General features: G+C 38.5%; 3 protein-coding genes and 1 long non-coding RNA gene across 5 annotated transcripts; 1 reads left to right on the forward strand and 3 right to left on the reverse strand.

The window, feature by feature from the left end:
* Positions 1-2,166: 2,166 nt before the first annotated feature.
* Positions 2,167-9,514, reverse strand: hsd17b10 (hydroxysteroid (17-beta) dehydrogenase 10). The gene is made up of 6 exons (XM_022677376.2): positions 9,414-9,514; positions 6,918-7,082; positions 6,549-6,713; positions 6,155-6,283; positions 5,929-6,037; positions 2,167-2,823 (listed from the first exon to the last, which is right to left on the reverse strand). The coding sequence occupies exons 1-6, from the start codon at positions 9,435-9,437 to the stop codon at positions 2,633-2,635; spliced, it is 783 nt and encodes a 260-aa protein (XP_022533097.1). The 5' UTR covers positions 9,438-9,514; the 3' UTR covers positions 2,167-2,632.
* Positions 9,515-10,752: 1,238 nt separating this feature from the next.
* On the reverse strand, positions 10,753-15,618 carry LOC111194022 (uncharacterized). The gene is made up of 3 exons (XR_002650842.2): positions 14,912-15,618; positions 11,617-11,665; positions 10,753-11,242 (listed from the first exon to the last, which is right to left on the reverse strand). It is a non-coding gene; the product is annotated as an uncharacterized LOC111194022 (long non-coding RNA).
* Positions 15,619-24,903: 9,285 nt separating this feature from the next.
* fam120c (family with sequence similarity 120C) lies at positions 24,904-52,219 on the reverse strand. Of its 2 annotated transcripts, none has more exons than XM_022677378.2 (16): positions 50,480-52,219; positions 47,933-48,179; positions 47,733-47,815; positions 47,498-47,626; positions 47,268-47,370; positions 46,291-46,364; positions 45,897-46,183; positions 44,636-44,882; positions 39,858-40,029; positions 36,831-37,080; positions 36,594-36,708; positions 33,139-33,348; positions 32,833-33,049; positions 32,108-32,243; positions 31,893-31,953; positions 24,904-31,640 (listed from the first exon to the last, which is right to left on the reverse strand). In XM_022677378.2, the coding sequence occupies exons 1-16, from the start codon at positions 51,014-51,016 to the stop codon at positions 31,356-31,358; spliced, it is 3,153 nt and encodes a 1,050-aa protein (XP_022533099.2). In that variant the 5' UTR covers positions 51,017-52,219; the 3' UTR covers positions 24,904-31,355. The 2 variants fall into 2 exon arrangements, with proteins under 2 accessions (XP_022533099.2, XP_022533098.2); XM_022677377.2 differs by having other exon boundaries at positions 31,893-31,956.
* A 1,662-nt stretch (positions 52,220-53,881) lies between these two features.
* LOC103045952 (isocitrate dehydrogenase [NAD] subunit gamma, mitochondrial) lies at positions 53,882-75,704 on the forward strand. The gene is made up of 13 exons (XM_007249952.4): positions 53,882-54,130; positions 55,437-55,484; positions 58,961-59,058; positions 59,137-59,252; positions 59,361-59,421; positions 60,355-60,487; positions 61,951-62,084; positions 62,551-62,653; positions 65,031-65,177; positions 66,366-66,460; positions 68,285-68,345; positions 70,977-71,105; positions 71,365-75,704. Exons 1-12 carry the CDS (start codon positions 54,059-54,061, stop codon positions 71,079-71,081), a joined length of 1,173 nt encoding a protein of 390 aa, XP_007250014.2. The 5' UTR covers positions 53,882-54,058; the 3' UTR covers positions 71,082-71,105; positions 71,365-75,704.
* Positions 75,705-124,632: the final 48,928 nt, after the last annotated feature.

A 124,632-nucleotide genomic window follows, 5' to 3' on the forward strand; every position in this document is an offset into this window, starting at 1 on the left:
ACAAAAAAGATGCAGAGCTTTCAGACCTCAAATAATGCAAAGAAAACAAGTTCATATTCATAAAGTTTTAAGAGTTCAGAAATCCCTATTTGGTGAAATAACTCTGTTATTTACTCACCATTTTCATGCATCTTGGCATGTTCTCCTCCACCAGTCTTACACACTGCTTTTGGATAACTTTATGCCACTCCTGGAGCAAAAATTCAAGCAGATCAGCCCCTCTCTTAATGCCAAACTATGGTTTAGAGGGGCTTTCCACATTTTGTACCTATGGGGGCAGTTTTTCCAAACAGAACTGTGTTTTGAAAATAGACAATTTTCTATTAAAAGAAAAATAGTCATAAAAATATAGCTTTATCTCTGCCCCACATTGTACCAATAACCAAAAAAGAAAAAAAAAAGCAAAATAAAGAAAGTTAAAGATATTTCAGCCCGATTATTTTTGAAGCCTCTTAAATGTTTAAGTTAGTGTAAGGAGCAGCTCCTGTGGTCAAATGTACAAAAACAATATAGAGCTCGCCTGTTTTGATTAACTGTTTCAATATTTCTTTCATTAAATAAAGTATCTTGAGCTGAAACATCCCTGAACTCCAGTGTAAATAGACTGGATACATTTAAATGTGTTGTTTTTGCTTCCATCCCAAAAACAGGACATTAAAAATGTTACAGTTTAATTTCATTATAAAAGTATTTTTAAACCGAATAGCTATGTTTGTTCCCAGAGAATCTCTGGAGGCATAACTGGTCTATCTCTCTGTAACGGTCCCTTATTACTGAGGATGAGGGTGTCTGTAAATTGATGTGAAATAAATAGAAATAGCAGGTAGGGTTCTCCTGCAAGCGTGTTCAGTACTCCAGTGTTAACTTGCTTCATGAACCTCAGAGAAACACAGGTTAACTTTTTGCCTCCCTGCACCGGGAGCATATTGTGATGAGGGGGGTCCTCATGGGTGGGAATGGGAAATGAATAACAGTGCTGTGTTCTTAACACAGATTAACACGTAATCCCAGTCAATCTGGTCGGTGAAGAGATTAACAGTAATTATGTGCTGTGCAAAACACTTTTTTTTAAACCATTGGGGTCAAGACATAACACTTTCTCTCTCCAATGTTTTCTTACAAGTTGAACTACATCTAATGATTAAAGCTCAGCAGATTTTGCTGTGATATTGTACAGTTTTTGGAACAATCAATGCCACTGAATTCAAGGCTTAATATCACTGCAAAAATAGCATATTTCACAAAAAACAATGCCTTTACATTCAGTATAGTCATGTGAAAAAAAAAATGAATCGGGAACACCCACGTGTATAATTTATGAGGTGCTATCTTGTGAGTGAGAATCAAGACTAGGAAGCTTCTTAATGGCAAGGTCTTGTGAATTATCAGAGTTCAAGTGAGAGTTCTTGTCTGATTTCTGGCAAACAGTCCAGTGAATAGCTTTGATAGCCTTTGCAAAAGAAAAGTGCATTTAAGTATATATTTTTGAAAGTATACTTAACATGGAAAAAACATACTATTAGCATTAAAATGAATACATACTTAACACACACTAAATGTACTGTTTCTAAACAACTTATGGCAACTTAAATATTTTAATTGTAATTAAGCTATATTTAAATATAACAAAAAACATTAGGTCGTGCTTTTGAGTGCTTTTTCGTACATCTTCTGCGAACTTAAGTATATTTAAGTATGTTTTTTTTTAAACATAATTTTTAATACACTTGAAGTATATTGTAAATGTACTATTTTATGTATTGATGCACCTTAGTGTATAGTTGCACCTTAATGACACTAAAACAAACTACACTAAACTGCACTTTATGCAGTATTTAATGCCACTATACATATTTTCTAATCAACACAATGTATAATTTAAAGCATATTGCGTAAAAACACATTTTATGGAAATACAGAGAAAGTATATTTAATGTGTATTTTCATCGAGTATATTAAATAGAAAATGCACCTTTAGTATTCTTCCCCTACATTAACAGTTTTAACACTCTTAAGTACACTTCCTTTTCACAAGGGAGGACATGACATGGCACACCAGAGTATAAAAACAAAGCTAAACGTATTTTATACTTTACAGTCAGTCATGGCATTTAATTTCATTCCAGTGTTCCCTGAAGCACCACACAATACATCATTTCTGTCACTTTTTTCACCAAGATCTGCATTTATTTGGATGGTTGAGGAAGTCTGAGTAGACATTCAAGGCAAATAGATCCATTCAGCAACACCTTCAGTCTGATCAGGATGTTTCTGCTTCAGGCACTTCCCACCCAGACCAGGATGAAAGCCTGAGGAGAACATCACTATACACAGCTCTGCAGCAGAGATTTACCACATCTTTAGAACATAATCATATGTACTTATTGTAAGAAAAACTAAAACATCACAGCTGCAGTGTAAAAAATGTATCTATAGATTTTTCAGTGGTTTGAATCAGTACAGAACCCCCAAATTAATCAACAAGGAGCAGCACCTTATCTCAGAGAGAGACATCCGCAGAGATAAAAGCTGCACTACCCTGAAACACTGATCATCACATCTGGGCCTATGACTCACACATACATACAATCATACACAGCTTTTCTCTGAATCTGTGCTTCTCTTTGTCTGCTCAGGGCTGCATTCGTATGGCTCCGTCCAGGCGAATGACCTCGCCGTTGAGCATGGGGTTTTCTACGATGGAGGTGACTAGATGAGCAAACTCGGCTGGGTCTCCCAGACGCGAGGGGAAAGGCACCTGCCGGGCCAGGAAGCTCTGCACCTTCTCAGGCAGTCCTGCTAGCAGTGGTGTGGAGAACAGGCCTGCAGGACAGGAAAATTAAAAGATGATGGGAGTATAATTAAATATAATATGACTACTACTGAGCAACAGTCAACTCATAAAACTTATAGGTTTATAAAAATGAAAGAGGAAATAGTTATTTTTACCACTAATAAAAGTAATACAAAAAATTTGAGAAAAATCATCCCACCCACTAAAAGGAGGCAGCAATGTCCGGAGGCCTGCCCCACACAATAGTATTAAAAAAAAAATCTAATGCATGTTTAATCCATGAGAGATACCATAAGTTTTAACATTTATTGCTGTTTTTTCTGTTCTTGATGGTTGTTGGTCATCAAAGCATAATAATAAATATATTAAAGCATAATAAAGCATAACATTTTGAACCCCTTCTTGTTTCTACACTCCACTGAGCATAAAGCTTTGTAGTTCTATACACACAGTGTATACGCACAGTGCTGTCGCAAGTGAGCAACAGGCTATATGTCAGATTGTTATTTTCAACAATTAAAGTAATCTAACAATGTGGGCTAGTTTAATCTACCTGTCTCTCTTCACTCATCTCCCTGTTTTCCTCCAGCATCCCTCGTTTTATATTAAAGGCCCTGCTGGGATGTTTAACATTTTCAGTGTTCAATAAACATTTTAAAATTGTAGATTTGTAATTGCTTTTATTTCCACATTTTCTAAATTTTAATATAGACATGTTAAAAAAAGTGGCAAAATGAAAAGGAAAAAAAGATGTTCAGTATTCAAGCTTTGGACTATGCCCGAATAGTTTTTTTTTTTGTTTTTTTTTTTTCATTTCGGTGCATCTGTAGATTACAGAAAGCTGTTCTATGCCTGTTCTATGTTCTAAGCATTAAAGCAAAATCTGGTACAAAATGTTTTACCATTCTTGTGCGAAAAGATCAAATATTAATCTAAAATTATTTTACAGTAATGCCCCAATGCTTGTTTCTATTTTTTCACCTCATGTGTATAGGCATCATAAATATGTATATATGTATTTATGTATGCATGCATACATAAGCATGTGTGTATTCACCTTAGGCTCAAGTTGCAGAATATATGAGACCTGCTGACCGGATATGAATAATTTGGTTTGTTGATGGTCTTTCAGGTTTGACATCAACGTCACATTCCCCACCAGAGAATACAAATCCACCCCATACTACATGATACTGAACTGTATCATGTAGCATTCATACTTTCGGTTGTTGGGGGAATCTCAAAATCAGAATAATTATTCTGTAGTACGGTCCTTATCCTGCAGAATGGGGAACACAAGTTTCTGATGGAGAAAACAGCACTTTCCTCAACATTCTCAGATAAGGTGACCTTGAGCAAGGTATCTAGCGCTCAATTGCTCCCTGGACGCCAAGGTGACTGCTGCCTGCTGTGAGAAGTGCTTTGGGTGTGTGTGCTCACTAATCACTTCACATTGAAGGTTCTGCTATGAAGGTTCTTAAGAAAACTAAATGGGTTTATTTTATGGGATCACTTTATATAATGCTTGCCAAAATATTTTAAAGGCTGTAAAAATAGTTCCTCTCGGACAGCAGAGAAAACAGAAGCAGACAAGGTAAAAGCAGACAAGACAATCTGACATGGGAAACAGACAAGGCAGCGCAAAAGCAGATGACAATTTGCAGATAAATAATAATGCCATTAAATATGGAAGATAAAGAGGTAGATAAAAACACTGTGAATTCACAAAACTATGATGCAAAAACTTTGCTCATTAGTTTCAATCTTGATAAATATTTGTCTGTAACTTCAAAATGTATATTTTCACTCCTGCTAGTCTATGCCCTGCTGTTTAATACACACAAAAGGGTATATATGATATGATATGTACAGCTCTGGAAAAAAAATAAGAGACCACTTAAAAATGATGAGTTTCTTTAATTTTACCAAATTAAAACCTCTGGAATATAATCAAGAGAAAGATGGATGATCACAAGCCAACCAATCAAAATAAACTGCTTGAATTTGTGCACCAGGAGTGGCATAAATATCCAAAAGCAGTGTGTAAGACTGGTGGAGGAGAACATGCCAATATGCATGAAAACTGTGATTAAAAGCCAGGTTTACTCCCCCAATAATTGATTTCTGAACTGAACTTCTGAAACTTTATGAATATGAACTTGTTTTCTTTGCATTATTTGAGTTCTGAAGCTCTGTATCTTTTTTGTTTTTTCAGCCATTTCTCATTTTCTGCAAATAAATGCTTTAAATGACAATATTTTTATTTGGAATTTGGGAGAAATGTTGTCCATAGTTTATAAATTATTAAAAAAAACTATGTTAATTTTACTCAAGCATATACCTATAAACAGCAAAATCAGAAACTGATTCAGAAACTAAAGTGGTCTCTTAATTTTTTCCAGAGCTGTATTTATATACAAATGATTTAGACTAATTCACATAGAGGGCGTTTGTAACAGTTTACAGTCATATGTGACGAAAGCAGACTTTTCTGTTTACACCAAAACGAAGATGAATAAGAAAAAACTAAAGATGTCCATAATGTTAAACGTTTGATCAGAAAAAGACATTACATTTTAAAAAATGAGGGAGACAAATGAATGCATAGCTTTCTAAACAACAATGTTCTCTAGAAAATAACTGGATTAATTTTCACCACAGATTTCCTGAAGATTTTGTTGTCTCTGGTACAAATTAGTTCACTCAGTTTGTAAACTTGGACATTTTTTCTCCTGCTTTGGTTCATTCTTACTGAATGTACCAAAACGTGTAACAACGAACCACATTAAATTCTCTCTGCTGATTAGTCAGACCTGTCTGTAGTAAAGTAAACAGTAAAGTAAATACAGAAGAAAGGTTCTGTGTTTTGGGCTAGTAAAATACTGTTCATGTGAAGCAATGGCAGAGATGGTGTTTAACAGTTAGAAATACAACCTGATTGTAACCCGACAGTTGGGTCAAATCACGGTCTGACCACCGTAATTTCACCACAAACAATCCATTCCTTAGGTCATGTGATACAGGACTGAGACAATCTCCTCTCAAGGGTATAATAAATTAATGAGATTAAAATATGCAGGTGTGATACAGCCTTAGACTAACTTAGAACAGTTTTCAGTAACATAAGTACCCACCTGGGGCAATGGTGACGACACGGATGCCCATGGGGGCAAGATCTCTGGCGACTGGAAGAGTCATTCCCACTATGCCGCCTTTGGAAGCAGAATACGCAGCCTGGCCCACCTGACAGAGACCGAAGCAAAGGACTCATAAATATAGAATGAAGCTGTTGAGCCAGAACTGCATGGCAAATCAACCACTCAAGTGCAAAAAAGGTAGATTATTTCCCATCTCAGTTACCTGCCCATCAAAAGCTGCCACGCTGGCTGTGTTGATAATGCAGCCTCTGTGTCCATCAGCGTTTGGTTCATTTTTGCCCATCTCCCCAACTGCCAGCCTTATCACATTGAAGGTGCCAGCAATGTTCACCTTAAACAGACATGAAAGAAAAGAAAATCAAAACTCAGAACTTAGAAATTGAGAAAACTCCTGTTCTCCTGAAACCTGGAGAAGAAAGGCAATGAATTTCATTATGAAATGGCAGAACTGCTGCACAACTGTCGAACAAAATCACTATTAATACACAATTGTCCTAATTTTACTACTAAGAGTATGTATGCAACCATTTATCCACCCGATCTTTAATACAGTGGTCGTACAGGCAGTAGCAGCAGTGAATATGATTAGTACTCACAGTGATAACCCGAGTGAAGTCCTCCAGACTGTGAGGGATCTCTTTTCTGAAGTTGTACGTCTTGGCAGCCACCGCAATGCCAGCACAGTTCACCGCCAAGTCCAGTCGGCCAAACTTCTCCCTAGCCAAACTCACAGCTGCCTGTACATCTGACTCTGATGTTACCTGAATCATGAGAGAGACATTATTTCTGGTGAAACTTATGATTAATACTGGCTAGATTTAAATAGGCTAGACTTAAATAGTCACTTGAGAATGACATCTCTATATGAGTTAAGATGATGCAGATTTAAGGTGGAGGGGAATCTTTAAAAAACTGTCCTTGGGGAAAGCATTTTGTAGGTTCTTGTCATGCCGTATTGTACTTACATCAGCTGGAGCAAAAGCACAGTGGCCCCCCAGTTCTGTGGCCACCTTGTGTCCGTCTGAGCTGGGCAGGTCCAGGATCACAGCACTGGCCCCTTGGCTGAGTAGCCTTTCCACTGTGGCTCTTCCCAGACCTGAGGCACCTCCTGTAACCAAACCCACCATACCCTATACCAGAGTGCGAGCACACAGATATATTACAATTAAAAAGTAGAAAACGATGTGGGATTAAAGGAGAACCCCGTTGTGAAAATGAACCTGGGGTTTACTGAAACATGATAACGAGAACAAACCTTTGTTGAACAGCCCACCTCCGTTCACCCCCAGCATTGCCAAATACAGCACTTTTAGCCAAAGCTCCCAACAGACTCACAATGCTAGTAATAGGGGCATAGCATCATTCACGCAAATAAATGGCTATTTTTACACCATTAACTAGCACAAAGTATTTAATTTTCTTTAATTCTGTGGAAATGCATGAATTCCAGCTGCTGCTGTAAATATTTCTGCAATATTCACGCATTTTTGAAATCTGTTCTCCCATCCTACTTTGTGCTAAATCAGTCAACTTATCAAAGTAATTTTTATATATAAACAGTATTCTTTATAAACTAGCATGATGGCCTTTAATAACTGGTCATATGAATCAAAACATTGGAAATCTGTAATCTGTTTACTGTAAATAAACTGCAGCGCTTTACTCACCCAAATGAACGGTTTTCAGGAGAGAAATGTGTGTAGAATAACATTCAGTATTCGTTTGACTTGGGGTTTTTTTTTTTAGAATTAGTTTTGGTTACTTAGGCACCTCCAGTGGCAAGACCTGCAGAATTACAAGGGTCCTCTATTATCGCCGACCTTACATTTCGCTTAGCTGGAAATATGTATACTTTAGGTTTTATTTTAAAAAATAACAACTCTTTCATGATATTGGTGGCTGATTATGTATATAGTTATGCATATGTTTGAATCGCTGGGCTTATTTGTGTTGACCGCGTCTTTGCCTGCCCCGCCTATTGGAGGCATGGCATTTTAGCACTGTGCCTATGTGATTCGGCGGCTTCCAATGGTGTATAATGACATCGCATTTTTCCTATGTGGGAATTCAAACTCTGATTACGTGAGGAAAACAAGACGAAACCCTTGTTCGCTTTTTAGGGACCCTAAATACTGATCTTTAAAAAAAAAAAAAAAAGACAGCACAATACAGAAATGCTGTGCGTGCTCCACACAGTTTTTTTTTTTTACACGGAGATTTACAAAATGTTAGCAATACTTAAATAATGTTTTGTGACAGGATTTTTTTGTGAGAATAAAGTTTAAGTGTTTGTCTAAAGCTGAAGCTGACATGTTTTAAATTCCCTTAACGCAACTGTCAGCGAGGGAAAGGAAACTGCGGAACTGGCTGATCATAGGGGTACAGCTGATAACAGGGGACCACACGTTAACTACCTGTGCACTTTTAAAGTTCTCAGTGCCTAGGTTTAAAAATGAGGACCCTCAGAATTCTACCAATGAAGTGAGGAGCTATTTTGAGCTAGTTAATGGTGTAAAAATACAGATTTTTTTGCAAGGGCAACTCTATGCCCCTATTGCTAGTAGTGTAAGCCTGTTGGGAGCATTGGCTAAAAGTGCTGTATTTGGGAATGCTGGGGCTGAATGGGAGGTGGGCTATTCTGCAAAGGTTTGTACTCTTTATCATGTTTCACTACAACACAAGTCCATTTCACACCTGAGTTCTCCTTTAAGGCAAGTATTGATCTGCACACATGTTGACACAGTTTGAATGGAAATGTTTCCATAGAAAGGAAGACATGGTCTAGCTAGTACTAGGCTTATTTATTGTGTGAGAAACTGGTCCCAGGTACGTTAGCTTGACAGACAACAGCATTATCAAAGAATGAGGCGAGTTTAGCTAACTAGTTAAGTTAATTCGTTTTATGTAAGACCTGGAAAATAGCCAGTATTTTAATTACCTACAGTACACGTTCGCGAACTACTGGGTAGCAATGAGTATTAAGTTAGCTAACGTATTTAACGTTTGGTTGTTTTTCTTAGCGTTCAGTTGTATTTAGTTCTTGAATAGTAAATAATAATTCATATCACAATAAATAAAACACTGCCAAAGTGGACCAAGGCTCAAGGGGGCGTGCAATAACCTGCTAAAGTACCACATATAAAACAGTATTTCGTATCTTGTCCTAATTATCCGTTCCACCTTAAATAGTTCAGCAGCCCCATTCTACCATACAGACAGTTTCATATAGGTCACAGCGTAACGTTGACCAAAGAGACACTATTTAAGGTGGAACGGAAAAATCCGGATAACTTCAGCCTCGTTTTAGCCACAAATGCGAGCTAAAACTTCTGCACACCGGCCAGCGCTATTACTACAGAACGCCATGCGTTAGACAGCAACCAGGCATTTCTATTAATGTACAGACTATCCAACTCACGAGGAGTAATATGTTCTCTCTTTTCTTTCAATCCGTTTCTCACCTTGACACTTCTGATGTTCGCCATGTTCGCCACACTGCGCAGGCGGTGCTGTGGAAAGACGTCACGGCAGGAGCTGCACAAAACTCCACGGAAACGAGTTACTAACCAATCAGAAAGGTGGATTTGACCAACGCCCCTTATTCCATTGGCTAAGTTTGATTTGATTGACACGCGCGTTTGCCAATCAGATAATAGCTCAGTAATCTTAAGGTCATGTCAGGGAAACTTGGCCATGGCCTTCAAGTTTTTTTTATTTGCTAGGTTGAGTCTCAGACATGAACTTACTTTTTTTGACATTTATTATAGTTAACCCAAAAATAGACACTTTAAAATTTGTGTAAAGTTCCTTAAAGTACTTCGTCCGTCATGTTTTTAAGTTCACGTAATTCACTCACTAAATAACTTTAAAATACTGAACATCTTAAGAGCATCATTACAGGACAGTGTGTGAACGTGTGTGATCATCTCACATTAATAAAAATAGCTCCTTTTTAAAAAGTATTATTGGCTTTTACAGCTCTTTTCCCGATCAATTCATTAATTTAAATGCTTTAATGAAGTGTTCCACAATCCATATAACAATTTCTAAACTGATTTAATAAAAATAAAATAAAAGCTATACAATTGTTATGTCATTAACATTACATCAGGATTTTAACCTTAAAATATTTAATCATTTGCTCACAAGAAGAAAAAAAAAACATGAATGAGCTGCTCATAGAATTTATGTGATTCGATTTAGAATATGGTGTATTTATTTAGAAATGGGTCTGGACTTTTATGGATTAAAATTATTCACTTGCACTCATAGCCTCTTCATTTATTTAGCAGCAAGTGACCCAGAACACTAAAACAACTAAACATCCTATTGTGGCAGACTATGGCTATGCTACATTTGCCTAAATCTGTAACATAGATAAATGCAAGTTTCTCTTAACACCAGCCAAATGCCATCAAAAGGCAATATACCACCTTTTGTGTTTCATCACACCAATTTACCAGGCTTTATGCAGCCTTTAGATCAGAGCCTTGGAGATACACAAACTGAACCTGTTGTATTTCTTTACAACAGGTATTACAATTTTTTCATACCATTTTTCTCCTGCTTCCCCCATATAAGATCTACGACCTGCTAAATAGTCCAGCCCCAAAATCAGCTCGTCATACAGAGAAATAATTAAAAAAATAATAAAACCCAACCATACCCTGTGCTGGTCAAGAGCTAGTTAGCGAGCTAGCCAACCAGCATAGGGTATGTTTTTTCTAGATGACCAGCTGGTCTGGGGTGTGATCACTGTATATAACTAATACATTGAGGCACACACACAAAAGGCACAGCTTCATTCATAAAATGTGTTTATTAATACTTTCACAACAGAAGACAAAATCAGAAGAAGGCCATTACATCAAATCAAATACATGAAATAAGTATACAGCAGTGCTTGATAATAGCAAATTAAACAACCAAAATTAATTTACATTCTGAATAAAGTCATAGGGGTACAAAGACTCCAGTGTGGAAGGCAGTAAGATGTATAGTTATCTCCAGTCGGGGCAAATAATACAATGTCCCCACAACAACACAACTTACTACCTCAGCACAACAAAGCCACACACAACCACAAACTGTAAAGTAACACAGCTTCAGAGTCCAGAATTTCTGTGAGTAGAGCATGAAGTAAAGCAGAAGCTGTGAGAAAGACAGTAGACTGTATAGTTATCTCCCAGATCTGGTGTGATCCCAAACTATACAAACTACTACCTCAGCCCACATCTCCCAGCACTGCAGCCCACGGTTCCCAGCACTGCAGCAGCACACAGCTCACAACCTTGAAAGAGAAGAAATAGGGATATTATATACAGTATATTCAAGACATTCACTTAATTTAAGAAAAACACAAGAGCCTTTTCTTCTACTGCTGTATAATCCAAGTTAACATTCACCTAATAGAATTCCATTGGTTAAGAAATTAGCTCTATAATATTTCCATTCATCTGACACAGCTTTTTTTGGTCATTATTTCAAACTGGCTTCTCTAGCAGACATGTCAGAACATTGCATAAAACAAACACTCAAACACAACTCATTAAGACCACATTAGCCTTGGGCTGAAAATCAGCTTCCTTGTCATCTGCAAAAGTACACATGTAATGTAGCAGTATAGCAGTTTTAGGAGATTCAAAAAATACTAATAATACTTACCAACCAAAGCCCAAGCGATTTTTTGACAAACTTCAAAGCTTCTTGAAACCTACACAAAGAAATCGACACATGATAAAACCAGTCATTTATTGAGGAACAAAACACAGAGCAATTTTAAGGCTGTTAATGTCTGAACATGAATATGGTATTGTTGCAATTAATAAGAGCATTTCCATTATATCTGAAAGAGCATCGCAAACTGATTGCCTGGGTCTCTAAATGTACAAGCATTCTTCAGTACTTTAAGACACTGAGTACTAAACCCTATAAAGATACAAAGCTTAAAAAAAGGAATTAAAACTAAATTTAATATGACATTGTTTAAAATGTGGACTACAATCATTACATCATTACACATACATACAGACTTAAATGTGCTATCTTTCAAAATATCGCTTAGCTTTTTAAAAAGCAACACATAACCTGAGCAAGTAAGCAATGCACACCTCAACCACTGGAGCTATACTGAACAAATCAAATCATTCCACCCCAGACTCAAGGACCATCATATTGATCCCAAATAAACTTTAAGACAGAACACACAGAGGAGATAACTTACACAGTACAGTAATACATTTTATACTGATTCGTCTTGCAATAAATGCAAAAGGAAGATTTTTACCAACATACTAGGAGGTCAGAAGTCAAGATGTTTTAAATCTTTACCATAGAGTCAGTGACTCACCCATCAAGGCAACATCTGCAGTTTCTAAAGCGGCCATTGAAAAAGTCTGTCCTTGTATCAAGTCTAAGCCACCACAAGTTTCACAATGATGTCTGATACTTTTCACTATGGCACCAAAGGCTGGCCTGATTGGCTGTACTACTCATCAAGGAATGACAGAAGGCTTTATACTCAATACATCTTGAGTTGTGCCTGACGATGTCTAAACCTTAGATGAGACAACAAACCCACTGCTGCAGTTTCATTCATCAAGGACATAAGGTTCTTCAAGCCACTCTTTCACACTGCTATGTAGACAAGTCTAATACCTTTGGATCAGATGCATGTTTCTGAGAAGAGTTTCTGCACTCCTACAGCTCTTAATAATCACTGAGCTGCAACAATCTGTTATATATGCCTATATATCTGTCAAAAGCAAATATTGCTAGATCTTGGCCATCCATCCGCATTTTGAGAACCATTTTGTGTTGTGTAACAAGACAATTCCAAGATTGCATCTAAAGCATGGTGTCACTCATTCCTTGCACTGACACTTTCCCAGTGGAACACCCTTCTTTTGGACATATGTATCTTCTCAATTTTGGGGGAAAAGTTATATTTATTATAAATAAGAAATTGAGATTGCGTGTAAATTAAACGTTAACATATAACTAGACACAATTACATTACAAGAATATGTGGCCTTGATAATGTGTCTAGACAAAGTGGCTTTACGGATCTGTAGATTACTAGTCAATTAAACATAATTAATCTCTTAAACAGAATATATAAAATGGAAATGTGCTAGCTAACTAAGAAAATATTTGTATTGGATACTTAACTAATAATTCGTTAGAGCTTGTATCACTTTTTTAAAAAACTTTTTTCTAAAACAGTTTGACATATTCCCCAGATCCACGTTAACCCTTTAACATGCCTTATCCTGTATACAGGCTACAGGTGTAGGTGATACAAAACCCTCTTTTTCTGCAGTAAAATAATGTATTTACACTCTAAAAAATTTAAGGGCTTTGAAATCGCCTACAGGACACTTGGAGAAGCTGCCTGTTAACTCTCTACCCCACTTAATAATTTCAGATCAGTAACAGGAATCAACCCAAATTCTGCATGTTTGAAAATGTACGTAAAGACTAGACAAATATAATGAAACTAAAGGTTAGGAGCGAATTAACTGTTGAAAATGTTGATTTTAAAATGAAGTTCAGGGAGGAGCCAATTTTATGATTTTACTCATTATATTTTGACATTAGCCGATTTACTTGAATATTTTTTGTATATTGTCTATTACAATTACAATTATGCTTTTCAGTAATGTTCCTTATCAATCATGAAAGCTTTTTATGTAATGCTTGAATAGAAATCATTAAGATTTAGTGGTGCAATGTCAGGCAGACCATTGACCAAAATCCTGGCCTGTTAAGGGGTTAACCTAGGTAGCTAAAACTTTAACATACAGTAAACCTACAGTTTAGAACAATTTAACTGATTTAAGTATTCTTCTGAAGTACAACACCCACTGAAGCCTGTTTATTCAGAACCTCTCCCTCTCTCACTGTCTACAGACAATGTAAGGTTTTTTTTAGCTAATGTGCTTCGTACATTTAAGGTTTTAAACGTGACAAAGAGCTAGGCTAGATACCTGTGTAGTGAAGTTAATTAGTTAAGGTAGCCAGCCCCCTACATAGCGTTAGGTTAACTGTGTCTGTGGTAAAAGGGCATGTCTCTGTGTCAACTTTAACTGACTCATCCTAGCCAGCCACATCCACCCAGTGTGTAGGGGAACATGAGGACACGTCCATCTAGCTAATATCCGCATAGCAATACTTGAAGCCTTGAACGTTACAGCTACCGTTACATGCCAAGTCATTCTTAAGGGGAAAATGAGGGCGGCGAGCTGTAACGTTCAGCTAGCTAATATTGCCAGTATATTCAAGTTCAATCACAAATTTAGCCTGATTTAGCCACCCTTTTTTCGGGACATTAACCTGAGATACAGTTATCGTTACAGCCTGACAGTTTACAGCGTGTAACTAATTAGCTAGCCAACATACAGCTTTACCACCCGAATATCAAGCAGCTAGCGTTACTAGGTTAGCTAGCTAGCTAGGTTAGCTAACGCTAACTGGTTACCATGGTTCCTCATCTAGTAACCTAGCTACCGTTACTAGCTAGGTTTTTAGCTAACCTATATGTAACGTTAGTTACATACAGCAAGCAAATTACAGCTACTGAGGTAGTTTAGGTTAATTTTTAAGCCAACTTAGCCCGTCTTCGCCTCAAACACCAACCCCCACTATAATAAACAGCTTTAAAAAGCACAATAACACTTCCCTAAACTATAACACAATTCTCTCCCCGCTCAAACCGCCCCTGCTAGCTAACTAGCGTTAAATGACTTATGCTAATACTAAATACGAAAAATGGCGGTTCCCGTTTCCTTCACCCCTCCGTATGGTCGTCAGGAAAAATCCCCCTTTATAAAAAGCCCAGCTCTTAACACATCTCCTCTACTGTTGTATTTAAGCCGTCACAAAACAAAGGGGCGAATCCGGCCGCGTGTCGAAGCACTCTGCAGGAAACTGACTGAAGGAACCGTGTGGTTTCGCTCACCTGAGAGACAGCGAGCGTGCACGCCTTCGCCATCTTACAGCAGCAGCAGCAGGACAAGCCAAGGCATCGCGAGACTCGGGCAAGTAGACGAGACTGTCTTCGGTCCACTCCCAAATCACATCACACCGAGCCACTTAACCCAGCTAACTCACTGCTTCACTCTCAAAAACCCACAACACAGCACACCCCCCACACTAACTAACATTAGCTCACAACAACCGAACATCCACTTACAAATTACATTTCAAATTTAAACAAGAAAGGGAAAGCTTTATGTTGGCTTGGAAAAGTCTGAAGAGTGTAAAAAGTGGTTGCTATCCTTGGTTAAATGCCAAAAAAAACAACAACAACATTTGCCTAAAATGTTGGGATGTTACTACTTTTGTCTAATATAGCAGTATCCAATAACCTTTTGGTTAAATGCTAAAGTTTTTTTCTTCCCTGATGGCACGAGCATATTCCAAGATGACAATGCCAGGATTCATGGGGCTGGAATTGTGAAAGAGTGGTTCAGGCAGTATGAGATCATCATTAGTCCAACATGAGTCCAGACCTTAACCCCATTGAGAATCTTTGGGATGTGCTGGACATGACTTTGTGCAGCGGTCAGATTCTACCATCATCAATGCTGCTGCAAGATCTTGGTGAAAAATAAATCTTTTGACATTGCAGAAGCTTATCGAAACAGTTCCACAAAGAATGTGTAAAGCCACAATCAAAGCTAAAAGCTCTTCAACAAAATATTAGAATGTGTGACCTTTTTTTTTGGCCTGGCAGTGTAGCAGTGTTCAAAAACGTTTTGGCCGAAATGTTGTAGCTAATGCTAATATTTTGTCTGATATAGCAGTGTCCAAAAATCTTTGAGCTAAAATGTTTTAGTACTAATATTTTGTCTAATGTAGCAGTGTCCAGAAACCTTTTGGCTAAAATATTGTAAACCTAATACTTTTGTCTAATATAGCAGTGTCCAAATCCTTTTGGCTAAAATGCTGGAATGCTAATACTTTTGTCTAATATAGCAGTGTCCTGAAACCTTTGGGCTAAAGTCTAAAAACCTTTGGCTAAAATGTTTGAATGCTAATACTTTTGTCTAATATAGCAGCGTCCAGAAACCTTTAGGCTAAATTCTAAAGTCTAAAAACCTTTGGCTAAAATGTTTGAATGCTAATACTTTTGTTTAATATAGCAGTATCCAAATCATTTTGGCTAAAATGCTAGAATGCTGATACTTTTGTCTAATATAGCAGAATATAGTGTCTAAACCTTTGGGCTAAATGCTAAAGTCCAAAATCGAGTCCAAAAACCTTTGAATTAATACTGATAGTCCAAGTATAACTTCTATTTTCCCACATAAAACACTAGTTACGAATGTAACTGTGGTTCTATGAATGCTGGATGACCGCCAGAGGGCGGCTTAGCCTAGTGGATATTCCCTTGGGCACAGCAATGGACCGAGCAATTATACCAAAAAAAGCATGTGACCCACCCCTACAAGGGGCCGTCACACCCACCTATCTTCCTCGGAACAACTTCTCGCGCAACCCGCGGACTGACCGAGTGACGACAGACTCTGGCGGTCATCCAGCATTCATAGAACCACAGTTACATTCGTAACTAGCGTTCTATTTCATGCCTCCTGACCGCCAGAGGGCGGCTTAGCCTAGTGGATGACGCATACCAACTTTGTCACGAGGGCAGCACATCCAATGGCAGATTCTTGGCTGAGAGCACGGATGAGGCCAGATCCATTTGCGCAGCCACATTCAGCCGGTAGAACCTCGAAAAAGTGCAAGGAGACGACCAGGTCGCGGCTGAGCACACCTCTGACAGGGGAACACCCCGAAGTACCGCCCAGGATGTGGAAACTGCACGAGTGGAGTGGCATGTCACAGATGCAGGTAACGTGATACCAGCTGCATCATACGCCATCCTGATGACTCTTACCACCCAGTGTGAGAGACCCTGTTTAGAGAGTGGCCCACCCACTGTGCGGCCACCAAAACACACAAAAAGTTGATCAGTGGAACGAAGAGGTTCCGTAGCTGAAACATATTGCCTGAGTGCACGAACAGGGCACAGAACTGAAGGCTGATCCACAAGCTCGTCCTGAAACGCAGACAGAGCAATAGACTGGTTAACAAAAGATGATTCCAGAACCTTTGGCAGAAACACAGGATTAGGCCACAATGTGACACCGGAACAATCAGGCCACCAACGTAAACAAGCAGCACTAACTGAAAGTGCATGCAGCTCACTGACACGTCTTGCTGAGGCAACAGCTAAGAGAAAGGCAGTTTTGAGTGAAACCCATTTAACACCCGTTTGTGATAGAGGTTCAAAGGGAGCACACTTTAAGAGGCTTAAAACACAAAGTAAATCCCACTGAGGGCAGCGCGGGGTCCTGACAGGCCTTAGGCGCCTAGCACCCTTAAGAAAGCCACAGATCAGTTTGTGAGAACCTAAGGATGATCCATTAATGTCCACATGACGGGCCGATATGGCAGCGACATAAACTTTCAATGTGGAAGGTGCCCTACCCGCATCAAACAGATGCTGGAGAAAATCCAGCACTACAGGAATATCACAGTGCACAGGAGAAACCCTGAACTTAGTGCACCAATCAGAAAACAGCTTCCAACGGTTACCATATAAGAGACGGGTAGACTGAGCTCTGGCATTCTCCACAGTGTATTTCACAGAGGCAGAACAAGCCATTAAAACATCAGGGGGCCCAGAGGCCACACCCAGAGCTGGAGGCGTTCCGGACACGGGTGCCACAGTCGCCCCCCCATCTGTGAGAGAAGGTCCCTCCTCACAGGAATTGGCCAGGGCTCGCTGCTGAGTAGGCAGTGAAGCAGAGGAAACCAGGGTCTGGCAGGCCACTGTGGAGCTACCAGCAGGACACTGTGTCTGCACTGTTGAATTCGGAGCAGGACGCTCAAAAGAAGCGGAATTGGGGGAAAGGCATATAAAAGGCAGCGTGGCCATTCGTGTGCCAACGCGTCTGTCCCCATCGCTCTCTCTTCGTCCATGCGAGAGAACCATCGCTGGCAATGTGTGGTGGTCGCACTCGCAAAAAGATCGACCGCAGCCATGGCATAACGATCCCATATTTGACGCACCACATCCGGGTGTAAGCACCACTCGCCTGGGTCCAACCTCTGCCTTGAGAGAAAATCCGCAGTCAGATTGAGGGTCCCAGCAAGATGAATCGCCCGCAGCGATGCCAGCCTGTGATTTGCCCAGGTGAGGATGCTGCGTGCCAGACGCAGAGCAGGCAGGGAACGAGTACAACCTTGGTGGTTTATGTTGTAAACAACTGTCATATTGTCTGAACGAACAAGAACATGACGACCCTGGAGTTGTGGCAGAAAATGCTGGAGTGCCAAATAAACCGCTCTCAGCTCGAGGAGGTTTATGTGGTCCTGGGCTCGGTGAAAACTCCAAGAACCCTGCACAGCGCTGCGTTGCCATACAGCACCCCAACCCGTGAGAGATGCGTCGGTGGTGATTATCTCCCGACGTGATGCCACGACCCCCAGCGGTACCCCCGCCATGAGAAAAGAGCGGCGCCTCCACGGGGCGAGAGCCTCCTCGCACCCCCGATCGATCAGCAACAGCCTGTTTGTGACGGATCGGATCGAGCCCCAAATGATTCATCCAGATCTGAAACGGTCGCAGTTCCAGCAAACCGAGCGGCAAAATGCACACAGCCGCTGTGAACATTCCCAGCAGACGTAACAGGTGACTGTAGCGGACGCAGCGGCCCACGTGAACTCTGGAGAGTAATCTCAGAATACTCACCACACGCTGTGTCGTCAGAGATGCTCTCATTGCTCGCGAGTCTAAGTTCATGCCTATGAACTGAACAGACTGACTCGGGCAGAGGGAGCTTTTCTCCAGGTTGATGGAAAGCCCCAGCCCTGCTACGTGAGATCGCAACACTTTGAGATCTGCCATCGCTTGCTCCCGCGAGAGTGAACAGATCAGCCAGTCGTCCAGGTACGGCAAGATCTTCATTCCAGCGCAAGTCAGCGGAGATAACGCCGCCGCCATGCATCTGGTAAAGACCCTCGGAGCTAGCGAAAGCCCGAACGGAAGAACCCGGTACTGATAAGTTCGGTTCTGAAAGGCAAAGCGGAGAAAACGCCTGTGTACAGCTGCTATGGGAATGTGGAAATATGCGTCCTTTAAATCCAGAGTGGTGAACCACTCGTTTGGCTGAATCACCTGGAGCACATCCACGGGACGAATCATTTTGAAAGTGAATCGTTTGAGGTGTCGGTTCATCCCCCTCAAATCCAGAATCGGGCGGAAGCCGCCGTCTTTTTTCGGCACTAGAAAATATTTGGAGCAGTGTCCCTGAAAAAACACGGGACATTTCACCTCCTCTATGGCACGTTTTGCAATAAGAGCACATATTTCCTCCTGAAGAGTGTTTACATGAACTGAACTTTTTACACGTGTCTGAATCAAACGTGCGACTCGCGGGGGTCGACTCCTGAACTGGAGCCGATACCCGTAACTCAGGGTCGAAAGAACCCAGCGATCCGTGGAAGCTACGGACCACGCAGCCAGCTGAGAGTCCGTGAAAACACCCACTGGCTGCCCCTGCTCGTCAGCGCGAAGCGCGCGGTCCTTTCGTTCCAGCGGGGGGGCGCCGAGGGGGAGCTGGAGGGCGGCGAAAGTGTCCAGAGATCCGAGGGGGAGATCGCCTATTCGCCTGAGTTGGCATACGCCTGATCTGATCAGAGCGAGCCTGTGGAAGAACTGAACGCGGGCGTGTAAACACACGCTCAGAGCGATGTGATTTCGGCTGCTGCTGTCGCGTCTCGGTCATACGAGCTCGGCGCTCCAAAGCCTCTGTGGCCGCCGGTCCGAATAACTGGCCGGGCATTAACGGGAGATCCCGGAGCGCGGTTCTGCACGCATCAGACAACGGCGCTTGAGAAAGCCACAAATGACGGCGTAATCTCACAAGGCTAGCCATAAGACTGCCTAACTCCTGTGTCAGGAATCCCATTCCATGTAGAACAGTCTGCAGAGCACCTCTAAAGCAGAAGGCATATCTACCAGCTGAGGTGAAGACTCCATTTCCAAAAGGAGATGAGAAACAGTATTATCCAGCCGGCCAATGCGCGCTGCGTGATTGTATGCTTTAGCGATACCTTCATCAGTGCGTCTGCATGCCTTGCTTGGGCATCGGACATCAGAACGCAGCGCTTCGTCAGGAGAAACAACCAGGGAGGCGACCGAAGGCTCCACTGGAGGGATACGATCCAGTCCGTACTGAGCCGCGTCGGACATGTTCCAAAACGACCGAGCCAGGGAAGAAGGTCGAGATCGCGAAGCTGCAGCCAAAAAGGCTGACTGGAGCTCTCCCACAAATGCGCTGCAAGGAGGAATGAGAGCGGGGCTATCCGCCGCGGTTAGCTTAAAGTAAGCACTGGAGCTGGGATTAGGCTGTGCTGGAGCGGAGCCAAGCCGAGCCAGAGTAGCGCGAACCATAGTTGGGAGGGGAGAAGTGTCCTCCAACGCACTTCCATCATCCACAACCGAGCCGGAGCCGAGAGGAGAGCCCGCTGCAGAGAGGGGCGATCGTGGGAGGGAAACAGCCCGTCCAGTGTAGTCAGCAGCATTGCCTGAAGTAAAGAGGCTATCCGTGGCTGCAGTGGAGAGTAAATCATCATCATCCTCCACGGGCTCGGAGTCGGCGGTCTCAGCGCCGAGCTGGAGGGCAGCGGGCAGCTGGTGACTCTGAAGCTGAGTAACGAGAGCTTCCAAGCGGTCCAGGCGTGAACGTAGAGCACCTGCCTTCCTTTTTGGTGCTGGCTCGTCCGCAGGTCGCGAAGAAGAGCGCTTAGTTCCTGTTTTCACCATCGAGGAACCCGAGGAGGAGAGCATGGCGTCGTCGTTAATAAGGACGGACGCAAGCCGGTGTTGGCGTGAGGCGAAGGGAATTGTCGCACAATGCACGCAAGGGTCAGACAGAGCTTCACGGAGGTGAGAGACCCCGAGGCAGGAGGGGCACAGGGTGTGCGGGTCGTCTGGCTGCAGCGGCGCGAAGCACGCTCGACAGGCAATAGGCTCCATAGCAGGCGGTGCACACAGAGGATCCACGGCGGACGGGAGTAATACGCACGCGGTTATTGGACCAGCGATGCAGTAGGCCGTGGCGAGCGAGTGCAGGTAAGGTGCACTAACACTCAGCGAACCCGGGCAAGCGGGGTCACCGCAATACTCACCGCCCGGGCCACGCTAGTTCTCAGGAGTGAAAACGAGTAAATCCGAAATCCAGTAGAATCCAGTAAATCCAATAACGAAACAGCTCGTGAGGGCAGAATTCTGCAGCTCCGTGAGCTGTGAACGGTCCAAGCGCGAGAGGAAAAAGAGGAAGATAGGTGGGTGTGACGGCCCCTTGTAGGGGTGGGTCACATGCTTTTTTTGGTATAATTGCTCGGTCCATTGCTGTGCCCAAGGGAATATCCACTAGGCTAAGCCGCCCTCTGGCGGTCAGGAGGCATGAAATAGAACTGGACATGAGGGTTTACTTTATCAGATTTGAGGCCAAAAAAGGGGTTTAGCTGCTGGGATTTCAACTCCCATTAAATAAAATCCTTAATTTGCTCCCAGCACCCATCAACTAGACTCTCCCACTCGAAAATCTACCACCCTGGAGATCTGAGATCTAATATGCCACACTTTAGGATGTTCTCCTGTCCCTGAAGGCCTTAATTACCTGGATCAGCCTGGAATGAGCACCCCTGCACTAAACCACTACTTCACTCCCAATTCCCACAAAAATAAAACCCTAGTTTTTTCACACAATTCACGTATAAAGTAACCCTTATAAATTCCCAATTTATACAAAACTAAACCCCTACCTCATACCCAATGTATACAACACTAAACACCTTAACTGCTAACTCATTCTTCCTGCATATTTTGCACAAACTCCCCTAATATTATCACAAACACTATATTTCCAAAAGTATCTGTTCGCCTGAATTGCGTTTGGTGCTTTACAGCTTGGATGAAGTTCCTCAGCCATGGAAACACATTCTATATGATGCTCTCTATAGAGAGCACTGTTCTTCAGCTAATCTGAAGGTCACATGAAGTTTGAGAGGTCTGTAGTAATTGAATTTGCAGAAAGTTGGGTCCTCTGTGCATTTACTTTCGTTCCCAGTTGCTTGTCATATGTTCTTATATCACTGATAGTTGACTGTGGAATATTTAATGGTGAGGAAATTTCACAACTGGACTTGTTGCACACGTGCTGCATCCTATCACAAGATTATCACACTGGAATTCACTGATCTCCTAAGAGCAACCCATATTTTTTAATGTTTGTAGAAGCAGTGTGCTTGCCTAGGTGCTTGGATTTATAGAATGACTTGAATAGGTGAGTGAATACCTTTGGCAGAGTAGTGTATCTTATTTAGATTAAACTAACCTATTACATCCACAGCTAATACTGGGCTGAGCTTGCTAATAATTCCTTCCAGAGTATAAGGGTTTGTGTCCATGCAGGGAAAACGTGCAAGGCTGGTGTAGTCCGGGACCACGGCTGGGAAACTCTGACATACACTAAACCCTGAGGAACAGTTCTACTGTGTGCCATTCTCTTGTGGCACAAATGATCTAACACATGAGAAATGTCTGCATAGTGAAATGCAGCACAGAAGCTACATATACTCCTCGACTGAAGTCAGTGATGCTGAAGAGCACATATTTGATTTATAGGCAAAAGCAAGCAGATTCCTGTGGGAACCAATTCTGGACTGTCTGTAGGGAATCCCAGTTGAGGCATTGGTGCCAGATGACCTGAAAAGGATCATGGCCATGAAAATAAATGAGCTCACTGAATGTGTAATTCAGACTGCTATAAACTAGGTAATTCTTCTTCAGGAAAAAAAATAATTCAGTTCAATAAACTTCACCTCAAGCACCCTTCTTAGACAAATGTTTATTGACATATTTGATTGTACTTTAAAGTTTCACAACATTTTCCCCGGATTGCATTGCTGGACCTACTGATGTTTTGTGGGCAAGATCCATGGATGCTGTCACTTTCAGTTACCTTATTTTTGGGTTTTTGTTTATGGCCTCATAATTTTCCAGTGATCAGAAGACTTCTCAGATTTCTTCTGTGCTGTTGGTTGATACTTGTACAATGTTCTATCCAAACACACTCTTATTCTTTATTATGGTACAGGCAATGGTTGCAAATCAAAATTTCCAGGCTGTTACTTTGAGTACCTTTTTTAATGTACTTATATAGATCCAACAGTGAATCAGATCACTTTCTTCACTAGCTGTGAGCTGAACAGCAGTCTGGAGCGTAGACTTTAAATCTTCTTGAACCTCTTGGAGCATCTTGGACAGGCTTTGGTTCATGTTCACAAAGGTCTCGGGCTTGCTGTGGGTAATTTTAGTGACAGTAGGAATGAAGGTCTACTTGATTTGCAATAAAGGCTTTCCCATTTCTGGTCTAAACAAAAGAACTCTGTTAACTAGAGGTATAACAATATAATTATGGTCACAATTAGATTTTTTCATATTTGGACTAAATTTTGAATGACAAAAATAATAATTGCACTAAATGCAGAATGGATGGTCCTGCTGCAGTCCCGGTACAAGATTTGGCTGTCAAAAAGCAGCTGTGTGATTGGCTTTAGATAATCACACCCTTTGCTTATGCCTGCTGTGCCTCCGGCCTGCACCATTGGGATCCTTCCCTCTGGTGTTCAAACAATGCAGCAACTGCCTAAGGTGGCATTCATAACAGAACGTTAAATCATCTTTTCCAACGATGCAAATCGCCACATTTTGCAACCCTACCTGCCATTATAATCAGAAAGCCACACGTTTGAGTCCAGTACCATGCTGTGCTACTCACCATCAGCAGCTGGAGTCTGAGAAAGCACAAGCTCTTGCTCTTTCAGGGTTGGGCAGATGGAACTCTCTTTCATCATTGTCTTTCATAAGGTGATGGTCATTAGAACAGGCACCTAGCACCTATATCAGTGCTAGGTCACTGGGTAACTGGCTTTCCAAATCAAAATGGGCTATTGGAGAATTAATAGGAAATCCATAAAATGAAATGTGTCCAACACCTGGTTCAAATTCAAAGTCATTTTTCTCTTTCTTACCCTTGCCCAAATACATTCTATCTTCTTAGTGACACCCCCTCTCCCCTTAAAAAAAGCTTCTTTTAGTCATGAGTACTTGCAGTCATTTTTCCAGAGCCTGTACCACATTTTGGCTTTTCTGCTGATTTTAACAGCTTTGTTGAAATGGATATGGTATGACTAAACTCCTGAAGGCATAAAGTCAAAGATTGTAGTACTGTTCTTTAAACAAGATCAGTGTGATTATTGTTTGTTTTAGAATAGAAACACTACTATGCAACCATTGTGAGCATCCAAAAAGATTTGAGTTCTTTCCAGAGAACATTTACCAATATCTCATACAATAAATATGCAAAAAACTTAAATCAGGGAAAGGCAACAAAGTGTATGTGTTCAAACTGTTGCTTCAAGCATCAGATAGAAATAAAGTAATTATGTTTAACATATGAAATGCAAGTCTTGTCTTCCATGTCATGCTACAATTATTGTAACTGAGGTGCCATATCTTTGCATGTACGTCTCTTCAGTGTGTCTGAAATTCAGCCCTATCTGCAGTGAGTCCTGAACACAGGATCATTGTCAGCTGAATCATTTGGGAGGAAAAAAACAAGGTAAAGTGATGGCTTCCTTCCCAGCTGATAATCAGTGACCACCCAGGCAGTTCAGATTTCTAGATTTAAAAAAAACCTCGGATAGATGCTAAATGACAGAGTACCTTAAGACAACTGTACATATCTTGCATTTATCTTTGCGTTTTGTAAAGACTTACTTTTAGCTAAAATAGTTTTTTTTTTTTGAAGAAAGTAAGGTCTGTAATGAAACTCACTCGACAAAACAAAATGAACAGAGACAAAGGAAAAAATTACTAAAAGAATAAATTTTATTTCAGCACTGTAAGTCATTTCCCAACCATACAAACATGACTGCCAACTTCGACTCTCTCTCTTTCTTTCTCTCGCTCGCTCTTTCTCTCTCAGCCTTTTGGCTTTCTTCTCAATGCATTGTGAAATCAGACCACAACAGCAAGACAAATAAAAAAGGTTTCTTTCCAAAACAATCTGGTGCTTTCTTTATACTAAAAATGAGAAACTGTTAATAACGATCATAACCATAACAGCAATAATAATAATAATGAAGTTTTACCCTTCACTACACAAGTTCTTCTGGACACCTTGATGCATGCATCAATGCATTTTTGTCTTGATGAATGGATCAGTTTTCCAAGAACAGACGACAGAATGTGTTGCCTACAAATGGGGCTGGTTGGAGACTGTTGAGGACATGATGGGGCAACATGCTGTAAGAAGCAGTAAGGGTAGAATGTCGAGGGGCCGGGCACTCATCCAGCAAAAGCAGGATGGACATCGGTGGACCATTGTACACAACACATTGCTGTTATCAGAACGGGGTCGAAACCTTACAACACCAGTCAAAACCAAGCAGGTGGTCCTGTGAAGTGAAGGGCTACAGAGCTAGGATACAGGGGGAACAGTTTCAAAGCAAGAATCAAATCTAAGCTCCAGACACGAATCTACAGGAATGCACAGGCAAAAAACTCCTCACAATAGCTTTAGGTGCGTGTGTACATGTTCGTTTGTGTGAGCCTGTTTACAGTTACGTGTTTTTAACATTTAACCTAGCCATGACTACTGATGAAGCTACATCATCCAGAAGGACATTACAAGTGCATGGGTGACTTCAGTAAGGGGTGGTAGGATTTAACTGTATCGAAACCTGCGTCCAAGGCTCAACTTCAGAAAAAGGATTAAAAACAAAAACAAACAAAAAAGTCTTAATTTTCTTATATATTTTTTTTAGCAATGAAACCGGACGATACACAACTCAGCCACTTTTCACCAGAAAGATGTAAACACCATATTTCCTTCATTCAATATCTGTAATATGGACCCACAATATGTATTCTAAAATCTCGATCACTTAAATGTAGAAGTATGGGTTCCAGAAACTAAAGAACTGACAAATAGTAATATGGTAATATGCACTTTGGTTTTTAGTAGCAGAGAGAACGTTCTCTGTTTTTGTTTTTTCTTTATATAGATTTTTTTTATTACATATGTGCAAGGATGCAATGGTCAATGCTGACTTCATCAGCTTTTAAAATCATCTTGACTGATTAATTAAAGTAATTGAAAACAGTTGACAAAGCTGCGGTTTAGTCTGATGGCTACAATTACATCATAATGGTGAAGTGGTCTGAAACATATACCATGAAAAGGTAAGGTATAGGTAAAATTGCAATCATTACAGTTGAAAAATATCTACTTCTGCTAAGCGTATTTTAATACTAACTGTAGCGACGGTCAAAGAAGTAGCACTTGTAATAACATAAAAAAATGAAAATAAAAGAAAGTGAGAAACACAATTTCCACAATTTCAAACCAAAGATGGTTAGGTTAGATTTTTTTCTTTTTTTTTTGTTCATCAATGAAAACATTTGTTTCCAAACTTCTGGCTACAATTACATACAGACTGATTATAAGACTGATTATTACTGTTAATATTACCTTTACTGTTAGTATAACGGGGTAAGGAGACAGCACTGGAGTACGAGTAAGAAAGTCCACAAACAGAACCATGGTCAGAGAAGATGACAGAGGCTAGACATGGTGAAACAAGTAGACGAAGAAGAAGTAGAAGAACAGGTTGCGGGGTGTTTTTTAGTTTTGTTTTAAAGTGAGGAAGAATATAGGATTCTTTAAGTTAGAGTAAAATCACAAAAAGCAAGCAAGTATGTGAACTCTGGGAGTGTATATTAGTAGCCTATATCCAAGAGCGAATAATGGGGACTTTTAAAATCAACGGCAAACTGAATGAACAAACACATCGACTATTGCCATGTGGTTGATTAATTCAGAGCGTATTCTATTTTACCATCAATCATCAATTAATGATTAGGAAAACGGGGTCAAGGCATACAACGATAGAAACATTGGTTCTAATTGAGAAATCAGAACATACATCCCTTAACAATACTTAATACTGTAAAATATCGTACACGTGGGACTCTCTGTGTGTATATCAAACTCTTCACAAATGTCGGATTAAATGGCGAGAAAGCAAGACGTTAGAACAGTCAAAAAGAGAATACATAAAAGCAGGGAAAGAAGAAGGTGGTTTGCAGAGGGTAACTTGGGAGCCACGCTTCTGGAAATCCCTTATTTAAGCATTGAAAGTAAAATCAACTACAACAAAAACGACAAAAAAAAGACACAAATAAATGTCTGGATAATGCATCACGTACGTGAAACTGCATTACAAGTTTTTTTTTCTCTTGCTCTAACTGATATCTCTAAAAGAAAACAATCTATATGTGTGTGTGTGTTTGTGTTCAGGTGTTTGTATCCATTTCTGGGTCTGTCTGTGAGTTAAATGTTTCATTTATATATCTTATCGCTGAGACTAAAAATTAAGCTAAGTGAGACTCCAATAACTGGTTTTCTACGCTAATAATAATAATAATCTGTACTTAAAGAGAACTTACTTGAATTTTTGTATCTATCTTAAATGGAAAAACAAACAAAAAAACTGAAAACTGAACATAAAAATGATCTACAGTAAGTAAGTGTGTGTGCGTGCACATGTGTTTATATATGCATGTATATAGATGTGTGGATGTGTGTATCTGTGTGTTTGTGTAGTTGTTAGCACGTGCTTGGGTTGATGGAAGGGATGATGGAACATCCATTTATCCATCCATCCGTCAGAAGTACGGCTGAACAATTGATTTATTTCATTTCATTTCATTTAACCAAATCCAACAAACAACCTAAGGTTGACGTCTGTTTGTTTGTTTGTTTAACATGTTTTTACTATGGTACTAGTTTGAGTACTCTAGCTGCAATGCCACAGTCAAGATATAGTCCTGATTTGTTGCAGTTCTGTGAAGTATGTCCAGTATTGTCACGCTGTCTCTTTCTCTAAGAAACTGAGCTTGGACACCCACCAATGATAAAACACTTATTTAGTTAAATGTTGCTCATTTTTAGACTAGATTTCTGAGGGGGTATACTCTTAGTTGGTATTTAGCTGTAGGGGCTTCCACAATTGTGGATTTTTTTTTTTTAATATACAAACATAAATATGGATGTCTGTGATTATTTGATCTATATAACTTTTGATATAATTTTTGTGGCACAAGATAAACCATTATTTATCTATATTCTAACAAAATAAGGTGCATCTTATTGACATGCTTACAGGTAATCCATAAAGTTTCTGATTAAAACAACTTCATAATTGGAAAAGCCTCTTTCTCCTCTGTAGTATTATTAGTTGTCCTTGGATACAACTTTTAAGCTCACTCACATCATCCCTAATATCCTCGAAGGTACGTATACTTGCACATGATGGGGGGAGTTTTCCCACCCCCTTCATGTGAAAAGTGTCAGATCGTCAAAACGTCAAATCATGGTTGCAAGCCAGAGAACTTCATTTACTGTGCTCTGGCTTTGTTCGAGCCCATTTTTGCCTCAGTAAATGTGCTTTTCCTGAAGAAGTGCACAAGTTTCACGGGCCATCACAAAACAAAAAACAAGACAATACGTACAGCGTAATGTCACGAAAACCAGACGACGTACAGCTTAATGTCACGAATGTTACGATAGGTCTAGAGGCGCGTTGTTTTATTTATTTATTTTATTTTTTCTCCTTTGTTGGTTGATCGTGTCACAAGAAAAATGTTCTCATCTGCTGTTTAGGAATTACTTTTACAAAATTCAAATGATTTTAGCTATGGTGGGTGAATGCACGTGCACAAGAGCAATCCATGTACTGTACATGTCAGGCACAAAGGGAGGACATAAGCATAAGATGACAAGTGTCGGAAAAGTTCCACCTCTAATTTGAATAAGTGAATTAGTGTGAAACTCAAAACTCTTAAACCTTAAAGCTGAGCTGAAATGTGTCTACACATCAAGTGACATTTCATATAGCAGCGGAGATAGCGGAGATGTCGGGGTGACGGGGGCCGTGTGCATTCCCAACCATTGATAAAATCACTCCACTGCATCATCGTGCACCGAGATCACATACATTAAATCTACAGTATATATATATACAAACAGCTAAGATATCAAATGGTACTATGGATGGTTCCTTCTCCATATATTGTTCCTTTTTTCTGTTTTCTCCCTAACTCTGCCAGAAGTTGTAATTTGTGTTGTTGTGTCTTGTTTTTTTTCTTCTTTATCCTGGTTTAAGAACAGTCCAGTGTGTTTTCTGGTTTTAAAACAAAGTGCTGCTTCCAATGCACTCTGTTTGCACATTCAAATCCATTGGAATATATATATTTCTATTACGTGCCACGCAAGAGAAACGCAAATAAAGACAGTTAAACCATCGAAAGAAAGTGAGGAAACTCTTGGGCTACTTTTGAGAACTGGATGTGGCTATAGAATATAAAGTGTGCTATAATCATATGAAACATAAATAACAAGTGCTTTATGTTGGAATACAATCAATTTTTGAAAGTAGTTACTTTTTTTTTTTTTTAAGTTTGGCTTTGGGCTTGCATATCATATTCGGGCATAAAGTGCTTAAAAATTCTTAATATAATAGTACAATGTTAGCAGCTCTACCAATGGGATCACTCAGCAGAGTTTACTCAGCAGAGAGAGGGGGACTCAAAGGGGAGGGAGGGGGTATAATAAAAAAAAACAAAAAACATATAAATTAAAATTAAATAAAGACCGTCACAAGACTACACGAGAGACAAAGCTATTAATCGTGGTGCTTGCTAAAAAAAAAGCAATACCTTGCTCCTGACTCACACTCACATCTCTCACACTCTCTCTGAGCCTGGACTTCATGAGCCACCAAGAGAACAGTGAACCCGACCTTGTGCTTGAAGCAGTGGCAGGTTATTCAGGGTTGAAATAAGTAAACCACCATGTGTGAATTCAGCTTTTCACACACTGAGACAACCTGCCTGCATTCTCCCACAACAAAATCAAGATTAAAACCAACTCTTAAGGTGCGCTGGAAAAATTGTCTGGGATCTAACAATACTCATTAAAATAAAACAAATTAAAAGAAAACTAAAGAAAAGGACATTTTTGTGCAATTAAAAGGGGGGCATACATCAGTGTAAACGAGACTAATAATGAATAAAAGCTGATATCTGACCGAGCACAACAGCTTTCATTCGTGATTCGTGTCCCTTTAACAGCAATGTAGAATATATGTATGTGCAGCGTGGCGCTAAGATCTACATACGCATTTTCTCTCTTATTCCCATTGGTAACACTGACTAATAAACGCAACCAATTTTCAATAGGGCTTTATAGGCTTGATCATGATACCATATGGTATCAAATCTAAAAGTGAATAGGGCATTAAAAAAAATTATTATAATCATCTCCTCTGACAGACACTTAATTTTTTTTTTTTCAATCAATAAATTTGCTATTGTGATTAATGTAACATGCTGTTTTTGCTGCTATTTGAAGAAATACTACATAAAGTCGCTTTAAATACCAATAGTCATTCCAATAATTCAATATTCCAGCCCTAATTACATCCACAAAATGAGCAGGAAGGAGAAGGGGGACAAAAGTAAAGACATAGTACACTAAATTATCACGAGGAATCGTTGTCAGTTTTGCAGACACATGATGACGATGGAGCTAGTGTGATCTACAGCCTTGGTCATGTGAGCACTGCTTCTTCTTTTTAAATGTTTTTTTTATACATTTTTCTATTTATTTTTTTCTGCAGACGGATAACTAAACGTCGGTTCAAAAACACACTTTGGGAGTAGATCAGGGTAGTAAATGATGCTGCTCTTAAATTTGCCAGCTAAACGTTAATTAAATGAAGTAGGTGGGTGAAATCGGAATAGAATATTTGGGCAACAAGGGCTGACGGTAGCCATTTTAGGCCATCATACGGATATACAACCAACACTGATGTTCTAATATGTCTCAAAATCAAACAAAAAAATGTTAGAAAGGTGAAAAGACTGAGAGCTCGTCACAATGCTACAACCCTGATGGGGCAGTGGAAAGGCTGAGATCCAGAATCCGAAGATTCAGTGCAAAGTGCAATCGAAGGTTGTGATTTTAAACTTCGCTCAGTCGCAAATCAGAACCTGCTGTTAAGGTGACACGCAGACCGCACTCCTTCTCACACTGTCCATCTATAGTTTCCAGCATCTGCAACATCATAAATTATTCTTATGACAACACAAAGTGGCTACTGTGCCCTAATTATCATATTTTGCAAGGAAAAGGCAGTCGAACTTGGATCATTCCCTCTCAACGCAATCATTCTCATTACACTATGGGATGTAATTACTCCTCTTTCTGTAGTGCACCATCTGATGGGCAGTCGTCAAGGCAACAAGGGGCCTCTACCTCTACCCCATCTCCTGATTGGTTGTCTCTGCTGGCTAAGGCACACTGGATTGGCTGTGGTGGCAGGTCAATGGGTTGACCAGTGGCGCTTCCTGAAGAGCTGCCATTCAGCTGCTGGGACACGCCCCCAGCTCTCTCACCAGTTCCAGAGGGCCGCCCCACTGTCTTGGGCTCTTCTGCCAGCTTCGGGGGGCTGGTAGAGGGGGGCGATGAGGAGAGATTCTATGGGCAATAAAAAATATATATATATATATATTTGAAGGATAAAAAGATAACTAGCATTTTTTTTTGCAACGTCTCCATATACTGTGCTTCTATTTACAGAAATGGCAAAAACAAAAACAATCTGTCATAATTTACAGAAATATTTACACAAACATTATTTAATAGAAGATGATTTCAGACTTCCATTGCAGAATAAATACAAACATAAAATATTAATAATAAATGTTACATTCATCTTTTAGCCTTTACCTGTGTTCGGTTGGTGGTAATTTTCTTCCCTCCCCTTCCTTTTGGCGTCATTTCTTTACCCCTTCTATGACAAAGAATAGGTTGTAATATGAACAGTTCCAATGCATCTGCATTCTTTACATGTACACAATCTCTTATCACAGCTCTTTTTAATTTGTCATAATTTGCATGGGACATAAACAGCGATTAACAGAGATATCTAAAAGTAGACTCACCCTTTCCCTCCTCCCACTGAAACCACCTGCATGTTAAATCCCCCTCTGCCACGCAATGGTTTGTTTCCAGCCCACTGACCCACAACCATACCAGCAATCTCCAGCTTCCCACCTTGAGGCGGTATAGACTGGATTCCTAAAAGACGAATAAAGTAAACAATAATAAAACAGTCAAGACAACAGAACAGCACCGATAAGGAGTGTATATAAATAAGAAAATACTATATATATATATATATATATATATATATATATATATATATATATATATATATATATATGTGTATATATAGATGTGCACCGTTTAAAATACATTTTACTAAATACTAGTGCTTTTAAAAAATGTGTAATTACATGTTCTGTAATAATTAATCTACATGAATTGCCTTAGGGCTGCACAATGTATCGTTTAAGCATAGTCATCGTGATGTGCGCATGCGCAATAGTCAGTAGACGAGACAGCTGTTTGTGCAGCTATAGCTGCACAGCTGCACCTTGAGCTAATTGGGTACAAGAGAGAAGCCTGTAGCGTTTAAATTTAACCTGTCACATTCATGTCGCATGTCCATGGATTGAATATATATATCTGATTTAGGACCACATATAAAAGTGACTCAAATCTGATTAAAAAAAAGCAAGGGGTTGACAAGCATTTAGATTATTTATTATAATAATAAAAATCAATAAAAAAAAAATCAAGAATTTTAGTTTAATAGTGATCTCACCTGGGAAGGCTCTTGGCCGGTGCTGGTGGTGCGGAGGGGGCATTGAACCCAAGGGCCGTGGTGGGTACAGTGGGTGCATAGGGTAGAAAGGTGGCACCATAGCAGGAGGCAGGAACGCTGGGGGTGGCAGAGGTGGGGGTGGGGGAGGGGGTCGTGAAAGGTTGATGCCCTCTAGAATGGCCTGTCGCATCTTCTCCACGCGAGACACAAGTTCCTCCTGCCAGAACAAAAGGAGAAGAGGAGGACATTTTAAACAACATTTAACTTTTAATCAGAGAACAGATCCTTTAGGGTCAAAAGACTTACCTGGCCTTCACACATGTCCAGCAGGGCAGCACGGTCTCTGGTAGCCTTGGCCAATTTGCTCTGAAACAGTTTCCCATCAAAGAAGCCCCATGGGCAGCAGTGGTCCCAGGGCAGAGGCTGCCCACACACATCATTCACAAAAAGGGCAGTGTCCACGCCACTCATGAACAGGGAGGCCAGCTGAACTCCACGGTTATCCACTTTCTCCACCTAACAATGAAAGGCAAAGACAGACATTAGCGCAGGCGATGCAATCGACAGCCTGAAAAATATCATCCAATTCTGACAGAACCCATCTGCTCACGATGATTCCAATTTCACTCCCAGCTTCTCACAGCCCACCTCCTACTTTAACAGATCAGATTCAACTCTACACCCCCCTGCTGTCTCCACTGCTCTCTCTGCTTCTGTCCTTACAGTGCCTTAAATCACAATACATTTATGTCTTTTGGCAGAGAACTCTCTCTAATCCAGAACGACCTACAGTTTTACTCATGCTGCGGAGGGAGGCTAATGCAGCCTAATGTTCAAGCCTGGGAGAGAAACTGAACCCCAGCCTGCCACATGGAGGGCACAAATGTTACTCACCACACCATACCAACTGTTTCCACCCACTCATTCTGATGACAGAATTTAGCACCAAGGACCGTGAGAAGCACACTTGTGGGAAAATTGATGCGAGAATGATGCAAACATGTAGAGTGTATTATACCACATTCTACACTGCCCTCTGTTTTTTTTATTTATTCAGGGTCTACTTTGTGTGTGAGACTAATGTAATAATAATGTAATAATTGCCATTGTTAGAAATACCAGGTTAATAATAGTAATAGATTTATTTAGTGATCTGTAGGCCAGTTACTAATAACATCAAATTATCATACAATATGAAATAATCATATTCTATTAATTTAGCTGACCTCAATATTGTTCATTATGCCTTTCTCAGCAAGGAGAGCCTACGACTATACTAACTACAATGTTTTAATGTCATTAATAATGTAGACTCAATACTCTTGTAACGTAACTATTGTTATTTTATTATTATCAATGACCATTATCAGTGGCATAAAATGCATTTTTTTGTCTTTTTCTATGCATTTTCCTTATTTACGTAAAGCACTTTGAATTGCCAGTGTGCTATACAAATAAAATTGCCTTGCCTTTAAATATTGTTTACTGCAGTAATTTCTGGGATAACATATTAAAAATATATATTTTTTAAACTGATAAATTAGTTTCCAACTAATTTAATAGTCAATCAATTAGTTGGGTTTTCGGGGAGTGGCGAGTGCCAGCACTTACATTCAGAGTAAAAGAAAATCAATCCAAACCTTTTTAATATTAAACGTAAAGCCTTTTTCAAGGTCTTTTCTGACTAAGGTTGAGAGTCACGAACAAGTGTATATTTAATGTTACATACACTGTTGTTCATTTTTAATATTATTAGGTTGTGTATTGCTTTTATAGTTACAACATCAGTTCTCTAAAATCTTTCATTTCTGATCAATATCTGGTCAAATATATTAAATACATTTTAAATAAATTATATTTTATTGTTAACTATAGTTCCTTTTTATCCTTTTAATAATCAATTAATTTTAAAAATAATAATCGACAGATTAATCAACTACTCGAAAAAGTGTTAGTTGCAGCCCTGAAGTAGTTACTGTGGCAGCCCTAGTGCTTTAGGTGAAGGTCAGAGAAAACTCTTAGACCCGATGTTAGGATTAGTGTTTGAGAGTTTATTAATGAACAAATGACCTACAGGTGCTGGTCAACGAATTAGAATAATTTGAAATAGTGCAATCATGAAATTCTTTGAATGCATTTTTTGTGCAGAAAGCAAATCAGGTGTTCACCGCACCTGTCCTACTCGTTAGACTAATCACAGAACTCGTTACCTGGAAAAAAATTTGCTCAGCTGAGCTTTCCAAAGGCCCATTTAGGCCATTTAACTGTGACACTGTTGTTTTATTGAATTAGAATAATGGAGAAACCGTTTCATTGAATTAGAATAAATGCTCGAATTTTTGTTTTCTGTGAAGAGTGTTCACTGTGCAGTATAAAGTCAGGGTTGAGTAGAATTTCTAAGTTGTAAAATCAATCATGGGTAAGCAGCGCGACCTCTCAACCGGAATAGTGGCTCAAATTCAAGCCCTTCGCCAACAACGCTTGACCCAAACTAAAATTGCTGAGCAGCTCGGCATCAGCCAGTCTTCCGTCTGCAAAGCTCTCAAGAAAAACTGCAGCAAGCGCACCAACTGTTCCGGCGTCCGAAAAACTTCTGCTCGCGACAACAAGCAGCTGAGAAAGATCGCAGTCAGCAACCGGTTCAAGTCCACTTCCGAGCTCACCGACTTGTGGAACAAGCAGACCGGCGCTGACGTCTCCAGATCAACCACTTACCGTCGTCTGCACGAACTCGGCTTCAAATCTCGCGTTCCAGCAGTAAAACCGATGCTGAACAAGAAACAAATGGAGAAACGGCTGAAGTGGGCCAAAGAACACGGCGAGTGGACTGCTGAAGACTGGCAGAAAGTGGTCTTCAGTGACGAATCACGCTTCTGCATCTCCTTCGGTGACCAAGGTCCTCGTGTCTGGCGTCGTGGTGATGAAACCTACAACCACGAGTGCGTGAAAAGATCCGTCAAGTTTCCCCAGAGCGTTATGGTCTGGGGATGCATGTCCGCTCGAGGTGTAGGGAAACTCTGCTTCCTCAAGAAGACTGTCAATGCTGCCGTATATCAAGATGTTCTGGAAACGTTCCTGATTCCGACTGTTGAGGAACAGTTCGGCGAAGAAGACTTCATATTTCAACAGGATCTTGCACCGGCTCATGCGGCAAAGTCGACCAAAGTTTGGTTCACTAAAAAACAGCTTGAAGTTTTGGCATGGCCGGCCAACTCGCCTGACCTCAATGTCAGTGAAAACATTTGGGCCATCGTCAAGCGGAAAATTCGCGACAGAAAGCCTACTACGCTGGACCAACTGAAGCAGAACATCGCCACTGCCTGGGAAGCTGTGAGTTCGGAAACTTGCGACAAGCTGGTCAAATCGATGCCGCGGAGACTTCAGGCAGTCATACAAGCCAAGGGGGCAGCCACAAAATACTGAGAAAGTGATGATTGTAATTATAATAAAAAATATTCTAATTCAATGAAACGGTTTCTCCATTATTCTAATTCAATAAAACAACAGTGTCACAGTTAAATGGCCTAAATGGGCCTTTTGGAAAGCTCAGCTGAGCAAATTTATTTCCAGGTAACGAGTTCTGTGATTAGTCTAACGAGTAGGACAGGTGCGGTGAACACCTGATTTGCTTTCTGCACAAAAAATGCATTCAAAGAATTTCATGATTGCACTATTTCAAATTATTCTAATTCGTTGACCAGCACCTGTAGAGCTGTGCTCTGAGGTTGAGCATAAATTAGTACAGGTTGTTTGTCACCTACCTTGAGTTCCTGGAGTTGATCAGGCTCATAGAGCTGGTTAGACACAGCTTGGGCCAAAAAGGCATCAAGCTCGTGGCGTTGGAGAATGCGGCCACCAGGCCACTGCATCATATACCTGTACACAAACATACACGTCTCTCGGTATCAAAAGCATCACGCTGAATTATCAATGCTTAATAGACTCATTAAATCAGGCTTAAGATGTTTAGGCGCCCTCCTCCACACTTAGTTGGCTACCTGAGGACACAGCACATGAGCAGCAGGTGGGATGGCACGCAGGCAGGGTTGAGCAGAGCAGGGCAGTCTGAGCGCATGCAGGCCAGGAATGCACGGGTGCGGCGGCTGCGGTCCTCCGAGGCTCGGCCCAGCCACAGACGCCTCAAGTTGGGACAGGTCCACTCCCGGAAACAGAGTGCTGGAACCAGCTCCGGGGTCAGAGCTGACTTGGCTTTGCTGGCACACCATTCCTTAACAATGACCGGAGGCACTGGGAAGCAAAAATAAATAAACATAAATAATATATCTGTAATGTACTTAGTCAAGACTTTCTTAAATTTTAACAGAACCATAATGTGATTTCTATAAAAAAACACATAACGCTACAGCAAGTACACAGAACATTACTGTATTTTTTGCACTATAAGGTAGGGGTGGGCAATATTATATCGTATACAATATATCGTGACACAGAAATATCATGATATTAAAAATCCATATTGTGATAATAGGGCTGTTCTGTCTTAAAAGTAGTCTACTATTTACTGTGAAGCTTTAGGTGTATTTATTGTATAATTGTTTTAGTTTGCAGTTTATATGCATGGACTAAATATTCTGCAATATTTTTTGCTGCATTATATTATTTTATGCTATATTATTTATTTTCCCACATTATGATTATTCTGTTATACTATTATACTATATTCCTGAAATTAATGAATTATTTTAGTTTTCCTATATCGCAAAGTATATCGTTATCGCAAAAATACCCTGAAATATCGTGATATTATTTTAGAGCCGTATCGCCCACCCCTACTATAAGGCGCACCGGATTAAAAGGCGCACAATCAATATTTTCTGGTATAGGCGCACTGGATTATAAGGCTCATTTTAGGAGACACTCTAAGGAACTTCTAATTCAGCAGGTCTCACAGCTGGGTGGTGGTGGGGGGTAGCTAAGTAAAGTTAAGTTAAGTAAAGCTAAGCTAAGTAAACAAAACCGTAACTAAAAAAAACTAAAAAAAAAAAAAGACTGACAACTGTTTATTTGGGTGAGTAAAGTGCTTCTGCCCAACAGCGCTACACTGAGGAACCCAGAGTGTTCCGGTAAGCCAGGGCGATAATAGCTAGCGGTTTTCACCAACATAGCTTGTTTTAACATGGTAAACACGAAAACTACAGGCCGATAATACTCACTTCCGAATGGCTAAAGAGCTAGCTAGCACTTAGTCCGATTAGCGGCTAATGCTAATACTACTTCAGCAGACTACAGGCCGATAATACTCACTTCCGAATGGCTAAAGAGCTAGCACTTAGTACAGTTAGCGGCTAATGCTAATACTGCTTCAGCCGTACTAGCCGGGGTTAGCAGCACGCTACAGGCCGATAATACTCACCTCTGAGCAGTGCAATAGCGGTTAGCGGCTAATGCTAATGCTACTCCAGCCCCGGTGCTGGAGAACTAAACTGAAACTCCTGTATAACTCTATACTTCAGCAGAGTGGCTTTACTGCACCTTACAACCTAACTGGTAAAATTCATACATAAGGCGCACCGGATTAAAAGGCGCACAGACGATTTTTGGGAAAGTTAAAGTTTTAAGTGCGCATTATAGTCTGAAAAATACGGTAAGTTCATACTTTCATATTTGACACTTTGAGCATTAGGGTAGAGGTCTGCAAGGGCTTGAGACCTTTTAGCATGTCTGTCTAAACCCCGTCACTCCTCTCTGCTCCATTCACATCATGCCTACCCCAACTGACTGCTTTTTACAGGTACTAGTCCTTTGGCAGACCCTCTCACATTTAGCCTGGTCTTCAGTGGTGGACTGAGGTATGGGAGACACGGGCAGCAACCCATGTGCTAGAATGGAATGGTGATATCTGCATGTCAATGAGATCAGATGGCCGCGTCTTTTGCACACTTATTGTGGATACACTAATTTTAGTTCTAAGATTAATTAAGGTTTAAAGTGACAACAAGGTTTGTGAACCTCTCTCTCTCTCTCTAGTGACAATATGTAACTGAACTGACCATGCTAAAAAGGACCTTAAATAAAATTTGCATAAAGGTTTGTTGTTCTTTTTGAGTGGATGAATCTGGTTATTTTAGAAAGGACTACTGGACTTTATTTTTTTACTTGCCAACTCTCTTCAGTTCTAATTCTGTTTCTTTGGTTGACCACAGTGTGAACAAGAAGATGAAGACAAGTGTTTGGCATTCTGATAACTCTATATTCGCAGTAGCTCTGTGGTCGCTCAGGTAACCAGCAAAAGCTGTTGGAATGACATGATGTTGCCAGAATAACACCCAGGTAAACCTACAAGACAATTCTCTTTTTGGATTTAATAGATTTGGCATTTGCAGGGGCAGTTAATGCCATTTATTAGAATGTTTTGTGCCCTCTCAAGTCAGAAATATTACTGCTTTAGTTTAGTGCTTTAACTATATAATGTGCAGAAGCGAATGAACACAAATCATCCAACGCCTATGGTGCCATACAAGGTTAGAATCAACACTGCCCGAATTAAGGTCTTCTCTGGCCTCCCCAAATATCATTGATGGGCTTCGGCACTGATCAAAAGTGAATATTTGAAGTGTTACTGTGAATTGTGGTGTATAAGGGTTATAGCCATCAATTATCCTTATTTAATTCCTTGTTACAGCTTGAGTAGCCAACATGCAACAGGGAAGCCCCTTGTAGTTATGGAGATCTGCACAGGCACAGCAGCCTGAAAAGGCTGAAAATCCTATTACCCAAAACAATTTATGCTTTTTGTCAGATTTTCATTGTAATTTGAGTATTTTATTAGGCATGTAGTTCTCTCTCACTTCCATTTCCTGTCGATTATCATCTTTAAAGCCTCACTGCTGTTTCTATTAATTCTCTCTTATAACAGTTTACATCACCATCGTCCATGCCCTCTAAGCAATGCTATTTGAGATAATTTCAACTGACACAAACTGAGGGAAGTGTGTAAAAATTTAAGTACCAGCAATTAGTAGGATATAAGCTACCTTTACTTAGCTGCCCTCTCTCTCACTCACCCTCAAGTGGAGTGCGCTTGCGCATGGCCAGCCTCTCCAGCCTCCTCTGGGTTTCGGCCAGGCTGAACAGCACCCCGTAGGCATACTGCCGGGCTGAACGGAACAGTAGAGAGGCAGGAGGCAGGTCGGGATTGCACTCGTCCTCTATACACACTGGCATCTTCATCTCCCCCTGTGAGATACAACACAGACAACAGCAGGGTGAGCAGTGAGCAAAAAGAGGAATCCAAACAGACAGCAAGGTGACATTACTACTACAAACTATGTTTTTCTGTATTTTTTTTAAAGAAATAATGGACAATGGATTAAATTGTCAATTAAATGGCTATTTTTAGTCCTATGTTTATCATTCATGAGTGTGATAAAAGGCAACAGACCCACGGATCAGCATTTTCCCCACAATCACAGCAACAAAGTTAACAATAACGTTAACTACTTAAAAATAACTGACAAAGTTGATAATGCGTACACTTTCTACTCAACATTACTTTGTCTAATAAAAATAATAGCAATACAGATAAAAGAGACTATAGTGTAGGCTTGTGCACAGCCCCAAATGTACAGAAACTACAGAAATATTACACTTTACATCAGGATCAGCCCAAGACTGCAAATACAGCTCTGGAAAAAAAAATTAAGAGACCACGTCCGTTTCTGAATCAGTTTCTCTGATTTTGCTGTTTATAGGTAAAAGTTTGAGTAAAATGAACATTGTTGTTTTATTCTGTAAACTACGGACAACATTTCTACTAAATTCCAAATAAAAATATTGTCAATTACAGCATTTATTTACAGAAAATGAGAAAAGGCTGAAATACCAAAAAGATGCAGAGCTTTCAAATATTAAATAATGCTTAATTATTAATAAGTTTTAAAACAATATTTGGTTAAAACAAACAAAAAAAAAAAACAGTTTTCATGCATCTTGGCCTGCTCTCCTCCACCAGTCTTACACACTGCTTTTGGTTAACTTTATGTCTCTCCTGGTGAAAAAAAAATCCAAAGTTCTACTCAATAATTGCTTTCCTTTCTCCCAACACACTTGATTTGACTACTCAGCACATTAACATGCCTATTCAGGAGTTGCAAGGGTGTGTTAAAGCAAGGTAACCTCTAAAATGTGCAGGGAATGTCAGACATGATTAAGCACACAGCTATAAGACTGACTTTTCTAGCAAGTGTCAGCAAAACGCATGTTGATATCCCAAACAATTGTATTCACTTACGTTTCATGTGACAGACTTGAAACGTCAAAACGTGTGAGGTATGAAACAACTTTAGCACAGGCAAAAGTCTCAGCAAATTAGTTAGAAACAAGCTGTGTTCTGCTTGAATGTCATCGAATGATTTTGCTAATACAATTATTTTTTAATAACTGTGAGTACTAGAAATCCTGAAATGACTCTGTTTTCTGAGTAGATGCATGCATATGTATCACTATGTTTGCATAAAGCTGGCTATCTGGTGTGATAATCTAAAACATACAGTCCAAACAGCAAAATTCAGGGTATTGCAGTATACTAATGATTTATACATCCAGCCAACAGTTTTTTTCTGCAAGATCGGTCAGCGTATAATAAACAACACGAAAAAGATACCTGCACTAATCACACAATCAAGTCTAAAACACACCTTTGTAAGAAAAAGGCAAAATCAGGATCAACAAATATACTGGTCCAATTAATTGTTGAGGCAAGGCACATTACATGTATTATATTTGAGTATAACTGTATCGATGTCCAAAAAAACCTAATCTATTTAAATAATGAATAGCATACTGATGTGGGCCTTTGTGGGTGAATGTATTCTAATACTTCATTCTTAATGGTACACACTGAAGCTAACCGAGTGCTACTTCCACCCCCATCTTGAAGAAACCATTAATCTAAACTACAGATGTACAGGGCATTGGTATACATTTAACACAATGCTGAAAACATTTATATTTTAAAAGGTGAATTCAAATTAATTGCAATGCTATTTTTTATTTTACTTGACTTCCTGATTTAATGCAGCCTCAATAAATTTAAAGTTGCAATTTGCTATTGTTTTTTTTTTATTCCATGTATTTTCCTTATATATGTTTTAAAAAATGTGAAAAAAATGAACAGAACAAAAACACCACAGAATTAGCTCAAAAATAAAATGAATTATTTAGGGCCCTAGCTACAGCACAACACTGAGACTGTGTTTAGAGGGTAAAATGTTCTTTTGGTAGAGTGAGTAGCAAAAAAACAGCCTAAATCTGACATTTTCAATTGTGATTTCACATATTCAACACACAGCAATGTGACTGTCTGAAAAACAACTCTTTTTATGTTCTCTGAGGAGAAGTGGAAGAAAAAGCGGCAGTAGTGGGATGTTTTAGTGGTGGGAAAGCAAAAACATGTTTGATTTTTTTTTTTTTAAATAAATGACTGATGTGCTTCTATCAGACAAGACTGCAAAGCACAGCTTCCACTGGAGTCCCAGAAGGCCCAGTGCTGGGTCCTCTTCCTTTTATACTTGCGGTCTTAGTAATTTAACATCCTCTCACTTTCTCTTACCAGTATAATACCACAATCTTGGTCATTCTGTATGAAGCTGCAGAGAGGTATAATTCTGAATTAATCTGGCTGACCAGCAATTGTCCCAAGCCTGTGCTCTAAGTCTGACTCAGTGAAAGTTTGGCCACTTCAAGCGGTGTACTTCCAAAGCGTGCCATTGGGCCCTTTTAACTGATCCAGAATGTAGCAGCACAAGCACCACTGCTCTTCAATCATCAGAAGTTCTGTCACATCTCTTTTGCTGCTGATTCCCTTAGCTGGCATCTGTAGCAGTTCAAATCAGAGCTCAAAGCTTTGTATCTAACACTTAATTATCAGCATTAATTAACAGCACCTGAAGAAGTCAGTTAGGGTAATTAACAGCATCTAAGGAAGCCGATTAACTTCAAGTCGGTTAAACAGCTTTTCTTCAGGCAGCAGTGAGAAAAAAAAAACAACTGAAGAAAGTCGTTCATAGAATAAACATTTTCCTATCTACTACTAAATTACACTTTTAAATTAAATCTTTTTTTTCAAGTATTGCACTTCTCTGAGCTGTTGATCTGCAACTGTGACTGCTAATAAGCAAGCAAGCAAACAGGTTCAATCAACAGTATTGTCTATAGACAGCAGCTAGACCAAAAGCCCAACACACACACACACACACTTCTATAACATTAAGAATCCCTACTGTGAGACAACATTAAACAAAACTGAAGGCAATTGCTAACTGCTCAACCTAACAGTACATGTTAAGCAGTACAAACACATAAAAAAACACACTTTACTCCCTGAATACACAAGAATCCTGCATGTGGCATTAACACACACTTTTTCCATGGACAATTACTTAAACAGCCTGTGCTATTTCAGCCCTCCTTAAAAAAGGATATACAATACTTTGTTTTTTTTTGTTACCACAATACAAATAAAAAAATAAAATAATAAAAAAAAAAAACAGCAATAAAATCCTGAATAACAGCAAACACAAATTGTATTAGTCAAGAACAGCAACAAAAAGAGGTCTTAATATAATCGACAATGTCATTTAATTAAATTAGTCGACTACAAATTTCATTGTTGACTAATCGTTAATTTGTAAAAGTACAAATGGGAGGTGGGTAAATGGCTCACTCACACAGTTTACACTCAACTTAATCTGTGACTCTAAAAATAAGTGCCCAAACACAACAGATTACATATTTAATCACTAAATATCAGTACTTCCCAAAATTAAACAACATCTACATATTCAAATGCCTTTTAAATCTCTGTTTCTGACTAATTGAAAAAATAATCATTAGATTAGTTGATAATTATACTGGAGGCAGAGTGAGGCAGAGTCCAGTAGTGGTCCACAGTGAACACACACTTCAAACTACTTCTTAAGGTCGAATTATGCAGCTGTGTTGAGTCAATGATGAGTGTATGGCTTAGTCTGCACGAGTAGCTTAGTTGGCTTAGGAATCCAGTATGTAACATTAACACACTTTTGCCATGAACACTTACTTCCCAACAGCCTATGCATTTTCTAGCCCTCCCAAATAGGGCTGTACAATATCACATTTTTATTGTTAAGATGCGGCTTTTCACAAAAAAGCTGCGATAATATCTTGAATAACAAGAAAACAAATTGCATTAGCCGAGTACAGCAACAGAGAGAACTCTTCATGCTGCAGATTGTGCTCACGTTAGATAACTATACAGGATGCAGAGTGAGGCAGAGTCAGGTAGAGGTCCACAGTGAAAATACTCCTAACTACTTCTTATGGCCGAATTATACCTCTGCGTTAAATCAAAGGAGAGTGTATGGCTTAATCTGCACGAGTGGTTTATGCTCTTGTATGCATTTATACTTGTGCTAAAAAAATAAAAATTCACACATTAATCACACATATTGTACACTTGATACCCCCAAAAAGTGCTACAATGTCAAACTCTTTGAGCCATTTCAAGCACACCCAGTGTCATCTAACTTGCCATTTCTTGCACTTTAAAAGGTTTCCTACAAAAAAAAATGACATCACGTGGGTCACCCAAGGGCTAAAATCTGATTCCCATCCAACCCAGCTAAAACATCCAGGTGAAATTCCGGTCTGACCACACCTTTAAGTTTCCATTCATTTTGTTGGGGTTGAAAAGAAAGGAACAAAAAACGGTGTTGAGGGACTTGTATGAAAGGTGGAGGAGAACGACAATGCAGCTCATAATGGGAGTGTAATACGAGTGAACGCTTAAGGCCAGTGAGTTTACCTTGGTGAGGATGTGGTAGATCTGTGGGTACATGAGTCCTCTCCTGTGTCTGTGCTCTGCCACTCTCAGTACCTCCGCACTGACCTGTGGCAGGGGTGGGGTTGTGATGTCCATGTGGCTCCGTGTTGCCATGGACAGCAGTGATGGAATAGATGGCCCACTCCCGTTACCCTGGTGACCGTCCCCGGAGGAGCCTCCTCCACGGCCACTGGGATCTTCCCATCTAGAGGACTTGTCGGCCAAATGACTGTAGAGAAATGAACGAAAGCAACAACACACTTATATCAATATGCTTCTATAGTTGTTCTATGTGCTGTAAACAGTTACTTTGTTAACTCAAGATATGAAGAAAAAAAAAAAAAAAACATGGAAAAGAAACTTATCAATGTAGCCTGTGGTTGCCAAACATTTTTTGAAAAAGCAAACATACCCGAATATAGTAATAAAAAAAATCCAAATAATGATAAAAATATTGTCTTTTTTTTCTATTTACCGTAGTTTTAAGGGTATTTTTCTTATATCTGGTTATGTTTGCAGTTTATATGTATGCACTGAATATTCTGCATTTTACTGATGTACTGTAGTTTGTGAAAGATTTTTTTTTATTGATAGAGGAAAAAATTGGACTTGTAGTAAAACATGATATAGTACTAACCGTCTGTCCAAACACTCTTTAGACTGGGTGATATGGGGCATATCTTATATATCTTTACATATAGTTCTCCTTTAATTGAATTTACTTGGTAAATTGCTATTCACAAAACAGAAACAACATTTACAGATATTTGTTTTTTATTAAATGATTGATTGACAACATTATACTAAACATAAATGATTTATGTTTATATTATGTTTATATTATGGCTTCTGACCTACTCCCAAACAGATTTGTCTGAGCTTGATTAACCAGCTTGCTCACTGGTGACACCCATATGCACTGGCACTGGCACATGAAACACATGGAGCAGAATGAAAGGGAAAGGTCATATACTTAGAGCAAAATAGCTTCAACACAAGCCTCATTCACATGGCCAAGCTATTTCACAAAGGTATAAGTACAAAGGTAACGTCTCATTGTTGGTAAAGCAATAAAATAACAGGGAACTAAAGGAATTTGACACGTATTCTCCCACCTCCTGGTGGTGTTGCCTCTGGGATATTTTTAGAGCAGCTCTGCCAAGAATAGAATGGAGGAGAATAAAGCCATGTGAAAAGAAAAAAAAAAAGAACAGAGCATTGAATTGTTCAGAAGTAAACTTACTTAGTGCTGGTGTCATTTTGCTCCTCCCCATCTGAGGAAGAAGACGGTGAGGGGGAAGGGCCTGAGGGAGCTGCTGTGTGGTGGTTGGGCAGTCGGTTGCCACCTTGAGCGGAATCATAAGGAGCAGACCATTCAGCAAAGCCCATTTTCCCAACAGAAGAATCATTGCATTCCTGCAGTGATGGAGGTGGGTTCTGGAATAGAAGGGCATGACCAGAGGCCGGACCGGGTCCGTAGGGCCCACCTGGATAAGGCACCTTAACACCTGATACCTGGGGTGGACCAAACTACAAGAAGATACAAAAATATTTTTTGTAATAAAAATGCAACAAAAAAAAAACACTTGAGAAGGAAAAGACTACACAAACTAAAGAAAAAAAATTATAATATTTACCTGGGCTTTTCCAGGCTGTACTGCCCCCATGTGGCCAGGAGGTCCGCCAAACTGACCAGGCCCAAAACCTGGAACTATGAACAATCAAACCACAGTTCAGATTCTGAACCAGAAGCTAAATTAAGCATGCTGAACAAATCCATACATGTAGAGACTAGGGCTTCACAAGTAAAGTGAAGGGCTGAATATCGAAATTCAATACCAAAAAAGCACAGACTGAAATGTCTCGGTAGTACAGAGTACTGAAGGAAAAATAAATTGTTGCCAGTTTTTGATACTTTGAACGAAACACGCCAAACACGGAGAGCATGCACAGTAAGGTACAAACAACACTAGCACACACAAGAAACGCGATGAGTGCATTCGGAGTGATCATTCAAATTGTTGACACGCCGCCGCTGTACTACTGTCTCAGGCGTTTGTTCTCACACTGTCTCTGTTTTTAAAAGGACTCTTGAGGCTGAAATGCATAAAGCAATATGCGTATGAAAAATATTTGTATATAATAAAATATATGTATAAGATATTTTTTATGCCCAAGCAATATTTTCTGTTATTAATAAAGTACCACAAACATGCTAATTGTATGAAAAATATTGTTTAATATTATTTTAGATTACAACTAAGAAAAAGGTATTGAACAAAGTACTGTTTGGGTATCGGAACCAAATACAAAGTTTCGCATCTGTACCAATATCTAACATTTTGAAATGATACCCAGCCCTAGCAAGGTGTATTAAAGTCAACACAAAAACAAATTCAGAACAAATATTTTCCCCATCAATTTTGCATATCGGTTTTATTTATCAACTTAAACATATTAGATCCGCCCAAAATTTATTTTATTCCAATCTTGGCCAATAAATAGTAGAAAGTTTTATATAAAGACTAAGTGACCTTTGGTCAAATGTGGTAAAAGATACCTGTTTTTTTAGTACCACAAGAAAAATTACAATGTACACATGAATTACACTTACAGAGGTAAGGAGAAGGTCCCATTGAAAGAGGTCTTGGTTTACTGGCCGCTGAAAAATACTCCACTGCCTTCTTAAACCTATCGATTTTATCTTCAGTCCGAGACTGTGCAAGAGAGAAAGACAGTGTAATTAGGGCAAATAGAGCACGTCTCAATGTTAACAGCACACTGTTTTGATTAGGACAACTCCATGATGATAAAATATGACAAGATGATTAAATATGCTTTTACCTGAGACTGTTTAAATACATCCCTGGCCACAGCATCCAGGTTCCCAAGATCTTTGATGGATGCAACATAATCTGATACAGCCTTAATCACAACCTCACAGGGAGGAAGGACTAACTGATGAGCCCTTACCTGAAATGAGCAGCAGAACAACAATAAGAACAACAAAGGATAATATTGATTAGCTAGAAGACCAATCAGTATTAATCTGAAATTTAACAAACAGTGGAGAACAAACCTTAAGGGAGGCAAGAGGGTGTTCTGGACCCAAGAGACTCCAATGAAAGGCAGCCAGGTCTTCATCTGGCAGAATGTGGTTCCCTAGGGGGGGGGAAAGCTCTCTGATTAGGCAAAACAGCACAATTCAGAATCAGGTACAAGAGAATCAGAAGTCAGCCGTTACCCAGGGCTTTTTAGCTTACTATAAATAATTCTTACCAAGCAGGGCAGCAAAGATGGGCAGATGCTGGGTTTTGAGACCCAACTGGCGAGCAGCCTCAGAGAGCAGGTACTGATGAGTGGTCAGGTTCTTGCCGTTCCAGGAGAGCTTGAGAGCATGGGAGCTGAAATAGGCTGGGACATTGCATAGAGCGAACTCCGAGTCCTGTGCAATCAGGCCCTGAAAACCGTAGTCTCTGTACAGAGAAAGCACCTCCTGGTGGTGGTCCTCAAGTGTCTGTACCACCTAAAGCAAGAAGGGGAGGTAGATTTCAGCCCAGAAATTCAGTAAAACATGAGGCTCCATGTGCCCCATTGTCCTATTACAACAGCACCAGCACATACAGAGAATCTGCAGATAAATGTCCATTATATTTTTAGTTAAGATCTCACACATTTATGTAAGAAGGCTAATTACTAAATACAGCTTTGAAGGTGCATCAAACATCCATTTCTTACACAACAATTTAAAAGATCATCTTAACTGATAACACACAGACGCTTTAATAATTCTAGCAAACACCTAGATATGTATTCAGCATCCTTATCTAAAATGTTGTGAACCACACATAATTAGGTATTTATGCACTTATGCACTTTATTCACACTGATAAGCTTTGCTCTATAATTCCTGTGATTTTAAGATTTGTACTGAGCATCCCTTACTAACTGATAGGGGAAAAAATCGAACTACTAGAATTTTATACTCAATATTAATTTGTAACATGTTATCCAAAGATGTACATTGCTTTAGGGCATCTAGACACAAAACCATTTAATATTATTCATCTTGACAATAGCAATATTTTGCTAGTAAAAATCAACTCTATACGAATACAGTTAAAAGTAACATGATTTTTTGCATTTTCAAGTAGATGAGATCTTGGAAGCTAGTTTGAAAAACAAAGCTTAATCCAGATTCCTCTTGGATGACTCTAGTCAGCATGCTCACCAAATTAAAATCATTACAAAAGTGATTTGGCAAACCCAGTGCCGGGCTGTAATTTATTAAATGTAATGTAAATGTAAAATAATGTGTTATTGTACCCAAGTGGTTGTGTGTATATTTTAACTTTACTAAAGTATTTCCATTTAGGCAACTTTTCATTTTATCCCCACTACATCTTCATACTCCAGTATATCAAGTGAAATCTGTCATCATTTTTGGCTTGTGTGTATAAAAACATACTTCAGAATGGAATATTGGTAATATAAGCTGGAATACAGTTAAGAGACATTTTTGTAAACCAGTGTTTGCTGCAAGTTTCTACAGTATTAAATGTACATATGTAACTATGATGCAAATAAATCGTAAACAGGTTTAGAGACACTTTACCTAATGCAAATAGTTTGCTATTTAATGACATTATCTTAAACGACTGGTAAATCAAGAGTAATACTAACTCTTTTCAACTAAAGCAAGAGTCTTGTTAGAATAATTATAAAAGGACATCAGAGCCATTATAAATCATGGTTGTACTATTACAAGTTCATGTAAATATCAAATATTTGCATGTACTCTCTAAAGTGGACTTTTACTTTTAGTAATATAGGTTAATGAATATCTCTACTCTCACTCAAGCACATGGTTTAATCTCTTCGCCCACCACTGACCAGCCAAACCAGGTGTTGGATGAAATCTATAAATAACACTTGACTACAGTGAGGTGAGCTTTAGGTGAGTTTTCATGAACACAGTGGCATAAATCCACTACTTCTTGTATGAAGGTTTAGTATTAACTATATTATTAGAGTTTTATTGAGCAAATAAACACTTGCTTCCCAGATAAGGAGTTTTTTAATTCAAGTTCTTGCACAGTGCTGTATGGTTGTATTACGTACACTCTTACACAGCTATACACAACTCAGAAAAAAATAAGATACAACTTCAGTTTCTGAATCAGTTTCTCTCGTTTTACTATTTATAGGTATATGTTTGAGTAAAATGTACATTGTTGTTTTATTCTATAAACTACGGAAACATTTCTCCCAAATTGCAAATAAAAATAGTCACTTAGAGCACTTATTTATTTGAATAAAACAAAAAGAATCAATATTTGGTTGAATAATACTGTTTTTTAATCACAGTTTTCATGCATCTTGGCATGTCCTCCTCCACCAGTCTTACATACTGCTTTTGGATAACTTTTTGCCACTCCTGGTGCAAAAATTCAAGCAGTTCAGTTTGGTTTGATGGCTTGTGATCATCCATCTTCCTCTTGATTATATTCCAGAGGTTTTCAATTTCGTAAAATCAAAGAAACTTCTCATTTTTTTCCAGAGCTGTATGTTTTGAACTCTAAGTAGTAACAAATACGTTAGTTGTATATGTTTTAGAAGCTTTATACATCTAAATACCTAGGTTAACCTGTTGAATACTAGCTAGCTAGCGTTAGCTTAGCTAACTACAATAATTTAGCGCTTGTTACTTTGCTAGACAACAGCTACGCTAACTTGTTGTATAGCTAGATATAGCTTTTTGTCTATTAACTAAACTGATCCATGAACTGCAGAAGCTGCAGGTTGTTTTTTCCAGCACTCACTCACCCGCACGCGGAAGCGGAACATGGCGAGGCGGACGCAGTGGCTCAGGCAGGCGGGTGGCAGGAACCATGCTCGCGGGGGCGGCGTGGCCTTGCTGCCGACGTGGTTGACGATGAGCTGCGCGGTCTGCCGCTGCCCCTGCGCCCGCCGCGCCCACTCAGGCCAGCGCTCCTTGCCGAGCGTGCCGTTGAACACGACGACGAGCTCCAGGCCGCCCTGGTAAAGGCAGGCCTGAGACAGGGCCGCCAGGTAGCCCAGCATGGCGTTCCACTCGCCGCCGCACACCCAGTCGGTCTGGTAGCCGCCATAGAGCCGCTGGAGGCCCGAGTCTGCGTCCACCAGGATCCGCGCGGGCGGCGGCGGCGGGGGCGGAGGCAGCGAGCCGGGGTGATGAGGATGGGGGTGGTGGTGGTGCGGAGGATGAGGGTGGTGGTGTGGAGGCTGTCGGCCTGCTGTTCTAGCGAGCTTGAGTAGGTCCACGGGGACCGCCGCCCCAGGGCAGCGCTTCTCCAAATACTCCTGAAAGCCCTGCACTCCCATTGCACACCTTTAGTTAGCTAGCGGTGTCCTGTTTAACTTGACTCAAAGTCTCAGAAAATAAACAACGTGCCTGTCTCTGTGTCTGTGTGGAGTATTTCACTAGCTAAGCTAACTAACAGGTAGCTAGCCTACGTTAGATATCGTGCTCCTGCTAAAAGAGTTAATAGTTATTATTTGTGTTGGGTAGATACGTGCTCAAATCAGTCGAGCTCACTTACTAGTTAGCTAACTAACAATTGGGTAGGTTAGATTAATTAACTAACTAGCTAATTAACCTAGTTAGTTAGCTAATGTTTTTAAAGCCGGGTAACGTTTACAATAAACTGATTTCCCACCCACCAAATATGATGTGTTATGCTGTAAAGTTGTGAGTGGGGCTATATCGTGCAGTTAGCTAACCTAGCTAGCTAGTTATTTGGTCGTGTGTGTGTGCAGTGTGCAGCCATTCCTCCTTTTTTTCTCTGTGTTTTGGTATGATGCCAACAATACTGTCCAAACTACGGACTATTCGCGTTTATTACAAAGTTACTCGGTGGGAAAACATGACCGGCGGTACTTCTACGACGTACAGTAATCGATAACGGCGGTGAAAATATCCCAAAAAAACTGTAGATAATCCTACATGCTAGCGACATGAAACTGCGACTAGTCCGTGCAGCACATAGTGTTTGAACAGCTCTCAGTCAGACAGTCCCTGCTATGATGTGAACACACAGTATCCGTAAAGTAGTTAACCTAAGTGTGACTAAAATGCTAAATAACTCCAGCTAGAACTGATTTAACGCGATGCTGTAGCCAGCGGTGAAACTAACAGTCCGAGTTTAGCTAACTAGCCTGCTAACCTAGCTTAACGTCCCCGCAGCCCGTTAGCTAAGCTAGCCAGAGCCCGGTGTGACTGACGACTCAAACTAACGTTAGGTTAGCTAAGCTAGCCAAGAAGAATCCCGAGGCAGGGGCCGATCCGGAATGAAGTGGACGATGAAACCGAACTAAAAAAAACAAACAAAGTAAAAGTAAAAACTAAAATAAAACAAAAAACAAAAAAAAAACCCTAAACGTTCGCTCCCTCGCTCTCTGTCTCACTCACGGCTTCATATTGAGGAGAGGAACATACTTTCAAGCGACGTCGGCCATCTTGCGACTTCCCCGCGGACCAGCAGCAGACAGTAGGAGGGAGGCAAGAGGAGCGGAGTGGGAGGAGAAGGAGTGTGGATCATGGGAAGTGTAGTTCTTAAGCTATCTAACGACGCATTCGCAGATACGAATGAGGCCGAGTGTAGAACTACAACTACCAAACGTCTTGAACCACCAACCAGTGACTGACCCCTGATGGCAAGGCAAAACCAAAAGGATCGCTTCATTCAAAAAAAAAAAAAAGGACACAGGAGGAATAAGGTTTAAGTATAACGTGCCAAATCACGTAGCTAGCTAATTGCTCCAGCAGTATGTTTATGTACTTTTGTTTGGTGTGTTTCTGTTTAGTTATGGAATGGAAAATACGGCAGATTTTAATGCATTGAAACAGCGCAACACCAGGCTGCTTCTGCTGCTCAAACTGTTTGCGCTCTCAGTTGTTCAGGGCAACAAGTGCACCATTCACCAGCTCGCAGCTCCCGCACGAGCCCCAGGAAAATAACAGGGAAAATCCAGTTTCTGTTTACTGCTGGGGAGTCATACAGAAAATTGGCCAGCTGTCGCTGGAATTTAATAATGTAGCCGTCGTTTTATAAATTACACTGCAGCCTAGCTTCAGATAATTACACAGTGAGTTAGAAACACAGTGGGTTCGCTTACGGAAGAAAGTGGAGGGATACATTAATGTACAGTCCGCAATAGGTCAGAAAAGTAGGCCTTCCTATTGGCGTAAATTCATTATCTGAGTTGCTCTGATTTGTTCATTTAAACCAAGTAAATGTAAGTTTACATTACAGTACATTACACCGGAAACTTACACTGGTTGGCTCCAATAAGAAATTAAATGCTTCGGTTTGTGAATATTCTCTGATAATTGTTCGGCAAAAAAAGCAATTTCCATAAGTAAAAAAAGACCATAGCATTTATATCTAACAATGACATGTATTTTAAGTCATCTTAAGCATTGTTTCTTTGTCAGCAGAGATGTTGAAAATCTTCAGTATAATAATATGTTTAAATTGTAGTGTATAGCTTTTTTCTGTGCAAAGCAAGACAAAAATAAATGAATAAATGTAGGTTATTTACTTAATGGCAAAAAATCTGTAATAAATCATGTCTGTTATTCAGTATATTCAGATGTGTTTTTTTTTATTGTTTTTAGCATTCTGTATACATCGTAAAAAAAGGGGAAAAAAAGAAAAAATAATAATTCATTTCTGAAATGAAAATGTGATTTTTATTGTTTATACGCTGTATAAATTATTTAAAAAATAGCATAACTTGGTTGTTATTTATATATATATATATATATATATATATATATATATATATATATATATATATATATATATATATATATACTGTATTGTTTAAGGTATTCTCTTTGCCTTTTAACACTATCAACATGCAAATTAAAAAGTACTTTTTGTGTTGGGTTTCTTGCTAATAAATCTTGCTATTTTACCACTAAATTGTATTAAAATCACATTGGGAGAAAAACAACTTTGGAAAAAGTGATGGAATTATTATTATTTTTTATTTAAGTAAGACCCCAGGAAGAATAGCAAGGGCATCTGCCCCTCAAAATAGATTTTTATAAAATTTATTTTTTTTTATTATTTGAGTAACAAAAAATAAAATAAGAGAGAAAAATATACAAATCATCAGATTTATCACAGTTTATTATAAGGAACAGCCATCAGTATCCAAACCACGGCAGCAGGTGGCACTAATGTGCAGCACTTGACCAAACCAAAGGGTAAATACAGTGTATCCATAAGGATTTCTCTGTACGGAAGGTGAAACCGCGTCTGTGTAGCCTGTGTAATGTGCTGTGCATTGCTGGAGATAGCCAGGCCTGCTCCAGAACCCAGGAAGAGCTGCAGCTCAGAGACACTCTGATACAGAATGGCAGCAGCCCGGTCAGTCCTGTCGCTCTCCAGGATTTTACAGCCGTGGAGCGGAGTGACGGGCGGCACGGTCAGTGTACGGCTCTTATTATAATGGTTCAGTAAGATAGTAGTGTGCTATATACCGCAGCAGTGTGTTTGTTTGGTGTGTGTGTGTGTTTATTTTACAGCGAGTTGAACAAGCCCGCTTTAAACTAGACAGCTACGTGCCTGTATTCACCCTGCCTGTTCCACACACACACTACAGCTGCGCACAAGGTCATTGACACTTAGCCAACTATAACCTAGCTGCTTATTTCATGTCTATAAAATAAGCTGAACAGCTTCTGTTCTAATGACACTGAGAAATGACTTATCTAGATAGCTGTATAAAAAATAAATGTTAAATATAGAAAAGTCTATTAGTTAGATAGCTAGCTAGCAATATGTGGTACAGATCATATCATTGCTGTATTAGGTGGCTGTAACCTTACTGGGACTATAAACATCATTATTCTCATTAGAGATTTTTAAAAATTAAACCTTTAAAGACCCACGTTCTTGTCCTGCTTTTGCGTCTTTCTGGTCTGTCCCTGTGTTTATTTACTGTGTTTATCCTGTGTCTCCACCCCTGTTGCTCACCTGTTTCTTTGTAGCTCTGCCCCCTTGTTACCTGGTCGCAGGTGTTTCCTATTTCCTGTCCACTTCTCTGTGTTTATATAGTCCTTCTTGTTTCTCTGTTATCCGTCTGTGGCTGTGCGTCGTTAACGTCAGTCAGGTTTCGTGTTCCCGTGTTTTTATGTACTCTGTTTCCTTTCGTTTCGGTTCTTCAATTCTTTAGTTCTTTGTTTGTTTGTTTTGTGTTTTTTCAATACATTACTCGCAAGTGTGTCCGCGCTCCACTTCTCCTTCCTGCTCCTACCTGACAGGAACTCTTTCATGGCATGCATTGTTTTTATTTCTCTTTGCTATTTGGGCGAATTGGTACCTAATTAGTGTAAATACAAATAATTATCTTTTTACATTATGGAGTTTCTGAGAAAAATGATGTCCACATATGAGGAGGGCAAAACAAAAGTAGAAACAACAATTGTGCCCCTTTCAGCAATATGGCTTATTTGAAGTGCAGCTTCAAAACGAAGTCATAACAAAGTAAAAAACATAAACATTTACTGTATTTACTGTTCATTTACATTTCTGAACAAAATTAAAACTGTAACATGTTAAACTCTTCTATAATGACCTCAAAAGAGGACACCAGGCCCTTGTAGAGCTAGATTTAGTGTTGTGGTCTAGACAACCCAAAATGTGATGTCCACACGTGAACGCCAGGTCCTAGTAGGTTTATACTTTACTGAGTTTTTTTTTTCTCAGACTGTCTCTGTTTTCTCTGGCAGGTGATAAGACCAGTTCTATGCAGTAGGAGAGAGAAGACCACTTATACAGTAAGTATCCTGTACACTGTAACCCTTATTTACTCTTTTATAAAAGTGCTGGGCTTGTGTTGTGTTGTTCTGCTTTGTTGAATTCTTAAAGACAGACACTGCAGGTCTAATTTTGTCACTTAACTTCTGTCCTGAAATACGACACAGCTCCTCTATGATTTCATTACACAGTTGTTCTTGCCAAGCCTCTTATCATCAAACCAAATTCCTTTTCACATAACAACCAAATAAATTTATCAGCTTGTGCCCTAACAAGAAAACCAGTCAAGAACTTTCTAATTAATTCACTTAAGATCACTAAATTGCACTTGGTGCTCTTACAGACCTAAATAAAGTAATAGTAAAGGATTTAAAGGTATGGATGCATGGAAATAAATGGCCCTATCTTACACCCTGTGCAAGGCACATTGCAATGCTTATTACCATGTTATACCCTGGTTTTTTCTCGCCTTTTGCCTGCTTCGCTTAAATAGCAAAGACACTTGTGAATATATCTATGCTGATGAGCGGGGTGGTCTGGAAATAAGGTGTGATCATGTAAATTTTTTGTGTATTGCTACCTTGGCAGCGGAAAACACAGATGTGCCACTGACTGATTTAAACCTAGACATTTAGACCTAGATCAATTATCAGATGTATATAGCTATCAACAAGTGTACACCACTGCTCGTTACACACAAAAGGATGCGCAGCAGCACACATTCCTGACTTTTACATCAATAACAAACAGAACACAAAATAAAATAAAATTGCTGTTACCGTAAATGACCTGCTAATGCACCTTCACATTGTGAATAAGCAGGTCAGTTTCCTCTGCAGAAGCACAGAGTCATTAAAATAGCAATCCGCCAAAGTCAAAGCGCACCTGGCTCCTCATAGAGGGAACGGCAAGTGACACGCTGATTGGTTTATTGCAAAATTTGCATGTTTTGCGATGCACAAGGCATATTTTTTTCCGTCTTCATGATACCAAAGACACACCGACATGCATTCCATCAAGCTGGGCAGTGAGCGCTTGATGACTCACATTTAAATTGCTAAAATTATCCTCAAAAAGTTGGACTGAAACTAAATAAAGTGCAAAAAAAACATAATTGTCCAAAATAACTAAATACAGAATACCTGAAACAGTTTATTACAGGTTCTCATTATTTAGGCACTTTTTCACCATTTAATTAAAGGAGAAATCTGGTGTGTACACTTGGGGTGTAGTGAAACATGATAACGAACAGGCTTATAATGCTAGCGACAGGGACATAGTCTTGCACATGCAGGAAATCACTATTTATACACCATTATCAAGCTCAAAGTAGCTCCACACTTCATTGGCAGAATTCAGAGATTTAATCGCATAAGAAATGCTATGCCCCTAGTGTTAGCATTGTAAGCCTTGTTGGGAGCTTCAGCTAATAGCTCTGTATTTTGGAAGGCTTGGGGTGAATGAAAGTGGGCTATTTGACAAAAGTACTCGTTATCATGATTCACTACAGCCTAAGTCCATTTTACACCAGATATCCTTAGTTTCCCTAAGGAAACTGTCTGAAATACTTTTGTCTTGCCTTTCAAAAAAACATTTTTGAACAGTAAACATTTTCATCATCCCTGCTGACAATCCAACTCCTATACTTACTGTACAATATATGGCCCTAATCATTTTTGCTGACCTTACTATTGTCCCTGTCCCTATGTTATTTCTGGCGTGAATTAATATAAAGGAGCCAGTATGTCAACTCTGTTTAAAACAGTGGTTTTATAACAGTGTCTATGTTGTGAATAGTCTTATTAACTTCATTGCATTTTAAAGTGGAGAATTGCATTATTGTGCCATTTTATTGTGATTGTTTTAGAGGCATAAAATGATCTTTAAATGACAATAATAACTCTAGTTGTCAAAAATAGTTATTGTGATAGGTTTCATATTCCCATTGACTTCAGTAAGCGTGTTCTGAGTCAGCTCCTTTCCTGTACAGGAGGACAAAATTATTATTAGTGGTAAAAGCATTAATGCAACAGGGCTGCCTTAGCTAGAGTACTGTTCAGAAGCCATACGGACCCAGCCATACTCTTACAGTGGCATAAATGCTAAAATTGGCCTATATGATGCTCTTTTATATGATGCCCTTAACCAACCAGCCTCATTCTCTCACAGCCATGCAACCGTCCATCCATGGGCTGGCTCTGAGTGAGTACTGTGAATTTATCCAGTGCAATTGACCACTACAGTATATCCTAAAGGTGCGACTATTTTGTGGCCTTTTGCTGCTAGAGGCTACTATTCTTGGTTATAAGTATTTGTATAAAGTAACCCTTTGTACTTTGGTCTGTCTGTGTGTGTTTAGTTAATAATTGACATGTAGTAAATATATTTGTTTGAATTTGTAGTCATACCAACATAACAATAATTGCACCTTTAGGGAATACAGTGGTGGATATGCTATACACAAGCCCTTTAGGCCTAACCTTCTCCTAAATAAAGTGCTATGCGTGTTTTGCAGGCATTAAGATTGAGTAGATAGGATGAAAGGTTGTACAAAGCTTAGAAATGTATAAATCCTCTCAGATTTCCCCAATTTTCCTGTTATCCCAAACGTAGCACAATTACTAATATCATGCTATAGTTTTTTCTTTTAGTTTAGTTACATGTTTGTAGATATCATAAACATGGCTTGTAAAGGATCATTAAGGACTATGTTTTCTGTAAGAACTCATAACATAATGAGGATGTGTCATCAGATATTAAGGAAACATGCTGAATTAAAGCACCAACAGCTCTTAGACAGTCTATAGAGCTTCATCCAGTATGTTCTTATGTAAACTGTGCAGTCCATACTGGAAACAGTGCATTGCAGACATGGTAATGAGCAAGCTGTCTATCTTTCTGCTGAGCAGGTAATCACTGGGCTTCAGTAAGGTTGCTAACCATGGCCATCTAGTGTAGTAGAGATGGCCATTTTGGACTGAAACATACAGTATATATTCACTGATCAGCTACAGCACAAAACTCATTGTCGCTTGCCACTATATGTCATTTGGGCAACATGTGTGAGCTTAACATATGGGGAGGAGTGGGTGGGGCAGAACTTAGAGGAAAGCGCAGCGTCTCGGTTCCAATACATCAGCTCACAGATGCCTTGTGCTGAGTGACATCACCTTTTGGAGTGATCTGGGGGGAGAGCACCATCTACCTGCTTAGAAAGAGCAAGGCTAACTGTGCTCTCTCAGGGCTCTGGGGCTCTGATAGCAAGCTACATGAGTAGGATTCGAACCCGCAATGGTCCTGATCATAGTGGCAGCGCTTTAGCTGGTATTTTGTCCTGTGGTCACCACTCCTGCTTCTGGAGATCTACCTTTGTGTTAAATTTGGGTTGGATTTGGAACTACTAAAGTAAATCTTCAGAAGTCAAGCTGGTGATCACTCCTATTGAAAATCTAAACTGTTTTATTGTGAGAATGACTCTCCCATCTCTGCACATCAGCCTCCTCCTGCTAAGTACGGAGGCCGACACACAGTGACCCTGATTCCTGGAGATGGGATTGGACCTGAACTCCTGAACCATGTCCGAGAGCTCTTCAGGTTTGTCAGTAGGCTAAATCATGTCTCAGTTCTGGTGTAGGGTGATCTGAATCGTTTGACAGTATGGGGTCTTCACAGGTTCTGCTGCGTCCCTGTGGACTTTGAGGTGGTGACGGTTGATTCGTCTGTTGTTTCAGAGGATGAGATTAATAACGCAGTCACAGCAATCAGACGCAATGGAGTGGCACTGAAGGGTAGGTTACTGTGGGTAATGTTTGTATTAGGGGTGTGTTCATATCTGATCATGTTTTGTAACTCGAGTATCCATTATTATTACTGTGTATTTTGTTCTTTTATTGCAGGAAACATTGAGACCAATCACAACCTTCCACCTTCTCATAAGTCCAGGAACAACCTGCTACGGTATTACTGCAGCTGTGTTTGGAATGATTAACTCATTAAACTCATTCACAATTCACTTTGTAGCAATTATTACAGTTTATACCACAGTTAGTTCGGACCCTGCAATGTGATTGGCTGAGAGGCATTTTATGAGTGACATTATTAGCCAGTAATGCACTGTAACAAAAGCTCTCCATTTATTACTCCACCACATACAGGTAACCTAGCAACAATGCAACGCTTACAAACCAAATACAAACCAAATGCGATATTAGTAAACACCACTGGGGGGCGCTGGATCCCATAGGCACAGTGAAGAAATGCCATGTCTCCAATAGGTGGCGCAGGCAAAGACAAATAAATTAGCCCAGCGATTCGAAAATATGCATTATTACACACATTATCAGCCACCAGAGTTGTTATTTCTAAAAAAAAAAGCTTAAGTGTTTATATTTTTCAGTTAATATTTGGTATTTTAAACTGAATGTAAGGTGGACCCTTGTAAGTCCGCAGCTTTAATTCTTAAAAAAACATTTTCTTTCAAAGTCAAACGAGCACTGGACTTTAATCTACACAGATTTCTCTCCTGAAAACCATTAATTTGGGTGAGTAAAGCTCTTGCATTTATTTACAGTAAGCTTAGATTTCCACAATTTTGACTGAAATAGACGAAAATAGGGGCCACCACGCTAACCTAGCAACAAGCAGAGCAGCAATAGAACTATTTTAACTTGCAGAGTGTTTAACCAAACAGATCGTATTTTCTCGTCCTCTTTAACTCAAAATCGTTCGATAATGGAACTGTGGTATAATCACAATAATACACTCGAGGTTCGTGCTATAGCGTGTAATATTGGCACTGCTGTTCTTATTTTAACAGCAGTATATAAAAAGCACAGTTTGGTTGTTTTGCTGTAGAATGTTAAAGGCTAAACAAGCACTCTGTTTTCTCAGCACGTCTCTGGATCTTTATGCTAATGTGATGCACTGCCAGACCCTGCCTGGAGTTCAGACCCGCCACAAAGACATAGACATCATCATCATCAGAGAGAACACTGAGGGAGAGTACAGCAGCTTGGAGCATGAGGTGTGTGGGTTTGTTTGTTTTCTGTTTGGAAACACTCATCATGGATATAAGTGGGGAATATTAGGTTTCAAATGATTTTCTTAAACTGCTGTTCTTCCATTCCACTGTACAAGGTCAAAAACAATACATCCACCCACTTAGATTATTAACTCAGTGGAGTTGAAAACTCCAATTATTTTGAAAGCTTCATATCATGATTGACTATAACTGGAAGCTTCTCTTTGTGCACATATGAAGAGGATTTCTTTGACAATGTACGTTGGGACCATGTCTAAAAAGCTTAGAGCATCCTGAAAATGATGATCCAATGAATCCAATAGATTTACTATTTATTAGTGTTTTTTGGACCCATTGCTAAGCAACTGCATATTATAAGATAATCAGTTTACACATTATTGTTACTGGGAGGTAAGTGTGTGCCATATTATGTTGTATGCAATAATATCACCAATATGTTTGAATATCGTGAGCGATATTATACCCTAAAATATTGTGCCATATCACTCACCCCTAATTATCCCATCAGGGTACCATTTTTTTTGCTGTTTTTAGCAAAAGAAAAATTGACTCTGTTCTCGTTTCCCATTATATATCCACTAGAGACAGATTATATCTGTCCAGTATCATTTATTTTACTTTAATTCTGGATATATGCAGATATATGCAGTGCGATATTAGTATCATGACATTCTGGATCAGTGACTTTAGTCACAAATCTGAGGAAAATTCTTGTATTTTTTAAATATCTTAGTTAGGGGTGTGCCATTTTATGCAATAATATAATAATAATAATTTTGTCGCGGTAGTGTATTATTGAAATATTTTTTTTAATTCAGTGTTTTGCCATATTGCCAAGAGTACCATTATCGCAAAAGTACCATAAAATATAGTGATATTATTTAAGGGCCATCTCGCCCACCCCTACTGGGAGGTGTAGCCACTTTCCCAGGTGTGAAATAAGTCCCAAACTATCATCATTATCTGAATTGAATTAGCTACTGTCCAAAGAAGAAGCATGTGCACCGAACTTGAATATATTTTGCAGCTGCCCAGCTGATTTTGGCCTGATCAAAGAAAAGCCTTCTAAAGAAAAGGTTTATGTTCACATTAGAAAAAAATGAGCTTTTTTGACACAATGATCTATATTTGAGGCATATTTGGATGAGGAAAGGTAAGGCATTTAACCCCCAATGTAGGACACTGTAGCAAATGTTAAGCATGGTGGTGGTAGCATCATTTTCCAAGGGTGTTTTGCTGCCAGTGCACATTCTACATTTCACAAGGATCGACATAAAAACATTTTAGATAATTAGTTTAAAGCCCAATATGGCCATGATATTTCTTTTTCACAAGCAGTGTATGTGAACTTCTGATCACAAAACAGAAACAGAAAAAATAAATGATTAAATAATAGAATTTTTGTAATTTTTGTATTTGTGCACTTTTTCTAACAACTCCTTTAGAATGTCCCTGGAGTGGTGGAGAGTCTGAAGATCATCACCCGAGTGAACTCTTTGCGGATTGCTGAGTATGCCTTCAAGCTAGCGAGAGAGAAAGGCCGCCGCAGGGTCACAGCTGTACATAAGGCTAACATCATGTGAGTGTTTTTTTACAGTCATTTTTAGGCCTGTCACAATATTTATGCTGTCAGTTTATCCTACAATATATGGATATGACCTCAATCATTTTTTGCTCTCATATAATAATAATATAAAAAAGAATTATTTTATGTACATTTTAATAACCTTAATTAAAAGCTCCAGTCTGATAAAGATGAAAAAGTATGATTAATTGCAAGTAATATTAATTGTATTTAACCAATAACCTCACTAACTAGGATCTAGATTTTTTTACACTTCAATACCATTGTTTAAATATTCTTAATTAGCAAGATTTCATTGATGTTTAAAACAGTGTAGTTATTGTAGCGATAGTTACTCTAACTGTTGTTTAAAAAAATAAAATGCAGATTTTTTCCTTTTGTGGGGTCAAGGGTTAATAGTTGCCTGAACTGGCTCTTTGAAGTTGGCATACAGTATTTTGGCCTTGGTTTTTCCACACAGGAAGCTGGGTGATGGGCTCTTCCTGCAGTGCTGTAAAGAGGTGGCAGCAGGATATCCTGATATTGCTTTCGACAACATGATTGTGGACAACACCACCATGCAGGTACGTGTTTACCAGCATATCTGATCAGATCTACTGTGATTTATCTTTGAAGCCATGAATACACTACACAACTTTTAAAGTGGGAGCAGATTATAAACAGACTGGACATATTTCACTACACGACAGGGCATGATACATTAAATTACATTACATTTGGCAGACGCTTTTGTCCAAAGTGACTTACAATAGTAAAGTACAAAAGTAATAGAAGTTAAAGGTAAAAACATCTTTAGATAGGGCTTAAAGGAGGTCAAAGGGAAATAATGGGATAGAGGAGTAGAGGAGGGGAAAAAGGAAATTAGGTTAGAAGTAGTTAGTAGTTAGATACGCTATACAGCAAATTTTTGGAGTTCAAATTTCTGGAGTTAAACAAAAACGTCTAAAGTATTAAATTGTGTGAGTTTATTCTCCAGCTTAAACTACAGGTTGAGTTGAGAGGAACTCTTTGCTGATGTAGTATTTCAGAGTTTATTCCAAGGTATTCAGGAGCATAACTGTACTCTTTAATGGGCGTGTCCCTCAATCCCAGCTTACCATTAGTGTGAAGTCTTGATATTTTATAAAATGGTTGTTTGCCTAGCCCAGGGGTGTCCAAACTTTTTTTGTTGGGGGCCAGAAGGAAAAATATATTTGAAGTCACGGGCCACACTCTGTAATAAAACAAATAATGAAATATACCACTTTAAATAATACATTTTTTCTGATTATTTCATTTACACACCAGTTTACATGACTTACTATCTTTATCTTTGACAGTGTTGTGTAAACTAAGATTTTTCAAATTGATGTTTAATTTCATGATGTCTCTTAATATTAAACTCCTTATTTACGGCAACTTTTAGACTCTGTTTTTCTGTGCTAGAAATGCGCACCCTGTCCACTCTTAGACTATTTTTCCCCGTTTTTCTGCTCTAGAAATGCGCACTCTCTCCTCTTTTAGACTCTTTGGCCTGTTTTTCTGCTCTAGAAATGCGCACACTCTCCGCTTTTAGACTCTTTTGCCCCGTTTTTCTGCGCTAGAAATGCGCACCCTCTCCGCTTTTAGACTCTTTTGCCCCGTTTTTCTGCGCTAGAAATGCGCACTCTCTCTGCTTTTAGACTCTTTGGCCCGATTTTCTGTGCTAAAAATGCGCACCCTCTCCGCTTTTAGACTCTTTTGCCCCGTTTTTCTGCGCTAGAAATGCGCAATCTCTCCGCTTTTGGACTCTTTTGCCCCGTTTTTCTGCGCTAAAAATGCGCAATCTCTCCGCTTTTAGACACTTTTGCACTGTTTTTCTGCGCTATAAATGCACACTCTCTCCGCTTTTAGACTCTTTGGCCCGTTTGTCTGCGCTAGAAATACGCACCCGCTCCACTTTTAGATTCTTTTGCCCCGTTTGTCTGCGATATATATGCGCACTCTCTCCGCTTTTAGACTCTTTAGCTGGTTTCTGACACCTAGCGTTCAAACTTTGGATCTCACATTATAAAAACCAGCGGGCCAACTTTCATTCTATTTCTAAAATACCTCGCGGGCCGCTCCAAAAAAGGAAACGGGCCGCAAATGGCCCGTGGGCCGTAGTTTGGACACCCCTGGCCTAGCCAATGTGTTGCTGGCTATAAGAGCAAGTTACCATCTTCTGCACTGTAAATTGTGACAAAGTGCATGTAATGCACTAAAAACTGCAGGATTAAAGTTGCCATGCAATGAAAAAATACTGGCATAAACTTGTTGAGGATGAAATTGTTATTATAATCAGTAATGATGCTTTTTGTTGTCATTTTTACTCCTAAATGTTCTAGGGTTTTTAAATATTACAATGTTGTTTAAATATATTTGTGTGAAGGAGTTTATGTTAAAATTAACCTCAGCTGAGAACTGTATTTTACTCTAGATGGTATTTAAGTATTTTAACTCCCACAACAGTTCAGATTTAACTCCTGAACAGAGTTAAAAGGCCAACTCCCAGAAAAGAGTTACTTTAACTCTGTCATAGAGTTTATTCGATGGTCACACATATATACACTTAATATGAGTTGATAATAACTAACAGGGAATTTATTCCAAAAAACAGAATTTGCTGTGTACACCACCAGAATCCTGACCACACAGGCTAAAAATCAGGTCTCAGCTCATCATACTCTACACAATTTGAACTCATCTGGAAATCAGGGTTAAAATCTGGCTAAAAGTTGTGTAGTGTATCTCCATCTTAAGGAATTGTTGTACTTATGTAGTCGTGCATAGACAGGTACATTCCATCTCATTTTTATGGTTCCAGTAACCATCTGGTAATAGGTATACCATGTGTCCTCCAGCACTGAGTGAAGCGTTATACCTGATGTGCCTTATGGGTGGAGTTTTATGGTGTGTTCTGTTTTGGTTCTGTGTATCCAGCTGGTTTCAAAACCCCAGCAGTTTGACGTGATGGTGATGCCCAATCTGTACGGTAACGTGGTGAGCAACGTGTGTGCCGGACTCGTCGGTGGACCAGGCCTGGTGCCAGGAGCCAACTATGGAAAGGACTACGCTGTCTTTGAAACAGTAAGAGATTAATAGTAGCTATAACATCTTGCACATTGACAGTAAGGATGCACCAATATTGAATTTGCCTGACTTTTTTTAATAACCATTAGTTAACACTACTGTTACTTACAATACTGTTGCAAGTGAATATTATTATTTTAAATACCATTTTAAAACATAAAATATAATTTATTTTATAGACCATACACTAGAACCCAGTGATTACCAAATATTTTATAGTTGTTTCTACATTATTAATAATATCAAGCTAATAAACCTATGGTTCAAAATGTTAAACATTACTATACTATATATATATATATATATATATATATATATATATATATATATATATATTCTATATACTATATATAATGTACAGTAATATACAATGTATAATGTATATGTATTGTAAACAGCAGGGCTGCACGATTTGGGCAAAATATTTAATTGTGATTTTTCCACTTACCCCTAAACCTGTATTAGTAGTGAACATATATATCAAATATAATATATAGTTAGAAACTTCTTTCCACATAAAATATTCCTAGGGTTCATAGATTAAATGCAGTTATCAGTTTTATTTTTAAATTTCAAAGGACAAAAAAAATATATATATATTGTTTTATGTATTAATTATATTAAAAAATATGTGTAATAATCTTTATTTTCTTTCTCTTAAAACCTCATTTATCAAAGTGCCACAGCTATTACTTATTATTAGGAAGAACTAAATAATAAGAAATAAATTAATAGGCTCAAAGACTACAATCCCCAGCACTCTACTGACTACAAACACGGTGACGTCACGGCACACATGCAGGCTATTGGCTAATTCAAATGGCAGCTCCTGCGACTGAAACATCGCATCAATCATGGTTTTTTATTAAAAAACAATTAATCGTTCAGCCCTAGTAAACTGTTTTACATAGTCATGATACAGTTACATTAGGCTGTACACATTCAAAGTATTTTATTTAGCATTTTAGCAAACAGACTTATCCCAAGGCCACTTACTGTGCCAGTTAGATGTGGGTGATAATGTGGGAGGCTTGTGTCTCTCATTGGGGGAAACATGAATTCCAGCATGTTTGTGACATTGTGACATTCTAAAACTGGGCCACATTACAGTTTTCTAACATAATAACAAACTATCACCCAAAATCAGCAGGAACATGACCTAGTGTTTGTGCTTTGTGTTTTCAGGCCACAAGAAACACTGGGAAAAGCATTGCTAACAAGAACGTTGCAAACCCCACTGCTACACTGCTGGCCAGCTGCCTGATGCTGGATCACTTAGGGTATGTAAAAATATTTATTTTTACAGTGCTTGAAGTGGGCCAGTAGAAGAGACCTTATAGGAAAGTATGTTTACTCTGCTGCCATCCTTCTTATAAAGCCACTTAGCAACTATTTCCAGTCACACTAGAGCAGGCTGTGATACTTGTGAATGGGAAGAGAGCTCAAAACTACTTTTTAAAAAAGGATATATATATATATATATATATATATATATATATATATATATATATATATATATATATATATATATAATATTTTAAACCATCATTAAAATCTAACATACAGTACAACCTCATTTACAGTTTGTAGTGATTGGAAGGCTGCAACTAATGACTATTTTAGTAGTCGACTAATCTGACAATGATTTTTTCAATAAGTCAAAATTATTGTTTGCCATGCCCTCTATTTGCACTTCCCTCTGGTGAGGCTCCTGATCCAATGCATATTTTACTGCACATTGTCTGTTAGGAGATTTTAGGATGCTTATTAGTACCGTGCAGTACCCCCGCTGACCTACACATAGATTTATATTAGAACTACATATTCTCTGTCTTGTCTTAGTTCTATGAACTTAATGCACATTAACAGCCCAAGAATACAGTTACAAACGAATAAATCAATGCTTAGGTTTCCTGCAAGTACAGCCGGCCAACAAATATCTCTCATTCGTATGCCTACAAGATGCTAGGTCAGCCAAAACATTAAGTACACACAAAAACTCACCAGTCAGGCAGCCTATCATTGTGAATTATTTTCACATTGAAGGACAGCCTTTAAAAAGGCTATTTAATATGATGTGACACAATATTTTTCTTATTTAAAGTTATAATTCCATAACATTTCGCTAACTATTAAACTAATCCAGCATGAGCTCTGTTTTACACTAAGCAATGCGTAACTCCTTCAGCAGAGCACCAAGAAGGGGTTAGACAGTTATGGCTCCGCCCCCAGAGTGAAAATCATAATTCTGATTGGTTAGATTGTCCTGCGACTTTGCTAATATAATCATTACTACACCCTTCTCAAAATCAGGAGAAGGGGCACGCAGACATGTGGGCAGAAGCCATTTTAAAAAGCTTTGATTGGTTAGAACAGCTGTCAGTCAGATAAGAGTCCTGAAGCAGCTTAAAATACTAAATACTAAAGACTAATGCTTTGAATTAGTTGCTGTTTTTTATTTTAGTTAATTTATAAAATATATGCTTGTAGTTTACAAAAACTATAATATATATATTTCCTGATTAAATATTATGTAATGATTTACATGCACCTATTGTCACCCCTTCTCTGAAGGGTTAGAAGGGCCTCACTGCACACCACTGATACTTACATGTCTTCAATTGACATGTACATATTAACAGAATATATGGTTCGGGCCAAAAGTTTGGAGGCACCTTCTCTTTTTTTAATGCGTTTTCTTTATTTTCATGACTATTTACATTGTATATTCTCCCTGAAGGCATCAAAACTATGAATGAACGCGTGGAGTTTTGTACTTAACAAAAAAATGTGAAATAACTGAAAACTGAGTTTTTTCAAAATAATCCTTTGCTCTGATTACACACACTCACACAGATTGTACTGAACCCAAATTTCATTGCACTGTGTGCTTGTACTCACATGGAATAATAATAAAGCACTGATTTTCAAAGAATTTTGCTTTTATCATCCTGCTTTTTGGTCTTTTCACCTTTGCCAGCTAAAATACTGATGATTTATATCAGAATACATTAGAGATCTTCCCCAGGTTGCTGGATTATTCCCTGCTATTTCTTGTTATAAATGATGAGTAATTATATCTGTCCTGTCTTTTTTTTTCCTAGGCTTGTTGACTACGCCAGTATGATCCGGAAAGCCATTTTCAAGACGCTCTCAGAGACTCGGGTATGATCAAATCCCTTTACTCCGCTTAATCTCTTTTAAGTAGGCTGAGTCCATTCTCACATCCTTAGAAGATTTGGTCTGATCAATTACCGTCATCCATCAAAGCTCTTGTGATGTTACTAAAGAGACTAAAAAGACTATTTTCTGTTGATACCGGGTGAAGATTTAATGTAGAAGGAATAGTTCAGTGACAAATCAAATTAACATGAGTGATTACCCTACATGGAGTTAATTAGCCATGTTTGATATCTTAATGTTTAATGTTTGCTTCTGTAATTTTTATTTGCTGGGAGTAAGGGTAGACTAACATAATTAAATACACAACTGTTATTAAACAAAATGCCCAAAATGGTCCAGACAAATTTTAAGACACAATATGACTGCAAATAGGATGTTTTAAAGATTGTAACATTTATAACTTCATAATTTGTACCATATTTAAAAATATTCAAGTAATTCTTCATAGCAAATTTAGTATTGGAACATGTGTATAAATATAAGATATTTTCAGCTATTTGTAACTGACTTATTTACTTGAAGTTTCTGTGGAGTTTTGCTGAAAAAAGCAATAGATGCCACTATTTTACAAAAGATAACTGATGTTAGTTCTGTATAGAACCACACAATGCAAACAAAAATAAAATCTACTAGCTTAAATAATGTAATTGCATAGATGGCCGTACATGATAGGGTTTTAATAATTTCATTAATGTGAAACAAATCATTGATTGATGTACACATTTAATTTAAATAAAATTATTTAAATTAAATGCAATGTAAACACTCAGGCTACATGCCTCTGATCAGCGAAAGAGCTAGCACAGTTGGCACAGTAATGCTAATGCTGCTCCAGCAGTGCTATGCAAGGTTAGCAGCAAGCTACAGGCCTGGTAACATAAGTGATAAACATTTAGTGTAAAGTACTGCATGGGGACACTGCTACCTTTCGATAGACTGATTTCTGAATCAAAGCAAACAGTTATGACCAATCATCTGCAGTGATTTTGTAAGATCAGACATAAAATCTCTTCATCAAGCTATTTGGAAAGAAATTATGTTCTTAGCACAGGAGCTCAATCTCAAGCTTCACTAGTCTTATTGTGTCAGTGTAAGGTGTGTGAAGTTCAGGTAAGCAGATTATTTTTGACCTCATTTCAAAGTGCTCATGTGGTGGATTATGGAAATCCAGGATTCCAGCCAGACTGCCCGGCTTATAGTAACACAAATAGAGATTTTGTAGTTGCTCTGAGGTCTGCGAAGCTTCCTGATTAGATTTTACACAGGGCTTTTCACTGACATGACAGAGGGGCACAAATTCTACTGGGTGACCTTAACCTGTTTAATCGTAAGAAAAATATATGGGTTCTTCAGTTTCTTCAGTTTTATAGTTACACTAACTTACTTCTCACCTCTAACTAAAAAAGTAATTAATTTCTTTCAATGTATTGATCAATACCAAATAAATCAAAAGTATTGAATAGTATTTCTTAAAGGAGTTGGTATGTTTGGTATGTTTTACTATTCGACTCCCCCTACATTTGGGGACGATTGAGTGTAATTCACTTTTACCCTACTGCGGTAAATACAAATACAAATTTCTTATTAAATAAAGTTGCAAACATCAAAATACTACTAGTTTTAAACAAAGGTCATCTTAAATGAACTGTGAAAATGTAAGTTATTTATTGCATATGCATGCATAATATGTTTTTGATTGTTTAGCCATTTCTGAGCTTTCCAGTTAAGCGCAAACTCGATTTTAACTTAACAATACACAGACTAAAGGATAAAATAATATTTCTTTTCCCTTAAATGAGCTGCTGGCACACATCCACAGCATAAACACACTGGTCAGAATCTTCTGCTAAGTCTAGTACATGCTTTGTGCGTATTTCGAGACGTGCAAGGCGTATTTGTGTGCGCTATCAAATACAAATCATGTATTTGAATATTTCATGAATATTTCAGCTAATTACTAATTGACATTAGTTAAGACATTATTAATCACTAATGCATTTATTTATTTATTTTATATTATACACTGTCTGGCCAAAAAAAAAATCGCCATCTGAATTTAACTAACTAAATATTCTGGGGTTGCTGCAGTTGGTCTGCAGGTTTAGGTTCAGCAACAGTATGTGCTGAAAGAATGAGGTCAGCTGACTACCTGAATATACTGAATATAGACCAGGTTATTCCATCAATGGATTTTTTCTTCCCTGATGGCGCTGGCATATTCCAAGATGACAATGCCAGGATTCATGGGGCTGGAACTGTAAAAGAGTGATTCAGGGAGCGTGAGAGACCACAGAGTCCAGATCTTAACCTTATTGAGAATCTTTAGAATGTGCGGGAGAAGTGTTGCTTTTGCAGTGGTCAGACTCTACCATCATCAATGCTGCAAGATCTTGGTGAAAAATTAATGCAACACTGAATTAAATTTAATCTTGTGAAATTGCAGAAGCTTGCAGAAGATGTCACAGTGAATACATAAAGCCGCAATCAAAGCAAAAGGCAGTCCAATTAAATATTTTTAAGCAGTGTATTTACAACATTGTAAGCATGACAATTTAGTAGTATTTAACAAATATTTACTAATAATGTACTTACTGTTCATTCTTTTCTCTACAGTTGCACACAGCTGACATCGGGGGGCTGGCCACAACATCTGAGGTGGTGCAGTCCATCATGCGGGAGGTGCAGAAGACAGGACCTCTTACTTCTGAATATATTTGAACACATAGTTCAGCTCAACACCAGGTACGCAGTATTTTTTTTTAAAGCACTAATGTGTATCATAATGTTTGGATGCAGTGCATTTCACTATTCTATTAAATGAACAGTCATTAGCTGTGATGCCTGTGGCAGCCTGTCTGATGGATTGTAATAGAACTGAGTTTCATAAAGCCTGGCTGGGGCTTTATGGGGCTCTATGTACAATCTAAGCAATGGTAATAGCATTAGCATAATTGTTTATATTTTGCAACAATAATCATTTGTCATTTTTAATGCTTTCTAGGTAGAAATCTTCAATCAGTCAAGCATAAAGCTGCTGTGCGTGTGTGTGTGTGTGTGTGTGTGTACATGCATACTGCTGTACAACCAGGCCATGACATCATACTGTACTGTACATAAAGTAAAAGTAGATAGCACTTAAGCTTTGGAATGTCATACTGTCTGAATATTGTGTCTAAAAATAACTAGTTTAATAAGTTTAAGTTTTTTTTTTTTTTTGAATTAGAAAGTGGTACATTATTGCAAGCTAAAATACAATGCAGCTTAGAAAATACATTAAGAATATTCAGAAAAGTAAAAATTCTGTAAATGAAAAAAAAAACAGCATTGTCTTATCATACGCTCATCTTTACATTTACCTGATGCTCTTACTCAGAGCAAGTTACAAGGTTACTTGTATTACTTACAGACTAGAGTCAATCCAATATAGTGGTAGGGGTTTATTAGTGTTTAAGGCAGCATAGTCACCCAGACCAGAAATTGAACCCAAGTCTCTTAAATCTCCTACATCACAGTTACAGTTACATATTGGCTTTTTCTGTTGCGCCACACCAACCTTTCTTTACAAATAACTGCTTATTCTGTAGTGCATACTGCTGTTTACATTATTGGTACTATCAAAAGGAGATCCAGCCAGTTCAAGCCTGATTTGATACCCGATGATGCCAAAACTGGCCCCCCTCTCTTTCAGTAACTCAGTGTGATGATAGCCGATAAGGTTGTCTGTTAAAAGTAGCTGTATTGATTTTTTTGTGCCTACCTGGGGAAGTTATCCACTGCGCTTATCAAATTATCACTATTATACAGAATTTTTAAGGCTTCTTGCATTAGACACCTCATTAGGAGAGTCACCAGGCATTCTCAGGCACGGAATATGATAACAGACCTCCTTTTCCAGGACAACAGGATATTTCCAGTCCCTCAGCATATTTATTTGTAGATTCATTAGATTTAAATGTTACATCCTGTATAATAACATAAAACACTGTGTTATAATGTAAACTGGTGTGAAGCCACTAAGCATGTTCTTAACCAGACGTTTTAATGCATATATTTTTTTTAATCATTGTTTAGTTTATTAGCCAACTGCTAATCAGCCAGGCCAAAATGTTTTTTTTTATTATTATTCTTACCATGCAGGAATATAAATGATTAGTTACTTGTTTATCTGAATATAATACTGTCTGTGCTTCCTGAAAGTTACTTAATCCTAAATAACAGCCAGGGGTTAACTAACCAGTTTTAAGGGTACATTGAATGATATAGTGTGGCTTTACAGTTTTTAACACTCAACTCATCTTTAACATAATAATAAAGGTACTGTATCTATGAGATGTTTTACCTGAAGACAAAATTTCTCAGTTAATAATATATGTGCAAAATGTCTTTTTTTTTTTTTTTTAACTGTTACGTTGTTGAGTTGTTCATGGGGGTAGCACCTTGTGTAGTTACATATAATCAAATGAAGTACATTTTGTTCTTCTGTACAATTAACTTACTATACAGTACCGTATTTTTCGCACTATATGGTGCACTTAAAATCCTTTAATGTTCCCAAAAATCGTCAGTGCGCCTTATGTATGAATTTTACCAGTAAGGAGCGGTAAAGCCACTTAATGCTGAAGTGCAGCATTATACAGGAGTTTCAGTTTAGTTCTGCAGCACTGAGACTTGAGCAGCATTAGCATTAGCTGCTAACCACGCTAAGCGCTAACTCTTTCGCCATTCAGAGGTGACTATTATCAGACTGTAGCCTGCTGTTAACCCCAGCTAGAGCTGCTGGAGCTGTATTAGCCACAAACCGCGCTAAGCGCTAGCTCTTTCACTGTTCAGAGGTGAGTATATCGGACTGTAGTTTGCATGTTCACTGTGTTAAAACAAGCTACGTGGGACCGCTAGCTAATATCATCCTGGCTTACCAGAACTCTCAGGGTTCCTCAATGTAGCTGCATCAGGGAGAGCTTACGAGTGCTAACCATGGCTAGCGCTAGCTAAGCTTACTGTAAATAAACAGAAGCGCTTTACTCACCCAAATAAACGTTTTTCTGGAGAGAAATCTGTGTAGACTAACATCCAGCAATCGTTTGACTTTAAAAGAAAATGTTTTTTTAAGAATAAACTTAGTTTTACTTAACTTTGTTGACCCCCCACCACCACCCAGCGATGAGACCTGCTGAATTAGAAGGAAGACATGGCAACACCCCTGTTTTTTACTAGTTTTGCATAATGTGCTGTATAATCTGGTGAGCCTTATGTATGAAAATAGACCCAAAAATACACAATCATTGATAGTGCGCCTTATAATCTGGGGCACCCTATAGTGCGAAAAATAGATTTTATATTTGTAACTCAGCTACATTTTAGTCCTTCACATTTAGTTACATTTTTCTTTTCGTGTTTAATTTCATTGTTTTATCTGTGACAGCTTTAAAAGTGATTAGGGTGTTTCCACTCCTTTAGTTTGTTCAGTCTGGTCTGAATCTGTGAATACGTTTGTTAAATTGGAGAAAATTTCCTTTTGGTTCGGTTTGTTTTTACACAGGGAAAATCCAAGAGCACCAAAATGCATCACAACAAATCATGTGAAAACATTCTCTCTGCTAATTGGTCAGACCTGTCTAGGAAAGGAGTAGGAACGAAGTAAATACAGGAAGTGTCCTGTGTTCTGGACTAGTACTTTTTTCTGTGCTGCTTAACAAGGAGCAACAGCAGAGGTGACACTTGCTCATAGTTGATAATGTAATTATCTGGGTAATATACCAAGTTAAACCCGGCTATGGCAGCTGTTTAGCTTAAAAATGCACAGAGATTTACACCTGATAGTTTAGTCAGATTGCAGTCAGATCATATTCTCACCACAAACTTACTACTTCTGGGGTGTGGTGGTTGTTGTGGTTTGATCCCATATGTGAGTGCAATTACTGTATTCACACCTATACAAAGAAATCTTACCATGGGTAAAAAAAAAAGAATAGTGAGTCTGATTTAAGTGTAATAAAGAGGAGGTTTTCACAACTGTGTTTTAGATCAATTTATTCAAACTATGTTTTCATTTGGCTTGTTGCGACACGGTTTGAAGCATGTGGATTTTACCCTATGTGAAAACAAACCAAACCAAGGTCAAAATGCTTCAAATTTACAAATACGGTAACTGATTTTTGGACCAGAGCAAACCAAGAACAGGTGTGGAAATGCCCTAAACATTATGCTCCTGTTCTAAGGCATTTCATATGGTACTATACTTCTACTTCTTATTTAGAAAAAAAAGGACTTTTATGTACTTATATGTTCTCGCAATACTTTTACTTGAGTGCGGGTTCAAGCTATTCCACCCAGCTCTGGAGCTTTGTAAACTATGGTATTATTTGTCAAGTACATACAACTTATGTCATAATCGATTAATAATAAATGATTTATGTAAGAAAAAATGTTTCATAACTGCTCCTGTGAACTAGAGCTGAAAAGTGAGTTACTGTGATATTTACTTTACAAAGAGGTGTGGTGCTTTCGTGAGCTCTCAGGGAATGCTAAGTGACATACGCTGATTCTTATTGTTGCTGTCAGACAAAAACCTTCTATCTCCAGTGTTTTTTTATTTTCTGACATAGTTTAAATATTGTTAATCTTTGCATTGTGTCAAAATTGAGTATCGAACCAATAGAAATGCTACAAAATGACTTTTTAACATTGATAAAAATTATAATGCCAGTTATTAATTTGCTTCTTAGCTAAAATTCATTGGAATTGTACACTTTAAAATACTTTAATAATTAATGTTATTAATAATTATATTACGTTTTTTAATCACATGACATTTCCTTCTAATTTAAAGTTGCTGTTTTAAAGAAACCCATTTAAATATTTTTTGTTCAGGTCAAGAAATTACTAGAAGCCTGTTAGAAATTTGTGATCAGACGGTATATAGTGGGATCATAATGCAACAGATGCATATTTACTCAGTGTAACCTATCAAATACAAACAATGCAGAACATTTATAGAGGTTATGTCAAATTCGGTTTAGTGCCAGATTGAGTCAGTCAATGTTTCAATTAATGAGTTTATTGTATTTTTTTGTTATTAGTCAATGTTGCTTGTCTACAAAATGTACCTTTCACCAGTAAACACTGTTCACCTCAACAAACTGTCATTTCTTTACATTTTTATTTGGAATGAAGATGTTATTTAGCACTAAATATACTATAGTATTATAGACAGTAGGTCAGTTTTGCACTGATTACTTTATTGCCAGTAGATGGCACTGAAGTCCTGTGGTTTCACTGAAGCAAGGCTGATGTGCTCTGTAACATGATTGGCTAAATCAAATAAAATACATGAATTAAAAATGCTTCCTGTCATTATGAATGTATAAATTTGCACACAAACAAAGACACACACACATTCTGCAGGCAGGTATGTTCAGTTCAATCATGCAATAAACCTTTATAAAATTTATATAAAGTTTTAACAGCAGAGTTCAAATCTCAGACGTGATCTCACATCAGCAGCGTGCCTTATGATATTGCAAACATATATTAGACTGTATTTATATAAATATAATGTATTCTTATTTAAAAAATTAGTTTATGTCGCTTTCTTAGAGGGGCAAACACAATTTCAATTTGCAATGATGCAAAATGTAAAAATATATGAAATATAACAAGAAAATAATAGAAACATTGATCGTACAAAAAAAGAATGAGGTCAAAAGAGAATAAAATCTTACTAGACTTCAGTCAATATCAGCAGATTCTTGAGAACAATGTTCAGAAATCAGTGATAAAGTTGAGGTTGAGCCGAGGCTGGATACTTCAACAAGACAACGACCCTAAACACTGCTCAAAATCTACTAAAGCATTCATGCAGAGGAACAAGTCCAACGTTGTGGAATGATCATCTCAGTCCCCAGACCTGAATATTACTGAAAATCTGTGGTGTGATTAAAAGCGGGCTGTTCATGATCATCAAAATCATCAAACCTGACTGAACTGGAGATGATTTGTAAAGAAGAAGAATGCTCCAAAATACCTTCAACCACAAGCTTCAACCAGACTCTCATTGGAAACTATAGGAAGTGTTTAGAGGCTGTTATTTCTAAAAAAAAGAAAATATTACTAAATATTGATGTCATTTTTCTGTTGGGGTGCCCAAATTTATTAGAGCTCAAATCGGGCTCAAAATATCCAGCCCGCCCCGCCCCATACAGTGTTGTTTTGAGCCTGAAATTAAATCCGACATTTTTTGAGTAAGTAGATCAAAAACACAGTTTGATTTGTTACTTTGCTGTATTGTGATTATCACGCCATAGCTTTAAATGAAATAAAAATAGCATCAAAAAACAGACGCCTACATCACAGATTGTTTTCTTGAGCCTGAACCGGGTTAGGGTTTAGGCAGAGAATCTAAGCTCTACAATTTATGCACCTAATTTTGTTAAAAAAATAATTTTTGCACACTTTCTGTAAATCCTATAAATTTCATTTCACTTCTCAAAGATGACTGTGTTCGTCTACTATATGATATACGTATTTCACTGAAATTGCTGATCTAAACATCCAATGGTTCATAAAGGAAAATCGTGAAAATGATCAGATGTGCCCAAACTATTTCATAATACTGTAGTTTTGTCAATGAGTAATTTTGTCAATGGGTGTTTTCGTAAGGCTTAAACTGTTTCACAACCACACAGAACAATATTAGTGATGAGGTGATAAAGGCAGTATTTGTGAACACACTGTTCACTGTTATGAAAGCACTTAGACCTACCTCTGCAGTCTGACCGGTGATGGGATTATAAAGCAGCGGCACAAACGTGGGCCGAGGGAGGAGGACTTCAAAAGAACAAAATGTCATCTTTCACTAATTTAAGCACTTTGGCCAAATGAGGAGGCAATTGAGTGTAAAAAACGCACTTTGTCTTTGCTGGAAAAGGACAGGAGCTGGAATGTAGGAGACGGCGGAGAGCAGGAAGGAAACACGTTGGCAGGATAAAGTACTCAAAGAGAAAGCACCTGTGGAGAGTGTTACTATTGTAAGAGTTCTTCACTTTCGCCTCGGGCACATTCTCTCGCTCGATTGGATATTTTGCTATATGCTGGGATATCTGCCCAGGGACTCTTTGGGTTAGGGGGTGGGGGAGGGGTTCTGTTATGACTGTTCTGGCAATGTTGTGGACCATAGAGCCAAAAAGCCACTTTGAGGTGATCAGAAAAATGAGAAAAACAGCACGCTGTCTGAAAAGATATAAAAGGAAAGAAAAAGAGAGAGAGGGAGAAAGAGCTATGTGGTAAAAAGAACAGCAAATAAATGACAGGATTATTTAATGACTAAAACTAAATACTATATAGAGTAGAGACTGAGAGAGAGAGAAAGACTATATGTCTAAAAAATGATCAGTGAATTCTGAATTCTTTATTTCGGTCAAAAAAAGATTCCTTTGTAAAAGAAAAGTGCATTTAAGTATAGTTAACATTTTGGAACAGCTTAAGTATATTTAAGTTGTAATTAAGCTACATTTTAATACAACATGAAAGCATTAGGTTGTGCTTTTGAGTGCTTTTTTCATACAACTTCTGCAAACTTATGTAGATTTAAGTATGTGTTTTTTAAACATCATTTTTAATGCACTTGAAGTATATTGTAAATGTACTACTTTGCTTATTCATGCACATATTGTGTACACCCTAATGCTGCTGGAAAAAAAAAACTTCACTCAAGTGCACTTTTAAGTGCAAAACAGTATTTAATGCAAAGGCACATATAAAATATATTCTATCAACACAACGTTTAATTTAAAGAATATTGCTTAGAAAATATATTTTTTTAAGTGCAGCAAAAGTATATTTAATGTGTATTTTTTTAATAAAGTATGTTAAATTGAAAATGTAATTTTAGTATTCTTTACCTAATTTGAACATATTTTAATGCTCCTAAGTATACTTCCTTTTCATGAGAGATAGAATTCCTATGTTGATATGAACAGTATAAAAGCAACAGTCTGTGATGTACATCATCGTGTACTGGCACTGACAGTAGTGTTGCAGTCAAGACCAGTATAGCCTAGTCTGTGTGAAGACACAATGAGTGTGATTCAAGAACTCATGCACACACCAAAGGATACCAAAGGATATTGGCTGACTGATCAGAAACCTCTCTGTTTTGCATGCACTTCATGAAGGGTTGTGGAAAAATGTCTGTGTCACCTGCGTTTGTGGTTGTATTCACTCTTGGGCCACTCGTTCTAGATTCTGAGAGATTTATATGACTTGCGGAATCAAGGAGTCGTTATTGATATGCGGTAGACTCCCGCAATTCCCAGGAGACTTGGGATGTTTGCTGTAAAAACTTCTTGCTAGACAAAAGAACGCGTTCATTGAACACGCTCATTTTTTCGTGAATGTTGAACTGAACGCAACACATTTTTTAATAAAGAACTTGAACGTGAATTAGTTCACAGTATGTGTCATGAACGGCAGACATCCCTGTAAATGAACGTTGGCTAGTTAATAACATACTGGCAACGACGCTAAGAGCGTGAGGGCGAGAGAGAGAGATACAGAGAGAGAGAGAGAAAGAGAGATACAGAGAGAGAGAGAGAAAAAGGAGCAACGACGCAGAGAGCACGGAGCGCGCGCGAGAGAGAAAGAGAGAGAGAGAGAGATAGAGAGAGAGCAATGACGAGAGTGAGAGAAAGCGCTGCAATTTAAAAAAAATGACTAGTGGAAGTGATGGCACGGAGACAGACACATTTTCATCACCTGGTAAGATTCCCACAATTGCAGTGTCATGAGCAAATGTCTACAATGAGCAGTTTTAAAGAACGTATAGTGATTTCTAGCTTGTAGTGTGAAAAAAAGTATTTATTTGAATATCTCACGAAAAAAGTAAAATGAACTGAACTTTGAACTAGTTCAGAATTAAAATTGTGAACTTTGAACTGTTCACTTTGAGCATGTATGAACTGAACTTCAACTAGTTCAGAAAAGCTGTGAACTGCCTACGGTGCACTCAAAGGCAGTATGGTACCATCTAAAGCAGAATGGTAATTTTGCAAATTGCACGTATTATCTTTAGCAGTTAATCTGGGTTCTGTTTAGGATCTGCCAACGATTGGGTTCAAGTATGCCTTGTGGTGGGAGACTTGCTGTGCCTGCCGTTGCTGTGGAGTAACACGCACAACCGCTGGTGTTAGGGCAGCACAGCCTTCTTTATCTTCCATGGTACATTACAATAGTAATGGACAACAAAAACTAATTATTTTTCTCATGATATTGTTCTGTTTTTTTGATTGAATAATAGTGGTGTGACTGTTCTCTGTGACTGGGTGGAGGAGCTTCATCAGATAGGAGTACCTCTGGGATCCAGAATGAATCAAATAATAATCCAGAACAGCACTTGAAACCACTAATGCTCTTATGACTAAATGCAATCAGATCCCCAATAGCAATACTTAGGTTTTTTTTGAAGAGTACAGGTCGTAGATCTTAATCAGCCTCACTTAGGAATGAACACAAGTCTTTCAACAACAAGTTATTCTGATTCTTAAGGACAAATGTCAGATCTAAACATCGAAGACAGACCTTCTCGTAGGGATTTTGCTCTGGGTGAACAGTGTGACGTGGTGAGGTAGTTGAGTTACATTCCACCGGCCAAATGTCATTACAGTCCCCGACTTCCAGAAAGGGACACTGCAGTCACTGCTCTGCTCTCTCTCACCCTGACCGTCGTCTTCAAGGGCTTTGTGACTACCATCCAATCAATTTAAACTCCACCAGCTCTCCATGGACATTTACACAAATGGAAGTCTTCAAGCAAGTAAAAAAAAATCCCACTTTCTCACTCTGCTCACTTTTCTCCTTCATTCAACACTTCGGTCAGGCCAACAGTAGCCCACTAGGGACAGTGTATTCATCCTGATTCCGTTTTCCTCTCTGTCCTCCACCCTGCTTCCTCTCTCTTTTTGCTCTTTTTAACAGATTAAAGGGCACAAAGAAGACAACCCAGGATTAAATTGAGTAAATAATGATATTTATTTTAGAACATTAGAATTAGTAGTTATTCCAGTAGTTATTCTATATCTCAGGGTTTTCTTAGGGCTTTCTCAGTCACATGACATCGCATTCAGTAGCTCCTCCATTTCCATTCTCTGTTGTTTTTATGTGGATCTCCATGGAAACGTGTGCCCAAAGTATAATTATGGTAGAGGACAAATAGCTATTTCATTAAAAGCAAGATGACGAAACTTAGACATGTTAATGCAGATGGGAATATAATTACTGAAGGACCATGGAGTTCAGCGGAAAACAGTAGATAATTTTCTTAGAGGACGTCTGAGAAAAGCACGTACATGGTCACTGTGGACGGGAATAAAATCACAGAGAAGAGAAAATTACCCCAGGACCCCCTGAAAAACTGATCCTTTCCGGATAGGGTTAATAAGTGTATATTTTCTTTATGTTAACCTTCAACTTTTAAAACTAAAAATTAAGGATTTTACATTTTCCTGTAAAAAAAATAGGTTTGAAAATGGTTTTTGTTTTTTGCATTCAAATTGACAGCTTTTGAACCATTTTCAAAACTTAATGTCTTAATCACTCACTTTTATCAGGACGAAGAATCCCCACAACTGGTGACTATTAGTAATCAAATAGCTTTTGGTGCTTTGCGTCAATGACACTGTGTGTAATTTTGAAATGTAAAATGTACTGTAATTGTCTCCAGTGCCCAGTAATTTATACAGTGACACACAAACATTTTAAATGTTAATAAAATGGTCCAAATTAAGAACAAATCAAGGCAGTTTTTTTCATCATATAAGAAAATTAAAAAAGAGAAATAATAAAAAATAAAAGTATTATAGAATAGAAGAAAATGGAAAAAGAGAAATAATAAAAGTCATTGTTCTCAATGTACATTTATTACCATTCATCACACACAATATCTATACACACACATTTTCTTGTATCTTTTCTTAAATGTTTAGTAGTTTTAGTTTTCTGAATGTTTTTACAGTGTTTAACTGAAATGTTTTTTTTCTTGTTCAACACAGAATATTTTTGGTAATATGTACTTTTCTTTAAAACTGCGCTTAACTGTTTAAACTTCACAGAACCACTTCCTTGCATTTTTCTTCACTGCTATAAGTTTGGAACACCTTTGCACTGCATTCCATGTATTTCCTGAATAGAAATCCTTAGAGGGTAATAAAAGTCACAGAGCATATGATGCTAAGGGTTAAATGCAGCTTACATGTAAACACTCGGTTCATGTCTGTTTTTCCTCTTTCTCCCTCTTTTTCTGTTCAGTTTCTCCTCCTTTTCTCCACACTACACCCGTGCAGCTGCTCGACTTCATACAAAATGTACGATGTCTTGTCCTGAATGTTGTCAAAAGCAGGACAGTTCAAAACTCGGAGGACCCAGCGAGTCCCGGAGGCGTCTGACGTGCTCTAATTTGTTTTTGGCTGAAGCTGCTTTTTTTTAGCCAGCCAAACATCTCACTCCATCCTACATCTCCATCTAGCACAAGCTTCTACTCATTACCCTCTCATAGTTCAGTAAAATATACTATATGAACTACTTTACTTAAGAATGAATGTTTTCACTTTAGTTATATTGAATTTAGAGTTTAAGATTAACTTAACTTAAAATAACACATCATTTTCTTTAGTGCCAGATCATCTTTAGTGTCATGATGGAGAAGAACTCAGACACACGCAGATGTAAATCACAATATACTTTGTTGACTAAAGTATAAGTCAAAGAAGTAGACGGACAAAGCAAGATCAACACAGATAAACAGCAGCAACAAGGAAATAACATACCACAAATTAAATACATTCCAGAGGTCAAACATGATAAGACAGTATCAGAGGGCAGGCAAGAATCAAGATCAATATTAAAAAAAATACAAACCAGGTCGTTAATGTTCATCAATACTCAGCAATTAGTGAACCAGAGCAAGTGGCTTAAATAAAACCTAGTCTTCGTTACACTCACTTTGACAGCCCCATCTTACGTTAACAAGGTCCTGCAACCAGTAGCCCTGCTATTTCTATTCCAACAGGACAATGCTCATCCACACACTAGTGCTGTCTCAAGAGCTTTCATTGAAGACAAATGCTATGTCATGATTAGCCACATCGCCACACCCATCCTTGATGAAAAATGTGTAGGAACTGGATCTGCAGAAACTGCATGAATATTCAAGCTGCATGGAATGAGTTTTCACAAGACACCATTAGGAACCTCTACATTTCCGTGCAAAGACTTCTGCATTACACAAGTAACACACTTCTTTTATAGTCTGTAGTTCAATAAATACCGGTATTCTCCATATTAGGTCTGTCTTAGTTTTCTTCCTTCAGACTAGCATTGCAGTTTCCTTCTGGGTAACCCTATTTTTTATAATGAGTGTAAATTGATGAGGCAACCCTTAAATACTAGTATAAACTATAGGAAATCAATTTCTTAAGTCTATTCAAAGTTAACGCAGTGGAATGTCACACATTTTGTCCTTTATATAGATAGTTGGACAAAAACAGTGTGTCTTAGACAGGGCTGTTTTAAGGCATTTGGGGGCCCCAAACATTTTTTTTCTGTTCTCCCTCTTTCTTTCTCTTTATTATTTTCTGTCCTCCTGATGAAGTTTCTGAAGTTTCATAATTTGCCGGTTGCAGGAATCACACAAACCTGGCTGGCTAGTGGAAGGTGCCTCCTTAAAGGGGATTTCAAAAACAGTGTTGCTATCCCAGAATTTAAAGAGACTCTTAAATAGTTTGTCGCTGCATACAATTCATAACCAATGGTTGTCTTGGGCCCCTATAAACATATCTACCTATCTAAGACATAACTGCATGCCACATTTTGCAGCATTTCAGGATGCATTATTTGGATGCAGTATTTTCATTCGTACCAAAGATACAGGTTGCTTGTACAAAAAGTAATCTTGTTTAAATACATCCAACAGGGTGTGCCTTGCTCTGCCCTACATTTAATTTCTGGTCGAACTATAAACAGATTTAGGCCTAGGGATTAAAGTAAAGTGATAAATGAAAACTCTTCTTTTTTAGTCGCAGTCTGGCCCTGCTTTCACCTTTTTTTGCTTAGTCTTTACTCTGTCCATCACGCTGCCTGGCTGGGGATCTCTTGAGCCGTGCTGATTAAAGTAGACACCCGCTGCCCTCCTTAAGACCTGCTGCCACGAATCATCAACATCCGCATCAGTAAAGCTTCAGAGTTGCAGACCTGTTTTTATCCAGCCAGAGGTCGTCCTGGGCCAGGAATGTTCTAGACGACTGCTTACGTACAGAAATGGCAAATAGATTGGCTAAAGTCTAGCAGTGTATCACATGCTCAATTAGAGTTATTAATTTAAAATCATAACGGAACTGATTACAGATTTTTTAGAGTTAACTCAAGTGAAGTTTAGTCAGTTCTCCTAACTCATACAAACCCCCAAATTAGAAACAACACATTGTTTATTATACTCACTTTGACATTAATCATATTGCTAATACTGTGACTTCATATGGTCGATATACTATACATCTTTTTAAAGGGTAGACGGCGATTAAATTTCAAGATTCCATGGCAACTTCTACTAAGGAGTTTGAGGTAGGGCTGGGCGATTTGGAAAAAAATCTTATCACGATATAGTTTTCCATATCAGCCGACATCGATATGTATCACGATAAAAATCAAATCACTTTCTGTTGCATTTAAAGGTTTTTTTTTACTCATAAGTGACAGAATAAGTGAGTTATGGCCAAAATCACTAGCAGGCTCAGAGCCTTGTAGACAGACACTAGGATGTTCACAACTTGCCAGGTGGGTACAAGGTGCTCAGACAGCATTTAAATTAATTTTAAAAGTCATTATACATCCACACAGGTCTGCAGGCAACTACATAAAGCAAAATACAATAGTATATCACAGTGTTCATTTTAACAGGTGGTTTTAATACAGTTTAGTCTTAGTCTTTTGACTAAAATGTATAATAGTTTTAGTTACATTTTAGTCTATCACATATTATTAGTTTTAGTCACATTTTAGTCTGGTTTTGGTCTAATAAATTTTGGTCATATAAACAGTATGTATTACATATGTTTAACTGTTTTTATATATTTTTTTTTTTTTTTTAGATTATTTAATGTTTATTAAAATAATAGCCTTTAAGTTTTGTTGCATTTAAATTATGCTAACATTTAAATATTTTAAAGCTAGTGACCTGTAATGGAGATGGGACGAATAAAGTCAAGTTTCTGAAATGATACACTTCTACTGCAGTACAGATTTATACTAATACTACATTACTGGCTTTCAGTAGACTAGACTTACATTACTTAGCAAGTGTATTTAAAACTCATCCAGTTCAGTAACAGCAATGTTTAGCTCAGTTGTTCTGGGTTGAGCATGCAGTTCAGCACGCTGCCTGATCGTGTGCTGCGCCTGTTCACAGCGCTACTTAAACTTGAAATAGAAAATAAAGAAAATCGTCCGGCTTATCATATTTATCACGATATATATTTTCCTCGATAACTATCGCTATAATTTTATCGCCCAGCACTAGTTTGAGGTAATAAGTACATAACTCCACATGTGTTCAATCATAGTTTTGATGCCTTCAGTGAGAATCTACAATGTAAATAGTCATGAAAACACATTAAAAAAAGAGAAGGCGTGTCCAAACTTTTGCCCTGTACTGTATATAATTCTTATAATTGAACCCCTCAACACAGATGGAAACAAAAATCGGAAAAGGGGCGGAAAACAAAACCCGGAAAACAGGTGGAGACCTGAGAAGGGGCGGAAACGAGGGAGAGTAAATGAAGCTGGCCAGAGAAGCTTGGCCGCCCCTTATTAACAAGGGGAGAAAAATGAAACAAACGGCTTCTCAGAACTGAAAACAGAGTTTTTAAGGTGGCTGTGGACTGAGCTGTGGTTCCACCGGGGGCAAAGGAGGAACGGGGGTTGACAGACAAAAAGGTAAACAACACACACAAATGCACACACTCACTGGCTGGATAGATAGAGCAAGTGAGCAGGAGGGAGGGGGTGCAGAGCAGAGAGACGCTCAGCCCTGGCTCCCACCAACTCGAGAGGAAGAGAGAGAGAGACGGCTTTGCCGCAGTTAGCCATGCTGCTAACTGTGGCTGGCTAGCACTGCTAACTGTAGCTGGCCATGCTGCTAACCATGGCTGGCTAACACTGCTAATCATGGCTGGCTAATACTGCTAATTCCAGCTGGCTATGCTGCTGACCGTGGCTAGCGCTCAACCTTGGACAAAATACTGGAAATCTAAGCTAACTGTAAATAAACAGAAGCGCTTTACTCACCCAAATAACTGGTTTTCAGAAGAGAAATCTGTGTTGATTAACATCCAGCGCTCATTTAAAAAGAATTACAGTTTTGTTTACTTGGACGCTTCCCCCAGCTTCCCAATTAAAAGAGAAACATGGCAACACTCTTGCTCACTTTGATGTAAGCATTCTTGCTAGTGTTGCTTAATGCACCTTATAATCCGGTGTGCCTTATAGTCTGAAAAATACAGTACTGTACATCTGGACTATGAGATAATCTGATGTAATGACCCAGGTACATTATCCAGTATGAATCAGCCTGTTAAGTCCCTAAGAAATGACATTACAGAACCTCTTCAGCTCGAACGATGCTGAAGACTGCAAGCTTTGACTTTGGCTGCTTGCTGGCTCTCTCCCAGGCCCCCTCTCTCCCTAAACAGCTGCTGCATTCCCAGTCCCTCTCACTCACACTTCTCTTCCACAGCTTCCTGTCTCCCTCACTTCTGCTCCAAACGTCTGCTACCATCTGTCCTTTTTTTCCAGTCCAGATTCGAGCCCCTTCGCCAATCCCACCAGGTGCGCTGTGACTGAAAACCTTTTCACCATCACACATTCAGGCCTCAGCAGAACCTCAAGCTGTGATCAGATGATTGCATCCTTGTGTCACTCACGGGGACACACATGGGACACATACACACACAGTATGAACATTTGAAGGCTGTGTCCAAAACCACATGCTGCTCTGCTCTATGTGAAACAGTAATAAATGGAGCACTAATAGCAGTGTGCTATTTTAAAGAACAGGGTCGAAGATTTCGCCAAAGTCATTCCAGCGAAGTTATAGATGCAACATTACGCTGAGGATGAGACCTGACACATTTTGAGTTGCCTGCTTTTTGTCTTTAAAGCATTTTGAAAGTGATCCAAACTAAAAATCATAATAGCTTGCAGCAGAAAGCAGTCTAGACACTTTTAATAACTTTCTAATAAAGCTAATTCCTTTCCGTTAAATTGGCATGCAGTGTAATGGCAGATACTCAGACAAAATTAAGGTTCTTTGACTTTTTTTTGAGACAGCATCAAAACCCCTGTAGGTCAACTATAAAACCATTATATAAGACTTGTTTAAACAACAGATTATTCATCATCAAAACAACAGTTTTACGAAGAAACAAACCATGTAAATATCATGTAAATGTAGCTGTCATTATACATTAGGGGTGGGCGATATGGCCCTTAAATAATGTCACACTATTTCATGGTATTTTCGCGATAACAATACTCTTGGCGATATGACAAACACTAAATTAAAAAAAAAAAAAAAAAAAAAAAATATATATATATATATATATATATATATATATATATATATATATTTAAAAAACCTACTGCATATTGCACACCTCTAATGGAGATATTAAAAAATCCAAGATTTTTTATCAGATTTGTAACAGAAGTCAATGATCCAGAATGTCATGATACTAATAATACACTCCAAATATCTCCATATATCCAAGATTAAAGTAAAATAAATGATACTGGACAGATATAATCTCTATAGTCTCTAGTAGACCCTGTGGGGTCCTGACCATTAAAGAACAGGGTGAAAGGAGGAAAATAATGTGTGTGTGTATAAGAGAGAACAGTGCAGTTGTAGCTGTGTTGGCAGCAAAGAGACACCTGTCAGCTGCTCAGACTCAGCTGCTATAAAACACACTGTAAGAAGCTAAGCAGAACCACTGCAGTCCAGAACGTCAAACACAGTCACTACTGACATTCCCAAACCACTGACTTCCCACAGTCATTATCCATTCTTATGACTGTTACACCCCTCCCCATACACACACACACACACACTTCTAATACCCTAGATCAAAGCCTTGTTCCTGCTACACTTCTACTTCTCTCAGAACTGTGACACAATTGACTTCTGATAGTGCAGGGGTGTCCAAACTTTTTTTGTTGGGGGCCAGAAGGAGCAATATGTTTGAAGTCACGGGCCAAAGACATTTTCCTGATTACTTTCATGTACACACCATTTTACTTGACTTACTATCTTTATCTATTTTTGACAGTGTTGTGTAAACTAAGTTTTTTCAAATTGATGTTTCATTTCATTATGTCTCTTAATATTAAACTCCTTAATTACGGGAACTTTTAGACTCTTTTGCCGTTTTTCTGTGCTAAAACTGAGCACTCTCTCCGCTTTTAGACTCTTTGGCCCGATTTTCTGCGCTAAAACTGCGCACCCTCTCTGCTTTTAGACTCTTTGGCCCGTTTTTCTGTGCTAAAACTGAGCAGTCTCTCCGCTTTTAGACTCTTTGGCCCGTTTTTCTGCGCTAAAACTGAGCAGTCTCTCCGCTTTTAGACTCTTTGGCCCGTTTTTCTGCACTAAAACTGAGCACTCTCTCCGCTTTTAGACTCTTTGCCCCGTTTTTCTGCTAAAGCTGAGCACTCTCTCCGCTTTTAGACTCTTTGGCCCGATTTTCTGAGCTAAAACTGCGTACTCTCCCTGCTTTTAGACTCTTTGGCCCGTTTTTCTGCCCTAAAACTGAGCAGTCTCTCCGCTTTTAGACTCTTTGGCCCATTTTTCTGCTAAAGCTGAGCACTCTCTCCGCTTTTAGACTCTTTGACCCGTTTTTCTGCTAAAGCTGAGCACTCTCTCCGCTTTTAGACTCTTTGGCCCGTTTTTCTGCGCTAAAACTGCGCACCCTCTCTGCTTTTAGACACTTTGGCCCGTTTCTGACACCTAGCGTTCAAACTTTGAATCTCACATTATAAAAACCTGCTTAACAGCGGGCCAACTTTCATTCTATTTCTAAAATACCTAGCGGGCCGCTACAAAAAAGGAAACGGGCCGCAAATGGCCCGCGGGCCGTAGTTTGGACACCCCTGTGATAGTGATTTTACATTTTATAATTTTTTTGCACGTTCAAATCAAATCAAAAACTATAAGGTAAAACATGTGGAATTACTGTATTTAGTAAACAGAAAAAGTGTTAAACAAATCAGAATCTGTTTTATATTTTAGATTCTTCAAAGTAGCACCTCCTGCTTAGCTGACAGCTTTGCACATCTGGGCTGGATTTTCTTGTGTTGTGAAGAGGTAGAGTTGGTATACAGTGAATAGCCCTTTTTAAATAGCCTATTTTAATTTACAGTGTAAAAAATAAGTAAGTAAATGTCCAAACTTTTGACTGGTCCTGTATTTGAATATAAATAAAAATTCCACTTGTTGATCTTACATTGATTCTTTTATTTTACATTAGAATAATCATTATTAAAAAGTTTCAGTTTGAAAAAAGGAAAAATGTGATCAACTGTGCGGCAAACTAACGGACAAATGTGTTGCCTGTCCGATATTAGTGTCCAACCACAGCCTTTCTAAGCTGAAAACGGCATCCAGTGCCTGCTGGAAGACCTTCGCCGCTGTCAAGAAATTAGTGTACTTTTATTTGCTCATTTGTATTATGTAATATTATTGTGTTTTCTTGTTTTCTTGTGATGTTCTGTGTACTTGAAAAACACAATCTACTGTAAGAACATGTATAACTTGTATAGCAGTGGCAAGGGCAGTCTAATACCAGCCTTTTGTGTGTGGAGCAGTTGGGTTATCCACTACACAGTCCATTTAATGTGTCATAAGCAACGGCTTTCTCTATTCTCTCTGCTGATAACCTGGTAATCTCTTGTGTATAGAGAGTCGTTCACATAATGCAGCTTTTCTTTATCATCTTCAGATTCTTATCCTTCCTCTGCCATCATGTCTTTCCTCATCATCACCCACTCTAACGGCTCATTCTCTTTTTTTTTCCTTATCACGATCTGTGGTTTCTCATTTGTTGTCCATTCTTCGCGTGATTTCCCCGTTCCGCACGTCTCTGTTCAGCAGCAGCGCTTCTTATCCTCTGCAGATTCTGGATGTTCTGAGGACGGCTCCGATTCTTCATCCAAAGAAAGCCCACAGACAAACAACTCGTATAGATTCCTCCAACTGCTTACTGCTGGCAGCCGGCCAGACGCAGAGTAGAAGGCCAGTTGGAGTGTAATGTTTTGGAGTGTAACGTTCAGCGTTCATCTCGCAGGAACAAATAAGCCTTTTGCGGTCTTTGTGGCAGCTGCTCTTTGCAGTTCACGTCTTCGTATGGAAGATTCGTACAAAATGATTATTTTAATGGCTTCCTCAAGAGGCCTCAGGAAGCAGTTAAGGTACACAGAATGGAATGTCGAGGAAGACCACAGTGTGCAGAGCAATACCTCACCCTCAACCTACATTTCTGTTTCTGTCTCATGCTGTTTTCTGTCAGTCACTTGTGAAAAAGTACAGCCCAGTAAATCTTTCAAAAAGGTTCTTTTAAGGGTTTTTGTAATAAAGACTCTATATTTCGGTTTGGAGTCAATATAAATATAGCGTGTCTTTTGTGTCTGAGGCGTAGTGGTTTAAATTTCATGCAAACACATTTTTATGAGTGTAACAATCCTCTGTAAAATTGTTTAAGCACTAAGTTTTGACAACTTACTTTTATATTGATCCTAACTCATCAAATTAAGTTTTGTGATTTTAACTTGAGTCTATAGGCTCTAGCACATACACTGTGCCCTGTGCATGGTGCATCACAATGCTCTTTGCTGTCTTACACCCCATCAACAGTCTTTTTTTTTTACATCTTGTGCCTGCGCTGTCAAAATAGTCAGATGTAGAGTTTAGGATTATAAGTCTAATATGACTATAAAAAGATAATATATGTCACGGTCTCGCTCTGTTCCCCTGTGTTTCTCCTGTAATTTTCCATCACGTGTGTCTAATTTGTAGCTCCGCCCCTCGTTACCTGTCTCCCCAGGTGTTCATTGTTTCATGTTTAGTATAAATAGTACCTGTTAGTCTACGTTTGCGGTCGGTCTTTGCACCTTCCAACGTTGTCTGTCTCGTCACGTCCTAGCTATAGTTTTGCCACGTTTCTAGTTCTTTGTTTAGTTTGTATTATTTGTTTATCTCTAGTTTGTTACTATTCCTGGTTTTGTACATATTTACGTATTTATTCCTTTATATTTTCCCTAGCCCTGTTTAGTCACTTTCTGTTTAGCTTAGCTCTTTGTTGGTTTTCCCTGTTTGTTTATGTACATTTACTTATTCGTTATTCCCCTGTTTGTTTGTTTGTCTGTCTGTCTTACCCGCTTTTACGTCCGCCTCCCGTCTGGTCCCGCGTTACAATATAAGGATAATATAAAAGGATAAGGCGCACAATCAGTGAACGTCTGTTGTCTGGTCTATTTTCTCATGCAAGATGCATACCGAAATTATAAGGGGCATTTTAAGTGACAATAGTAAGGAACAGGGGTGTTGCCATGTTTCCATTCTAATTCAGCGTTGAAATAAACTAACGCTGTTACTTTTTTCAATAACAAGTAATCTAACTAATTAGTCACTATAACGCTGTTACCATTTCCATCACCTCGTTACTGCATGTTACTTTAGCCGATAAATTAACTTTTTTTTTTTAACTTCGCACATACAGGCAGAGGCACAAGTGTGTGTGTGTGCATTGTGTGTGTGAGTCACAGGGGAGGGGAGGATGAGATAACCGCCTAAGCAATGATTGGCTAAGGTATAGTAAGATTACATCTTCAGCCAATCAGAGAAAATAGGTGGGTGTGTGTTTAGAGCGCATGCATAGTGACGGGTGTTTAGAGCACATAGTGAGAGATGGCGAGTGATGAGGACTCCATTGGTAAAACAGCCTTTTCCAGATATAGATAATACTGACACTATTTCAAACTCACTGAGGTCAAAGTGCACAGTCCCAGGACAAAAAAATTGTCATGGAAAAACCTCTATGCAGGTACTTGTCTTTGCTGTCGTGCACTCTATTCATCTGGCTTATGAAACACGCTCTGAGAAGGTGGTTTACGGGGGCAAGTAACACAAAAGTAACGCAATAGTTACTTTTACTGGTAACTAATTACTTTTATAGTGGAGTAACTCAGTTACTTTTTTGGAGAAGTAGCTAGTAATAATAACTAAATACTTTTTCAAAGTAACGTGCCCAACACTGCACATAAGACTGGATTATAAAGCAGACTGTCGATTTTTGGGAAAATTAACAGATTTTAAGTGCGCCTTATATGCAAAAAAAAATGTGGTACATGAAATAAATGTAATATGCTACTTTCACTAACCCTAACCTAACACAGATTTCAAAATGAATACAGTGTAAATTCATTTATTCCAGCTATTGCTGTAAATATCTCTACATTATTCCTGCATTTTCACTGGATTAATATGCAATCTGTTCCCCTGTCCTACCTATACGTTTGTGCTAGTCAGTCGACTTAATTTAACTGTGACTTAATTTCAAGAAATCTACCAATGAAGTGTGGTGCTACTTTGAGCTTGTTAATGGTCTAAAAATAGAGATTTCTTTCCATGTTTAACTCTATGCCCCTATCACTTGCATTGTAAGCCTGTTGGGAGCATTGGCTAAATGCTCTGTATTTGTGAATGCTTGGGGGGAACGGAGGTGAGATATTTGATAAAAGTTTGTACTAGTTATCATGTTTCACTACAACTCAAGTCCATTTCACACCAGAGTTCTCCTTTAAGTACGTAACTGCTGTCTACAGTCAGGATAAGAAATGTGTGCGCTTGAATTTATTTGTTCAGAAATATTAAAGAGTTTTTTCAGTCACAGGAGAGATCTTATCCACTCTTGGCTGGGCCAGTTCCCTGCTTTCATCTGTCAAACAGCTGAAACAGCTTTCAACTGTCTCCCAAACGCAGATCTTGATTCTTTTTGGCTCTTCTCGTAATCCTCGTGTTTTGTTGAAAGAGGTTCCGCGGGCCTCACAGTTGTAAATGTTAAATATATTCAAAATATTCAGAAATTTACAAAATGGTTCTCCTTGAGTTGTTCTTTTTTTGCTTGACATTTTTGTAATCGCAGGAGATATAAAGTATACAGTACATAATATATTTCTCAGTTGAGCTGTTTAATCCATATTACAATATGATAATGCTTAGATCATCTCATTGGGCTTTTTCTTGAACATGTTTGGAGAAAAAGGGAATGGAAAGAAAGGCGAACCATAAAAATGTCTTCGCTCTTGTTCTTTATTTGGCTCCATATGTTTGCAGCATATATGCCATGACCTGCCTCTCTGGCCACACATCAGAGCAAGCTCCAGTCTATGCTTGTTTCTCATCTTCGACCTGCGATTCATCCAAGGAATATATATTTTGAGTTTCATTCCCACGATCTACACTTTCCCAGGCTTCATCATTCTCCGTGTTATCATCTCTACTTCTTACAAAAGTGCAGAATCAATTTCATCCAGGGTCGTTCAGGTTACAGGGTCTCACATGTAGCACTGATGGACTCAAAGGAAGGGGGGCAGGGGGGGGGGCAACTGCCCCTGCCATAGTGAATACATGCCCTAAAGTGCGCTTTTTGGTGGATAAAAAGTGTCAAAGTGCCCTACTGGCTGCCAAAAGTGATTTTAGGGTGACTAATATACAGTAGGGTGCACCTTCTTGCAGTAAATTAAGATGATGTGCCCTCTGGATTAGAAATAATTTGATAATGTGTCTTGATAAGTACCAACCTATGGATTCCCTGCTGCTCTTTAAATAGAAAGAGATGCCATTAAGTGCTTCCTATCTTTACTAAAGACAGTCCAAAAGGGTGTCCATTCCTGTAAAAAAAAAATTGGATGTGGTGTTACAGTGGCTTGCAAAAGTATTCATACCCCTTGAACTTTTTCACATTTTGTCACCTTACAACCACAAACTTAAAAGTATTGTATAGAGTTTTTTTATATAGAGAAGTGATAAACCAACAGAACATAGCACATACTTGTAAAGTGAAATGGAAATGATACATTGTTTTCAAAATCTTTATAAAATAAATATCTGAAAAAAATTATGTGCAAAAGTATTTTTTTTCTAAAGAAGAATGGGTTAAAATCTCAGTCTCTAGATACCTAAAGCTGTTAGAGACAAACCCCAAAGCACTTACAGTTTAATTGCAGCAAATGGTCACTCTACTAAGTATTGATATAGGGTGGTAAATACTTTTGCATGTCACACTTTTCAGAATTTTATTTTATTAAAAATGTTTAAAGCCATGCATAATGTTCGTTCCACTTCACACTTATGCAATACTTTGTGTTTGTCTATCACTTAAAATCTCAATAAAATACATTTAAGTTTGTGGTTGTAAGGTGACAAAATGTGGAAAGTTTAAGGGGTATGAATACTTTTGCAAGCCACTGTATACAGGGTTCTCCTACAGGTGGGGAAAAAATGATGAAGTGCCCAGTTCCTCAGGTCCTCCTCTGATGGAGAAGTGCTCATCCACTAAAGAACTGTCCTAAATCCTACTATCATAACCTACATTGGCTGTGTCTCCTTATACATGACACTGATTGGTTTAAAAAAAATGTTGTATGAATCCGAATCCCTTCATGTGAAAACTCATCATGCAGCAGATTAGGCTTGGTTTCTTTTGATTTCTGCTTATGAATATGGATTAATCTACAGTTACAGTAGAGATACAGTAGAAGTCACACATGTAATCTGTTGTACCCATATTGCTGTGTGATGCACTTGCATGCTAAAACAAGACAGATTTTAACACAACACCCATTCTTTTTTCGTCTACTTTTGAGTAATGGATGATAATCATTTCTTTCACATTGCAGACGAACCAGACCATGTTTTAGTTGTTACAAACCAAGACTATCTCTTTTGGTCAGACCACATTTTGGTCCTTTTGTGTAGATTGTGATTCATAGCTGATTCATACTGTAACATCACAGAGCAAAAAAACATTTAGTCAAAGGATGGAACCAATCATGATTTTTGTGCGTTTTAATGCACTTTGCTGCTTTTTCACAAGTAAGTACCGTATTTTACGGATATTAAGTCACACCCTATTATAAGGTGCACTTTTTATATTCGTGAAATTCTATTTTCTCGTCTATTTTCATACGTAAGATGCACTGGATGATAAGGCGCATTTTAAGCGACACTAGTAAGGAACAAGGGTGTAGCCATGTTTCCCTTCTAATTCAGCAAAGTCAAACGAGTGCTGGATGTTTATCTACACAGATTCTTTATTTGGGTGATTAAAGTGCTTCATATATTTACAGTAAGCATAGATTTCCAATATGTTAGGGCAGTTCTTCTCTTCTGAAGTCTCCATTGCTCCACCAGCCGCTCACGTTCAGTAAAACTGAACCGGATCCCCTTTTAGAGGCTGTACGTGTGACGTAAGTACGTAAAGACGTGTGACGTGACCAGAAGAACTCCAGCGAAAAGCAACCGGACACCCCAGTTTTTAGAATAAATATATATTTTTTCAGAACAGTGGTATCATTAAACAAAATAATTCAAAATAATCTTTTCTCCACTCAGAAATGCTTCTGCTTTCAGTTTAGAAACAAAATTTGATACTTATTGACACAGTATTTGCAACATCCTAAAAATATTTTAACTAGTGTCAATTAATAATTAGTTAGACATTAATTAAACATTAAGTCATTTTGTTTTACTGTGGTAAGTGTTGTTAATTAATGTAATCTTATTGTAAAGTGTTCCAGAATTAATAAATCAATACATTTACATACAAATGCTACAACTTTAACACATATTAACAGTAAACAAACCAAAGATCTAACAGTACCAATTATCCAAAAAAGCATACGTTTTAAACCAGTTTTGCACCAGAATAAATTAAAATAAATATGAAAAAAAGTTTCGAAGAGAACAAAAACAAGACACACTCTCTCTCTATGTGAAGATTATCTATCTATTCATGGCTTTGAGATCAGTAGGTAGCCTCACACACTCCTCTCCACATGTGTCGAGAGCACATGAAAAAATAGAATTCTGCATGCATGGATGAATGAATCACTGGATTGGAATCAGTGCGTCATGAAGGAGCCAGTGAATCTCGCTGTTTCTCCTCTAAGCTTATTATGCTCATGGCCTGACCTTCTTAATGGAAAAGCATTTTCTTCACCTTATCTGGTCTCTGGATCTGGAATGCAATATCAAATTATTTCTCCTTCTGCTTTGTTTTTGGGAATTTCCCTCAGTAAATCCAGGCAGATCACTGATGTATGACTTTGAAACCTGATTAAACTATCTGCTTCTGCAAGTGTACATGCAAGAGCAAGACGGGATCACGTAACATCAGCCACTGCGTGACGGCAATTTTCTCCTGCCTCGTCTCCAACTGATTACTTTAAATGGCCACAGTTCTTCTATAGCCGTGTGTAGGATATCTACTCTGAAGAGGGGATGTGAAGAGAGGCCCCCTCAGATAAGGCTGCTGCAGTTGTTTTACTCACCGCAGGTCGCTGTGAGCTCGTGGATGACTCCATGGATGATTTTTAAAGGGCTTTGTGTTTTGAGCCAAGCAGAATTAAAGACCTAATCTCATTGTGTCTTTAGATGTCCTGCATTAAAGCAGAGTAATGAAAGAATGGCTTTTTCTAGCTCATGGACTCTCCTACAGTCAGAAAGTTTAATTTGTACTTTTAGACACTCTTTAAAAATAACAAACGTATGTATAATTATGGACGAAAATTATTACAGCAAACCACAGCATGCAATTATATCTCAGGCAGATATACAGCTCTGGAAAAAAAATTAAAGGGCCCCTTAAAATGATGAGTTACTTTGATTTTACCAAATTGAAAACCTCTGGAATATAATCAAGAGGAAGATGGATGATCACAAGCCATCAAACCAAACTGAACTGCTTGAAATTTTTGCACCAGGAGTAACAAAGTTATCCAAAAGCGGTGTGTAAGACTGGTGGAGGAGAACATGCCAGGATAAACTAAAAAACAGAAAACTGTGATTAAAATTGAGGGTTATTCCACCAAATATTAATTTCTAAACTCTTAAAACTTTATGAATATGAACTTGTTTACTTTGCATTATTTGAGGTCTGAAAGCTCTGCATCTTTTTGTTATTTCAGCCATTTTCCATTTTCTGCAAATAAATGCTCTAAATGAAATGAAAATATTGAAAATATATGAAAATTAAATATTTTCCAAAGTTTATAGAATAAAACAACAATGTTAATTTTATTCAAAGATATACCTATTAATAACAAAACCAGAGAAACTGAAGTGGTCTCTTAATTTTTTTTCTAAAGCTGTATGAGGGTTTAAATTAATCACCAAATTAAGAAAATTAAAGAACAGTCAGCAAAAGTGAATATGCTGTAGAGCAGGGGTCGGCAATTAAGTTTGGCCGCGGGCCAGATTTTTTCCAAGCCATTACATGGCGGGCCACAAGCACTTGGCGGGAGGGGGGAGGATTGGCGGGCGCGGTGGCGGGAGGGCGCTCTTAAAATGACAAGCAGACATTCAAGTGGGCTGATGTGGGTGAAATCTGTGGACTGACCATTGGGGGCGCTATTAATGATATACCTGTTTGTTAAATAAAAAAAAACAAACGAATAAAAAAAAAAAATAACAGAATAAAGAAGCTAGCAGTTATCTAACAGCCCGTGGCTCTATCAAAAAATCTTTAATAAATTTTTCTGTTTTGGAAAATTAAGTTTCTAAATAAAGAGCATTTTTGAGACGGACAGTCCGATTTTTTTTTTCATTATAGTTCAACCTCACGGGCCAGATGTTTCTTGATTGCGGGCCGCATCTGGCCCGCGGGCCGCCTATTGCCGACCTATGCTGTAGAGTAATAAGACAGATAACAAAGACTGTACACAAACTCAAGACTCATTCTGTCCACTTTTCCAGAGTTACATAGTGCAGTTAGCGGTGCATGAAACAATTTCTAGTAGCAACAGTAGATACATTATTCTCACTATTACAAGTAAACAGAGCTTAAATATGATTTTAAAGCTTTTAAAATGCTACATACTGTTAAATTAACATCTTTATGTGTGGTGCTATAAAAACAATTTTTTGACAAACGATTAAAATAACTGAACTGACTGTTACTGAAAGGTCATAATAACACCCAAAGCTCCAGTTTGAGTCTGATTATTTTTTGTTCTCTGGTGAGGGGAAGGTGTTGGCAGATAAAACCCTCCTGGATAGGCCTATCTGATGTGTGAATGTGCTAAAAGCATTCACAAGGGCGAAAAGTCGCTTGCGGCACCAAAATACCTGCAGGAGTATCTAATTCTGAACCACACCACTCACTCTCGCGTATAGATGTATTTAACAGTGGGCTCAGTGACTGGTACAACAGCAGCAGCAGCCCAGAAATAACTCACAGGACTGTCAGGGATAGACCATAGAAGTTTCTTACTGAAATCACAGCTGTGTGACTCATGAAAACAACAGCCCAGTATCTGAACAGCAGTAACAATGATTATTGGTCCTATGAGGGCTGCTTCATAGGCATCCTTACAGGCTTTATTTAGCCAAATGGCATGTGTGTTCCTGTAGTAACATGAGCCCTGTGCTTGTGTTGTGCAGCGTATTAATCCCTGTTTTGATTATCTGAAAGCCATAGAGGCACAGCATGTTCAATTGACTGAAGTTTCTGAGTTTCATAAAAACCTCAAATACAACCATTTTTATTAAAATATCCCTCATAAAAGAAAAGTGTATTAAGTATATTTAAAAAAATACTTTGTCAAATTAAAATATTTACTTAAATACATGCTAAATGTACTATTTTGTACTTACGACAACTTAAGTATATTTACTTAAGTAATTAAGTTATATTTAAATACAACATGAAAGCCTTAAGTTGTGCTTTTAAGTGCTTTTTTCAAACAATTTCAGCAAACTTGATTAAAAACCAGGGTTATTTCACCAAATATTGATTTCTGAACTTGTTTTCTTTGCATTATTTGGGGTCTGAAAGCTCTGAATCTTTTTTATTATTTCAGCCATTTATCATTTTCTGCAAATAAATGCTCTAAATGACAATATTTTTATTTGGAATTTAAAAGAAATGTTGTCCATAGTTTACAGAATAAAACAACAATGTTCATTTTACTCAAACATAAACCTATAAACAGTCAAATCAGAAAAACTGATTTGAAAGCAAAGCGCAAACGTTGAGACCCACTTTTATATAATACAAACCAAACAAATTTATTTCAAAAATAGCCCATTTCAACACACATATGCAGGCAAAGTAAATTTGTGAGCAATTCTTTTTTTTTTTAAACTGAAAAGGAACATGACAACTATGTGTATAAAAGTTACTATAATAAAGTTAAATATGAAAATTAGATATTTCTCTTCTCTGCATATATCTGCTTTTAGAGGATATTAGTAAGAAACTCTATCTCTCTTTTTTTCTTCCAATAAAAAGTACAAAATCAGATGAGCATGAATTATTATTTTTTTTATGTATTTATTTTCTACAAGCTGTCCACGCCCCGCCCAGAACGTATCCGCGACCCACCAGTTGAGAATCGCTGCTATAGATGGTTAATATTACAGTGAGCAAGGATAAAACTGATGTCAAATCCATGCTGGATCAGCAGTCACACCCACAACCACGCAACGTATTATCCTGCCCTGCCCAGATCAATGCAAGAGACAGCAGGACAGCAGGAAGGTTGAGAGCTGGGTTGGGGCAGCACTGAGGCTCGCTTGCCATGAACTTGGTGATAAACAGGATACAACATTCCCAGCAAGAAAAGCCAGCAGCTCCTTCCTTTATGAATTGTGTAGAAAAATACTCTCTCACTATTTACACTGTCGAGTCTAATTAGTTGACCATACCTTACTTTGTCTGATTAATCAATGCTTTTTAGTACAGTTTACATAAACCTGAGTTTAATTCACGTATAATAATTCTATACAGAGAATTAACTCATTTATATTTATTCACATTGTTACAGTTTACATACTGGTTTATACAACTACACCTATGAGAATGGGATTTACACCATGGTGCAAGGTTAAAAAAAACATGTGTGATAAAGCTAATGCGTTTCTACTATCCTGGGCCCTGTTTATTTAAAGCTTCTTTGCATTAAGAATATCTTAACATTCAGAGAAAGTGCTCAGTGTGATGCTTGCCAGAAATATTTCCACATTCATATACAATTAAAAGCATTACACCTTGATCAAGAATTGTGAAGAAACTAGAATTTGGTCTTATATATACAGCTCTGGAAATAATTAAGAGACCACTTCAATTTCTGAATCAGTTTCTCTGATTTTGCTATTTTTAGGTATATGTTTGAGTAAAATGAACATTGCTGTTTTATTTTATAAACTACAGACAACATTTCTTCCAAATTCCAAATAAAAATATTGTCGTTTCGACCATTTATTTGCAGAAAATGAGAAATGGCTAAAATGACAAAAAAAAAAAAAAGATGCAGAGCTTTCAGACCTCAAATAATGCAAAGAAAACAAGTTCATATTCATAAAGTTTTAAGAGTTCAGAAATCAATATTTGGTTGAAAACCCTGTTTTGTTTTTTATCTTGGCATGTTCTCCTCCACCAGTCTTACACACTGCTTTTGGATAACTTTAAGCCACTCCTGGTGCAAAAGGTCAAGCAGTTCAGCTTGGTTTGATGGCTTGTGATCATCCATTTTCCTCTTGATTATATTCCAGAGGTTTTCAATTTGGTAAAATCAAAAAAAATATTTTTTCCAGAGCTGTATAGGATCGTTTGTGAGGAATCTTAAGATGTGAAGTGTTTAATATGACCAGAGACACAACTTCTGAGGTAAAAAAAGGTTTATTTTGCTTTCAGTTTGACTTCTCAAGTCCCCGTTATTTTTGAAAACACGAGGAACTCTGAGATTGAAGACGTCTGCAGATGGCTGGAGAAAAGCACGCCGTGTCCAAGGTGTTTCCATACTCCATGCTGTCTGAGTTATCTCTTCAGCCTCCTCTCGGCCTCCGCAGATGCTTTCAATCACACTGTTTACTCTTCAGTCCAATTATTTGGTTCTCGAAAAAGCTTTTTCTCAGATAAACATTTAACACATGAGGGGGAAAAAAGGGAAAAGTGCAGAAAAAGTGCTTGGTTTTAGACCTGCGTTCGGGTTCGAACTTCCTCTTCAGGAGTACAAATAGAGACAGACAGTGTTTTCAGGCCTCTGAGGGAGGCCTCTAATGACATGCAGCCTTGGTGTGAGCTTCCGAGGATAAGCAATCTCCTCTTTGATCCAGACACAAAGAGCCGTGAATCCTCTGTGATAGCGGAACTGGTACCTGATCTCTAGATTACCACTTTGCATGTGTTCCCGTCTATTCCCCAGCTTGCGTTTGGGGTTGCCCGGACAACATAAGTGAACATCGGGAAGATGAGTGTGGAACCAATTAATTGACGGAGGCCTTTTGCAACCTGAGGGGACAAAAGGCTACGCTGCGCAGGCTAACGCTGCAGAGTCCCGCCTTTTATTCTGATGTAAATCTCCACTTTTGGGCCACGAACTGTGAAGAACCGAGCAGATGAGCCACAAGACAACAACCAGGACGCGGCAGATCGAGACAAAGCGAAGGAAATGAAGAAAATCATCCCGGCCGTTTTTCAATGAAAGCCACAGATGCGAGGAGCGGCTAGGCTAATGAGGCACTTCCAATGCTTCAGTCAACCCAATAACAAACAACAGCCACCCTCGTACGAAAACAACAGCGCGGCACAGAGTGAGTCATTTGGTTAAATCTCAAAAGACTGGCGGGGAACTCAGCGATTAGAATGTATCTCCACCCTTACACATGCTAATGACGCTAACTGAAGGCTCATTAATTACCCCTATCAGCTGATATTAGCGCCACGGTGCGCCCAGAGGACTCGAGGGAAAAGGGCCTTTATCACCCTCCTTCCAAAAAAAAAAAAGAAAAGAAAAGAGAAAGTGGCCTATCTGCTATCTGTACCCCGAGGTGGGTACGCCGCGCTCCTCACCTCCTCAGGATCTCACTCCGCAGCTGTTTTCCTTCCCCCCAGAAAAAAAATATAGCGGTCTCAAGGCATGACGCGGAACTTATCTGCTCCTCCTGGCTGCAGTATGTGTTGAAAGATTGTTCTTCTCCCCTGCCTCACTCCATTCATCATTATCATCCCCATCCATCTCCTCCGCTCTCCTGGCTCCGCTGCCCTTACGTGTCCCTGCATCCACACACCTGCAGAGTGAGCCATCTGCCTCCTCTCCTCAACCACTGTCTTAATTAAAGCTGGAAACTCTACCACTGAATTATATGCAGAGTGACTACTTGGCCTACTTAAAGGTAGGATAGGTAGTATTTAACATAATGGAGCCTTTTAAAAGTCATGCAGTGCAAGTTCACTACTGGGGCAGTATGGAAGTATGGAAGCCCATTTTCACCACATGAAAGACAAAAAGTAAGTAATCATAATTTGAAACTAAGTCATTGTTATGAGATACTATGACTTAGTTTCTTAGTTTCCCATTATTATGATTTGCCGGAGGTGGGGAGGTGAAAATGGGCTTCCACAGGAAAAGTAAAATAAAAATTTCTATTAATTAAGTGAAATAAATGATGTTTTATGTTACTACTGCGTAGATTTGTCACACTGCCAATGTCTTTTTTACTTATTGCACCTTTAATTATATATAATGTGCTAAATTATTTTTATTATTATTATTTTTATTTTTTTTACAAAACCATCCCAAAGGATAAAAAAACTATGTTTAGAATAGGCCAAAAGCCAAAAAAGAAAAAAATATTTGGAAACAGTTTTCAAGAATCAAATGCAGTTGAAAGAACACAGTTGTTCAAATCACTAAAATTTCTCAATTGCTTACCATTAAATATGCTGTTTTCACAAATACAAAGACAAAAAAGGAAGGAGAATAGTTAAAAATAGAAAAGCAGCAGCAATATGTGATCTCGAGCTGTTGTGTGATAAGATGTTGGGTAATGCAACAACGCAATGACCCAAAGCACACAAATAAATCAGCTTTTCAACAATGGTAGAAAAAAAGAAAGAATTGTGATTTGTCCATACCAGACTTATTAGTCAGGTTTTTGAACACTGTAATTTTATAATGTTTAATGTCTCAAACGCTGCTGAAAAACAGCTTTTACAACCTGCTTTTACATGTAGCTGCTTTCAGCAGGTAAAAGCATGCTCTATACTGGTTACCCAGACGATTAATCTTAAATAGCGCTTTTTTCTGCCATGCTTACAATTAAATATCACACACACTCAACACACACCAGTGAGAAGCAGCACAGCGTACTCTCAACCAGAAAAAACATCCACCTGGAGGACTGCATCTGGCACTAACGAGTTGGAATATATCTAATTTACCGCATCTCTATATATTTTTTGGACTGTGGGAGGAAACCAGTGTCCCCGAAGGACACGGGGAGAATATGGGAACTCCACACAGATAGGGACTTGAACCCAGAACCCCAGCGCTGCATGCAAACCACTGTAAGCCACCGTGCCACCCACTAAGGTTGGTTTTGCTGGTTGCTTAGCAAGTGCTAAGCTGGATAGGCAGCTTAACTAGCTTGACTAGCTCAGTATTTGAGTGATTTATTAATGTTGTTATTATTATTATTTATGTATTTATTTATTTATTTTAAGAGCAGCAGCACTTTATACTTCAAATCTTCGCTCCCTTCGTTCATAAATCAACACATACTCCAAAGCCTAAAACGTCCCGTTGTATTTTTCTCTGTGAGCTCAATAACGCTCAAAATTAAATTTCTGTCATATCTAGATTGTACACAGAGGTTTTGCTAGTCTGGACAGCCAGAAACTAAATGAAATCAATAACTGTTTAGCGAAATAGATCCAAGCCACATTTGGAGGTGATTACAATCAGATTTGTACAGATATAGTTCTGTATTTGATGCTCTGGACTCTCAAATCATGTCAATCACAAAAAACCCATGCAGATACATTTGTACAATCAGTGTACTTTACAGTGTAAAATATCAAAACATCCTATACAAAAAAAGCAAAAGCACAGAGGTTAGAGGGTTTAACAGTGTTTTTATTCTACTACTATGTATATATATTTATAAACTGCTGTAGAATCTGCACCACGTCTATTCTAGTCCTCTCCTATTATTGCACATGGCCTTTACTTTCTGCAGCGGAGACAGCAGACGTCAAGCTTTCGCAGACCACGTGAATCTTCCCGCTTCACATCAGCACTTCTTTCTGTATGGCAGAATCCATTCAGCCAGCGCTGTGCAAATGGACTACCTGTCACTATCCCCGGGAGAGTAATTATGCAGATATATGGTTCTGGTCCAGCTCAGCTCATGTGCTCTGTAGGATTAGCTCTGACTGTACTATACTGAGCTGGACTGTATACTTGATGTGATTACAGGCACATTCCTGTACATTCCCTAAAACTCCAGCTGCCCGTCATGTAACCTCCCTATCATGTGTTCCAGTGCATGACCGCGTGTGTGGAGAAACAGCACATGGGCGTAATTCCAGCACTGGAGGCGACTCAGCCCATGATGGAGCTGTAGGAAGAGTGATCAGATTGATCTATAACACACACCATAAACCTTGGAATGTCCCAATGTTCATATTGACAAGTAATTTTGATTTAGTTTTAGTCTTAGTCTTTTGACTGAAATGTATAATAGTTTTAGTCACATTTTAGTCTTTTGGTTATTATTAGTTTTAATCTAGTTTTAGTCAATGAAAATAAACAACATTATAGTTTTATTCTAATGAACTTTAGTCATATAAAAAGTATGTATTATGTGTTTTTTATTCTTTTTGTCTACTTATGTTGTTATTTTGAGATTATGTACTGCTAATGTTTATTAAAATAATATCCTTTAAGTTGTGTTGCATTTAATGATAATGATAACATTAAAATAACATTAAAAGCAAGGGACCTGTAATGGAAAAGATGGAGGGAACAAATACACTCAGATTTATACTAACATTACTGGCTTTCAGTAGACTAGACTTAAACTTTTCTTGGCTTTAACTTAACTTAGAAATAGAAAATACCCAAGATACTGATCTAAGCTATGCTGACTTGTAAAAAAAAAGAAAAATAATCATGTCACTTGCAGCCTCTCTGGTGAAAGGGTGCTTTTCCTGGTGGGAATTCGGGACAACACCATTCATTAGGATGCTGTGTAGAGCGGCTATGTTCTGATTACTGCTCAATACGATCATTTATTACAAGTAAATTCCCAATTCGTCAGTCTTTGACATTTCCATTTAGTTTTTATTAGTTGACAAAAAATGTAACAAATTTCGTCATAGTTTTCCTTTTTTTAAGTATTAATTTTTATTTAGTTTTCATCTCATTTTCGTCATGAAAAATAGGTCGTCAATGAAGATTTTTTGTCACAGTTTTTGTTAACGAAATTAACACTGCAATGTCCCTCATTAATATGAATAAGCATGTCTTCTATAATGCTCGAATTAAAAGAGCAATATTCTATTCTATTTTTATTAACTTTATTTGGATCAATGTATGGGGATGTAAGAGAAATATATGTGTGCCCATACAGACACACATAACGCACATAAACGCACACATTTGCACATGGACAGGCACATCGGTCAAGCACACGCATTCATCACTTACGCAGTGACAGACACAGTATGAGCAGCAGACTTCATACTTCATATCTTTGTTCTCTGTGTCCTCTACCCATCCCCTCAATACCCTCTTCCCTTTCCTATCACACATCAACACACACTCCAAAGACTAAAACATCCTGTTGTATGGTTCTCTGTGAGGTCCATAATGCTTGAAATCTGATTTTTGTCATATCTAGATTGTATCCAGAGTTTTTGATAGACTAGACATCAAAAAAAACACAAGAAATCAATGAAGGTTTTGCAAAATAGATCAAAGCATTTGTACAAATGTGTCGCTAAGTATGATTGCTCTGGACTCTTAAATCAGATTCAACTTGTCTTTTATTTAATCACTTACAATATTTCAACTATACCACAATCCAGAGTGGTATAAAAGACCACCTCATTACCACAGCAACTTCTGCAGATACATTTGTGATGTCCAGACATGCAAATCCAATCTGCATTAGTGTTCAAGATTCAAAGAGTTTATAGTCATGTGCACAGTTAGAAACAAGTTTCCTTACAATTTAATTATTTTGTTGCTCCTCACCATGTATGCCGCATAAGGATAAAAGTAGAAAATGGCCAAAAAACAAGAAATAAACAAACTAAATATAAATACAAGCAGTGCACGGCATTTGTGTACTGCAAAGAGAGCATAAAAAGCCCAAGAAAGAAGATAAAAAGGGCAAACTAGAGCACAGCAAACACCTCCGCCTCAGGGGGGGGGGGGGGGGGGGGTGGGGTATAGTATAGTGGTATAGTGTTGTCACGATACCAAAATTATGACTTTTGATGCAATACCTGCATATATCTCAATGCTGACAGTGAAACAACACCACAGCAAAAACCTAAAACATCAGAAATTAATGGAATAATAGTATTAATAATATTAATAATTAAAAAAATAATTATTATAAGGTGCACTAACAACGAACATCTCATTTCTGGTCTATTTTTTATACATAAGGCGCACCAGATTATAATGTGCATTTTATGCGACACTGGTAAGTAACAGGGTTGTCGCCATGTTTTCCTTCTGAGTGGTGGTGGGGTAACTACAGTAAAACAAAGCTAAGTAAACAAAACTGTAATTCTTACAAAATATATAATAATTTTCTTTTAAATTTAAATGAGCGCTGGATGTTAATCTACACAGACTTCTCTCCTGAAAACTGTTTATTTGGGTGAGTAAAGCACTTCCATTTATTTACAGAAAGCTTAGGTTTCCAGATTTCCACTAACGCTGGGTGCAGTAGCATTAGCATTAGCAGCTAACTGCTAGCCACGGTTAGTAAAGGCTAGTAAATGCCGCCTGATATTGCTACACAGAGGAAACCTAAGTGTTCTGGTAAGCCAGGGCGGTATTAGCTAGCGGTTTGTCCCACGTAGCTTGTTTTAACACAGTGAACACGCAGACTACAGTCCGATATACTTGTCTCTAAACTGTGAAAATAGTAGTGTTTAGTGTGGTTAGCAGCTAATGCTAACGCTGCTCCGGCAGTGCTAGCCGGGGTTAGCAGCAAGCTTCAGCCAATAATACTCTCCTATGAATGGCAAGAAAAGCTTAGCACTGTTAGGAAGTAATGCTAATGCTGATTCAGCCTCTGTGCTGCAGAAACGTTTCTCAAACTCCTTTTTAAAGCTGCTCTTCAGCAAAGTGGCTTTACTGCTCCTTACAACCTGACTGGTAAAATTCTTACATTAAAGGATTTTAGGGGAAATTCTACTGTTAAAAATACAGAATTATTATTATTATTATACAGAAATTGTAATACACAGCGTTCACTCAGCTGCAGCACTGGCAGGAAAGCAGGGGTTCAGGTCCTAAAGCAGTGCTAAAAAATGGGTAAACATGACATCAGCATAATGAAGCTACAGTGCGGGGGGGAGAAGATGATGGAGATGCTGAGAGCAGAAAGATATTTGTTATGGCTCACTTTCCCACTGCCCCTTTTAATTAATCCACAATATATTAATCAAAGCTGCACTAATGGAGCCCACAGAGGACCATACATTCAGGATGCTTCAGTCTGTAGAGTGTGTGTGTGTGTGTGTGTGTGTGTGTGTGTGTGTGTGAAGGGGGTGGGGGAGTCGTAGAGGACAGAGAACAAAGATATGAGATATGAAGTGTACTGTTCTTACTGAGTCCGTCACTGCATGAATGATGAGTGTGTGGGCTTGACCAATGGGCCTGTCTGCATTCGTTGGTGTGTGTGTGTGTGTGTGGTCGTGGATTTCAGTTTTGTTTGTGTGTGTGTGGCGTGTGTGGGACAATGAAACGTAACATCCATCAGTGAGCTTGTCTGCCACCTCAGCTGTCTGCAAAAAAAATCACTTAGTTTTTTTAAGTACTGTATAATAAAATAGAATGTGTGAATGAAATCTAAAATAAATTGAATTATCAGTGTTAACTGGCTGTTAGTGGGGAAGCTATATTTGATTAGATTAGATTACCAGTGTCTGTATTCCATCTTTATCTGGTCTGAGGAAATCATTATTACTGTTTGCATTACTGCATTACTGTTCAACAGAAGGCTTTCATTTATTATATGTTTTCAAATGTAAGTAAACATGGAAAACTATATTTATGTTGGCCTAGTAAATGACAAACTGTGAACCCTTAGACACACACACACACACACAAAAATTATTAAATAAAACACGGGAGAAATAAGAGCTGTAAAATGCACGAGTTGTTAGCACTAGTCTGGATCACTTTACCTATCTTAAATACTTACAGCCTTAATAATTAACCCAGCTAGACACAGATCACTAAGTATGAATGCAAGAACTCTAAATGTTGAAATGACTTAAAATGCCCATGTTTACTAGTGGTTGTGATCATTTTTCTAGCTAACCTTAGCTGAAGCTCAATGTTTACCTATTCAGGAGAAAATTACTCAGCTTGACTTCTGTATTGTAGTCCTTCTGGGCTCTAAGCTCTCTGCTGTCATTGGAGAAAAACAGCAGGTTTTATTCTAACGCTTAAAGCAGGGGTCGATAGGTGCAAGCAAGCATGAAACATCTTACCTGTGAGGTTGTTTGAACTATAAGAAATTATATTCTATTGTATTATATTTTGTTTCCAGCCATTCTCGTTTTTTCACCCGTTATTGTGCTCCCTATCCCCTTACAAGGGTGTTTTTTTCTGGCCGTGTCCCAATTCACTAGCCGGGGCAGCGGTAGTGTATTGGACCGCAACCCTGGCGACACAGGTTTAATTAATTAATTAATTAATTTTTTTTCTTTCTTCTTGGGTTTACCTGCTTTGAGACCAACTGTTCTGCAATTGGGTTCAGCAATCCTCTGGGCTGGAGAGCTACCAATCTGTAGCACTCCATCCCATTACACAGTTTTTTTGTGGCCCGCCACGTAATGGCTCGGAAAATATCTGGCCCTCTGCCAAACATATTTGCAGACCCCTGGCTTAAGTTTATACACAGGGCTTTAGCAATGAAGACCCTTCTAAAATGCATCCTGAAAGTAGGAAGAAGCTGTAAAAAGCTTGCTAAAATAAGTAGTGGTTAGCAAGAGAAACACATTTTGCACCACTTTGCCCTAAAGTCCATCCCAAAGCAGTTGCAGTTTTTCAAAAGCTAATCCCACCTTCAGGAAATATCATCAGAACAGGGCTTTTCTAATCTGGCAGGAGTGTCCGTTTACCTCCACACCACATGTGACTTTATTGGGAGTAAAATTTCTTTGGCTCAAAAAATTACAACATGCCATAAACTGGCCTTAAAAGTTTATCCTGCTTTTGGATCATGTGTTTTCCTCAACCCTCTTTATGATAACAGTAATATTTTCAGGATCTATAGTTTGCTTAACTGGGATTTCTAATAAATTGCCAGTATAAGTGTAGCCTGTGGCTGTATTTTCACTTGGCACTTAGCTAGAAGTCCTGCTTCCAAAACTCCATAAATCTAAACTCTAAACTCAATAAACCTTACCCTTAAGAATGTATCTGTCAGTCATCATTTACACTAAGCTGCTTAGGCCCAGTAGGTCTTCCAGAACGGCCCTTACTCTAATGGCCTCTTAAAGGGTCAGTTCCCTAAGAATTAAGCAAAAATAGTGCAGTTCCTCTTATTGAAGTATGATCTCCTTAATGGATTCTAGTATTAGGTAGAGCAGTGGTTCTCGCATTTTACATTTTAGACCATGTACCACCTACAATCAACCTACAAAATCAAAGTACCACCTAACAGTCATCCACAGGAACATATGTACGCTGTTGGATATCCTGATGTGAATGTGAAACACAATTAAAATGGCAAAAATTGTTGTTTTATTGTATAAACTGCATAGTCTTCACACCTCAAATAATGCAAAGAAAACAAGTTAATATTCAGAATGTTTGTTCAGAAATCAATATTTGGTGGAAAAATCCACCAAATCAATAATCACAGTTTTCATGCATCTTGGCATGATTTCCTCAACCAGTCTTACACACTGCTTTTGGATAACTTTATGCCACTCCTGGTGCAAACATTCAAGCAGTTCAGCTTGGTTTGATGGCTTGTGATCATCCATCTTCCTCTTGATTATATTCCAGAATTAAAAAAAAAAAAAAATCCTAATTTTTAAGTGCTCTCTTTTTTTTTTTTCCAGCGCTGTGTATAGTTGTAAATGTTTAGATTTTACTCACTGCAATATTTGGCAGATTCAGCACTCTTTCTTCTATTTTCTGCGAATGAAAAATGAAATCTCAGTCTGATAAAAAATGGATGACAAAATATGAGCGCTGAGAGGCATTCTTTGACGGCACAAAAAAAAGGCATGAAAGCCTGACTAAAAACGGACTATTTTTTTCTATGCTATACAGCATGTCTCCAGCTCTCTCCATTTTCCGGTTAGTCCAGTTTGTTGGTTTTGCTCATGTCTGCATGTGTGCATAAATAATTAGGTCCTACACAAAGACCTTGAGAACTTACAGCAGCTTTGGTCTAAGGACACCATGTTCGTGTCCAGATATAGGATACCGTGTCCTTCACATGGGCTCTGTGAACACATTTTATTAATCGCTCATTCTGTCATGTCATGTCCTGTATACAGTATTTACTACATGACGTTTTTTTTGGTGATTTAATTCTATTTTGTTAAATAGTATAGTTATTTTGTATATTATACTTTAGTTTAGCACTAATCTATTTAGGCTGCAAGCAATATTAGCTATACTCTAAGCTTAATTAGTTGAATAAAACACTGAGAAAAAGGGTCAATTGAATCATAATAACAGAATACATATATCTTCACTTCTTTTTATAGCATCTAATATCGAGCCTTTTAAGTTTTTTTTATCGAAGCCTTTACACTTAGACTGTGACTAAAACTGATTTGCACTTTATTGAGATAAAACATTTTGTTCATTTTTCCATCTTTATTAAATCAGTTCTGAATAATAATACAATAATTTTATGACTTTCATGACTTTTCCCACACCATACACATTATCGACTCTCTCCACCTCCTGATTTATACATTTATCTGTGTATATAATGCAAAATACATATGTAATTTTAGTCATTTAAATTATATAGTATGTCTGTGTCAGTGTTCCGCTCAGTTCTGTAACATAAAATTAGCCCAACAGTTAAAACAGTTAAGACCTGCACCCAGTGATGTCACTTACTCTGTTGGGAAACGAGGAAGGCAGATGTGTCATAGATATGTCAAACATGTTATCTGATTATTCTGTATAAAATATATGTGCATACTTTGTGCATACATTAAAAGTATATTAAATAAAGCACTAATATTATATTGTAATAACAAGTAAATGTCTTTTATTTTATTATTTTAAAGAAATAATAATTTGTTGATAACTTTATACTACAAAAATTGTCTTCAGATCTTTAATTCAATACGTTCTTGAACCACCTTTCACTGCAATTACAGCCACAAGTTCTTTCACTTATGTCTCTATCAGCTTTGCACATCTAAGGGCTGAATACAAAACATTTTGCATCACTTGTTATAGTTTGCTTTTTAAAAATGGTTTTCTTCTTGCCATTCTTTCATAAAGGCCAGATTTGTGAAGTACATGGCTAATAGTTGTCCTGCAGGCAAATTTACTTACTTAAGCTGTGGATCTCTGCAGCTCCTCCAGAGTGACCATGGGCCTCTTGGGTGCATCTCTAATTAGTGCCCTCCTTGTCTGGGCCACCAGTTTAGGTGGACGGCCATGTCTTGGTAGGTTTGCAGTGGTGCTGATCTACTTCCATTTTGTGATAATGGATTAAACAATGCTCTGTAAGATGTTAATAGCTTAGAACATTTCTTAAAACCTAACCTTCCTTTACACGTCTACACAACTTTATCCCTGAACTGCCTGATGTGTTCCTTTTGCCAATTTTATGATGCTGTTTGATGCCATAATGTTCTGTAACAAACCACTCTGGCCTCCTTGGAACAGTCGTGGTTATACAAAATACGGTAATAATAATATTCTAAACAGAATAACCCTTTTGAGGTAGTATCTGATGTTGCATAAAGAAGCTTTTTCTCGCAGTTCTGCCTGTGTTCCAATACATCCCAAAGGTGTTGAAAAGCGTTAAGGTCAGAGCTCCATCCATCAGTTTTTACGAGAGCTTTATTGAGAGCTTTATTTTGTGTGTAGAGGCTCTGTCATGCCCAAACTCTCACCACTAAGATGGAGCAATAATATTTTCCTTGCACTAACCATAAAAAGAATTGGCACTGATCTTTCTCCTGGCGTCTTCCAAACCCAAGATTTCTGCACCAGACTGCCAGATGGAGAAGCCAGGCTCATCACTTCACAGAACACATTTTCTTTGCACCAGGGTCCAATGGCAAAGTGTTTTACACCACTCCAGCCAACACCAGGCACTGCAAACAGTGGTGTTTGGCTTCTGTAGGTCTGCTCAGCCATCTATGAAGCTCTAGATAATATGTTCCTGTCCGGCTGCTTCTTCCAGAGGATGTTTGGGACTCAGTATTTGATGTAATTGATGTAACCAAAGACAATTTCTACACATTACACACTTCAGCTCTCAGTGGTCCCATTCTGTAAGCTTGTGTGGTCTACAGGCTTGCAGCTGAGCTGCCGATGTTTCTCCATGTCTCCATTTTACAATAACAGCACTTACAGACCAGCACAGCTGCCCAATCTACTGGCCAGGACTGTTTAGAGACATGGCTGTGTCCCTGAAAAATTGTGTTGAATGGGACCCCCCTCTCTTTTACTCATAGCCAAAGACACAACTTGAGAATTTACAACTCAATATGTTCATTATATAATAGCTAACAGATCTTTGTAGCAGATTAAATTTAAGTATAATCTCAGTATACAGCATGCACACAATCAATATTAAATATGATTACATGATATGATATCTTGCTTGTAAAATTCTGTTTACAACGTGGGTCTTATCAAAAGGAATTGGGAGGAATTTAAGTGCATAAAGGGCAAGTGAGCAGGTCTAAACTAAATACCTGTAAAAATCAAGAACCATCAATCAACAATACCTTATAGAACCACATGTGTAAACTTTTCTCAAAAACCACAATACGTTAAAAAAACAGTGATGTTTTAAAATGTGACTTAAAAGGTGCGAAACAAAATCCTTATGTTAATCGTGTCCAGAAGAGGGGCTCCGAGTGGTCCAGCGGGCTAAGCCCTGCCACTAAGATCAGGAGATTGATGGTTCGAATCCTATTCATGTAGCTTGTCATCAGCTACCGGAGCCCGAGAGAGCACAATTGGCCTTGCTCTCTCTCTGGGTGGGTAGATGGCACTCTGTCCCCACATCACTCTAAAAGGGTGATGTCAATCAGCACAAGGGGTCTGTGAGCTGATGTATCAGAACCAAGCCACTGACATTTCCTCCGAGCTCACTGTGTCTGACATCATGGTGGATGGTTCAAAAGGGTTTTATTCTGATGGTATGGATGTGGAATTCTCCTCAAAGTTATCAAAGTTAGCCTGATAAGCTTGAAGAGAATCAGGTTTGGGGAGGCCACAATCATTTCTCTATATAGTTTGCTAGACTGAAAGCCCCTTCTCAGTAGCCTACATATTAAAAAGGTCTATGTGTCTAATGTATAAACACCTATTATTGGTGAATAATATTTGGTGTGTTGCTAGGATTTATGTTAGCTCAAGGCATTATGTATGTATGTAGTACGTAAATATGTGTACATGAATATGTGTGGTTTGTGCGTGTCAGTCACGTGTACTATGGTCTGGTAAACACTGGCCCTGTTTGCATGTAGTATCTCAACCCTGAAGGAACATGCTATGCCTCCGTCTGTAAGGTTGTGAATAGCTGGGGTGACAAAGTTGTTCTTCATCTTGGTCCTGAAACGCTCCAGGGACACAAAGCCGCAACACCGGGAGACAAAGGGAAGCACTATCTTATAGATAATCAGATATGCCACGGTTGTATCCTATGTATCGCTTGTTCAATTGCTCCTTGTATCAGATGGCGTAATAGCTGCGGAGAAACGGAAATGTTTTCTGAGGGGAAAGTCAAAGCCGGTCTCCAGAGCATAGCGCCGTATAACATTCAGAGGGTCAAAGGAGAGTTTTGGGAAACGGCCCACGGTGAGAGCAGATACTTGGGCTGGGTTCACACTGAAGACAGACACGATCCCCGCCAGGAGAGAGACTCCTAACACTGCCAACACCGTGAGCGAGCTCAGGAGAATCACTCGTTTGTCAACCAATTTACATAAGATCCTGCCATGTGTTCACCAAATGTGTGTCTGCAGACGGAAGGCCCATGTGGACGCTGCTGCTGCTGCTAAATGAGGAACAATGTTTGGGCCGCGGCGTGGAGAGGACGTAGAGGGACGGTGGAATTACTGATTAGAACAAGGTTGAAAATGATGAATATCTTGGTGGCAGCCTGGAGATGAAAAACAACAAACTGCATGCAACCCAGATCCTGTATCGGCTTCATTGAAAGCCAATATCCTCCCTAATCAAGTACAAACGTACATGGCCTTGCCCTTGTAGACCTTTCTGCCTTCCTGAGATCCTTCATCTCTGCAATCACAACAGAGCTTTGGCTCCTGGCCCCAACTGCAGGTCAAGTGGCTACATGGGCCCCTGAATGTCCTCATAGCATCTCATAGCCCAAGACACAGATTAGAAGGTACAGTACATGAGCACTTCATATAGATCATATAACATATAAGAACTTCTTTGTCCCTCTAGACCAGAGGTCATTAATAGACGGACCGCGTTGCCCAATCCGGACCCAAACCGATAAACTACAGAGAAGGATTTAATTCCAACAGTGTTCATTTAAAGCAGCGGAACTTTTCTTGTCTTTACGGTACACATGCTTTGCGGCGCAGAAAACTCACAGACCAATCACTTGTGTTGTAAGATCACCACACGTTCTCCTCTGCCAATCAGATCTATGCAGATGCGAGAGAGGAACGCAGTGAGAAGCTTCAGTCGGAGAGTAAAGCAAAAAAAGGCTAATACAGATGGTGCGCACCAGAAAAAGAAATTAAAATGCTATTTATGAAAAATATTACCAGTTATAACATTAAATCAAATAAAAAAAGGCTGTTTTTAAACAAAGCTGCTATTATGGCCAAGTTCAGCAAACATTTCTCCATATATTGTAAGATTTATCTTTTATGTAATTATTATCATGACAGGCAGGTGCAAATATAATATAAGTAAAATCAAATAGAATAAATGTAGCATTTTGAATCACATTAATAGACTCGTTAGGTTAAATTATTGAGGGTGTTTCCATTGATTGTATGATTGTAACGAGAGGGAGCAGATGGGAGGTGGACGTAAATGCGGGTAAGACAGACTTTAATAAATAACAAATAAATAAACAAACAAATAAGGAAATACCGAGAGAATATATAAACATAAACAAACAGGGAAACAAACAAAGAGCTAAGCTAAACAGATACTAAACTAAACAAAGCTAGGGATAAATACAAGGGATAAATACGTAAATAAATACAGGTTTAAACAAGGAAACAGACAGGAACTTAACGTGAAAAACAACAAACTAGAAATAAACAAGAGCGTGTAAATACAAATAACCAAGAAACAAGGAATAAGCTATAACGTGGCAAGATAGACAACATGGTAAGGTGCAAAGACAGACGATTAACACAGACCAAAGGGTACTATTTATACTAACATGAAACAATGAACACCTGGGGAAGGGGCGGAGCAACAAATTACAAACACGTGACGGAAAACTACTGGGGAAACACACTAGGAAACGCAGAAACACAGGGAAACAGAGCGAGAGCGTGACAATGATGAGTCAATAATGTAATTATTGTGACAGGCCCATTTAAAACAATAAATATTTAAATATACTAAATAGAATTTTTTTATTTGTTTTGTATTTCAGTTATTGATAACACTGAAATACTGACAGAACTACTAAGCTTCTTCAGTATACAAGATATGATACTGAATCATAACCCAAGTTAAAAATGACGACGGTCCGGACCTTGGCCTGACAAAATTTTCTCTAACTGGGCTGTACTGAATTCTAATGAAATACCCCTGCTCTAGACCTCTAGACTGAGAACCATACCGAGATCCTTCATCCCTGAAATTCCCCATTGCACCTCGATACCGCCACAATATGAGTTTTCACAAGACTGTTGATGTGTTCCAGCATAGCTCCAGCATAGCATCTTGGTTCGTTTTCTGTCTTGCACTTGCAAAAAGTGTGGGGTAGAAAGCTCTGGAAATAGCTGCCAACGCTAGCCTTCCTTACCTGTGGAAGTTGTACATTTTTAGCTGTTTGTCTTTCACACTTTCTCTCTCTCCTTCTGCCTCTCTTCCTAATGCATTTGTGCTAGGGAAGTGCAATGACTGAGTGCAATGATTCAATTACCTGTTTCTTGACGTTTAAAAGATTTATGACAAATTCCTTTGATAGATCCACTTCATGTTCATACTCAAAACTTGGCCATTTAGACTGGTCAGACTGGTTAGTCAACTGGGCTTGAAAAAAATATTCTCTGGCTTTACTGTATTTGGGTTTGAAATAAACTAAAAAGGACCGCATACAGCTGAATCAGGTTTTTTACTTGTGAAGTGATAGATAAAAAACTAAAAGCCGAAAAAACATAAAGCCAACAAAAGTAGAGAGAAAATGCCAACACACAACCCAGAGGAGCAGCTTTTAAATGCTAAAAGCTAATGCTTGGCTAATCAGAGAATAAAGAAGGGCTCACTAGAGTAAGCTGTCTACATTGAAGACATACTAGCTGGTAAACCTCAGTAATGATTACTATTTTTCTGTCTTACTTTGCTAAGCTAGGCTAGGCTAATCTATTCTTGGCTATACTATGCTACATGACTACTGGGATTTGTTGCAGTGATATAAACCAGGCAATAAAAGCATATCATAGGAGCATATCATTTTTTACAAGCCCACATAAAAAGATCCCTAATGCGTTTCATTATAACAGGAACATAACAGAGTTTAATAGACTTGTTAAAACATACCTTGACATTTCTTTAACCCATCAAAGTCACATAGCTACTATTAATACATCAAAGTTAAAATACTGAATAAAGCATTATATTATGGCACCGGTGGCACCTTTTAAACTAAAAATAGTTTAGCTCTTTGTCTTTCTCTGTCTTGCTTTCTTTCTCTCTCTCTCTCTCTCTCTCTCTTGCTTGCTCTTTCCCTTCAGTCAGCAGGGCATGAATGAATTTTGAAATAAAGGCCAGCAGTCCTACCAGCCCTGCTAATGTGTGAACTGACGCCCACTCAGCTCTGTATGTGTGAATGAAAAGTCTATTTTATACTGATGTGAGACAGGAAGCAGCCAAACTACAAGTGTTATTACACCTGAAAATCTGAACCAAGCTTAATGTCTTTGTTACATTGTGTACATTTAGTCTGGTTAATTTTGGTTTCACACTGCAGTTTAGTAAATAGACCAAATAACTTTACTACATCCTGTTGTCATCAGCTATGTGGGCGGAGTCTTTTTATACTTCATATTAATTGGTTCATAGAATGTTAGTTATTAGTTCTGGGAGTTGCTTTGCCATATGTTGTGACAAATTCTGTTTCTCTGCTAGAATCCAAAAGTCTGAAAGTCTGGACCATCTAGAAAAGTGCTTTCACACTACAAACAAACCAGACTATGGTTTAAAAGATCCAGACTCTTTCAATTGGACCAAATTTTGGTCCTTTGGACTCTGGACTATGGTTTGTGGCCCCTTTCACACTGCTGCTTTGGTCTGCACCAAACTGAGAAGTCCAAAAGTCAGAAACAATGAGATAGGTGTGAAAAATACCTAAAGCAGAGTCTCTGTGGTCTACGTGAGAGGCTGGTCCAAAGTGAAGGATCCTTAACATACAGCTGAGAAATAAAAGTGTCTAGCAAAAGGAGACTCTAATGTTGCATCACTTAATTTCCCAACCAATCACCAGCTTCCAGATGCCTTTAAAATAATATGACTAAAGCCCTATCGGACAAGATTAGTTTCTCAGGGGTTCCTGGGGTAATTTTCTCTTTTACGGGGGGTCCTCTGTGATTTTATACATCTGGGACAACCATGTATGTGTTTTTCTCAGATGTTTTCTCAGGCTGAATTACCTACTGTTTTTTGCTGAACTCCATGGTCCTCTGATAATTTAATTCAAGTTTCATCATCTCGCGTTTAATAAACTACCTATTTGTCCACTGTCATGCACCTTAATTACACGTTGGGCACATATCGTCGCTGTCCAATGAAAAACACTTATCTCCAAAACAGCAACTTTACATGAGAGAAAAAACACTGTAAACTTTCAATGGAAGTCAACATAAAAATAGTTTATTTCAGGTCATTTTAAAGAGTTTCTATTGGTCTGTTCATCAAGAAATTTTGGCAAAGTATAAGGGACAGTATATCTGTTCAAATTATGTAATAAACTAAAAATAGACAAAAATGGAGATAAGTGTTTTTCATAGGACAGCAACGATATTCACAGAGATCCACATAAACACAACCCAGTGGCACTGACGGAGGGACACAGCTCACAAACACATTTCCATACGTACTTTCGAATTGTTGCTGAAATTTGGCTTCGCCCCAAACTGAATTAAGAGCCAGCATCTCTTCTTTGCTTCAGTTTCTTTAAAAGCGCTTAGAAGCCGCCATCATGCTCCGTGTGCAAAACCTAAAATCATGTGACAACTTAATGTCATGTGACCGAGAAAAACAAAAAACACTTTTTGATTGCAATCACTGAGTAGAAGTGTGAATTATTTTTCACAGATGTCCCCTGAGAAACTAATCCCATCCAGATCGAGTGTAAGATTGCTGATTGCAGGTGCTTTGGGACTGCCTTCAGTTCTGGGGTGAGTTTTCCAAAAGGTACCAAGATGATTCTTGATTCTTATATGGTTAATCGAGCATCACACTGAGCACGCTCTCTCTCCATGTTAAAAATGTTCTTAATGCCAAGATGCTTTTGGAAAACTGGACCTTGTTCTGTTTCAAATTGTGAACTTATCAAGATTAAATATTTGGTCTTGCATTTTTATCTCTAGAATCGTGTGTATAGAAATGCAACGAAGGACGCAACTGATATATCCTGCGCAGCCATCGGTTGCTCACAATTCACGAAGCCTCAATGGACTGTTCCAAATGTGTGACCAACAGGCTATTCAAAAGGACTCTTCACAGAAAAGTCCTACCTAGACTCCGTCCTACATTGACTACAACCAACACTTTGGAACACACCTGCTGTTTACAGCTCTTACTCCGCTTCACTGCAGCTTGATTGAACGCAACTGAACCTCCCAGAACAATCTGCTCTGCCCGCCTCCTCTCGCTGTCCATCTCGTCTTCAGACAGCTCCGTTACGAGGAGCCGGTGGTGAGGGCAGAGTGGTGCTGGGTGGAAATGCCTGTGTTTGTCTTGGCCGCTGTAAACTCAGGGAGGTCCAATGAAGGAGTTCTGAGCTCGTCTGAAGCTGAGGGAAAATACAGCTGCTCGCCGGGTTTGTACTGATTTTTTTTTCTTTCTGTGCCGCACTTGTCAGAAGAGCAGGTGTTTACAACATGTTCACAAACTGAACACGATGTGTGTTTGTGTATTCGAGTTCCACATCTAAGTGGAACCTTCAGAGGGCTAAAATAAAGCATGATTCACTCGGTTGCCTAATGAAGCTGTCAAAATCAATGTTACATCACAGAAAATGATAGATTGCAGACAAAAACACTCATATATCATAAAGCTAATCCAGGGGCTGTGTATGAACATCTGGGGGCTCTGCAGCCAAGAACTCAAACCCAATCATTAATAATTCATTCATTATCACTGTAATACACGCAAAGGTAAATACGATAGCAGTAACAGTAATTTATTATTAACTGTAAAGCAGTACAATCTATTACCTCAATGCTAAACAATCTACACTGTCTAGTCTAAACCGTATATAAAGCGTGTATGTTAATAATCATCAATGATAATGAGAATTTTTCGTCTACCACTATTATGACTGACACAAATGAAAAGGTAATATACTCAGGGTCCTTTGTGGCTCGGGGGTTCTAAGCACATACCTGTAGGAGAGAGTCTGGCCAAACAAAATGCCTTTTGGTGTCGTGGCATATTATATATATAAGATACTGCACAATAAATTTAGCTAAATATATGTTTTATTGTAGTTTTGGAAGGAAAGACAAGTAGTAGCTTTAGGCCACAGTCAAATACCCTAAATAAAAAAATACAGCTCAAGACCTTTAAGATCCTTTGCGGTAACTGGTAACTTTTCAAATGGTCTAAGCTGGTCTTTGATGGTTAAAGATGGTTGCAAATCTGATTACCAAATTTTTCCGACTATGAGGCGCACTTAAAATTTTCCCAAAAATCGAGGTTGCAGGTTCGAACCCCCGCTCATGCAGCTTTGCCATCAAGCTGCCGGCGCTTAGAGGGAGCGCAATTGGCCCTGCTCCCTCCGGGTGGGTAGATGGCGCTCTCTCCCCACATCACTCCTACAGTGATGTCCACAGCACAGGGCGTCTGTGAGCTGATGTATCGGAACCGAGGCGCTGCGCTTTCCTCCAAGCGCGCTGGCTGCTCGGCAATGCTGCATCAGCAGCAGCTCGAAAAGAAGCGGTGGCTGACTTCACATGTATCGGAGGAAGCATGTGTTAGTCTTCACCCTCCTGGTGTGTTGGGGCATTACTAGTGATAGGGGGAGTCCCTAATGAGTGGGTTGGGTAATTGGCCGTGTAAATTGGGGAGAAAATGGGAAAAAAAATTGAAATAAAATTATTTAAAAAATGTAAAAATCCCAAAAATCGTTAGATATATCTACAAAATACTGGAATTCTGTCCAAGAGTGAGGTTTTCAAGAGAGAAATCTGTGTAGATTACCATCCAATGCTCATTTGACTTTAAAAGAAAACGCTTTATTTTTTATTTTTTAAGAATTACAGTTTTGTTTATTTAGGTGCTTTCCCCACAGTGAGACCTGCTGAATTAGATTAAAAGAAAAACATGGCGACAACCCTGTTCACCTCAAGTATGCATTCCATTCTTCCTAGTGTTACCTAATCCATCTTATCTAGTGCGCCTTATGTATGAAAATAGACCAGAAAATAAACATTCATTGATATTGGGTTACAACAATTTGGTCTACATCTACACACTATACCTTTCCACCATACACACAATGGTCCAATCATATCACTGGACAAAATATGCTATACAGATAGTACTAGCTACCTAGTATCTACCTTAATCTACGTGTACATACTTGCATTTATTGTCCGTTGTCTATTGTACTTATTGTCTTTGCACCTTGTGTTTTGTTTTGCACTGTTTCTTTTTAATGTCTGTCCTTCTATTACTGTACCTGTTATCTAGCCTAACAGTGATTTGGTGTACTGTACAACCCAGTATCAGTATAAAGACAATAAAGTTGATCTTAATTCAATTAAATTTTGCCAGTTTTTCGTAATAATTACTGTTCTATATAAATTATTAGGTCTTTTTTAATAATATATTTTTTCATGTATAATTTCGGCAGCCAAATGTTCGGTACTTCTGTATGTTGCATTTGATTTTGGTAATGCTAGTCAACTAGTTTGGTCGAGCTTGGTCATTCTGGTGTTTAGGATCATTGGGTTGATCATGCTTGTAGTCCAACTAAATCATCAAATACTGTAACAATGATCTACGATCTATAAATACTTTGTTACCTTTCTTAAGTAGAATTTTTGGGTATCTATACTAATTATTTTTCAGATGACTTTTTACATCTACTCTTTACTTACCCTTTTTACGCAGTTATCGGTACTTTCTACTCCTTACATTTTAAAAATAGCCTCGTTACTCATATTTCATTCCGGCTTGAAGTATTTTTAAACCCCAGTATATTTCTTCTTGAGTAATGAAAGCGAATACTTTTGACACCCTTGTCTACAACTAACTGCACCATGTGTATATGTATTAGCCTCACTAATATCAGTGTAAATGCTGTGACTACCTTTTGCACTCAATTCATTAATTAAAAGCATGAAAACAGAAACACAATCTGCAGGGTGAGTCTTGGGAAATGTCTGTCCAATATGGTTCAAATTCACAAATGAAGTTGCTCTGGAGAAAATGAGAAAATGACCAACAGCATGTTGCAACTGGAGCCGGTTTAACGACACAAATAAATCTGTTACAATTCGCCTCTAGTGTATACCTCACTTTCTCCTATCTGTTACGAAACAGAATGAAAAAGAAGAGCTCTGTGGTAATCCTAGCTGTAGCAGCTTTCTCGCGTCTCTCGCGCAGTCTCATCACCGCACACATGCCCCGGCCTCAGGAGTTTTGCGGGCTGATTACTAAAACAAAGTATAATGTTTCTCAGGCAGTATGACTTTTCTTCTCAAGCCTAATTTCACTAAAAATAGAAGATTAAATATGAAATAATAACAATAATAAGTGGCGAGGAGGAGTGGAATAAAAAGTCAGAGGAGGTGGATTTGTCATTAAGCTGTCAGCATATGAAAGGGCAACTAAAACAAATATACACAATGACAAAAATAGTACATGCACAAAGTTTTCACTGGATATGACTGTGGATATGGAATTTTGTCTGGGGGTGGGTGCTGATGATGTGGAGGTGTGGATTAAAATGTACATTTCCATTGTGTTAACTGTCTAAACTGTCTAAACCAGGGGTCGGTAATAGGTGGCCCGTCAGCCAGATGTGGCCCACAAGCATGAAAAATCTGGCCCGTGAGGTTGTTTGCACTATGTAACAATGAACGATAATGAAAAAAAAAATAATAATAAATTGCTTCTCTGGCGAGCTTTTCTTTACATTCCTCCCCTGTCTCTCTGTCATGCTCGATGTGACTTTAGTTTCCGCCTGTTCTCATTTTCTGTCCGTTCTTGGGCTCCCATTTTTTCCCCAGCCGTGTCCAAATTCACTAGCCGGGGCAGCGGTAATGTAATGTAACGCGACCCTGACGACACGGGGTCGAAGCAGATTTTTAAATTTTTTTGTTGTTGATTTTACCTGCTTTGAGATCAAATGTTCTGCAATTGTGTTCAACAACCCTCTGGGCTGAAGAGCTAGTCACCCTATTACACGTCATTTTCCAAAACAGACTTTTTTTTGTGCTCTGCCACGAAATGGAAAACATCTGGCCCGCAGCCAAACATAATTGCCGACCCCTGGTCTAAACTGTTAGGAACCTCTGTATCCTCCTGAGACCTGGACTTTTGCTTTGCGTGCATTTTTTATTTCTCCTAGCTATTCGAGATTAGTAGGACGTAAAACTAATATAAAAACTAAACTGTGTTTTTGCAAAAAACAACTTCTTGTACGAAAACATCATCCTGATATGGGGATAGCAGTTTATTTTAACATATTAAATTTAAATGTATCTTCTTGTGATCAGTAGGACCCAATTTGTCCAAAAACTACATTTTAGCTTTTTACACTAAGTAAAAAAAACTAGTTTTAATTCAATGCAAATTTCATGTGACCACTAGATGGTACGGATAGTGTCTCCATATGAGGCGAATGGGTCAATACTTAAAGAAAATATAAAAGTATCATGGTGCACAGAAGCAGAAATGTAATGTCCCCATATGAGGACGCAGGGTCTCAAGAGAATGTAATATAAAGGTTGTAGTAAGTATTGATAAATAGATCTTATATTACACAAAAGCTCTTTAAAGGTGCTGTGTATGATTTAACCCTATTGAAGTTTGGTAATTAATATTTCCCCACGGCCTGCTGACTTTCTAATCTAGTGTTTTCTGGGAAAAATTCTAGAGTTCATACTCAGCTCTGGTTTGGTAAAAGGGAAACAACATGGTTTTGATCAAGTCTGTCTGATCAGGATGAGGGAAGGGGAGGGGCAGACGCAAAGACACATGTTAAAATTTGGTGTAGATGGTGTGCTGATGTTGAAGAGGTCTGCAAACTTTGAAAAGCATTAAAAGGGATTAGGATGTTGTTCTAGAGTATTTCTATTTCATATTATCACTTTGATCAACATTTATATTGATGTTTCAGAGAAACAGGTCTGTATAGTTTTTTTTTACCATGTGTGAATGTTATGATCAATATTCAATCCTGCTTTTACTTATCAGCAACAATTGTAGCAACACAACATGCATTTAAATCAAATTTAAGTCAAATTTATTATTTTATAACTGACGTTGTCACAAAGCAGCTTTACAGAGCTTTAGAGAATCAGACAAAAAACTGAACATACAATATAGAACCCCCAGTGAGTGCAGAGGCAAGGAAAAACTCTCTCAAAGCTGGAGGAGGAAGAAACTTTGGCAGAACCAAAATTCACATTTAAAGGGGGCCATCCTACCACTGGTCAGACAACTTTTAAACAAATGCATTTGATGGAGATGGAGCTGCTAAAAGAGCACTGAAGGGAGGGGTGTATCTGATCATTCTGGCGCACATAACCACAGAAAAAGGCAATTCTGTGTTATATTTCACCAAAATCGTATCAAACCCCCTGAATGGAAGGAAATGTTTTACTAGTTTTTATATGTGAATGATTCACCATCAGGGTTACCACAATCATGTAATCATTAAAAACTTCACTCACTCTGTTATGTTATACAGACTTTATTCTCACCACCTCACAATGATCACAAATCACAAAACAGTAAAAAACAAAAAGATACATTTAACACAAACCAAGAAATGACAGAGAGAGAACAATAAAAGTTTGGGTGGGGGAGTAATTGACATATGAGATTGACAAAAAAAAAAAGAAAAAGTTAGATATTAGATGTGAAGAGAGGTAATGAAGAGAATAGATAGATAGATAGATAGATAGATAGATAGATAGATAGATAGATAGATAGATAGATGGGAATGAATCTGTTCCTGAAACGCCTCACATGCACACATTGATACGTGTATTTACGTCGCCTTCTTCACCAACAAAAAAAATCATATTTGAGGGATGACCCGTAGCTTTACAAAGGGAAACAAATGCATTAG

Source organism: Astyanax mexicanus, chromosome 13, assembly GCF_023375975.1.
Source record: "Astyanax mexicanus isolate ESR-SI-001 chromosome 13, AstMex3_surface, whole genome shotgun sequence".
NCBI lineage: Eukaryota > Metazoa > Chordata > Actinopteri > Characiformes > Acestrorhamphidae > Astyanax > Astyanax mexicanus.

Bases quoted from the DNA above. Each gene is read 5' to 3' on its own strand.
- hsd17b10 (XM_022677376.2), bottom strand. From the start codon at position 9,437: ATGGCGAACATCAGAAGTGTCAAG. The intron at 6,284-6,548 runs GTGAGTACTAAT...TGTCTGTTTAAG, and splicing joins ACTTCACTCGGGTTATCACT to GTGAACATTGCTGGCACCTT. The intron at 2,824-5,928 runs GTGGGTACTTAT...CCTGTCCTGCAG, and splicing joins TGTCGTCACCATTGCCCCAG to GCCTGTTCTCCACACCACTG.
- fam120c (XM_022677377.2), bottom strand. From the start codon at position 51,016: ATGGGAGTGCAGGGCTTTCAGGAGTATTTGGAGAAGCGCTGCCCTGGG. The intron at 33,050-33,138 runs GTAAGTCTTTTG...TTGTTCTGGCAG, and splicing joins TGGACATGTGTGAAGGCCAG to GAGGAACTTGTGTCTCGCGT. The intron at 31,641-31,892 runs GTAAAGGCTAAA...TATTGCCCATAG, and splicing joins TTACCACCAACCGAACACAG to AATCTCTCCTCATCGCCCCC.
- LOC103045952 (XM_007249952.4), top strand. From the start codon at position 54,059: ATGGCAGCAGCCCGGTCAGTCCTGTCGCTCTCCAGGATTTTACAGCCG. The intron at 65,178-66,365 runs GTAAGAGATTAA...TTGTGTTTTCAG, and splicing joins ACTACGCTGTCTTTGAAACA to GCCACAAGAAACACTGGGAA. The intron at 68,346-70,976 runs GTATGATCAAAT...TTTTCTCTACAG, and splicing joins AGACGCTCTCAGAGACTCGG to TTGCACACAGCTGACATCGG.